The 144179-nt window shown below is 42.6% G+C and overlaps 2 protein-coding genes, 1 long non-coding RNA gene and 1 pseudogene across 3 annotated transcripts; 3 read left to right on the top strand and 1 right to left on the bottom strand.

The window, feature by feature from the left end:
* Nucleotides 1-13251: 13251 nt before the first annotated feature.
* Nucleotides 13252-29786, top strand: LOC122733336. The gene is made up of 4 exons (XR_006353817.1): nucleotides 13252-13295; nucleotides 18567-18729; nucleotides 29182-29273; nucleotides 29657-29786. It is a non-coding gene; the product is annotated as an uncharacterized LOC122733336 (long non-coding RNA).
* A 14340-nt stretch (nucleotides 29787-44126) lies between these two features.
* LOC122733976 (tigger transposable element-derived protein 1-like) lies at nucleotides 44127-67213 on the top strand. Its single transcript, XM_043974670.1, has 5 exons — nucleotides 44127-44147; nucleotides 50378-50640; nucleotides 52118-52157; nucleotides 60770-60836; nucleotides 63334-67213. Exons 1-5 carry the CDS (start codon nucleotides 44127-44129, stop codon nucleotides 65091-65093), a joined length of 2151 nt encoding a protein of 716 aa, XP_043830605.1. The 3' UTR covers nucleotides 65094-67213.
* A 17158-nt stretch (nucleotides 67214-84371) lies between these two features.
* On the bottom strand, nucleotides 84372-108771 carry LOC122733333 (annotated as a pseudogene).
* Nucleotides 108772-135855: 27084 nt separating this feature from the next.
* On the top strand, nucleotides 135856-136260 carry LOC122733755 (60S ribosomal protein L35a-like). Its single transcript, XM_043974448.1, has one exon. It carries the CDS (start codon nucleotides 135903-135905, stop codon nucleotides 136212-136214), a length of 312 nt encoding a protein of 103 aa, XP_043830383.1. The 5' UTR covers nucleotides 135856-135902; the 3' UTR covers nucleotides 136215-136260.
* The last annotated feature ends 7919 nt before the right edge of the window (nucleotides 136261-144179 follow it).

Here is a 144179-nt window from a genome sequence, read left to right as displayed (position 1 = left end):
GGCCAAATTTGAATTCAGGTCCTCCTGAATCCAGGGCAGGTGCTTTATGCACTGCGTCACCTATTTGCCCCTCACCCTCAGGCTCTGGTGATGAAGATATCCTGCTCCCTTCCCTGTCTTCCTTCCCATCTTCCCACTCCACTCTGGCCTGATCTGGGCTTGTTCCTTCCTTCAGGATAGGAACAATGGAGATATCGCCCTTTTTTCAGCTACTGTTAACTTGAATCATTTTTTTGTTTGTTTGTTTTTATTAGAAATTATTTTAGATTCACTGGGATGTGTGATCAATCTTCCTTTGCCCGTTGTGGCCAGACTCCTCATCCAGCGTTGTCATTCAGCCTGGAGTGTCCAGAGTCCTCCTCCAGCCTGGTAAGGCCAATCTCCCTAAGCCCTGAGGGGACAGACTTTTTTGTGGTAGTGGGGGGGCAATGAGGGTTAAGTGACTTCCCCGGGTCACACAGCTAGTAAGTGTCCAGTGTCTGAGGCCAAATTTGAACTCAGGTCCTCCTGAATACACTCCCTGTGCTTTATCCACTGTACCACCTAGCTGCCCCATCACCCTCAGGCTCTGGGTTTTTTGTTTGTTTGTTGTTATTTGGCAAGGCAATGAGGGTTAAGTGACTTGCCTAGGGTCACACAGCTAGTAAGTGTTGTGTCTGAGGCCGGATTTGAACTCAGGTACTCCTGACTCCAGGGCCGGTGCTCTATTTACTGTGCCACCTAGATACCCCTGTTTTGGTTTTTTTTTGGCTGGGCAATGAGGGTTAAGTGACTTGCCCAGGGTCACACAGCTAGTAAGTGTCCAGTGTCTGAGGCCAAATTTGAACTCAGGTCCTCCTGAATACACTCCCTGTGCTTTATCCACTGTACCACCTAGCTGCCCCATCACCCTCAGGCTCTGGGTTTTTTGTTTATTTGTTATTATTTGGCAAGGCAATGAGGGTTAAGTGACTTGCCTAGGGTCACACATGTAGTAAGTATCAAGTCTCTAAGACCCAATTTGAACTCAGGTCCTCCTGAATCTAGGGCTGGTGCTTTATCCACTGTGTCACCTAGCTGCCTCTCATCCTCAAGCTTTGGGTTGTTTTGGGTTTTTTTTGGCTGATTATTGAGGGTTAAGTGACTTGCCCAGGGTCACACAGCTAGTAAGTGTTGTGTCTGAGGCCAGATTTGAACTTAGGTACTCCTGACTCCAGGGCCGGTGCTCTATCCACTGTGCCACCTAGCTGCCCCTGTTTTGGTTTTCTTTTGGCTGGGCAATGAGGGTTAAGTGACTTGCCTAGGGTCACACAACTAGTCTAGTAAGTGTCAAGTGTCTGAGGCCAAATTTGAACTCAGGTCCTGAATCCAGAGCAGGTGCTTTATCCACTGTGTCACCTAGTTGCCCCTCACCCTCAGGCTCTGGTGATGAAGATATCCTGCTCCCTTCCCTGTCTTCCTTCCCATCTTCCCACTCCACTCTGGCCTGATCTGGGCTTGTTCCTTCCTTCAGGATGGGAGTAATGGAGATATTGCCCTTTTTTCAGCTACTGTTACCTTGAATCATTTTTTTGTTTGTTTGTTTTTATTACAAATTATTTTAGGGCATCTAGGTAGCACAGTGAATAGCCACCAGCCCTGGAGTCAGGAGGACCTGAGTTCATATCTGGCCTCAGACACTTGACACTTACTAGCTGTGTGACCCTAGGCAAGTCACTTAACCCCAATTGCCTGACCAAAAAAAAAAAAGCAAGAAAAATTTAAAAAAAGAAATTATTTTAGATTCACTGGGATGTGTGATCAATCTTCCTTTGGCCATTGTGGCCAGACTCCTCATCCAGCGTTGTCATTCAGCCTGGAGTGTCCAGAGTCCTCCTCCAGCCTGGTAAGGCCAATCTCCCTAAGCCCTGAGGGGACAGACTTTTTTGTGGTAGTGGGGGGGCAATGAGGGTTAAGTGACTTGCCCAGGGTCACACAGCTAGTAAGTGTCCAGTGTCTGAGGCCAAATTTGAACTTAGGTCCTCCTGAATCTAGGGCTGGTGCTTTTTCCACTGTGTCACCTCACTGCCTCTCATCCTCAAGCTTTGGGTTGTTTTGTTTTTTTTGGTTTTTGTTTTTTTTTAGTGAGGCCATTGGGGTTAAGTGACTTGCCCAGGGTCACACAGCTAGTAAGTGTTAAGTGTCTGAGGCCGAATTTGAGCTCAGGTACTCCTGACTCCAGGGCCAGTGCTCTATCCACTGTGCCACCTAGCTGCCCCTGTTTTGGGTTTTTTTTTGGCTGAGCAATGAGGGTTAAGTGACTTGCCTAGGGTCACACAACTAGTAAGTGTCCAGTGTCTGAGGCCAAATTTGAACTCAGATCCTCCTGAATCCAGGGCAGGTGCTTTATCCACTGCATCACCTATTTGCCCCTCACCCTCAGGCTCTGGTGATGAAGATATCCTGCTCCCTTCCCTGTCTTCCTTCCCATCTTCCCACTCCACTCTGGCCTGATCTGGGCTTGTTCCTTCCTTCAGGATGGGAGTAATGGAGATATTGCCCTTTTTTCAGCTACTGTTACCTTGAATCACTTTTTTGTTGTTAGTTTTTATTAGAAATTATTTTAGATTCACTGGGATGTGTGATCAATCTTCCTTTGGCCATTGTGGCCAGACTCCTCATCCAGCGTTGTCATTCAGCCTGGAGTTCCAGCCTGGTAAGGCCAATCTCCCTAAGCCCTGAGGGGACAGACTTTTTTGTGGTAGTGGGGGGGGGGGCAATGAGGGTTAAGTGACTTGCCCAGGGTCACACAGCTAGTAAGTGTCCAGTGTCTGAGGCCAAATTTGAACTCAGGTCCTCCTGAATCCAGGGCAGGTGCTTTATCCACTGTACCACCTAGCTGCCCCATCACCCTCAGGCTCTGGGTTTTTTGTTTGTTTGTTATTATTTGGCAAGGCAATGAGGGTTAAGTGACTTGCCTAGGGTCACACACGTAGTAAGTATCAAGTCTCTAAGACCCAATTTGAACTCAGGTCCTCCTGAATCTAGGTCTGGTGCTTTATCCACTGTGTCACCTAGCTACCTCTCATCCTCCAGCTTTGGGTTGTTTTGGGTTTTTTTTTTGGCTGATTATTGAGGGTTAAGTGACTTGCCCAGGTCACACAGCTAGTAAGTGTTAAGTGTCTGAGGCCGGATTTGAACTCAGGTACTCCTGACTCCAGGGCCGGTGCTCTATCCACTGTGCCACCTAGCTGCCCCTGTTTTGGTTTTTTTTTGGCTGGGCAATGAGGGTTAAGTGACTTGCCTAGGGTCACACAACTAGTCTAGTAAGTGTCAAGTGTCTGAGCCCAAATTTGAACTCAGGTCCTCCTGAATCCAGGGCAGGTGCTTTATCCACTGTGTCACCTAGTTGCCCCTCACCCTCAGGCTCTGGTGATGAAGATATCCTGCTCCCTTCCCTGTCTTCCTTCACATCTTCCCACTCCACTCTGGCCTGATCTGGGCTTGTTCCTTCCTTCAGGATGGGAATAATGGAGATATTGCCCTTTTTCAGCTATTGTTACCTTGAATCACATTTTTGTTGTTAGTTTTTATTAGAAATTATTTTAGATTCACTGGGATGTGTGATCAATCTTCCTTTGCCCGTTGTGGCCAGACTCCTCATCCAGCGTTGTCATTCAGCCTGGAGTGTCCAGAGTCCTCCTCCAGCCTGGTAAGGCCAATCTCCCTAAGCCCTGAGGGGACAGACTTTTTTGTGGTAGTGGGGGGGCAATGAGGGTTAAGTGACTTGCCCAGGGTCACACAACTAGTAAGTGTCCAGTGTCTGAGGCCAAATTTGAACTCAGGTCCTCCTGAATCCAGGGCAGGTGCTTTATCCACTGTGTCACCTAGTTGCCCCTCACCCTCAGGCTCTGGTGATGAAGATATCCTGCTCTCTTCCCCGTCTTCCTTCCCATCTTCCCACTCCACTCTGGTCTGATCTGGGCTTGTTCCTTCCTTCAGGATGGGAGTAATGGAGATATTGCCCTTTTTTCAGCTATTGTTACCTTGAATCATTTTTTTGTTTGTTTGTTTTTATTAGAAATTATTTTAGGGCAGCTAGGTGGCGCAGTGGATAGAGCACCAGCCCTAGAGTCAGGAGGACCTGAATTCAAATCCAGCCTCGGACACTTGACACTTACTAGCTGTGTGACCCTAGGCAAGTCACTTAACCCCAATTGCCTCACCAAAAAAAAAAAAAGAAATTATTTTAGATTCACTGGGATGTGTGATCAATCTTCCTTTGCCCGTTGTGGCCAGACTCCTCATCCAGCGTTGTCATTCAGCCTGGAGTGTCCAGAGTCCTCCTCCAGCCTGGTAAGGCCAATCTCCCTAAGCCCTGAGGGGACAGACTTTTTTGTGGTAGTGGGGGGGCAATGAGGGTTAAGTGACTTGCCCAGGGTCACACAGCTAGTAAGTGTCCAGTGTCTGAGGCCAAATTTGAACTCGGATTCTCGTGAATACATTGCTGGTGCTTTATTTACTGCATCACCTAGCTGCTCCTCACCCTCAGCCTCTGGGTTTTTTTTTTCTTTTTGGCTGGGCAATGAGGGCTAAGTGACCTGCCCAGGGTCACACAGCTAGTAAGTGTCAAGGCTCTGAGGCCAAATTTGAACTCAGGTCCTCCTGAATCTAGGGCTGGTGCTTTATCCATTGTGTCACCTAGCTGCCTCTCATCCTCAAGCTTTGGGTTGTTTTGGGGTTTTTTTTGCTGGGCAATGAGGGTTAAGTGACTTGCCCAGGGTCACACAGCTAGTAAGTGTCAAGTGTCTGAGGCCAAATTTGAACTCAGGTCCTCCTGAATCCAGGCAGGTGCTTTATTCACTGCGTCTCCTACCTGCCCCCCACCCTTAGGCTCTGGTGATGAAGATATCCTGCTCCCTTCCCTGTCTTTCTTCACATCTTCCCACTCCACTCTGGCCTGATCTCGGCTTGTTCCTTCCTTCAGGATGGGAGTAATGGAGATAGTGCCCTTTTTCAGCTATTGTTACCTTGAATCATTTTTTTGTTTGTTTGTTTTTATTAGAAATTATTTTAGATTCACTGCGATGTGTGATCAGACTTCCTGGGGCCACTGTGGCCAGACTCGTCATCTAGCATCCTCATTCAGCCTGGAGTGTCCAGAGTCCTCCTCCAGCCTGGTAAGGCCAATCTCCCTAGGCCCTGAGGGGACAGACTCTATAATAAGTCCCATAGGCCCAAATTCAGCATCAAGGGTCTCAGCTTGTTTGACCTGGTCTCACTTATCTTCAAGCCCTACTTGGTCAAATTTTTCCCCTCACCTACCCTCACAAAATTCATCAAAGGATCAGGCCTGGCCAGATTTCATATCCGGACAGAACTGGCTAGATTCCTCATCAGACCATGTCTGGCCTGACTTCTCCCCTGAACAGGCCTGGCATCACTCCTCTCCAGGCTCAGCCTGGCGTGACCCTTCTACAGGCCCAGGTCTCTTATATTCTTCATTAGTCCATGCCTTTCCAGTCTCCTCTCCAAGACGGGCCTGGCGTGACTCCTCTCTAGGCTCAGCCCGATGTGACTCCTCTCTGGACCTAGCCTGGCGTGACTCTTCTCCAGGCCCAGGCTTGTTAGATTCCTCTCCAGGCCATGACTGTCCAGTCTCCTCTCCAAGACGGGCCTGGTGTGACTCCTCTCTGGGCCTGGCCTGGTGTGACCCTTCTCCAGGCCCAGGTTTGTTGGATTCCTCTCCGCGCCATGGCTGTCCAGTCTCCTCTCTAAGACGGGCCTGGCGTGACTCCTCTCTGGGCTCAGCCCGAAGCGACTCCTCTCTGGACCTAACTTGGCGTGACCCTTCTCCAGGCCCAGGTTTGTTAGATTCCTCTCCAGAGCCAGCCTGGCCAGACTCCTTTCCAAGAAAGGCCTGGCGTGACTCTGCTCCAGGCCCAGCCTGTCCAGACCCCTCTCCAATACGTGCCTGGACAGACTCCAATCTAGGCCAAGACTGGAATGACTATTTTCTGTGCCCAGCCTGGTGTAATCCTTCTCCAGGCCCAGCCTGGTCAGACTCCTGTCCAAGACGTGCCTGGAAAGGCTCCAATCTAGGCCAAGCCTGGAATAACTACTTTCTTTGCCCAGCCTGGTGTGACCCTTTTCCAGGCCCAGCCTGGCCAGATTCCAATCCAGGCTCAGCCTGTTCAGACTCCAAACCAGGCCTGGCCTGGCCAGACTCCAATCCCCGCCAGGCCTGGCATGACTCTTCTCCAAGACAGGCCTGTCCAGACTCTAGTCCAGGCCCAGCCTGTCCAGACTCCAAACCAGGCCAGGCCTGGCATGATTCTTCTCCAAGCCAGGCCTGGAATGACTGTTTTCAGGACCAGACCAGGCTAGAGTCTTCTCTGGGCCAGCCTTGGTCAGATTCTTCTCCAGGTCAGCCCTGGCTGGACTCCAACAAGAGCCAGACAAGTTCAGATCCTTTTCTGGGCCAGCCCTGGCCAGATTCTTCTCCTGTCCAAATCTGGCCAGACTCCATTCAGGGCCAACCCTGGCCAGACTCCTCTGAGAGTGAAACTTGGCCAGACTCCATCCAGGGCCAGGCTTGGCCAGACTCCATCCAGGGCCAGGCGTGGCCAGACTCCATCCAGGGCCAGGCGTGGCCAGACTCCATCCAGGGCCGGGCTTGGCCAGACTCCATCCAGGGCCGGGCTTGGCCAGACTCCATCCAGGGCCGGGCTTGGCCAGACTCCATCCAGGGCCGGGCTTGGCCAGACTCCATCCAGGGCCGGGCTTGGCCAGACTCCATCCAGGGCCAGGCTTGGCCAGACTCCTTACTACATACTACATGCCCAGACAGCCCACCACATCAGGCAAGGCATAACTGTTCGCTGGATCAGGCCTGCCCAGATTGCCCACCTGGCCAAGCCGGGTCAGATTCATCACCAGACTCAGCCTTGTCAGGCTGTCCATCAACACCAGAATGGTTAGATTGCCCCCAGGGCGCAGCCTGTCCGGAATGTCCACCACAACAGTTCTGCCCAGATTCCTCAGCTAGCTCATCACCAAACCCAGCTTGGACAGAGTGCCCCAGAAATACAACCTGGCCAAATTATCCCAGGGTCCCAGCCTGGCAAGATTACTGGCCAAACTACCTGTTGGGTGTGGCATGGCCAGACCCCCCCCTGGGCCCTACTTGGATGAACTACTCTTTGGGTTCTGAGTGGACTGACCCCTCCCAGGATCCAGAGTGGACAGACCCTTCCCTGTACCAAGGATGGGTAGCCCCCTCCTTGGTCCATGGATGGGCAGCCCCTATCGTGGACTTCGGGTGGACACACCCAAACCTGGGCTCAGGATGGAGAGATCCCTCTCTGACCCTGGAGTGGTCATATTCCCTGGGCTGGGCTTGGCTAGACTCCCAGGGAGAAACTAGGACTAGCTGGGCTCATTGGTTCAGGCATGTCCTTTTGCCTTTTCCCTTTGACTCAAGGGCTGTTGTGAAGCTCACCTAGCCTACTTTGTTTCTTAAATTCTTACCAATTTAACAACTTCTGTTATTCATTTGGAGCCTAAAATAGGCTACCTTGAAATATATTGGTGTTTATCCTTTTTTGGCTTTTTTTTTGGAGGTGGAGAGACAGAATATAAAATTTCACATCAGCCAGTTCAATTCACAAAGCATGCTATTAAGTGCCTACTAATGAGGCACCAGGGACAGAAAGAAAACATTCCTCCTCCTCCAGGAACTTATATTCCATTTGCGAAGAAACCATTTATATGTAGAAAATGAAATGGCCATTGTACGCCAAATCATTTCTGTAAGTAGAGTATATTCTAATATAAGCAATAGGTGGGGGGAGAGAAGTGGTTCTGGGTGGCCGATGGGACAGGGATGCAGGCAGGATGGAGTTGGCACAGACAGGCATGATGTGTAGACAGTGGAGACCAAGGCAAAAACTTGCTCTAGGCAGCTACACCAGGGCTATAGAGCTTCTCAGGCCTTTACGGCAGTACTGGTGGTGTTGGCTTAATCTAGCAATCCCTGAGCAAGAACACTTAAGGGCAGGATTCTTTTTTCCTGTTGAGGGCCACTGACTGGAAAAGAAAAGAATAGAAGCTCTTTTGGGGCAGGAACAACTGTCGGTTTTGTTGAATGCTTGTACCCTCCTTCCCAAATTCCCCTCTGTTGAACTGGTTTGTATTTATTCCACTTATATTTGTTCTGGGTTTTATGGAGTTCTTGTTTCCCTATTAGAACACAAGCTTTTTGGTTGGTTTCATTATATCTATCTCCAGCACATAACATAGTGTCTGGCACATCGTAGGTACTTAATAAATGCTTGTTGATCGATTTAAAGACTGTTTGCCTGATTCATAGAATAGTTCGTCACACAGCCTGGCCTAGTTGCTGTTCCTCTCACCCAACACTTCATTTCCCATATCTGTCTGTGCCTTTGGCTGCCTGTCCTCCATGCTTCTGATGCTCTCCTACCTCACCATTGCCTCGTAGGATCTGGGGCTTCTGTCAAACATTCAGCTCTAATGTCACCAAGAGGCCTTTTCCAGGCCTCCCAGCTGCTACTGCCTTCCCTTCTAAAGTCACAACCGAAGAGGCAGGTAGTTCTGGCTCTTCTGTAGGCCACTGAGCCAACTGCAAAAGTTCCCTAGAATGCTGTGGGAAGTGGGATGGAGGAAGGGCATATACTACAGTTGCATCAGTTCATATACATCATCCCATTTTCTAGGAATTTTGAATATTTGTCATTTGTGTCATTTATCATATTTCTACAAATAGTATTCCATCATTAATATACCAAATTCCTTCAGCCACTCAACCAGTGATCAACCACTTTGTTTCTAGTCTTTGGGTATCATACAAAAAAATTGGTGCTATTAAAAGTTTGGTCTTTGACCTCCTTAGTCAAAAGGTAGGGATTATTGGATCAAAGAATATGAACAGTTTAGAGACATGTCTCATATCATTCCAAATCATTTTCCAGAATGTTTAGACAGACTCACAGCTCCACCAAGTGTATTAAAAAGTTTAGGGGCCACCGGCCCTGGATTCAGGAGGACCTGAGTTCAAATCTGGCCTCAGATACTGAACACTTACTAGCTGTGTGACCCTGGGCAAGTCACTTAACCCCAACTGCCTCACCAAAAAAAATAATAAATTGCTTTGGGGCAGCTAGGTGGCACAGTTGGATAAAGCACCGGCCCTGGATTCAGGGGGACCTGAGTTCAAATCCGGCCTCAGACACTTGACACTTACTAGCTGTGTGACCCTGGGCAAGTCACTTAACCCCAATTGTCCTGCCCCCCCCCAAAAAAAAGTTTAGGGGCAGCTAGGTGGCACAGTGGATAGAGCACCAGCCCTGGATTCAGGAGGACCTCAGTTCAAATCCGGCCTCAGACACTTAACACTTACTAGCTGTGTGACCCTGGGCAAGTCACTTAAGCCCAATTGCCTCACTAAAAAAACAAACAAACAAAAAAAGTTTATACGACCTCAGCAATATTGGTTGTTATCATCTCTTAGCATCTTTGCCACTTTGAGGGAAGTAAGGTAAAACCTCAGAATTGTTTTAATTTGGATTTCTCTTATTACTGGTGATTTGGAGCATTCTTTGATATGGTTGTTAATATTTTATATCTTATTAGATATTATTTGGGTATCAATTTTTATATTTTAAAACAATTTTATTCTGAACATAAACACCAAAAGGACGTTTTCATACACACAATGAAATAGAAAAAAGATTCTAGGTGAAATCTTTAATCTCTACTTCATATTGCTTGTTTTAAAAATAAAAAGTATAAAATTCTACATGTTCATTTCAAAGGTCTCCTGCTTATCTGTGCTTCCTCCAGAACTTCTTTTTCTCCTGTGCGTTTTGAGAAATACTATAAATTGCCTCTTTTGTTTTTGGTCTCTCTATTGCATTCGCTCTATCATTCCTCCACCAATTATAAACCAAGAGAAAAAAAGCCCCAAACACTTGAAATAAATAAGCATCATCAAGCAAAAGAAATATACAGTGGCCATTCTCAAAAACAACAACAACAACATGTCCCTGCATGTTGTTTCCAATTTTTTTGCCTACCACAAAAAGAGCTGCCACAAATATTTTGGTATATATGGGTCCTTTTTTTCTTCCTTCTATCTCATAGGGTTATAGGCCTACTATTGGTATAGTATAGAGTCAAAGAATATGCACAGCATGATAACTTTTTGGTCATACTTCCAAATGGATTTTCAGAATGCCTGGACCAACCAATTCAGAACTCCACAAGGAGAAATAATTTTAGAATCATTGGTAATTAAACTTGGAAAGAAAACAAGTGGAGAAAACAATCTTGGTGTCCCTTCCCCTCCCCCTTCCATACAGTCATTCTATATGACAAATAGTATTTTTTAGAGAGGAAAAAAAAGTCCCAAAACATGTGCCATGTATACTACCTGTGGACCGTTCACTCCCAAGAAGGGGTAAGTTGGGGGTGACTTCTTCTTCTTTTTTTTTTTTGGTGAGGCAATTGGGGTTACGTGACTTGCCCAGGGTCACACAGCTAGTAAGTGTCAAGTGTCCGAGGTCGGATTTGAACTCAGGTCCTTCTGAATCCAGGGCTGGTGCTTTATCCACTGCGCCACCTAGCTGCCCCTGGGGGTGACTTCTAATATGTCTTCATTGGAGTCCTATTTGCTCTTTATAGATTGGTTATATTTCATTTTGCTTTTTGGTGTGTCATTCTTTCCATTTACATTGTTGGAGTTATTGTGTATATTGTTTTTTGGCCCTTCTCACTTCACATCAATTCATACAGATCTCTCCATGCTTTTCTGTACTCATCACATTCATCACTTCTCACAGAAGAGTAATATTCTATTACATTCATGTACCACAATTTGTTTAGCCATTCCCCAGTTGATGGGCATCTACTTTGTTTCCAATTCTTAGCTCTCACAAAAAGTGCTGCTATAAGTATTTTGGAGCATATGGGGACTTTTTTCTTATTGATGACTTCCTTTGGATATAAACCCAGTAATGGAGTCTCTGGTTCAAAGGGTATGGACATTTTCTTTCTTTTCTTTCTTTCTTTCTTTCTTTCTTTCTTTCTTTCTTTCTTTCTTTCTTTCTTTCTTTCTTTCTTTCTTTCTCTTTCTTTCTTTCTTTCTTTCTTTCTTTCTTTCTTTCTTTCTTTCTTTCTTTCTTTCTTTCTTTCTTCCTTTCTTCCTTCCTTCCTTCCTTCCTTCCTTCCTTCCTTCCTTCCTTCCTTCCTTCCTTCCTTCCTTCCTTCCTTCCTTCCTTCCTTCCTTCCTTTGCAGGGCAATGTGGGTTAAGTGACTTGCCTAGGGTCACACAGCTAGTAAGTATCAAGTGTCTGAGGCTGGATTTAAACTAAAGTCCTCCTTTATCCTCTGTGCCACCTAGCTTTCCCCTGGTATGGACATTTAACCTCTTTGTTTGCCTGATTCCAAATTGTTTTCCAACATGGCTATACCATTTCATAGTTCCACCAACATTGTATTAGTGTGCTTAACTTTACACAACCCTTCTAACATAGATGTCCTTTTTTGTCATTTTGGCCAGTTTACAGGGTGTAAGGTAAAACCTCAGGGTTGTTTTGATTTGCATTTCTGTTATTATTAGTGATCTGGAGCACCTTTTTATGTGATTGTGAATACTTTGCAGTTATTCTTTTAGGACCTATTTGTTCATATTCTTTCTTTCCTTCTTTCTTTTTTTTGAGACAATAGGGATTAAGTGACTTGCCCAAGGTCACACAGCTAATAAGTGTCTGAGATCAGCCCCTTCTGACTCCAGGGCTAATGCCCCTAGCTGCCCCTGTTCATATCCTTTTCTTTCTTTCTTCTTCTTCTTCTTTTTTTTTTTTACCATTTTATATATTGCAGAATAGTTATTAATCATATATATGTATATATAGATTGTATATGCACGTAATACACATATACATTCTATACACACAACACACATGTGTATACTCACATATATGTTAAAATATATATTACATACCACACACGACACTAACATGAATTTAAGATTTCTTGTACAAGCAAAAGCCACTGTCCTCATAGAGTTAGGATGCCCGGGTTTTCAGGGAATCCCCTTTTTTTGGTCACTGTTTATTTTGCTGATCAAGTGAATAAATAGAATCCCTAAAGTTCTAGTCTAACCTCTTGTGGTCAGGTGTCATCATGTTATCCACGCTGGGCAGAATTCCAAATCTTTGGTCAGTGGTACTGACAGAGGATGATGCAAATCTGCAAGAACAGAAGAAGATGTGAGATCCAAAGGAAACTTCGAGGTCATCTAGGTCGACCCCTTCATTGTACATTGTACTGAGTCCTAGAAAAAGGAAGGGACTTGGCCAGAAGTCACACAGTTAGTGGACTGAAGAGCTTGAGTAGCCTATTTGTTCAACCATTTCAGTCATATCCAACTTTCTGTGACCCCATTTGGGGTTTTCTTGGCAGAGATACTGGAGTGGTTGGCCATTTCCTTCTCATCTTACAGATGAGGAAACTTCTGAAGCAAACAGGGTTAAGTGACTTAAGTGTCTGCAGCTAGATTTGATCTCAGGAAAATGAGTCTTCCTGACTCCAGGTGTGGCATTTTATCCACTCCACTACTTAGCCACCCCATGGTGAGCAGCAGTGTCTGACAATTCTTTTTATTTCCTCTATGCTCATTGCAAATTCACCTCATTCAATTTTTATTTTGGTAATTTGCTCTTCCTTTCTCTATTCTTGTCCAAGTTAGCTAATGATTTATCATTTTTGTTAGTCTTTCAAAAAAAAAAGCTTAGTTTTGTTGATTATTTTTAGTTTCTTTGTTTTCAATTTTATGTTTCATAGGATCATAGCTACAGAGCTAGAGGTAAACACTCTTATTTTACAGCTGGGGAAACTGAGGTCCATAGAAGTGAAGAGACAAGGTGTCAGAGACAGCAAATGACAGCCAGTCTGTCAACTTCACTCAGTCATTTAGCATTTATTAAGCACCTGCTACGTGCAAAGCACTGTGCAAGAGGTGAGGATACAATGAAAGGCTAGAAACATTCCCTGCTGCGAACAACTACTTACAGAGAAGATAAGGCCCTCTCTCTTCCTGCCCTCTTCCCTGCCTCCTTGTGGCGTCCTCCTTCCTCTGGTCCCAGACTCTTTCCCATAGGCTTTGGAGAGTGGAGCTACGGGAGGCATAGACCTCCGAGACATCCTAGAGAGGACCCGGAAGTACGTCACGCCAGGAAGTGGGTGGCTTCGCTGCTCGGCTTCCGCGTCCGGTCCGTACTGCCAGCTGTCGCCGGGATCAACTTGGTGTTGGGTGAGTTGGGTATTGGTTGAGTCGGGCTCCCGCGGGCTGGAACCGGCCTCCCTCAGCCTCCCCGACTCCCCCCTGCCTTTAGAACCTCTCTTTCTTCTGTGTTCGCTGTCTGACCAGTTTTGGGGTGACCAGTTAGGCCTCAGCGTCCCCAGTCCCCATTAAACGCCTCTGGTCACTCGGCATTTTATCCCCGCACTTGAGGCAGACACAAGCCTGGCCCCTGGATTTAGCTTCGCCTCCCCATAAATCACATCGCTCTTGAGCGATGTGCAGGACGGGGAGGGAGCAGAGGGGATCGGGAAAGGACCCAACCTTATCTGCCTCGTCCCCTTCGCTGCCAGACTTAGACTATGGGCCTTGCCTTTCTTCTCTTCTTAGCTGCTCACCCTTCCACCCATTGCGATTTTTCGTGCTTTATTTTTAGAAATAAATTTTATTTGCTATTTTTTTGTTTTTATGTGACCAACATTTTCCAATTCGCTCCTCCCCCATTCTCCCAGAGAACCATGTCTTTAAAACAATCAATAAAAAAGTGGTGAAAAAAAGCTAGCAAAACTAACCAACCTCAAAAACTTTGACATTATATACAGTGTGTTCCATATCCACAGTCTCTCCCCACCCTCGTTTCTTTTTTTTTTTTGTGGGTCAGTGGGGGTTAAATGACTTGCTCAGGGTCACCCAGTCAAGTGTCTGAGGTCAGATTTGAACTCAGATCCTCCTGAATCCAGGGCTGGTGCTTTATCCTCTGCGCCACCTAGTTGCCCCAGTCACTTTTCAATAATCGTCAGGTTCACTGACCTTTCCTCTCCTGTTTTTCTTACTTGTCTTTCTATTCCTAGTCTCTTGCTGGTTCATAGTGATGAACTGTGATTGCTAGAAAGGGTAGGAATAGGTACTGTGCCTGTGATTTCATTTTGTTGCTCTAGGGAGTTCTTGGATGAGGAAATTCCTTCTACTAGTGCCCCTGCACTGCAGCTTGAAGGCTATCTTAGGACTTACTCAGGATCAGCAAAGCCAGCAAATGACAGAAGTGGGTCTAGAAGTCAGCTCTTATTGGGTCTAAGGCAGCTCTTCAGCTAGCATGCCACACCGCCCCTCAGTTGCTGGAAAGAAAACAGCTTAAAGACCATTTAGGGCTAATCTAATCTGCTTCTTTTACAGATGAGGAGACGGAGGCTCCTAAGAGCTGAAGGGTCTTCTCTGATGTTCTACAGCTACTAGGCATTTGTGCTCACGTTCACTACACTGTGCTCACATTCTTTGAGCTGTTTTCAACATTTGAAACGTAATCATTAAATTGGGTGACATTTAGTCTCCTCAAACTCAGTATATCTAAAACATCCCTTATTTATCTTCTCCCTAAAACCTGTCCTTCATCTAGACTTAACTACTTCCTTGGAGAATACCACCATCCTTTTAGAAACCCAGGGTTCAGAGCTTCAGAGTCATCCACAACTCTTTCCTCTCCTTCATCCTCCACATTCAATGAGTTGCCAATTCAAGTCTGGCTTTGCTACCTCCCTGACTGGTGTCCTGCAGTACAGTAGCCTTCTAACCAGACTCCCTGCATTTAGCCTTTCTATTCGGGGCTTCTAAGAGCTGCCAAAATCACCTTCCTAAAGCACACTTCTGCTTATGTGACTGTATCCAAGCATTTTCAGTAGTTCCCTGTCATCTCTAGGATCATAGTTTTAAAGCTGGAAGGGATATTTGAAGCTCTCGAATTCAACTTTCTGTTTATGGATGCGAAACTGAGGTCCTGAGAGTTTAGATGACTTGCCTAAGGTATCTAGGTATTGTCAGCTCCCTAGTCCTGAGTAAATGAAGAATCTAAGTATTGGGGACAGAAATATAATAGTGGGACAATCCCTGCCCTCAAGAAGGTCACTGTGTAATAGGGGGAGACTATGTATAGGGGAGTGGAGGCCAGTGAAGGATGTTTGGGTTTGGGAATTCTCTAGGAATATGAAGTACAACAATAGGGCATGCCCTTTCCAGAGGCTATGGTAGTTTTGATTTGATTATAATTCTTACAATAAGATGGGGGGGGGGGCACGGGGTGGAAAATGGCCAGGGTGTGAAGATGAGGATGTCTGGAGTTCAAGTAGTTCAAAGAATCTATTCCAGCTCATACCTAAGTAGGAATCCCTGTAATGTCTTTTACAAGTCCAACCTCATCCTCTGCTTAAAGACCTCCACTTATGGGGACTTCACTGCCTTATTTTGTTGTCATTCAATTGTGTCTGACTCTTTATGACCTCATTTGGGGTTTTCTTGTCAAAGATACTACAGTAGTTTGCCATTTCCTTCTCTAGTTTATTTTGGAAGTTAGTATTTCTTTTCTTTCTTTTTTTTTTTTTTTTGGTGGGGCAGTGAGGGTTAAGCGACTTGCCCAGGGTCACACAGCTAGTGTGAAGTGTCTGAGGCCGGATTTGAACTCAGGTCCCCCTGAATCCAGGGCCGGTGCTTTATCTACTGCACCACCTAGCTGCCCCTCTCCAGCTTATTTTACAGATGAGGAAACTGAGACAAACAGGGTGAAGTGATTTGCCCAGGGTTACACAGTTAGTAAGTATCTGAAACCAGATTTGAACTCGGGAAGATGAGTCTTCCTGACTCCAGGCCCAGCACTGTAACCACTGCAGCGCCACTTAGCTGCCTTATAAGGGAGTTCAATCTTGAGCAGTTTTTTTCTTGAGAAGCAGTATGGTATAGTGAAAAGATCCCTTGCATTGAAATCAGGAGGGATCGGATTTGAATTTTTCCTCCAACATTGACTGGGCATGTAATGATCATGGGCAAATCACTTTCTTGAGCCTTCTTCTCCTCATCTATTTCATGAGGTCATTGCATGTAGTAGGGACAGGGTCAGGCTATGGTGAGAACATCTACAGGAGGAATTTTGTAAACCTTAGAGTTATGTAATCGTCAGCTCCTAATGGCTGTTATTCTTTCTCCAGCCTTTTTATCTGTCTCTTTGATTTCTCTAACGCATTTCACATTGTGATGCATGCTTAGTGAATGACTTTCCATCTTGATATCTCCTCTTCCCTTGACTTCCATGCTTTTGTACTCTCCTCTATCTACTGATCCTTCTGTTTTCTTTACTGGCCCTTTTTATAATCCTCGAAATGTAGACAGGCCCCTACACTTTCTCTTTTGGTGTTCTCATCCATTTCTTTGGCTTTAACTATCCTCTCACACCTAATCTCTATCCCTACCATTTCCCTGGAGCTCCAGGCTTACGTATCTAAGTGCCTCTTAGACCCTAACACATTATGTCCCACTGATAACTGAATCCAAAATGGTACTTGGCATCCTTGCCAATCAGTTTGTCCTTACTCTTGACTTTTTTCTTCCTAATAATAGCATCACCATCCTCCCTGTCACCCAGCCAGACATGACACCTTGGAGTCAGAATCCCAGAATCTCACCGTTGGAAGTTAAGATAAAGGACAATTTCTTGAGCAGGAATTCCCCCTCCTCCTCCCCCCCCCAAGCAATATCCTTGATAAGGAGGCACCCAGTCTGTGCTTGAAGACCTACCTATCTCATAAGGCTCCGATGGTTAGGCAAAAACTATCCCCCGTGAGATATCCAGACCTCCCTCTGCAATTTCTGGCCATTGTTTCTGGCCTTCAGGAGGCTCGGTGAAATGAAATCTAATGGCAGCCTTTCAAATGGAAGTCCTGCAAATAGTTAAAAGTGGATATCATGTCTTACTCCCCCCCCCCCCCCCATTAAAATCTTCTCACTAGACTGAACATGCCCAGTTCTTTGAAGTGGAGTTTCCAGTTTGCTCTTCTTTGGACAATCTCTAGCTCGTTGATGTCCTTCCTAAAATCTGATGCCCCAGGACTCAGTCCAGTACTGGAGATATGGTCTGACCAAAGTACAGAGGCTCTAATCCTGTTACTGCAGTCTCTACATTACATTGGTATTTTTGGTTGCCATGTCACACTCTTGACTAATTGAACTTTTTTGGGGGGGAGGGGCAGGGCAATGAGGGTTAAGTGACTTGCCCAGGGTCACACAGCTAGTAAGTGTCAAGTGTTTCAGGTCCTCCTGAATCCAGAGCCAGTGCTTTATCCACTGTGCCACCTAGCTGCCCCCTTGGTATATCTTCTTTATTAGTTCCTTTGGCCCCCAATGGATTGCCCTCCAGCCCAACTGATGCTAAGGCTCTTCACGCTTTGGTGGGTTGGTCCTCTCATGACAGGTCTGTCACCAGGCCTAGACGTGGTCCCTTTCCAGGTTGGTGCTACTTGCCAAAATTTGCCCTGAAATGACATACATAGCCTTAGAGAGCCTAGGCTCACTTCCAGGCAGTGACACTGGAATAGGACTTTAGTACACTGTTGGTGAGATATAAGGGCTAGCAAACTCTTTGTGAGCCTTAAAGGGCTGGGAAAGTGTTAGCTCCTGTAATTATTTTTTACTCTACCCTACCCCTTTATCTAATCAGTGGCCATCTCCTTTCCATTCCACCTCAGTTTACTTCAGGTCAACAAACATTTTATAAACACCTTCAAGCAATGAACCATAAACATTAATTAGGCACTTATAGTATGCACTGTATTCTTCTATACAGTGAGGATACTGATGTCAAGCAGTCCCTAATTTGCTGGAGTTTATATGCCACTGTGGGAGATACTGGTATGCTTTGTGCCAGGGGCCAGGCTTACTCTGGAATTCACCTTCTCATTTTCATTTCTCTACCACCACCCAATTTCAGACTCTCAGAACCTCACCTCTGGACAGAGGGGAATGGACAGTAACCAGATGCAGGTGGCAGCAGGCCAGGACTTGCAGTGCAGGTAGATCTGAAGGATTAGGTAAAATCCTGTGGTTCAGTTTCCCAAAGGTCAAATTGAGCAGTATGATAGTGTAGAAAGAAGGTACCCCTGGAAATTAGAAGACTTGAGTTTTAGTCATGACTCTGACGAGAACTATATGTATGGCATGGGATGTCGTGTCTCCATATAAAACCTTACTTTCCCCCTCTGTTTGTAAAATGGGAGAGCATAAATGATTCCTATGGTTCTTTCTAGCTCTAGACCCTATGATGTCGTTACTGCCAAAGTATTCCCACTTTACACATTGGACATAATCTTTCCCCCTTTGCAATGATACCTTAGAGTTTTGGTATATTTTTAAATCTATTTAAACTGATAGGTGTAAAAGGCAAACAACATTTAAACCCATAAATATCTGAAAATCATTCTTTTTATATTTAAAAATGGTTAGCTATTACACATGTTGATTTCTTAGTAGGTTTCCTGGAAATGGCTTCAGGAGCAGTAAAGGAGCCCACCTCCTAGCTCACCCTTTCCTTCATTGACTGACTATTCATTGTCTGGACACGTCTCTGTGAACTCAGCCCCCTGCTGTTTTTCCTTTGCCGTCTCTTCTTTCACTGCATCCTGGCCAAAAGGTAAGCAAACCCTTACACCTGTTTCTCCCATTTTCTTTTGGTGACATGGGAGCCCCACCTATGCATAGTCATTTCCTCTCACATAATGTTTAGCTGAGGGTCATGGCTGTTAGTGATATCACTGAGCACCATAGGGTGATCCGGAAGCAGCTGAAGTGAGGCAGTAGCTGTGACTGGGGCCCTCTGAGTCTCTATCAGTCTGGCATCCATGTCTCTTTATTTTCTCTTAGTTACTTATCAGCAGTTAGGGCACATTTTCACTAGGTTAGTGAGAATGTAGTGCTTGGAACTAGACTGGGCGATCTAAACATCAATAATTTGAGGCACAGATGAAAATGCTTTTGCATTTCCCTTTTCTAAAACACCAATTCTTTATTAATCACTTGAACTTGGAAGTCTTCAACAGTATTTTCTTCTTCTTCTTTTTTTTTTTTGGTGAGGCAATTGGGGTTAAGTGACTTGCCCAGGGTCACACAGCTAGTAAGTGTCAGGTGTCAGGTCCTCCTGAATCCAGGGCCAGTGCTTTATCCACTGCACCACCTAGCTACCCTTTTTCTTCTTCTTCTTCTTTTTTTAACAGTATTCTCAAACATTCTTTTGTTAAAATGATATCAACAGAGGACTAGCTCTTATTTATTTATTTATTTATTTATTTTTAATTTTTTTTAATTAATAAAGTATTTTATTTTTTTTCCGTTACATGTAAAGATAGTTCTCAACTTTTGTTTATACATGCTTTACAATTTCAGATTTTTCTCCCTCCCTCCCTTCCCTCCCCCCTCCCCTAGACAGCAGGTAATCTGATATAGGTTATATATATATATATATATATACACACACACATAACAACATGAAACATATTTCTGCATTAGTCATGTTATAAGAGAAAAAATCAGAGCAATGATGAAAAACCTCAAAATAGAAAAAAACAATAGTTTCAAAAACAAAAGAAATAGTATGGTTCATTCAGCATCTATACTCCGCAGTTCTTTTTTTTTTTTTCTTGGATTTGGAGATCCTCTTCCATCACAAGTTCCCTGGAACTCTTCTGTGCCATTGCATTGGTGAGAATATAGGAGGACTAGCTCTTAATGAAAATACAAGTAATATCCAGTTAGGGACCTTTCTCACCAATCCTCAACTGTTGTTAAGTTATTCCAATAACAAGGCATATTCATAGACCCTAAGTAGACTATTTAATACTTGCAGAGTCTAGAATGATAATAATGAGGTAACATACCCAAACCAGTAATCAGAGGAAGTTTTATATCTCTAAATGCTTACATCAATAAAATAAATGTGAGAAATAATTGTCAATAATCAATATCTTGGGGGACCTATAAATCGCCCCTTTCTAGTCCCCTCTTCCCTCCACCCAGAGATAAGGCCTCCTTGAGAGATTTCATCAAATCTCATCTAGGTCAAACCCAATCCAAACCAAAGCTAACAAAAGGAGCCTTAAGTAGAGACAGATTCTTTTGTATAGATAAGTCGTAGCACTTTACTGATAAGATTTGGCTTGCATGAATCAGTTCTAGGTGGGAACCTTTTTTGTCACCTTGGGTGGGGGTCTCTACATTTCTCCCCATGTCATCTTTACTTGAGTCATGTATCCCCTGATTTCATTTTAATATAACCCACCTCCAAATGATACTAACCAATTAGATTTGATTGCTGTGTGATGGACCTCCTACAGTTAGAAGGGTATATAAACTGAATTCCCACTGCCATTGGGGGTCTTTGGTCTGAGAGAGACATTCATAGACCTCATTTTATTAATAATCCACCAGCCATGTTAATAAAATGATTAAATTACCCAGATACCATATCTCTCATATTTTTAATTGTCACATAGAGAAAGAGCAAATCAATGAATTGGAGATACAATTTAAAAAACTAGAAAAAGGACAAATTAAAACTCTTCAACTAAACACCAAATTGGAAATTTGGAAAATTAAAGGTGAGATTAATACAATTAAATGTTAGAAAACCATTGAATTAATGAATAAAACTAGGAGTTGGTTTTAGGGGGGAAAAGCCCAATAAAATAAACCATTGGTTAATTTGATTTAAAAGAGAGAGAAGAAAACCAAATCACTAGTATCAAAAATGAAAAGGATAAATATACCACTGTTGTTCAGTTGCTCAGTTCTCTCCAGCTCTTCATGACTCTGTGGACCATAGCACTCCAGGCCCTTTTATCTCCCACTATCTCTTGAAGTCTGTCCAGCTTCATGTTCATTGTTTTCATGATACTATCTCTTCTCATCCTCTGTTGTCCCCTTTTCCCTTTGCCTTCAATCTGCCTTCAATCAGGGTCTTTTCCAGTGAGTACCATCTTTTCTTTATGTGGCCAAAGTATTTATGCTTCAGTATTTGACCTTCTAGTCAATAGCTTGAATTGATTTCTCTAAGTATTGATTGATTTGATCTCCTTGCTGTCCAAGGGAATCTGAAAAGTCTTCAAAGGCATCAATTCTGTGGCTCTCAGCTTTCCTTATAATCTAACCCTCACAGCTGTACATTGCTCCTGGAAGAACCACAGCTTTGACTACATGACCTTTGTTAGCAAGGTGATGTTTCTGCTTTTTAGTGTGCCATCCAGACATAGTTTTCCTTCCAAGGAGAAAGTGTTTTTTAATTTCATGGCCGCACTCACCCTCCTCAGTGATCTTTGAGCCCAAGAACATAAAATCTGATACTGCTTCCATTTCTTTTCCGTCTATTTGCCAAGAAATGATGGGATCAGTTGCTAAGATCTTAATTTTTCTTTTTGATGTTAAGCTTCAAGCCAGCTTTTACACTCTCTTTTTTGTTTTTTGTTTTTTCAGGGGGAAAGGAGGGTTAAGCCCAGGGTCACACAGCTACTAAATATCAAATGTCTGAGTCCAGATTTGAACTCAGGTCCTCCTGAATCCAGGGCTGGTGCTTTATCCGCTGCTCCACCTAGCTGCCCCACACTCTCCTCTTTCCTCCTCATCAAGATGCTTCTTAATTCTTCTTCCCTTTCCTCCATCAGAGTGGTATTACCTGCGTATCTGAAATTGTTGATATTTCTCTCAGTAATCTTAATTCCAGCTTCTGATTCATCCAGCCTGGCATTTCCCATGGTGTACTCTGCATATAACTTAAATTTTAAAAGGTGACAATATATGACCTCATGCTTCTTTTCCAATCATCCATCACCTCTGCTAGCTTATTGTTAGCAGTGCTTCCTAAGGCCCACATGACTTCATTCTCCAGGATGTCTGGTTCTAGATCAGTAACCACACCGTCATGGTATTGGTGATGTTAACATCTTTCTCATAGAATTCTTTTGTATATCCTTGCCACCTCTTCATCTCTTTTGCTTCTGTTAAATCCCTACCATTTTTTTTATCACGCCCATTTTTGCATGGAATATTTCCTTGATATCTCTAATTGTCTTGAAGAGAGTTCATCTTTTCATCTTTCCCATTCTATTGTTTTCTTCTATTTCTTTGAATTGCTCATTTCAGAGAACCTCTTTCCTTACTGTTCTTTGGAATTCTGCATTCAGTTTGATATACCTTTCCCCATTTCCTTTACCTTTCACTTTTCTTCTTTCCTCATCAGACAGTCATTTTTCTTTCTTATTTTTTTAATAGCATTTTAATTTTTTCCCCAATTACATGTCAAGATAATTTTTAGTATTCATTTTTATAAGATTTTGAGTTCCAAATTTTTCTTCCTTCCTTCCCCTTTTCCTAAAATGGTAGGCAATTTGATGTAGGTTATATATGTGCTATCATGTAAAACATATTTCTACATTGGTCACAGTTGTGAAAGATTTCTTTGGAATGTTTTTTGTTGCTTCATGTACAGTATTGCAAAACTCTGTCCATAGTTCTTCAGATACTCTAGCTACCAGATCTAATCCTTAAATGTATTCATCACCTCTACTTCATATTCATAAGGGATGTTATTTAGGTCATACCTATATGGTCTGATGGTTTTCCCTATTTCAATTTTTTGTTTGTTTTTTTTGGGGGGGGGGGCAATGGGGGTTAAGTGACCTACCCAGGGTCACACATTTAGTAAGTGCAAAGTGTCTGAGGCTGGATTTGAACTCAGGTACTCCTGACTCCAGGGCCGGTGCTTTATCCACTGCACCACCTAGCTGCCCCCCCCCCCCATTTCAATTTAAATAGAATTTTGCAATAAGAAGCTCATTATCTGATCCACAGTCAGCTTCAGGTCTTGTTTTAACTGACTTTATAGAAATTCTCCACCTTTGGCAGCAAAGTATACGATCACTTTGATTTGTTCATGTGTAGAGTCGCTTTTTGGTTGTTGAAAAAGAGTATTATCACCAGTGAGTTATCTTAAGAAAACTCTATTAGTCTTTGTCCTTCTTCATTTTGTCTGCCAAGGCCAAACTTGCCTATTTTTACAATTAGCTTTTGATTTTCTACTTCAGTACTCTAATCCCCATGATGAATATGCCATTTTGGGGCTGTTATTTTTAGAAAATGATGTAGGTCTTCATAGAACTGATCAGCTTTGGCCTCTTCAGCATCAGTGGTTGGAGCATGGACTTGTATTACTGTCATGTCGAATGATTTGCCTTGGATTTGAACAGATAGCATTGGGTCATTTTGGAGATCATACCCCAGTATTGCTTTTCTGCCCCTTTTATTGACTATGAGGGATTCTTGCCCACGGCAGTATATGTACTAATCATCTGAATTAAATTCACCCATTCCCGACTATTTAAGTTCACTGATACCCAAAATGTCGATGTTTAATCTTTCCATCTCCTGTTTGACCACATCCAGCTTAGCTTGGTTCATAGATTTTACATTCCAGGTTCCTATGCAGTATTGATCTTTACAGCATCAGAATTTCCTTTTGTTGCCCGAAGCATTTGCAGTTGAGTTTCCTTTCAGCTTTGACCTAGCAGCTTCATTAGTATTGGAGCTACTTGTAGTTGTTCTTGGCTTTTCCCCAGTAGCATATTGGACACCTTCCAACCTGAGGGACTCATCTTCCAATGTCATCTCTTATCATTTTAGTACTGTCCATGGGGTTTTCTTGGCAAAGATACTGGAGTGGTTTGCTATTCCCTTCTTTTTTTTTTTTTTTAGTGAGGCAATTGGGGTTAAGTGACTTGCCCAGGGTCACACAGCTAGTAAGTGTTAAGTGTCCAAGGCTGGATTTGAACTTAGGTACTCCTGACTCCAGGGTCGGTGCTCTATCCACTGTGCCACCTAGCCGCCCCTATTCCCTTCTCCAACAAGATTTTGCCCAATTCTATACCAAGATGTTTAACAATTTAAGTAAAATGGAAGAATTCTCACAAAAATATAAACTGCCCAGATTAACAGAAGAGGAAATAGAATATTTAAATGAACCTGTTTTAGAAAAAATAATTTGAATAGGTCATAAATGAGCTTCCTAAGAAAAAAGCATCTGGACAGATGGCTTTACAGGTAAATTCTACTAAACATTTAAAGATCATCTAATTCCAATATTAGATAACTTATTTGGGATAATAGACAAAGAAGGAGTCTTACCAAACTCCTTTTATGAAACAAATATGGTGCTTGTACCTAAACCAGGAAGAGCAAAGACAGAGAAAGAAAATTATAGACCAATTTCACTAATTAATATCGATGTAAAAATACTAAGCTAGGAGACCACAGCACCATATCACAAAGCTTATACATTGTGACCAAGTGGGATTTAGATCTTAAATGTAGGGCTAGTTCAATGTAAGTAAGGAAAACTATTGACATAATTGGTTATATCAATATCAATCAGAATGGACAACAAGGAAATAAAACTCTTTTTGCACATGATATGATTATATACTTGGGAAATCCTAGAGATTCAACTAAAAAATTAGTTGAAAAAATTAATAATTTTAGCAAAGTAACAATATAAAATAAACCCACATAAATTATCAGCATTTCTACATATCATCAACAAAGCCCTACAAGAAGAGATAGAGGTATTTCATTTGATACAATACAATATAAAATACCTGGGAGTATACCTCCAAGACAAACCCAGGAACTATATGAAAATAATTATAACATACTTTTTTAATTCTTTTTTTTGGGGGGGTGAGGCGATTGGGGTTAAGTGACTTGCCCAGGGTCACACAGCTAGTAAGTGTCAAGTGTCTGAGACTGGATTTGAACTCAGGTGACAGTTCTACCTAAGCTAATATACTTATTCAGTGTCATCCCAATTGAACTACTAACAGTTATTTTATTGAGCTAGAAAAAATAATAACAAGAATATCAAAGGAATTAATGAAAAAAAATGTAAAGGAAGGAGGTCTAGCAGTACCAGATCTTAAACCACATTACAAAGTGGTAATCATCAAAAGAGTCTGGTACTGCCTAAGAAATAGAGTGGTGGATCAGTGGAATAGAGTAGGTGTATAATACACAGTAGTAAATGATAAGAGTAACTTTGTGTTTGATAGACACAAAGATCTACGCTTTGGGGATAAGAATTAGTATTTGGTGGGGCAGCTAGGTATATAAATAAAATAAATCTGTCTGGGAGGAGAAGGAATCATGCTGATGTAAAACTATATTCAACAACTATTCCTTAGGGGCAGCTAGGTGGCGCAGTGGATAGAGCACCGGCCCTGGAGTCAGGAGTACCTGAATTCAAATCTGGACTCAGACACTTAACACTTACTAGCTGTGTGACCCTGGGCAAGTCACTTAACCCCAATTGTCTCACTTAAAAAAAAAAAAGAATTAGTATTTGGTAAAAATTGCTGGGGACATTGAAAGGCAATCTGGCAGAAACTAGGTATAGACCAACTGTTTACTAAGATAAGATTCAAATTGATACATGGTCTAGACACACAGGGAGACGTGATAAGTAAATTAGAAGAACATGGAACATATTGCCTGTCACACTTATGGACAGGAGAACAATTTATGAATAAACAAGCAATAGAGAGCATTGGGGGATAGAAAAGGAATAATTTTGATGACATTCAATTAAAATGGTTTTGTACAAATAAAAGCAATGTAGCCAAAATTAGAAGAAAAGCAGAAAATATTTTTTACAGTCAGTTTCTTAGATAAAGGCCTCGTATCTCAAATATATAGGGAACTGAGTCAAATTTTTTTTTCCCCAGGGCAATGAGGGTTAAGTGACTTGCCCAGGGTCACACAGCTAGTAAGTGTCACGTGTCTGAGGCTGGATTTGAACTCAGGTCCTCCTGAACCCAAGGCCAGTGCTTTATCCACTGCGACACCTAGCTGCTCCCTGAACTGAGTCAAATTTTGAAGAATAGGAGTCTTGTATGAAAAAATGCAGAGTGAAATGAGTAGAACCAAGAGAACATTATATTACAGTAACAGCAGTATTGGTTGAAGAGTAACTATGAATGACTAAGCTGTTCTGAGCAAGATGAATATTCAAATCAACTGTGAAGGAATGTGTTGTCCACTTCCAGGGAAAGAACTGATATGTGGAAGTATGGATTATTGGCCTCCTCCAGTGCAGGGTTGTCAAAGAAGGAGGGAGACAGCTTAGAACTCAAAATGTAACCAAAATAAGTAAAATAAATATGAAAAACACCCAACTTAATAGCCTTCTTTACCTTAATTTAAAATTCCTTCCATAGGGCACTAATGTGGAACTATGGCTGTGGAATTTCATGGCATATGGGCATCAAAACCCCTTACAAATAGTTTTCCTTATTCACTAGCTGGACCCATGCTCTTGTGAGAGTGTCCTTCTCTGAGTTTTTTCTTTTTCTTTTTTTTAATTATAAAATTATTTTATTATTTTCCAGTTACATGCAGAGATAGTTTTCAACATTTGTTTTTATAAGATTTCTAGTTTCGAATTTTTCTCCCTCCCCCTTCTCCAAGACAGCAAGTAATCTGATCTAGGTTGTATATGTACAATCACATTAAACAAATTTCTGCATTAGTCATGCTGTGAAAGAACAATCAGAGCAAAAAGGAAAAACCGCAAAAAAGAAAAACAGCAGCACCAAAAACAAAAGAAATAGTATGGTTCAATCTGCATCCATATTCCACAGTTCTTTTTTTCTGGATTTGGAGAGCCTTTTCCATCATAAGTCCTTTGGAACTATCTTGTACCATTGTATTGCTGAGAAGAATCAAGTTTATCACAGCTGATCAACATACATTGTTGTTGATATTGTGTACAATGTTCTGCTGGTTCTGCTCATCTCACTCATCATCAGTTCATGCAAGTCCCTCCAGGTTTCTCTGAAAATCCTCCTGCTCATCATTTCTTACAGCACAATAGTATTCTGTTACATTCATATACCACAACTTGTTCAGCCATTCTCCATTTGATGGGAAAACCCTCAATTTCCCATTCCTTGCCACCACAAAAAGAGCAGCTATAAATATTTTTGTACCTGTGGGTCCTTTTCCCTTTTTTATGATCTCTTTGGGAAAAGACCTAATAGTGAGTGGTATTGCTGGGTCAAAGGGTATGCACAGCTTTATAGCCCTTTGGGCTATAAAGAATGGTTGGATCAGTTCACAGCTCCACCAACAATGCATTAGTGTTCCAATTTTTCCACAGCTTCTCCAACATTTGTTTTCCTTTTTTGTCATATTAGCCAATCTGATAGGTATGAGGTGGTACCTCAGAGTAGTTTTAATTTGCATTTCTCTAATCATTAGTGATTTAGAGCATTTTTTCATATGACTATAGATAGCTTTGATTTCTTCATCCGAAAATTGCCTGTTCATATCCTTTGACCATTTCTCAATTGGGGAATGACTTGGATTCTTATAAATTCGATTTAGTTCCTTTTATATTTTAGAAATGAGGCCTTTATCAGAAGTACTAGCTATAAAAATTGTTTCCCAGCTTTCTGCCTCCCTTCTAATTTTAGCTGCGTTGCTTCTGTTTGTACAAAAGCTTTTTAATTTAATATAATAATCATCCATTTTGTATTTCATAATATTCTCTATCTCTTGTTTGGTCATAAACTGTTCTCCTTTCCAAAGATCTGAGAGGTAGACTATTCCTTCCTCTCCTAATTTACCCATGGTATCACATTTTATGTATAAATCATGTACCCATTTTGACCTTATTTTAGTATAAGGTGTAAGATGTTGGTCTATGCCTAGTTTCTGCCATACTATCTACCAGTTTTCCCAGCAGTTTTTGTCAAATACTGAGTTCCTATCCCAGAAGCTGGAGTCTTTGGGCTTATCAAACAGTACATTACTAAAGTCATTTACTACTGTGTCTCCTGTGCCTAACCTATTCCATTGATTCTCCACTCTGTTTCTTAACAGTAATTTCTGTCTTTCTTGTTTCCTTACTCTCATTATTTCTTTTATATATATATATATATATTTTTTTTTTCTTTTCCCCCTGTGGGACAATGAGGGTGACTTGCCCAGGGTCACACAGCTAGTAAGTGTCAAGTGTCTGAGCCAAATTTGAACTCAGGTCCTACTGAATCCAGGGCTGGTGCTTTATCCACTGCGCCACCTAGCTGCCCCACTCTCATTATTTCTAACCACACACAAACACACAGAAACAATACACAATTGAAAGTGGGAACTCCCCACTCTTAGCACTTAGCCTTCTGGGTCCACTCTAACATTTCTGAGAGTGTCCACCCTGGGGATTATATTTCTCTATTCAGCAAGGAATAGTTTTGTTTTGTTTGTTTGTTTGTTTGTTTTTTGGTGAGGCAATTGGGGTTAAGTGACTTGCCCAGGGTCACACAGCTAGTACGTGTTAAGTGTCTGAGACCGGATTTGTACTCAGGTACTCCTGACTCCAGGGCCAGTGCTCTATCCACTGTGCCACCTAGCTGTCCCTAAGGAATAGTTTTTGAATCTAGTTTTACATCAGCATGATTCCTTCTCCTCCCAGACAGATTTATTTTATTTATATTTATTTATAGACACATATGTGTATATGTACATATACATATGTGCATATGATATTTTATTTTCTCTCCAATTACATGTTCAAACAGTGTTTTATAACATTTTAAAAATAGTTTTGAGTTCCAACTGCTCTCCCTCCCTTCCCCCCTCCCCTCCTTGAGATGGTAAGCAATCCGATATAGGTTATACATGTGCAATTATGTAAAACATTTCCATAGTAGTCATTTTGTACAAGAAGATTCAAATAATCCCAGACATATTTCTAAGTGTTCTTACTAGAAATTTAAAGGCAATGAATATCTTAGCAACTTCTAAAGTTTCACACTAGTCTTAGGTGGACTGCCTTCTGAAAACAAAACAAAACAAAACACAAAACTCGTATCTTATACTAGTCCATTTTTCATTAATCAATTTTTCAAGGAAAATCCCCTACAGTGTTTTTACCAGAGTGCTTTTCTCCCAACTACTTGTGTGTGTCTGTAGTAGAAAGAGGCATTTCTAGGGGGTCATCCCAGGGAAGCCACAAGCCAGGCTGACTCGTGACTCTTTTTACCTTTTTTAGTGCACCCTATTTTCTGGGTTCCTCCCTTTCCTCCCAGGAAGAGCACAAGAGACCTGGTCATGGTGGTTGATCTTCTGACACCTTGGCCTCAGGTAAGCTGCACGTTCCTTGCCAAATTCCCTTTGCTACTCTCTAAGTGTAGCTTTGGCTCTTTTCTCAGCATTTTCTCCTAGCAATCCCCTGTTTAGGGACTTGAACCTTGTCTCCTTCTGTCAGGAGCCTGCAAGATTCCATTCTCATTTTATAGATAGGATTGAATTGAAATGGGTTTTTGGTTGTTTTTTTTTTTTGAGTAGATGAGGCAGTGGTAAAACCCAGATTTTCTGGCTCTCTTCCAGAAATAACTCTTTTTCATCCTGATTCCTATGTGCCACATAAACTTTACCCCTGCTCTTCTAGTGCTATTATATCTTCCTTTGATCCCAGACCAGATTGTTGAGATTGTACCCACTTTAACAGAATCCTCTATTTTTAGGAGTCAGTAACATTTGAAGATGCTAGCTGTGTATGTCTTAGAGGAGAAAGAAGGGCAACTGGACCTTACTCAGAGGAGGCTCTACAGGGATGCAGTGCTGGAGAATTATGGGAATATAACCTCATTGGGTAAGGCCCCCACTCCAGCTTGACTCTGGAGTCAGAATCTGTTTCTTGAGTCCTTGTTTTAGTAACTTGGATTGTAAGTAACTGAAAATTGCCACAAGTAATCGGAGCAGTAATCTACCTGTACAGTGGTATGAGACTATTTTTAGATAGATGTGCTGATTGTCTATTCGGGTGTGGGCCTCTGAAGGTTTAAGACCAATCCCCAACATCCATATCTTTCAATATCTTTCATTAAGTACAACTTTTTCTAGAAAGAAAGAAATGTTGGACCCTGGGGAAGTCACTTAGCCCTCATTGCCTGCAAAACCAAAACAAAACAGAAATATTGGATAGAAACCATGAGAGAGTACAGATACACTAGGAAGTCCAGTTTTTTTCTTTATATATTTTTGCCGTATTATATCTTTTTTCTCAATCATTGCAGGCACACGTGGGCTGCTACACATGCTTTAGAAAGGACAGAAAGGAGCTGGGGAAGGGTCAGGGAAAGGCAATTCTAATGAGCCCAGGGCTGGCGGGACTTCCATACGGGGATAGCTGAGACCTTTTTAGTCTTGAAAGGCAAAGGCCAAGAAGGGACATGATCTAAAATGACGAAATCTGGAGCTTGGACCCGGCCTTGGTCATCAGCTCTTCTCATGCTAGTAGTGTTAGGAATGAACCAGACCCTGAAGGTTAGGGGTTCTGGACAGAAAAAAGGAAATACATTTTCACACAAGAAGGTGTAAGTAATGAGAGAGTTGGATTGAAGTGGTTTCTGCCTTGCCGTGCCTAGCAGGATTTTAAAAAAAAGATTGTTCTAAAAGTTCAGCATGGTAGATTGGAAAGAACAATGGCTTGGGAGGTGGAGAATGTGGGTTCAAATCCTGGCCATAGTATTAAGTACCTTTGTGGCTGGGGAACAGTGACTTCCCCTCACTGGATCCTTGCTCCCTCATCTGTAAACGAGGTCGTTGGAGTAGGTGATCTCTAAGGCCCATTTTGCCTTAATTCCTGTGATGATTGTAGGCCTCATGCATTCTTTAAAGTTGAACCCAATTTCTCTTTCTTCTATCCCCTTCTTCTCCCTTCCTTTTTTTCCTTCTCCTTTCCCCTTCCTCTCTTTTTTCTCCTGCTCCCCATTCTTCCCCCTGTCCTTTTCTCCTTATCTATGGGCTCTTTTCTTGCTGTCTATAAACACACTCACAGGCTTCTCCAAAAAGTTACAAAAAGCATTCCCCTAACCCTGGCATCCCCTCAGGCTATCACATCTCCTTCTCATTTACTGGTGAATTCCTGGAAAAAAATGCTTATACTTAGACTTTAATTTCTCACCATTGTACAGTCACTGTAATCTGGCTCGCGACTCTACCACTCTACTAAAGCTGTTCCCTCGAAAGTTGCCAGTTTCTTCATTGTGAAGTGCAGGGCCTTTTCTCAGTTTTGTCCTGGGTTTGAGTCCTGGCCCTACTAGCTGTGTGACCTTGGAGAAATTACTTAACCTCTCTGGACCTGTTTCTTCCTCTTTATAATGAGGAGAGAATATTTAATAATACTACTCACACCACCCACCTCATAGGGTTGTTGTGAGGATCAAAGTGGATAATGGCTATAAAGTGCTTTGTAACCATCAAGCATTACATAAATGCCAGTTAAGTTGTGGTGGTGTGATGAAGATGTCACTGATGTCTTATCATTCCAGTTTCTTCTACCCTGGTTACCCTATCCTCCTATAATGGACTCTGTGTTCACCTTCCATTTCATGCCACCTTCTCTCCCTCCCATATTTTCATTCTTTTACTAATCTCTTCTTTCCTTGGCTTGGAAATCCATGTGGAGTGTTGTCAGAGCCCTGTGTTTTTCAATAGCATTAGTTAACTTGAGGGCAGCTAGGTGGTACAGTGGATAGAGCACTGGCCCTGAAGTTGGGAGGACCTGAGTTTAAATCTCACCTCAGGCACTTATTAGCTGTGTGACCCTGGGCAAGTCACTTAACCCTGATTGCCTTGAACATCTGGGGCTATCTCCAGTCATCCTGATGTAGATGTTGCCACTGGACCCAGATGGCTCTGGAAGAGAGGCAGAGATTGGTGACCTTGCACAGCCCTCCCTCACTTAAATCCAATTCACTGCAAGTCGTGACATCACCTCCTGATGTCCTGGTCCTCTTCGAGAACAAAGGACAAACAACAACAACAGTTAACTTGAAGATTCTGCCCTCAGTTTCAGGTGGGCTAGTTCCTGTTTCCTAGCAAAGGAACAGGTGACATTGGTATTGTCAGTGTGTGGTTTCAGAGGATCAGACCATGTCTGAGAATAAAGAGATGATTCCAAAGCATGCCATTTCGGAAGAAGTCAAAGCCCAGGCTAGCTTAGCAGCAGGATCACTAGTGGCTATTGTGTAGGCTCTTGCTGTTGGAGAGGACCGTGATAGCGCGGTAGCTTTCAGAGACATTTGTGCAACCTGCAGAAGAGAATTAGCTAGGGTTGTGAGACAAGCCTGGGTTACATGTGGGTTATGCAGAAGGAAGCCTATTAGAAGCCAGATCCCAGATACATGTTTCATATGATCACAGTTTTAATCAGAATTCAGTTTTCCTAAGACAGTGGAAGAAACACAAGAGAGAAAAACCCTATGGATCTAGTAAACCTGGGCAGTTCTTTAAACATCAAAGAATTTGTATAGGAGACACAGCCTCGGAATATAATAAATGTGGGAGAGCTTTGTGTGGGAGCTCAGATCTTACTCAACATTAGAGAGCTCTTTTTTTTTTTTGCGGGGCAATGGGGGTTAAGTGACTTGCCCAGGGTCACACAACTAGTAAGTGTCAAGTGCCTGAGGCCGGATTTGAACTCAGGTACTCCTGAATCCAGGGCCGGTGCTCTATCCACTGTGCCACCTAGCCGCCCTGAAAACTCTTGACAGAAAGAAATCCTTTGGATGTCAGCAAAGTGGGAAAGGATTTAGTCTTAATGTAAACCTTATTCGACATCAGAGAATTCACAATGGAGAAAAACTCAATGTATGTAACAAATGTGGAAGAGTGTTTATTCAATAGCACTTGTTGTTTACTTGGCAACATAATTCGCAGTAGAAAAAGCCCTTTAGGGGCAGCTAGGTGGAGCAGTGGATAGAGTACCAGCCTGGAGTCAGGAGGACCAGAGTTCAAATCCAGCCTCAGACACTTAACACTTACTAACTGTGTGACCTGGGCAAGTCACTTAACCCCAATTGCCTCACACACACACAAAAAAAGCCCTTTATATATGCAGTGGATGGGAGAAAGCCTTCAGACTTAAGGAACACCATCCCCCCTCCCCCATTTAATTAATTAATTAATTATTTTCCATTACACATAAAGATAGTTCTCAACTTTTGTTTATACAAACTTTACAATTTCAGATTTTTCTCCCTCCCTCCCCTCCCTCCCCCCTCCCCTAGATAGCAGGTAATCTGATATAGGTTATATATATACACAGAATAACATTTATCCTATTTCTGCATTAGTCATATCATAAGAGAAAAATCAGAGCAATGATGAAAAACCTCAAAATAGAAAAAACAACAGCACCCAAAACAAAAGAAATAGTATGGTTCATTCAGCATCTATATTCCACAGTTCTTTTTTTTTCCTTGGATTTGGAGATCCTCTTCTATCATGAGTTCCCTGGAACTCTTCTGTACCATTGCATTGGTGAGAAGAATATAGTCCATCACAGTAGATCAACACTCAATAAGGAACACCATTTTCAACCTCAAAGGAATAGGAGGGAGAAACTCCCTTTGTGCAACAAATGTGAGAAAACCTTTAGGAGGCATTCAGATCTTAGCTGACATTTGATAAACTCACATGGAATGAAATTGTATGAATGTATTGGGTGTGGGAATTCTTTCAAGAAGGAACTTGGCACTTAAAAAGCATCAGAAAACTCATATGGGAGAAAAATCCTTTGAATGTACAGAATGTGTGAAATGGCTTTGGGAGGAGCTCAGAGGTTATTAAGTAAGCATCAGAGAATTCATGGAGAGGAAAAAACCTGATGAATGTAACGAATGTGAGAAATCCTTCCATCTTAATACATATTTTATTGCACATCACTGAAAATATGTTAGAGTGAGGCCCTATGAATGTAACAAATGTGCAAAAGACTTGAAGTGTAACACACACCTTATTTAGCATCAAAGTATTCCAAGTGGACAGAAACCCTATAAAAGGAATGACTGTAAGTAAAGAAAGCCGTCAGGAGCAATACACACCATTTTTTTTTTCAACAACAAACATTTATTTTATTTTTTCCAGTTACATGTAAGGATAGTTTTCAACATTAATTTTCATAAGATTTAGAGTTCCAAATTTTTCTCCCTCCCTCCCTCCCTTTCCTGCCCCCTCCACAAGATTGCAACCAGGTTATATACGTACAATCCACAAGTGTTCTTTTTATCAGTTCTTTCTATGGGGGTGCATAGTAAGCTTCTTCATAATACACACCATTTTTAACATCAGAGAACTCACAATGATGAGAAACTTACCAAATGTCAAAAATGTGGGAAAGCTTTCAGAAAGAATTCAGAACTTATTAACCATCGGGAAATCCATGTAGAAGAGAGGCCCCATGAATGTATTTGGTGTGGAAAAGCCTGAAAGAGAAACTTAGATGTTAGCAAACGTCAGAGGATTCATACAGGAGGGAAAGCCCTTTAAATAGACCAAATATGAGACAGCCTTCAGTTAGAGCTCAGATTGAAGTAAATATGAGGGAATTCATACTGGAGAAAACTCTATAGATATACTGAGTGTTCGATATCATTTAGAAGGTGTTCAAACCTGATTGAACATTCAAGAAATCACTAGTGTGAAGGTAGTAGACAGAGAGGGCTGAATACCCTTAAAAGCGATCTAGACATCTAGAAGAGGAATGGGAACTCAGGTTGGGGAAGGGCCATTCTCTGTGCTTGGTTAATGTTAACAATTCACACGGCATGCATGGGATTAGGCAACTATGGAAAAGATTCCCTAGAATACCCATGACAGCTGGTCAAGGCAGCTGTCTCTGGATTCGCAACTTTCACGATAATTGATGAGATTAACATCTCTCCTCCCTCATGTATCATTAGGATGTAACCAAGGTAAACCATAATCAATTAGAAACTAAGGATAAATTGAGGAATTCTAAGCTGAAATGAAAGTCTCTTGAAATGAAGTTCCCTGGATTACATTTGTATAATGCTTTGAGGTTTGCAGAATGCTAATGGATATGAGACAGCAAGTTGGTATAGTGAATAGAGTCCTTGTACTTGGAATCAAGAAGGTCTGAGTTCAAATTTTGCTTCAGATGCTAGTTGTGTGGATTTAGGCAAGTCACTCAACCTCTCTGTGTCTCAGCTTTCTCATCTGTAAAGTAGGGATAATAATAGAAGCACCTACCTCATAAGGTTGTTGTGAGGGTTAAATGAGATAACAGAGCACTCTGCAAACCTTGAAGTGCTATGCAAATTATCCTAATGATCTTAGTGCAGGTTAAAGTTTAAACTATTAGCTTAAAACTGCATTAAGGGGGTAGCTAGGTGGCGCAGTGGATAAAGCACCGACCCTGAAGTCAGGAGGACCTGAGTTCAAATCCAGCCTCAGACACTTGACACTTACTAGCTGTGTGACCCTGGGCAAGTCACTTAACCCCCATTGCCCTGCAAAAAAACAACAAAAACAAAACCCAAAACTGCATTAAGACCTTCGGGACACCCAGTATAAGCAGCAGTGATGATGATGATCATGAAAGTGTGGTGGTCCATGTGGAATAGAGAAAAGGCATCATCAGAAAATAACAATGTTTTTGGTGCTGATCCTAGGGACATGATATCTTGAACAAGTGCCCTGTCTACTTTAGTTTGCCTGTGAAGAGTGGGGAAGGTTATATTACATCACCACATTTTTTTTTAAGAATTTTTTTTTTTTTAGGCAATTGGGGTTAAGTGACTTGCCCAGGGTCACACAGCCAGTAAGTGTCAAGTGTCTGAGGCTGGATTTGAACTCAGGTCCTCCTGAATTCAGAGCCAGTGCTCTATCCACTGCGCCACCTAGCTGCCCCACATCACCACATTTTGATCTTAGGACCATCCATTAATTCCCTTTGCTCTGATATTGATTTACCAGACAACCATCTGATCTAATTTTGGTGTCACGTATAGGCTTCTTTCTCTATTTGGATAAAAATGTGCTAACAGATCCTGGGCCACTTGCTGCTTATATTTCTCATTGGAAATGAATACATTGGGGAAAAAAAAAAAGAAAGAAAAAGAAAAAGGCATGGGAGCAGCTAGGTGGCGCACTGGCCCTGGATTCAGGAGGACCTGAGTTCAAATCCAGCCTCAGACACTTGACACTTACTAGCTGTGTGACCCTGGGCAAGTCACTTAACCCCAATTGCCTCACCCCCCAAAAAAAAAAGGAATATGTTGTCATTCAGTGTCTGGTAGTTTCAGTTAGAGTGAATCAATTCCTCAGGGCTCGATTTATCCTTTGGGTGAACTGCTAAAGTCTAGTCTCCAAATGTGCAGTGCTAAAGAGCAAATTGTGGTGGCATATTGATGATGATGATGCTCATAAGCTACAGCAACCCAATTGAAACCTGGTTTGAAATAGCCAGCTGACTGTATCCACTCATTTATTATACCAGCAATGCCCACTCGAAATGTCTAGGGGGTTCCCTTCTGCAGGAACATGCACCATGATGAAAACAATTATATTGTTGTTGTTATATAATATTATCATTATATGGGAAGCATAATCTGTTGCAGCAGCATGTAAGAATGAGTGAATAGGTTTTCATTGAGTACTCCTAGACATTAGTTTACAAACACATGTCTTTTTTCTACCTGTATCAGAATTGCCTGTTGTTGGGAAGTACAAAGGAGGGGCACCTTGAGATGTCAGTCCATGCTTTTTAGTCCATGGATTTTTTTTTTTTCAGGGCAATGAGGGTTAAGTGACTTGCCCAGGGTCACACAGCTAGTTAAGTGTCAAGTGTCTTAGGGCGGATTTGAACTCAGGTCCTTTTGAATCCAAGGCCAGTGCGTTATACACTGCGCCACCTAGCTGCCCTAGTGCATGGATTTTTAAGAAATGTTCTGGTGTGAGCTAGAAATTTGTACAGTAAATTTTAGTGCCCCAGGTGAGAGACACCAACAGTTTAGCTTCTTTCTTTACATTTCCGGCACTGACTCAGAAAACACTGAAAACATCAGTGATGGCAACGGCAAGAAGAATGTGTTACAAAATGAGTTACTTAATTATAATGCCACTTAAAATTAGAGGAAGGTTGCAAAGTAGCGAAGGTACTTTGGGTATAATGGAAAGAACCGTAGACTTGGAGTCAAGAGTGATGGACGTTTGAGTCCCAAGTCTGCTGTAACCTCACTAGGTCACCTTAGTTAAGTTGCGTCTCAGGGCCTTATGTTGACACTCCTTAGCCTTTAAAATTCCAACACTCCCCTTATATTACTATGGGATAGGGTAATGATAAACGTTGTCGTGAACTATACAAACGTAGGGTGGCATTATGGAGGCTGAAATGGACTAGAAAACTACTTGATATCTGTGAAGGTATCAATGTGTGGAAGCTGCTTTTGGAATATTGAGGAAATATGCAGGAGAAGATTGAGCCTGCTGCATTTGATTTGCATGGCATTTGTTGGGAGAAATGGATGGACCCCTCTTTAGGCAGATTATTTATCTTGTCTCCTTAGAATACACGTTGCATTTATGGATTCAAATTCTCCCTGAATATTGGCTCCATTTTTTTTTCCTCTTCTCTTTTGGTATTCCATAAACTATGTGTATGTCACCCTTTCCCACATACTTTGAATGTTCTCTTCCTGTGCTCAGCCCCTTTTCTTTACTCCTGGTTCCATCACCCTATCCAGGTCCTTGGACTATTGCATCAGTCACCAGACTGGACCCTGAACTTGCAGGCTCTCGCATCCTCCACACAGCTACCAGGACTTTTCCTAAAGCACTCCCTGCTCATGGACCTACAGTGATTCCTTTTCATCTCTAGGATAAAGTAAAAACTCTTTTTTTTTTTTTTTTTGGTGAGGCAATTGGAGTTAAGTGACTTGCCCAGGGTCCCACAGAGTAAAACCTCTTCTTGCCATTTGCAACCCTTCACAGTCTGGCTTCTGCTGACCTTTCCAAGCTTTTTGCATATTACTCTCCTTTACACACTCTACATTTCAACCAAACTAATGTCCTATTCCCAGAATTTGGCACTTTAGTTCCTACCTTTGCACATGCCATCCCCAATGCCTGCAGTGTCCTCCCTTGTCTCCTCTTAGAGTCAAGGATCAGCTCCTGCTACATCCAGCGGAGGGCATTTTCCAATGGCCTTCATTGTTTTTCCTCCCTGAAATGATTGCATATATATATATTTTTTTCTTTTTCTTTTTTTTTTTTCTTTTAGTGAGGCAATTGGGGTTAAGTGACTTGCCCAGGGTCACACAGCTAGTAAGTGTTAAGTGTCTGAGGCCGGATTTGAACTCGGGTACTCCTGACTCTAAGGCCAGTGCTCTATCCACTGCTCCATCTAGCTGCCCCGCATATATATATTTAATTTTTTTTAGTGGGGCAATGGGGGTTAAGTGACTTGCCCAGGGTCACACAGCTAGTAAGTGTCAACTGTCTGAGGCCGGATTTGAACCCAGGAACTCCTGAATCCAGGGCCGGTGCTTTATCCACTGCGCCACCTAGCTGCCCCTATATATTTAGATGTTTGTATGTTATGGCTTCCTCCTTCCTCCCCATCCCTATAGAATGTGAACTTTTTGAGAGATCAGGTGGTTGTCGTCCAGTCATCGTCTGACTCTTTGTGACCCTATGGATCATAGCACACCATTATTGTCCATAGAATTCTCTTGGCAAAGATACTGGAGTGGTTTGTCATTTCCTTCTCCAGTGAATTAAGGCAAATAGAGTTGAAGAGACTGGCCAAGGATCACACAGCTAGTAAGTGTCTGAGGGGAGATTTGAACTCAGGTATTCCTGACTCCAGGCCCAGTGCTTTATCCACTGAGCTGCCCCTGAGGTCAGGTACCATTGTTCATTTAGTCTTGGAGTCCCCAATGCTTAGCATCGTACCTAGCACATATCAGGCACCAAATAAGTGATTGTTGGGTTGGATTGAAGCATGGTTTCCCATGATTGCATCCCCAGTTCTAGTATTTGGGCTCTTGTCTTGTTCCTTATGATCAGGCTTCTGTACTGCATTGAAACCCAAGTAACTTGGCGCCCTCTCTTGTTCCCCTCTGCTTGATCCCTTGCCTTGCTACTATACCAGGTTCCTCTAGGGTTAGGGCTCTCCCTTGGTCTCATGAATCCTCCCAAAAGTTATCTTCTTGTGGCTAAAGTCCCTGCTATGTGGTACTAGATCTCTCAGATTTTAACTCCCTGCCCACTTATCTCTTCCTACAGAAAGAACATTACTCTGAGTCAGTTGACCTAGATTTAAATCCTAGCTTTGAAGCCAGCTATTTGAGCTTAGGCAAATAATCTCCCTTCCCTGGGTCTCAGTTTTCTAATCTGTAAAATGGGCCTGATAAAACAGTATACTACCTACCTCACAGGGTTATTGTGAGGAAAGTGCTTTGTAAACCATAAAGTATTGTAAAAGGATGTCATCTCTGCTTATTACCTGCTACTGAAATCTTTTAATGCCTGCTGGAACATGCAGCTGGATCACTGAGGATACTCACCTCCCTCCCCTGACACTCCAGTCGTCTGGATAGAATTCCTTCTATTTCCCACTGCTGGCACCTCAGATCACCTGCCCTGCTGTGGCAGGTCAGCCTAATGTCTGGGTCGCCCTTCCTTGTTCTTCCTGACCTACACTTGGACGTACCCGTTACTGACAAGTAGACCATGGATCTTTCTATTTTCTATCTGGATTCTGCCAGGAGGAAAATAATGAGCATCAACCCTTTGGAAATTCATCAACTAAATAAAGTTTATTTTTGGTATCTCCTCATTTTTCTCTTCTCTTTGCCTTCCATCCCCTCCCCTCCCCACCTCTTGATGTGACTTCCCTCCCCTTTCCTCCTGTCTCACTGATGGTAACCAGTGACTTGCCCTCCTCAAGGCGATCCTTTATATTATCATTCCTCCTCTTCACCCTCAGACCCTCACTTTCTACTTTGTCACTAATTTGAGCTAGATGCTAGGAATAAGACAAAGCAAATGGCCAATTTTTCCCAAGACCACTGGCCCCAATCCTTCTTTAATTCTCATTTGGATTTTCACATTTTGAAAGAGGGTACTTACTAATTCATGACTTTGCCTTGGGTTAGGGTGATCTTGTCGTGTATAGAGGGACTTTTCACATCCCAGTTTCTATAGCCTTTCCACACCCTTTGCAGCTTCCCTCAGTCCTTAGTTCTCCTGAGGGGGAGGGTCTGTGATTGCCACTGAGTAACACTGACCCCCAGCCTCTGGCTCCCCAGATTACCGTGTAGGTTGAGGCTTAGGCCCTCACTTGGTATGCCCTCTGGCAGATTGATTCTCTGTTTCTGGCCCCATCCTTGGTTGACCCTTTTGACCCCAGGTTTGATGCCTGAGAGCTGGAGTACGACTTAAAGGATCTTGACTGTCAGCATGCTGACCCCTAAACTAGGTGTCATCTGTTCACATCTTTTTTTTTTTTTAAAACTTCTTCCTCTTCTTTTTATTTTTATTGAATAGAATTTTATTTTCCAAAATATATGTGAAAACAAATTTTAACATCAACTTTAAAAAATTTGTGTTTCAACTTCTCTTCCTCCTCCATTCTCACCCCCCACCCACTAGAACTGAAGCATTTCAAAATAAGTTATACATGAGTAGTCATGGAAAACATTCCCATATTAGCTAGGTTGTGAGAGAAAACAGTCAAAAAAACTCTAAAACTTCAGATTGAGGAATTGTCAGAGAGGAAAAAAAAATTTTTAAATGTGTTTGCATCTATTTTCAGATACTATCACTTCTTTCTCTGTAGATGGGTTGCCATTTTCATAAGTCCTTCAGGGTTATATTGGAACATTGCCTTGCTGAAAATAACCACATGCTTCCCAGCAGATCATCTTACACTATTGCTGTTATTTTATATACAGTACATTTCACTCTGCTTCAGTTCATGTAGGTCTTTCCAGGTTTTTCTGATAGTATCCTGTTCATCATAACCTGAATAAAGTACCTTAAACTTGTCAAAGAATTTTCTTCATATTAGCCCAGAAAAGTAGGTACCATACATTTTGCCATATCTGTTCACATCTTTAAAAACTTCGAGTGAAAATCAAGAGGTAGTCACAGAGTAGTAGAGCACTGGGGTCAGGAAACCCTGGGTCTTAGCTCTGGCACCAGTGAGTTGGGTAATCTTAGCATAATCACTTCCCCTCCCTGGGCCTTGGTTATCTCTCTGAGAAACTGAGGAGCTTTGACAAGATGCCCTTGGAGACGCTTCCAGGACCGCTGCACCACGGTTTGATTGCGTCTCTCTGGTCCAGGGCAAATTTCGATTTGACCGTAGATCACCAAGCTCCAGATGCATCTGATGTGGATAGTCATATAAGCAAGGCATTAAAAACAACCAAAGTGTGTTTTCTAATATCTCCTATCAGGTAATACTTGAAGATTTGCAAAGTGCTTTGCATATATCACCAATCGATCCTCACAACAACCCTGGAAGGTAGATGCTTTTATCACCATACCCATTTTACAGATGAAGGGACTGAAGCCCAGAGAAGTTAAGAGACTTTCCCTGTCACACAACTAATAAGTATCTGAAGCAGGATTCCAACTCAGGTCTTCCTGACTCCAAGGTCACTGTTCTGTGCCATCTAGCTTGCCTAAGTTGAACTGTTTTATGGATGTTTTGTAATAGAAGTCAAGAGATGCTTGGAACTATGTCTGAGGAAAATGAAGAACTTGAAAAATGAAAGGTTTCTTGTATGGATTGGTAAAGTTACTAAATTCTTCATGGCAAGCCTCAGTAATAAATCTGAATTCCAAGAATTGGGGACAACTATAGTCCAAGATGTTTTCTAGCTATATTGTGGGTACTAGAAACTGATTTCTGTCTTCCAGGAAACAAACCTTGCCTTACTAATTCTGCCAAAAGTGGGAATCAGTGACCTTATGCTCACATCGCATTTTGAATTAAATTATCCAAAGGCCTAGTCCAGAATTGGAAATGACAGAGAGAGAGAGAGAGGGAGGGAGGAGGAGAGGGAGAGGGAAAGAGGAAGGGGGTGGAGAGGAATGGACAGAAAGAGAAACAGAAATACTGAAAATATTCAGGGGATTTAGAAGGACTTGACAGAGGTTAATTTCCTCCTTTTGGGTCCTGCTCAGCCGAATGTGTGAGTAGCATGATTCTTTCTCTTTGTTTGTTTGTTGTTGTTTTTTTTGCAGGGCAGTGGGGGTTAAGTGACTTGCCCAGGGTCACACAGCTAGTAAGTGTCAAGTGTCTGAGGCCGGATTTGAACTCAGGTACTCCTGAATCCAGGGCCAGTGCTTTAACCACTGCGCCATCTAGCTGCCCCCATAATTCTTTCTCAAAGATGGAAAGCTTGGCACTAGAAGAATCAGTTTTGTCTTTTGAATTGAGTCTTATTGAACTGGTAGAGGTTATAGGTATAGAGGTGATAGGTAACCTTCTGTGAGGAAGCTCAATTCAAATCAACAAACATTTATTAAATGCCTATTATATGCTAGGTTTGGGCATACAAAGATAAAAACAAGACAGTTCCTACCCTCAAGGAGCTTACATTCTAAGGGGCAGGGTGAGGAGAGAGAGAGAAAAAAAAACATTTACAAAAATAAGTCAATGTAAAAGATATATAAAGTACTTTGGGGGGACCTCATAAAAGAGACAGCATTTGAGGAGATCCTTGAAGGGAGATAGGAAGAGAGAGAATACTAGGTATGGGGCAGGCAGAATATTGTGTACAAGCAACAGCAATTCAGCCAGCTTGGCTGGAAGGTAGAGTGTTACGTGAACTAGGGCTGGACAGATGCGTTGGAGTCCCATTGGGAAGGTTTTAAATGCCAGACCTCTAGAGGGGTTTGTATTTTATCCTAGAGGGTAGATTAGAGTGGTGAGAGACCTGAGGCAGGGAAATACATGAGGAGGCTCTTGTAGTAGTCCAGGGGAGGAGTGATGAGGGCCTGAAATGGGAGGGGGGTGTCTGTGTGAGTATAGAGAAAGGGATAGGTGTGAGAGACATTGTAGAGATGGAAGATACAGGACATGGCAGCTGATTGGATGGGGGGGCGGTGTAAGAGGGAGGAGCTAAGGACATCTTGGAGGTTGTGTACTTGTATAACTGGAAGGATGGTGGAGCTTTCAACAGAAATTGGGGGAGACAGAGAAAGGATATAGGAAGAACTGAGAGCAGGGATCAGGACAGATCCTTAGGATGGGCAAGGCAGGATGATATAATGGAGAGAACCCTGGTTCTGGTGTGTCAGAGGACTTGGATTTTGATCCAATGTCTGATGCTTACTATCGATCTGTGTCTATCTGTGTGACCTTGGCCAAGTTAATTTACTTCCCTGGGCTTGGTTTTTCCACTGTAAAAAGGACTTGAATTTGATGGCTTTTTGAAGTTCCTTCTAGCTCCAGATATCTCATCCTTTCCCCTCGCAGTAGGGGTGGGACAAACAAGAGGAGTGATCAGACACATTGCAGGAGAGCCACTAAAGAACAGTGTCCTCTCCCAAAAGAAATCAAAGAAGAGGGGCAGCTAGGTGGCGCAGTGGCTAAAGTACTGGCCCTGGATTCAGGAGGACCTGAGTTCAAATCCAACCTCAGACACTTGATACTTACTAGCTGTGTGACCCTGGGCAAGTCACTTAATCCCCATTGCCCTGCAAAAAAAAAAAAAAAAGGAAATCAAAGAAGAGATGAGATGAAACAGTAATACACAATGTCAAAAGCTGCCAAGAGTCCATAGTATCATAGATACCATTGAGTCCAAATCCCTCTTTTTACAGATGAGGAAACTTGAGGCTAGATATGTTAAATGACTGATCCAGAGCCACGCAGGTAATGTTTGAGGAGGTATTTGAAGCCAGGCCTTCCTGATTCCAAATATAACAGTCTATCAACTGTGGTCAAGAATAATGAGCAGTTAGGAGCAGTTAGGAGGCCCTGAAGCAAAATGTCAGTTGAGTGGTGAGGTCAGAAGCCAGATTGCAAGGGAACTGAGTGGGAAATGAGGAAATGCAGCCTGTGGGTTTATGCAGCTTTTCCTAGGAGCTCAACTGAAAGCAAAGAATGATAGAGGATGATAATGTGAAGGACCAGCAGGCTTAAGTGAGGATGAGAGAGCTTTGGTCATGTCAGTAGAGAAGGAACCAGTGAGTAAAGACTGAAGATTACTAAAAGAGAGAAGCTAATGGAAGGGGATGGGATCTTGGGCAAGGGCAGAACAAAGAGTGTATGGAGTCTGAGGAGGCAATGGTTGTTCCAACTGGGCCAGGGTGGGGAAAAGCGTCAGGAAGTAGGTGGCATTTGAATTGGGCTTAACGGATGTGCAGGAACTGAACAGGCACAGAGATGGAGGCAAAGATATTCCAGTGCTAGAGAACAGAAATTTCAAAGGTACAGAATTAGAAAAGAAAAGTACAGGTCGTGTTTGGGAAGCAGCAAGTATTTCAGTGTGGAGAGATGGTGGAGGGCTCAGAGGGGAGTAGTGTAATGAGATTAGGCTGCAGAGGTAAGGTGTGCCTATTTGTGGAGGACATTGCAAGTCTGAAGGAGTTTGAACTGGCTTCAGCGAACCTAGGGAGCCATTGAGGATTTTTGAGCAGAAGAGTGACACAATTATTTGCAAGTAAGATTGTTTGAGTAGAGGTAAATAGTGAGGAAGTTCCCAGTAGTAAGAAGGGCCCTGAAAGCTGGGGGGATGAGGGCCTGTCCTAGACAGGTGGTTGTGGGTGCAGAGAGGAGATGGATGTCCAACAAAATGTAGTTGTTCAGTGTGGATATGAGGGAAGGTTTGGCAGCTGGGAGATAAGTACTATAGACAGAAGTGATGGAGTCTGAAGGAGGAACCAATTGAGCAGGGAAGATAAGGAGCTTAATTTTGTACACATGAAATTTGTAGTGCAGCTAGCACATCTGAGTTAAAAGTGTCCCATAGTCAGGGGAAGATATACCTAGTGAGTTTCCAGTCTTGTTTCTCCCTCCACAACATCTGCATCTACCCCTTCTCTTCCTCTCTTCCTGTCTCCCCAGCTGAGTATCTTCCCATCACCTGCATTGCCATTAGAAGTACACTGACTCTGGGGGCAGCTAGGTGGCACAGTGGATAGAGCACCGGCCCTGGAGTCAGGAGTTCCTGAGTTCAAATGCGGCCTCAGACACTTGACACTTACTAGCTGTGTGACCCTGGGCAAGTCACTTAACCCCCATTGCCCCGCCAAAAACAAACAAACAAACAAACAAACAAAAAAGAAGTACACTGATTCTGGAGTCTGATGCTTACTGTGTAACCTTGACTGGACTTCAGCTTCCTCACCTGAGGGCCTTTGCATCTCCAGGGATTTGGTTGAATGACTTCTCACCTGCTTGGTCTCCCCAACCCTAATCCATCCTCCACCCAGCAATGTCATTTTCCTATTCAGCAAATTCCCGTGGTTCCCTTTTACCTCTGGAAGCAAATAAAAAGTCTTGTTGGCACTTAGGGCCCTTCACAACTTTTCCTGCATCCTTTCACTTAAGTCCTTTCGCTCCCATCGAGTTGACCTTCTCCCTGTTGCTCATCTGGCTGCAGACCCCTGCCCAGAAGGCACTCTCTGCTCACCTCTGCCTCTTAACGTCCCTCCTGTCCTTCAGTCTGCACGCAGCCCAAGCACACGAGGCCCTTCCTAATCTCCACAGTGCATCTCCTTTGGATATCCCTCGGTGTGGACCTACTCTTGATGGATTTTAAGTTCCTTGAGGGCAGGATGTGTAATAACTTCTGTCTGTAAAGTCCCTCTGGCAGATCAGCACCTTCTCTGCAACTTAGAATCTTATGGAGTTGCTTCTGGCAACTGAGAAATGACATGACTTGGCCAGGGTCACACAGGCAGGATGTGGCAGAGGTAGGACTTGAACCCAGGGCTTTCAGACTGAGAATAGCTCTCTATTCATGATGTCATGCTACTGGGTCTGGAGCTCAGAAGAGACATCAGGACTGGAGATATATATTTGGGAGTGCATGGGATCGTCAAGGGAAAAAGAAGAGGGCCAAGGAGAGGCTCTTGGCGAATATTAAAGGGTCTAGAAAAAGAGAGGGAGCCAGCAAAGAGAGAGGAGTGATCAGTTAGAGAAGTGGGAGTGTATGTATCTGATGCCAAGGGAGGAAAGAGTATCCAGTAGTTGTTGCTGTTCCATCGGGGCAGCTAGGCTGTGCAATGGATAGATTACTGGCCCTGAAGTTGGGAGGACCTGAATTCAAATTTAGCCTCAGGTGCTTCTTAGCTGTGTGACCCTGGGCAAGTCACTTAACTCCAATTGCCACAACATCCAGGGCCATCTCTAGTCATCCTGATGTACATCTTGCCACTGGATCGAGGTGGCTCTGGAGGAGAGAGTGGGGCTGGTGACTTTGCACAGCCCTTCTTCACCTGAATCCAATTCGCTGCAAGTCATGGCATCACCCTGATGTCACGATCCCCTTTGAGAATGAAGGACAAAACAACAGTAGTTCAGTCCTTTCTGTTGTCTCTGACTCTTTGTGACCCCATTTGGGATTTTCTTGGCAAAGATGCTGGAGTGGTTTGCCATTTCCTGCTCCAGCTCATTTTATACATAAAGAAACTGAGGCAATCAGGGTGAAGTGGCTTGCCCAGGGTTGCACAGCTAGGAAGGGTCTGAGGCTGGATTTGAATTCAAGTCCTCCTGACTCCAGGCCTGACACTCTGTCCACTGCAATGCCACCTGGCTGCCCATCCAATATGTGAACAAAATCCAAAACTGCTCAGTGACGATGAGGTTTGTTTAAAGAGGGGGGGTGATGGTTTGGCAATTAGGAGGTCACTTGTGATTGTCAGAAGAGTAATTTCATTTTTTTGTTTTGTTTTGTTTTGTTTTTTTAGCAGGGCAATTGGGGTTAAGCCCAGGGTCACACAGCTAGTAAGTGTTAAGTGTCTGATGTCATATTTGAACTCAGGTCCTCCTGAATCCAGGGCTGGTGCTCTATCCACTGCGCCACCTAGCTGCCCCAGAAGAGTAATTTCAATAGTGTGGGAGACCAGTAGTAAGGGGATGAAGAGAGAGGAGATACTGAGGAACTTGGAGGCATTAGGAATAGACAGATTTCTCAAGTTTAGCTGTGAAGGGGATGTAATAGTAGACAGGTGGTAGCTGGATGGGGTCAAGGGTCTTGAAGGGGTCAAGAGTGGGTATTTTTAGGATGGGAGAAACTGAACGTCTTTGTAGGCAGGTGGCAAGGAGCCGGTAGTGAGAGAGTGAAGGTAAATGAGAGAAGGGGGATGAGTTGTACAGCAGGGTGCTGGGGGTATTGGGGGAATGGGATGGAGGCCACAAGTAGAGGGACACACCTAGATACACTCTCTCTTCTGTGACCAGTGTGATGATGGTGGTGAGGATGGCCTCATAGTCTGTAGCTTCCTTTGTCCTACTGAACCCCGGGAAACTACACAACACATGCAAGAGGGTTTTTTTCTCCTCTGACTTGAGTGACTAGAAAGATCTAACCAAGAAACCATTTCATTTCACATGGTAGTATGGCATAGTGGGCAGAGCTGTCCTTGGAACCCAGAAGACCTGGGTTCAAGTCTTGATTGATGTACACTGACTGTGAGACCCTGAGCAAGTCCTATAACCCACTCAGTGCTCTGCTTTCTGAGAATCAGTCAGCAAACGTGCTGACTTGTATTGGCAAAATGAGTTTCTTTCATTCTGTACACCAGTGAAATCACAGGAAGGTCTAGTCTCCATCTTTTCCCTATAATTAGAGAACTATTAGGTATTGAATTCAGTGGTACCAGCTACAGGTGTGTTAAAAGGACCTGGAAGGGAAGGGAAGGGATCAGAAATTTAGAGCAGGATGGGGCTGTAGAGGGCATTTCACTGGCTCTAGCCCCATTTAACAGATGAGGAAACTGAGGTCTGGAGAGGCTAAGGGATTTGGCCAGAGGGTGAGCCTAGGTCCTCTGACACCAACTCCAAACCCAGCCTTCTTGGCAGGGCGGTTAACAGGGGAATGACTAGGACTGGAGGGCACCATAAATCTGTCCCGGATTCCTCAGTAATTCACCGAGTTCCAAGCTGGCTTCAGTAGCAGTTTTCTTTGGTCATTCTCCTAGGAAAAGTGCCTGCCTTCTCCAGGGACCATCTGAGCCTACATTTCTCTGTATTCCTCCCACCAAGACACTGCCAGTGTCCCCTGACCATCTCCTAAGGAGGTCCCTCTGTGATGGGGATCCATCCAACCTGAGTTGGGCCATGTGACAGGTGCAATCTGAAATAACTGAGCAAAGTTTGAGCTTCTGAGCATATTGATTGCAAAGCATGCCGATTGCATAACAAATCGGGACCAGGCCTCATCAGACCAGCACTGGACCCTGAAGACAGGGGGAGACAGATTCTTATACATTAAAAGAAAACAAGAGGGTGTAAACCAGGATATAAGATTAGGTAATCTGATTTCTAATTGGAGGAAAGATTCAGGACTTTCCAAGATGGGAGGGAGAGAGTGAACAGGTATAATTCCCTGAAATCAGAAAGAGGTGTCCCATCCCCCCCAAGTGTCTGTAGACAATCAAAGGAACGTGGGAACACGCACTGATTGGCCAGTATGGGGCTGGTTTTCAGATAAGACACATGGGTTACTTAAGATGTGTAAGAATTGTAAGGCATAACATGGGTTTTTAGTAAAGGGTCTCTGGGCAGCCTCTAAGGTAGAGGTGGTCCAGCTTTCCAGCCACTTGGGACTAGGGTCAAACAATGCAATCAGGCTTTCTTTCAATTCCCACAATTGAATAAAGTTTTCTCACAAGACAGAAATTGGACTAGACCCGTAATTGAATAGGATGGGAACTGAGCTAGCTCCAAATGGCCTCCCAAGATAGAATCAGTGGGGTTTGTTCCATTCCCACAATTCTCTCTGCTTAGACAGGATGAGGATGAGGAGGTCATATGGCCAGGGTCAGAAATCAGCAGGGGTTTCACAAGGGCTCCAGGCTCTAAGTGATTTCCCAGGGACTATTTGGCCTGACCCTCTTGTGAACCCAGCTGTAAAAGGACCTTAGAAGTCATCTAGTAGAATTCCCTGGTTTGACAAATGAGAAAATGAGGCCCAGAAAGGTTATGGGCCTTATTTGAGATCACACAGTGAGTATTTCACAGAGCCTTGATTTCTCTTTTCTCTTTTCCTTCCTTCCTTCCTTCCTTTCGGGGGGGGGGGGGGTGAGGCTGTTGGGGTTAAGTGACTTGCCCAGGGTCACACAGCTAGTAAGTATTAAGTGTCTGAGGCTGGATTTGAACTCAGGTCCTCCTGACTCCAGGGCCGGTGCTCTATCCACTGAGCCACCTAGCTGTCCTGAGCCTTGATTTCAAAGAGCACATCATTCTTTTCCATTCCCTGGTTCTTTTCACTGTCTTTGCCACTCTAGGCGGCACTGGTGCCAAACTGTATTCGCTCTGCCTCTCCTTTGGATCCACCAATGTCGCGGAGAAGGGAAACCTGCTGCATGGGCAACAGCTTGTTTTCCATATTGATCTGCCCAGGCCAGCGCCCTGGACAGGACACTCCAGCTACTCCTCATGGGGTAGATACAACACGGGATGGGGCAGTTACCGGTTATAAGTCACTCAGGAGCTGCGGCTCCTGTATCGGACTGCACAGCCACACTGTGGCCTGTGGCTCTTCAAGGCACTGATCCATGGTCGTCCACAACTGGTGGAGGCCTACTACCACTCCAGGGATGTGTTGGTTGGGTTCTGGGTTATTGTGGGCTCCCTCTAGGTGCTGGGTCTGTCTTTTATGCAGAGAAGGGGAATGGAGACTGAGCTGGTGGTGGAGTCTACCCGTGCAGGCTTGGACTTGCATGCATCTCTGTGCGCACAAGGAGGCCTAGGGTAGAGGTGTGATGGTGTCAGGGCCAGTGAAGACTCAGGGGTCTTAACTATAATTAGAAGTGGCCTCATAGTTAAGTCTTCTCATGGGCTTTTCCCCCTAGTCCCCAAAGTCCAGGGTTTTGAAAAGATTGTATCTTCAAAGGATCTCTTTAGTCCCCATTTCAATAATAGCTATAATAATAATAATAATAATAGTAGCATTTATATAGTGATTTAAGAAGCACTTTACATATCATCTCCTTTGATCCCACAACAACCCTGGGAAGGTGTTATTACCCCCACTTTACAGATGAGGAAACTGAGGCAGACGGAGGTGAAGTGACTTGCATGGGGTCAGGAAGCTAGTGTCTGAGGCCGAACATGAACTCGGGTCTTCCTGACTTCAGGCCCACCGCTCTAACCACTGTGCAACAGGTCCTCAATGACTCCTTGGTAATTTTTCTTTGGCAACTTGGAGACAGGGAGGCTGTGATTAGCTTTTTCTCCCCTATTCCAGGTTTGGGCCCCCTACTCCCGGCTGCACGCTCCTCCCTCCTCCCCCCTCCCCCCTCCCCCTCCTCTCCCCTCGGCCTTTGCCGCTAGCCCGGCCCCCGGCCCCCGCCCCCCGCCCCGCCGGATACGGAGGAGGAAGCCGCCGGCCCTCCGCAGTTGCCTAGACGAGCCCCGGAAGAGTTCTTGGCGCTGCCGGCCTGGCTCGCTCTGGGCCCCGGCTGCGCGCTCCGCTCCCAGCCGTGCCGTCAGCCGCTTGCCCGGCTTCAGGTGAGTCTGGGTCCGGGCTCGGGTCCGGGCCCGGCCGGCCGTCCTCTCCTCCTCCCAGCCTGGGTCTCCCTCTTTGTTCCCTGGAGGGGCGGGCGGGCTTCCACCCCGGCTCGCGCTGCGCTGCCTGGGGGGGCGGGGGGAGGGTCCCCTCTGCTCCCCCCTCCGGAGCCGCGCGCTCCGAGGGTGCCTTCGGGGCTCTGGGGCTTCCTCTCGGAGCGCGGCCCGGGGTGCTCGGAAGGAAGCCCTTGGCTCCCGCCCCGGGGAGGTAAAGTTCTCGTGAGCGCGGGGAGGGACTTCGCCTAACGAACAGTGGCCACCGGCTCGGTTCCGTTGGCCCAGTTGGGTGGAAGGGAGAGCGGGAGGACGCCAAACACAAAAAAGGCGCGGGGGTGGGGGGTGGGGGGTGGGGGGGCGGGGAGAAGCGAGAAGCCTCGTGGGGATATTTAAAGGGCTGCAAGGACCGTGCGCGCGCGCGGAAAAGCCCCTTTTGCTGTGAGCAAGTTGTTCTGTTTGCCCTTGTGTTCTCGAGGCTGAAAGGTGGCAGGGGGGGACCGACACATCGGGCTTGGCTCTGCCAGTTCCGTGGCCCAGAGTCTACATGAAAGTCGTGTTCTGGAGTTCCTGGGCTCACACCTGAGAGCAGGGGTTCAGGATTTGTAAAAACCTGCTTGGATAGTTTAGAACTGTCCAAAGGGCTCCAAAGCTGCAAATACCCTTTGACTAGGTCACTCTCCCAAAGAGATCAAAAAGCCAAAAGGGAAAAAGACCTCCGAGGACAAAACTACTTCTAGCAGCTCTTTTTGTGGTGGCAAAGAATTGGAAATTGAGGGGATGCCCATCCATTGGGGAATGGTTGAAAAGTTGTGGTATAGGATTGTGATGGAATGCTATTGTGCTCTAAGAAATGATGAGCGGGATGCTCTTAGAAAAACCCTCCTGTGTTTTGACTAATGTGTATTAAAACTGAGAAATTTTTAATCATAAAAAAAAAAAAAGAAAGAAAGAAAAACCTGGAAAGACTTCCAGGAACTGATGCAAATCGAAGTGAGCAGAATCAGGAGAACATTGGATATAGTAACCCCGTTATTGAACAGTGATCAACTGGGAATGACTTAAGCTATTCTCAGCAATACATTGTTCCAAGACAGTGCAGAAGGACCTATGATGAAAAATGCTATTCACCTCTAAAGAGAGAACTGATTGGAATCCCAGTGCAGATCAGAACGTAGTTTTTTAAACTTTTTTCTCCCTTGGGTTTTTGTTTTGTTTTGCAAAATGGCTAATATGGAAATAAGTTTTGCAGGATTTCACATGTATAATTGATATATTTCCTAGGCAGGAAAGGGGAGGGGCAGGAGGGAAGGAGAAAACTCAAAACTGAAAAAAGAATGTTAAAACAGTCAATTTGGGGGGAAAATTTTTAATTAAAAAAAGAAAAAGATTTTTAGTAACTGGTTTCCTTTGTGATCCTGTCTAGGCTTCACCAGAGTGCCCAGCAGATCCATGACACAGAAAAGGTAAAGACCCTGCCTAAGAACCACATGCTGTCAGCTCCCTTTTCTGAGGTACTTCCTCAACCAGTCAGCAAACATTTACTGCACACCCACTTGATGGAGAGTGTATACTTTGTAATCCAGTGTATTAGCACAGTTTCCTTCTCTAAGAAATTTACAATATAGTTAGAGAGATAAACAAGTTTGAGTAGCCATATGTTAGTACAGACAAATGCTAGAGGTGTTGAGAAGGTGGGGAAATTATTTTGGAGAAGCTTTCACAGAGAAAGTGAGGTTTTTGATGATCTCAGTGAAGAAAAGGAAACATTAATTTAAGCAGAGGAGAAAGGAAGATGTAAACAAAGGCCAAAATGGGGACAGGAAGGAAACCAGCTTGACTGGTTTGTGTGGGAGATAAGATTGGAGAGCTTGCCTGAGGCCAAACTGTTAAGGGTCAGGAATGCTCACTAGAGTTTGGATACATCATAAATTGATCATTTTTATCCTGGAGTGATATGATAGGCCTCTTCCTCCTCCCTTTTTGGGATAGACTAAGAATTGTATATGGCTCAAGATCATTAAAGTCTTTCCTCTGGGAGATTTAAGAGAATTACTCTAGAGTAGAAAGAATTAGCAGAAAGTAGAGACAGAGAAAAGTTACTTGCCTCCTTAGTGTTCAGGATATTGAAAAAAGGTCATTGTTAGCGGGGACTAGAAAGAGAAATCAGACTTCTCCAAAATTGTGAGAAAATAAAAACCTGAGTTGGGAAGGGATGAGCTCTGGTTATTGGACGATGGAATTAATGATATTTCTGAATAAGACCTGCTCTAAGCTGGACTCCATTGGACTCCATAACAAACCCCATATTCATGTAATCTGTATACTGGATATAGTACCTGTTGTAGACCGAGTTTCCTCATCCTGTGGTAAAATGCAGTTCCTTATACTGTAAACAGGTGGCTGAATGTGATGTGACTCTTGACTCAAACTGAACTGCTACAATTGTGGCAGATAAGAGGTAAAGAAATACTGCAAAACAGTCCAGAAAGGAAGATTCTGGAATCTTGGTAGTGGGTGTGGGAGTGATCAGAAGTAACAGCTGGGAGACAGCCCTCAGTCCTTGGAATTTTTTCACACCAGTGAAACATAAGAGTTAGACCTATTTTGAAAATAGTTGGCCTAATTATAATTATCAAAGGGTCATCAAAATCAGAATCTTATCCCAGTAACTTGTAGGTATTTTGAACATGCTGGATCTAATAATAGTAACACCAGCTAGCAGTTACATAGTAATTTCAGGTTCGCAAAGTGCTTTACCATTATTATCTCATTTAAACCTGGGAGGTAGGTGCTAGCACCATGCCCATTTGACCGATGAGGTCAGTCAGCTTGTCCAGGGTCACACAGCTAAGTATCCTAGGCCAGATCTGAACTCAGGTCATCCTGACTCTTACGTCCAGCAAGAGTTTCTGTTCTAGTAAAACAAATCAGAAGGCATACTGCAGCTCTCCTGTCTTTTTCTTATTTTCAACATAGGTTTTAGTCATAGATTTCATTAAAACAGCTGAATAACCTTAGCAGATGTTCAGTTCAAGTGACTCCTTTACAGAGCAAGCCTAGTTAGAATGAACCTTTATCACTATTCTGTCAGGAGCCTAATGCTGTTCAGAGGCTCTAGTTTAGAAGGATTCTTTGGCATCTCCCCTCTCTTAGAGCACTTTAGAGGTGGAAAGCAGCATAGCATCTTCAGGTTGGAAGAAGGACATGTCGTTTGGTTCAGTCCTGTATATTTTACAGATGAAGAAACTGAGGCCCAGTTAAGCTAAGTGGTTCGTCCAAGGTCACATGGTTAGTATGTGGTAGGAGGAGGAGCGGGAGGATTAGAACTCAGGACTGCCACCTTCAAGGCACCCTATGCTGCCAACTTTTCCTTTGGTGTTTTATTTGGGTATATACATGGATTCCTGAATTTGGTTGACTTGCCGTATATCCTTGTAGTGAAAGGATTCTTTAATCTGGCATCTGTGTATCCCCAAGGAGTCTGGGGATAGATTTAAGAGGGTCCTTGAATTTGGATAGCAGAAAAATGACATTTTTATTTCCATATTAATTTCCTTTGTAATCATATGTATTTTATTTTTTCCTTTTAAAAAATATTTTATTTTTCAAATAAGTATTTTTAAAGTATCTCCTTCACACTAGCCTCCCTTGAGCATATTTTTTAAAGGAAAGAAAAACAAAGCTTCACAATATAATATTATGTGATCTAATATATAATGATATTGTATATTATATAATTAATAAAAGTATATTTTGTGCATTTAAAAATGTCATTAGGACAAGGGGTCCAGAGGCTTTACTAGTCTGTCAGAGGGGGCTGGGACATAAGAAAGATTAAGAATCCCTGCTGGGAACAGCCTTCTCTGACCAACCTGACCTAAGACCCTCCTTAACCCTTCTATTAATAAGTATTGGACATCCATCTGTGTAGAAATCAGTGTGCCAGAGGCTCTGGCCGAACTAGAGACGTCAGCTGACAGTAACCTCCCTTGGGATATATGCCTAGTAGTGCGGTCAGAGGCTATGTGTGATTAATTTAATAAACGGCCTTGCATAATTGCAAACTATCTTCCAGAAGAGTTGAACCAATTTTCAGCTATATGGACAGTACATTAGCTTGATGGTTTTCTCACTCCAGCCAGTTGTTTTTTTCCCCAACTTCTGCTGACCAAGTATAAATATTCAGGTAAATCAACAGGAACAAAAGGAGAGAAGTAAACAAACCAAACCAAAAACAATTATAAATGCTTTTCGGTGTCCTTAAACTATAACTATTGTTATTATTACTCTTATGAAGAGAAAAAAAACACTCAAAACGTGTTTATATTGACGGTAGTGTGGTAGTAACCAAATTCTTCTGCTTGTTTCTTTCTTTGACCCTGAAAATGGTAGTATTTCCACTAGTATTTGTTTTAGAATCTACTTTGTCTCAATATATAAGCCTGACATTATGGTTTTCTTGTATTCCAGATTTCTTTTTTCAAAATTTTTCCATTCTCAACGTCATAACCATTTAAATCATAAAAATGTATCATATATAGATAGTTATATATTGTATATAACAATATTTTATTGTAATATGTTTTTATATGGTAATATAACACATATATAATAACATTTTAATATAATATATATTTGGTTTATATAATGGTTTTATATAAAACCATTGACTCCAAATTATGATTAATTGGAAATGTTTATTTTTTCACAAAATGATCTTTTTGTAAAACTTCAAATTAGAATATTGGGAGGAAGCCGTAGGGTAGAGGGCAAGAGCTGAAGCCCGGGAGTCCTGGGTTCCTGAGGCCTGGGTTTGAGTTCTAGTTCTTTCAGTAATTGTCTGGGTGGCCCTGGCAAAGTCACGTAAAGCTGTCTGGGTTGCAGATTCCCCATCTATAACAGGAAGTGCCTTTCAACTCTATCTTGTATGGGGTGTGGCAGCTTAGTTCCATCTGTGTTCCCTTTTGCTCTTTTCTGCATATTTGTCTTTTGGAGGGGTTTTGTTGCCTTTTTTCTCTGTGGTTGTAGTTGGTGTATAATCTGAATGTTTCCATTTCGAAAATGTCCATAATCCCGAGGAGGACTCATTAGAATCTAGAGGACCAGTAAGAAAATACCTGGAGTTATTGAGGGAAGTCGATAAGTTTGTTCTTCTTGTTGTTCTTCCAGGGATCCTGTGTTAGATGATGTCAGGCAGTGTTAGTGAGGAACACATGGCCCCCGAGAGGTCTCTGGATAGTTGTATTCAAAATGATAAGAACCTGAGTCCCATTTCCATGGTTCCAGAGCACGCTCACAAACCCCTCGACTAGTGTTGTTCCTCGACCCGGCACAAGTAAAGAATGAGTCCTCTTTCCTGTGTCTGGCACGCCACCTTCTCTTGGGCTGCTGGGCTGTGTGCGTCCTTGGAATGTTTGTTTGAGAAGTGTTGGCACGAGTTTGCAGAGGCCTGGGCCAGTCGGAGGTAGAGTGTGCCCAGGTGTTCTCTAGGTTTGTAGGATGGCTTGGCTTGCCAAACAGCACCTCCCTCTCTGCCAATCCACAGGGTACCACTTTGTCGCTTCTGCATCCTCTTTAGCCCCATATGTGGGAGATGCCCTTGGTGACCCCTTCTTCCTCTCACTTGAACATATGAGAGAGCTACTAGTGGTGGCCTTTGCTCAAAAGAAGGTATTTATTTACCAGCAAAGTTGGTGTAGAAAAGAAGATTTGCTGAGGAGTTGGGAGTCAGTTCTCAGTCCTGGGTCTGCCACTAATGCTGGGTCACCTGGAACATTCACATCACCATCTAGAACATTTCTAGAGAGCTTCATATGTTCTAGATTGCTTTTCTTACCACAACATTCTGTGCTATTATTGCCATTTTAAGAAGAAGGAGACCAAGGCTGAGATTTTGTCCCTTGCCCATAGCCCAGGATTCTTTTCCACACCACACCGTGTACCACTTTAGCCCTCTTGGGCCTCAGTTTCCTCGTCTGTAAAATGGGAGGATGAGACTACATTTCTACTGTGGTTCCCTTATAGTTTGCAGCTATCATCCAAAGGCATGTGAATCTTTTCAAAGAAATTTTTTAGAATTTAAGACAAATTTAAAGTAAAGTTAGTTTTAAAGGCCGGCTTTTGTGTGGTTTTGTCATTGGGAGAAATGGGGCTCTCCAGTCTTTATCGAGTGGGCACCCAAAGCCAAGGTTGATCTCACTTATGGCTCTTTTCACCTTCCTTAGCTCCAGCTGCTCTGTGTGCTCTTGCCCTTTCCCACACGGGGCACACAGGAGACCAGGCGATGGCAGCTGCTCTCCTGACAGCCAGGCCTCAGGTGAGCTCTGGTTCCCTCTGTCCTGCCCAAGATTCTATTGTTGCTGCCTGAGCGTCGGCTTGGACCTTTCCTTCAGCATCCTCAGCACTGTGTCATCCCGGGGCTTGAGCCCCAGCTTTCTCCCCTGGGAGCCTGGGCTCTTCTTCTCCTGGGTAATGGTCATGGGCTGGTATTCTTCCCGTTTCAGAGGTGGGCAAACTGAATTGTGCAAAGGTTGAGATTTGACTGCAGTATCTTGATCAGTTAGTGGGAGGGCCAGGAATGGAACCCAGGCTCTCTTGATTGCTCTTTGGCTGCTCTTTGTCCTGTGCCATGCTCTGTGTCCTTCCTCGCCTCCACTCTAACATCTACTTCTGCACATACCCTCTCCCTTGCCTGGGCACCTCATTCTGGGGCGGCCTTCTGAGATTCTCCCTGGGGCAGCAGGAACCTGTTCTTTTAGGAGTTGGTGACATTTGAGGATGTGGCCGTGTATCTCTCAAAGGAGGAATGGGGGCTACTGGACCCTGCTCAGAGGAGGCTCTACAGGGACGTGATGCTGGAAAATTATGGGAATGTGGCCTCATTGGGTAAGAACCCCCACCCACCGACACACCCTCAACTTCCATCCCAGCCCTGCAGTTGGATGTAAAAGAATCTCTCTTGATTTCCTCATTTGTTCATTGCTGTGAACATGAGACTGTTCCTTAAAATGCTGTGTAACTGTGAGTTGTTACAATGACAGTAACACTCCTAAACTGAAGATTTTGTATCTGGATACAGACGTGATGAAACTTTCTTCTGGCCAGTGTGGTTGGGAATTGCCCTCCATGTGTGGCTCCCCCTAAATTTACATATGTTCCCTAGTATTCTCCCCCTTTTTCTTTCTTTCTTTCTTTCTTTCTTTCTTTCTTTTTTTTTTTTTTTGGTGTGAGGCAATTGGGGTTAAGTGACTTGCCCAGGGTCACACAGCCAGTAAGTGTTAAGTGTCTGAGGCCGGATTTAAACTCAGGTCCTCCTGAATCCAGGGCCGGTGCTCTATCCACTGTGTCATCTAGCTGCCCCCCTCCCCCTTCTTTTTAAAAGCTTTGGTACTGGGGCAGCTAGGTGGCACAGTGGATAGAGCACCGGCCCTGGATTCAGGAGGACCTGAGTTCAAATCCGGCCTCAGACACTTAACACTTACTGGCTGTGTGACCCTGGGCAAGTCACTTAACCCCAATTGCCTCACACCAAAAAAAAAAAAAAAAAGCTTTGGTGCCAATGAAGGAAAAAATGTACCTTAAGCAAAACTTGAATAAGCAATTGTAGGTTCCATCTCGGGCCCACCTGATTGATTTCTTTTACTGAGTTTAATAGGGTCCTGGTTTTGTGCTTTGTTGGTTGTCTTTAGAATGCTGCATGCAGGTCCAGTTATCTGCCAGAAGTCAGACATTGAAGAGGGGCAGGGGAACTTCCATCTGGAGACACCAGTGACTTATCCAATTCAGTGGCATTTTTCCATTGTCCTCCCTCTCATCATAGAGCTCTGTGTGGCATCTGGCCCAGAATTCTCCTACGTCTCTGATCATTCTTTTCCCATCCCTACTCATTCCTTTCTCCTGCCTTAAATTGAGATAGTCTTAAAGTTTCCATCCTCATCTCTCCCTCATTCTCTCTACCTTCTCTGCCTCTTGCTGCTCATGTAGATCTCAAGCATTCATTGTTATCCCATTTCCAGCAGCCATTTTCATCTGGGGATCCAGTTCATCTGATTCTACATGTTCAAAACAGCCCATCATTTCCTCCCTCAGACCATCTCTTTCTGACATCCCATTTGTGTGTCTCTTCTTTCCCGAGGTCTTCCTTCTTCCTGACCTAGTCATTCACCAAGTCACATTGATTCTTCACACACTCTTTCCCACCTGCTCCTTTCAAAGGGTTGGTTAGGTTTTCTTTCTTTCTTTCTTTCTTTTTTTTTGCGGGGCAATGGGGGTTAGGTGACTTGCCCAGGGTCACACAGCTAGTAAGTGTCAAGTGTCTGAGGCCAGATTTGAACTCAGGTCCTCCTGAATCCAGGGCTGGTGCTCTATCCACTGTGCCACCTAGCTGCCCCTGGGTTTTCTAACTGACCTCCTGCCTCTGGTTAATTTCCCTTACCAGTTTGTCCTTTCTTCATCAGATCATTCCCATGCTGTAAAACCTTTGATGGCTCCCCACTGCTTACAGGTTTTTTGTTTTGTTTTATTTCTGTGTGTGTGCACGCGCATGTCCGCACACGCATGCGCTTACAGGTTCAAGTCTCAACTCAGCATTCTGGCAGGGCAGGGGGAGGATGAGAAGATGGAAGGGCACCATCCCATTCTGACCCTCCCCAAATCCTGGGAGGGAGCCAAACAGGACTAGTTGCCCTCTGCCCAAGCAAGAGGGCATGTTGTCCTGCCTCCATTCCTTTGCTTAGGCCATTCCCACCCTCAGACCCACCTCTGCTTGTTGACATCCCATTCAGATCAAAGGCTACTTTTCCATGCAACATTCCTGATGACCCCAGCCAGAATTTACTTCTCCCCCTTTGGAATTCCTGTAGTACCTTTTGTCTCTGTCACCCCATTGCCAATGAGTGCTGCCTCGTATTGTGGTTATTTGTGCATACATTTAAACTCATATTAGGATCACAAGTAGCTAAGATGCAGGGACCATGCTGTCTAATCGAGCATGGTGCTTTGAATGTACTAGTTATTCAGATGATATTGGATAAAATTGTATCATTTAAGTTTTCAAAGCCTTGAGGACAAGAGGAGATATTTGTGAGGTTTTACAATCACAAGGAGCACAGGCTTGGGTAAGCACAGCCTCCTTTATCAGACCTTGTAAAATTCATGGTTGGCAGGTCATGTCAGGAGAAACAACAAAGTGTTTCTTGACTTGCAGGCAGGGAAATCCTGTTACAAAGTAGGATGGGGATTTTTACTTCAGTAAAGCAGTGCTTCTTGACTTGAAGGAAGCCAGATTTCAAAGGCTTTGTTCCTATCTGCTTCTCTGTGGTCTGTGAGACTGGCATGATGGCCTCTTTTTTTTGTTTGTTTTTGGTGAGGCAGTTGGGGTTAAGTGACTTGCTCAGGGTCACACAGCTAGTAAGTGTTAAGTGTCTGAGGCCACATTTGAACTCAGGTCCTCCTGAATCCAGGGCCGGTGCTCTATCCACTGCGCCACCTAGCTGCCCCATGATGGCCTCTTTTGATTGGAAAGAAGCCATTTCTTCATCTTGATGGACCCTTTTCACTGGCCTTCTCAGCACCTCTTGTGCCTTGCCTTAGAAGCCTGGGAAGCAACTCCATTGGGTTTAAGTTCAGAGAGCAGAACATTTCTGCACAGCTGGGAACTGGCAACTTCCTGAAGTTTGCCCTTCAACTGCACCTTCCCCATTTTGGGAGGCCCATGCCTCCCCAGGGTCCAGGTACAGTGATCCAGTCCTCAGGCATTTCCTATCTTCCTACCAAGGGTATTGAAGAAACTAGGCCTTCTGGTCTAGATCAGTGCCTTCTTCAAATCCTCTACCCAAGCCCACGCCCATCCTGCCTTTCTTCTCAGGATATACACATGAATGAACATGAGGTTCAAAGAGTTCGGTCACTCTCTGTCTCTGCAAATGTACCATCTATAGAATTTTCCTTTCCTTTCACCATTACCTGAACGTAGTGACTGATTTTGCAATCCTCTTTCCTAAGCCACTGTAGCTATAACCACCCTCTTTTCCCATGAGCAGGAGTTCCAATTTCCAAACCTGACTTGATCTTCCAGCTGGAACAGACAGATCTGCCATCAGTCCTGCGTCTGCCCCATACTGAGATTGAGGACTTCCTTGATGGTGAGTGAGGCAAAAGGAATCGGAAATATGGGGGTCAAGGGCAATGTCAGCTCTGCTGTTGAGCAAGACAGGGAAAGGGTTTGTTTGTTTCTGTACTAGATCGGATGAGTCCTCGGTGTCAGAAGAAAGGGTCATGGGAGCTGGCACAAGCAAGAGGTTCCCCCTTACCTTATCATTAGACTGGGCCGGTCCCTCAGTCCCACTGGCTGGTTCCCTTGCTGAGCCCTTTGTCTTTTGCCCTTTATCTGCTTTTATTCCACATTACACTAAGTTCATGACCAGAGAGGCAGCAGGGCACAGTGGACTGGGGTTATGGTAAGGATCAAATGAGATAATAATCGTAAAGCACTCAGTACAGTTCCCAGAACATAGTAGGTGCTGTATGAATGTCATCAACATCATCATTATTCTATCTTGCTGTACAATCCTAGGAAAGTCACGTACCCTCTCTGCCTCACTTTCCTCACCTAATGAATGAATGGATTGGATTTGATCCAAATCCAGAGGCCTTTTTTCAGGCCTCCCCTTCTCTTTAGCATTTGACGCTGTCCACCACCCCTTTATTCCAAACAGATATCATCCATCTGCTCCCTCGGTTTCCCAGAAAACTCGTGTTTCTCTGATCTTTTGATTGACCCACCCATCTCCTTCATTGTCTTTTTCTGCCCTCCCCAACTCTGTCACATGCGTGTTCTCTGTCTTAGGTACCTAGCCCTCTCTTTTCAACATTGTCGTCTTTGGCAGGCTCATTGGATCTATCCCTTCAGTGTTGGCTTTTTGCATTGTACCTTCAGATCTTTATCTCTAGCCCTGGGGAGAATGTCTTCTGAGTTCCAGACATTCACTGTTAATGGTCTACAAGTCATTTGATGCCCTGCCAATGCCTCAGACTTAACAGGTCCAAAACTATTATCTCTCCTCCAAAATCTGTTCCTCCTGATTCATAAAATCAGTGGCACTGTCAGTTCATCCAATCTCCTATCTCTGAAACATTATAATTATCTTTTGTTCATCTGTCTTTCACTCAAATTCAGTTACCAAGACCTTTCTGATTGCATCTCCACGACATTTCTCTGCTGCTTTCTTTCTTTCTGTTTCTATAGTCACCTCCCTATTGTAGGCCTTGATTCCCAGCCAACTGGATTTCTTGCAGTAGCCTCCTATTCCCTTCCTTCTCTAAGCCATCCTTCATACTGCTGTCAGAGTAGTTCTTCTGTATAACTCCTCTGCCTAAAGATCTTCACTGATTCTCTGTGCCTAATCTGGCACGGATTCATTCCAAGACCTTCCACAGTCTGACTCTCCCCTGCTAGGTATTCAACAGTAGCACACTCAAGCCTCCTTCCCTCTTGTCATCTCTTGATTTTCACACCCACCCTTTCAAGCCCAACTCAAATGCCACCTCCACCATTAAACCTTCTCTGATCTCCCCAATAAGGAACAACTTTATATCCCTTGAACTTCACAGAGCATTTCTCTTCATGCTTCTATAATGCACTTTGTTTTTGGTTTTTTTTAAGTGAGGCAATTGGGGTTAAGCGACTTGCCCAGGGTTACACAGCTAGTAAGTGTTAAGTGTCTGAGGCCAGATTTGAACTCGGGTACTCCTGACTCCAGGGCCGGTGCTCTATCCACTGCGCCACCTAGCTGCCCCTTATAATGCACTTTGAGTAAATATTTGTATTAGAAATATTTATGGGTCCCATTTTTTTGCTTTACTGAAGATTCCAAGAGCACAGGGGTTATGTCTTAATCAAATTTTCTGTCTTCAGAACCCTGCACGATACTGTGCATACATGTTTGTTGAATTGAATTGGTTCTCTGTTCCGTTTTTTGAGATTGTACTAGACTAGGAGATCCCCTGACTCTCATTGTGACTCTCACCAACAAACTGTATGATCCTGGGCCAGTCACTCACTGTCTCTGAGCTTCAGTTTGCTCAGAGACTATGTAATTTCTAAGGTCTAAAGTTCCATATTTCTCTGAAATACTGTAGCAGTGAGTTCCCAGCCACTGAGGAAGGAGATTCATAGGATCACAGATTTGGAGTTAGAAGGGGTGGGGCCTAACAGGTCATCTAGGTCAGCTGTCTCATTTTGCCCATGAGGAAACCGAGGTACAGAGAGATTTGATGACTTGTCCAAGGTCACACGGGTGGCAAAGTAGAATTTGAATCCAGATCCACTGAGTCCAGATCAAGTGTCCTTTCCATTGTGCCATGCTATGGCTTGGATGGGACTGGCCCAGGTATCCCTCTAGCTTACTCTTTCCTTTTTTTTTTTTTCTTTTTTTTTTGGCGGGGCAGTGGGGGTTAAGTAACTTGCCCAGGGTCACACAGCTAGTAAGTGTCAAGTGTCTGAGGCTAGATTTGAACTCAGGTCCTCCTGAATCCAGGGTCAGTGCTTTAGCCACCTAGCTGCTCCCCTCTAGTTTACTCTTAACCTTCCTTAACGTCACTCAGGCTTTAACAGAATTGAATCGATTTTTGTTTTGGCAGAGAAATTAGACATTACCTTCATCATGTCTTCCAAACGTCCATCTGATGGTAGTGGCCCTTCAGAGAAAAAAGTTCAGCGCAAATCTATCTCTTTGGAAAAGAAAATAGAGATAATCAAGCGAGTAGAAGCTGGCGAGATGAAGAGTGAGGTGGCTCGTTCATTTGGCCTGGCACAGTCAACCTTAAAATCCATTTTAAACCAAGCTGAAAGAGTGAAGGCCTCCGTGCACAACTCCAGTAACCTCACTGCTGCCAAGGTGACCCGAATCCGAAGTAGTGTCATGGAGAAAATGGAGAACATGTTAAGTATTTGGGTAGACAACATGATGCAGCATCACATGCCGCTCAGCCAGGCATTGATAATGCAAAAGGCTCTGAGTTTATTTGATCATTTGAAAGCACAGGCAGGTGAGGAATCCAGCAAAACATTTGTAGCTTCCCGTGGCTGGTTCGAGAAGTTCAAAAAGCGAAATAAAATTAATAGCATTCGCATCACAGGGGAAACTTCCAGTGCTGATATTAAAACTGCAGCAGAATTTCCTGCAGTGCTCAAGGCTGTTGTTGAGAGAGGAAACTATTCTCCAAATTTAGTTTTTAATGTGAGTGAGACAGGGCTGTTTTGGAAACGCTTGCCTTCCCGAGCTCTCCCCCGAGAAGAGAAAGATGCTGCTGACTTTAAGGCCACCAAAGACCGTTTGACCATTCTGCTAGGCAGCAATGCCTTGGGAAACATTAAGTTGAAGCCTCTCCTTGTCTATCATTCTGAGACTCCTAAACACATGAGAGGTTTTTCTAAACTTAACCTGCCTGTTATCTGGAAGTCCAACAGGAAGGCCTGGGTGACGACAGACATGTTTAATGACTGGATTGTTAATCATTTCTGTCCTGTCGTGCAGTGTTACTGTACAGAATACGGTTTGGAACCCAAAGCGTTGTTGGTCTTAGACAGTTCCATGGGCAGCCTGTCGAATTTTGACTCGCTTCAGACCTGTCTGCCCATCCAGGTCTTGTTTTTTCCCCCAAACACAGCCTCACTTCTTCAACCCATGGACCAGGGTGTCTTTGCAGTGTTTAAGGCTTACTACTTCAGGTGCACTTTTAGTCAGCTGCTTGAGGTCAACACTAGTAATAAGCAACTTACCATCAGGGAAATTTGGAAGGATTACAACATTATGAAGGCAATTGACAATATCAAAATCGCCTGGGCAGAAGTGAATAGCCATTGTCTAAGTGGTGTTTGGCGAAAGGTGTGGCCCGATTTAGCAAATGATTTCTTTGAGGTAGAGTCAGAAATTTTGGCCATTACCACAGAGGTCGCACGTATGGCAAAGCTACTAGGCTTTGAGGAGGTCACCCTTGATGATGTGCAGGAGCTCTTGGATAACTCCGGAGACACAGGGAATGAGGACTTGCAGGAGTCGGCCGACCAGCACTTCACAGAGGAAAGAGTGGACAGCAGGGACGATGACAAGGAAGCTGGCTCGGGGCGAATGTTAACGACAGAGGTCCTGTCTGATTGCTTGGCTGAGGTCTCACACGCCCTGGAGGTTTTGTCAGAGAATGATCCTGACTGTGAGCGAAGCTGCTCAGTGAAGCGGACGGTTTTACAGGCTCTAGGTTGCTACTCAGAGATGCTTCAGGACAGAAAGAAGGCACGCCCGGCTAGCTTGGAAGTGTTCCTGATGAAACCGAGTCCGCAGCAACAAGAGTCACAGCCAGGGCCGTCTGCCACCCTTTGCACCTCGTGGCCCCTCAGCTAGGGTGCCCGCCAATGCAGGGAAACAAGGCCAGAGGAAAAGCTGCTCTGGGGAATTGTTTTGTTTGTTTCTTTAGTGAGCTGTACATTTGGAAGTCTGTGTTAAATTTAACGTGTTTCTGTACAGCACATATTGTTTTGGAATTAAATGATGGCATATCATAATTCCCCCTTGTAACAACCTGAAACACAAGTCTAAACCTCTGGGATGGGATACTCTGTACAGAGCTGGACAAAGTGACATTTCCCCTGGCTTTCTGTGCTACAGTTTTTGCTCTTAGCTGGTGCTGGTTGGTTGCAAAGCCTTGCGATTCTGGTTTTTCCCAAAATGGATAATGATGTTAGAGGCTGAGATTAGCCCACTTAGGAAAATTGAATTACTACTTCTTTTTCTAGCTATACATAAAGACTATGAGAAAAGATATCATTTTAAGGGGGTGGAGTGGGCGGGGAATGGGGACTGGGCTTGTGAACATATTGCTATAGGGAACTCCCTCATACCAATATCAAGTGACTTGCCCAAGGTGCCAAAGGTAAGATTTGAACCCAGGGCTTCTAGGCTTTAAGGCCAATTCCCTATCCACTGGCACCATTTGAAGCAAGATATCCATGTGCATTTTTTTTTTTAAATGAGACAATTGGGGTTAAGTGACTTGCCCAGGGTCACACAGCTAGTGTCTGAGGCCGGATTTGAACTCAGGCCCTCCTGAATCCAGGGCCGGTGCTCTATCCACTGTGCCACCTAGCTGCCCCTATCCATGTGCATTTTGATGTAACAGGTGCTTGAATAAGCTTCCACTAGATTTCTCTTACTTTTAGTCACTTTAACAAAAATCTTTAATATCCCTATCCTCTGGATGACCTCTTTAGGGCTCTGAGCCAAGCATTTAATCATTGAATTAATTTACATTGATTGAATGCTTCTGCATCTTCTGCAGTTCTTTTGAGCTTCCAGAGTAGTCTATGGAAAGTGTGGGAGTAAAATTGATCTCTGTCCTTTTCCTGGATCATATGCACCAAAGACTGAAATGGTGACTGTGCCACCCTAATTCACGTGAATTGTATATTCCCTGAGTTGGGTTCCTGCTATGTCTTCCTGCTCTTCAAGCCCCCTCTATTCTGTGGGAGCTTAGGGCTGCCTTAAGGATTCTTTGTATAGAAATAACAATTTATCAAGTCCCTTTGTTGGGAAAAACATTTGTCAATCACCTCACTGTCCCTGATAGCAGCTCTTGAAATAATCATCTTCTGTGAAGTATGAGACACTGCTTAGTAGCAGCATTCTCCATGGCCTCTAATGTTCATCTCTAGCAATGGCATTTCAGGCTTTGTAACAAAATGTATTAAAAGTCTGTTAGTAAGCATTATGTGGTGTCAGCAGATCTGGACCTGAGGCCAAGCTCTACCACTAGTTATGGGTGGCCATCAATGTTATCTATAAGTCCGTTCAGTCCTCAGTGTCTTGGACTGTTAAAATGGGAGTATTGCTTGTCCAACCTACCTCACATTTTGAAAATGAAAATGTAGAAACGTGAGCTGCTATTATTACTGTACCTTAAACGTTTAAAGCCAAGATATCAATAAACATGCATTTTTTTAAGCACCTACTGTGTGCCAAGCACTGCTTGATGCCATTGTCTTACCTCTTTCTCTCCTGCTCCTGAATATTCTGGCTTCCTCCAGCCCGGTTCTGCTTTTCATCATTCTCCATGGTGTAGGCAATGGTGTGAATGAATTCGGAATCTAAGGCCTAGATTGCGGGTCTTACTAGCTATTTGACCACTCAACTTATCTGAGCCTTGATTTCCCCATTTGTAAAATGAGGATGACACCTGCAAAACTTATCTCATAATATTCTTATTTTTGTTTTAATTGTTTTTCCAGGGCAATGAGAGTTAAGTTGACTTGCCCAGGGTCACACAGCTAGCAAGTGTCTAAGGCTGAATTTGAACTCGGGTCCTCCTGAATCTAGGGCTGGTGCTTTATCCACTACGCCACCTAACTGCCCCCTAGACTACTTTTTCCAGAAAGTCAAAAGTCTAGTCTCTCTCTCTTTTTTTTTTTTTTGGTTTTGTTTTTTTGCAGGGCAATTGGGGTTAAGTGACTTGCCCAGGGTCACACAGCTAGTTAAGTGTCAAGTGTCTGAGGCTGGATTTGAACTCAGGTCTTCCTGAATCCAAGGCCAGTGCTTTATCCACTGCACCACCTAGCTGCCCGTAAAAGTCCAGTCTCTTGAGGTTAGTTGTTTTTTTGGTTTTTAGTGAGGTAATTGGGGTTAAGTGACTTGCCCAGGGTCACACAGCTGGTAAGTGTTAAGTGTCTGAGGGCAGATTTGAACTCAGGTACTCCTGACTCCAGGGCCAGTCCTCTGTCCACTGTGCCACCTAGCTGCCCCAAGGTTAGTTCTAATTCACTCCGAGTTTTCATTTATGGTGGTGTGTTTTTTTTTTAAAGGGGGCAAAATAATCTATAGAACTGAGTAGTACAGGTTCTATATCATGCTTTGAAAAATAGATGTGATAGAGGGGAATATGGCTACACCTAATTTTTTAAAACCTTAGAAAACAAGATTTAGGACAATATGAGTCAATTCCTGGTGGGCTGATATTGGCTCCATTAACAAATTCTTTTCCCCCAAGTTAAGCAAATATGAGGGATTTGAGAACACAATAAGAGAGCCTCTGTCCTCGGTGCACTGTTGCAGAGAACATTTCAAGCACTAAAACTTGCTAAGAGAAAGGCCAGAGTTTTTAAATGTAACACGGACCTTAAGAATAAAAGATGAAAATGCACTGATACCTTCAGTTTGTCATTAGTCTCGTCAAACCTTTTTTCTTTTCTTTTTTCTTTCTTTTTTTTTTTTTTTTTGGACAAGGCAAGGAGGGTTAAGTGACTTGCCCAGGGTCACACAGCTAGTATCAAGTGCCTGAGGCTGAATTTGAACTCAGGTCCTCCTGAATCCAGGGCCATTGCTTTATCCACTGTGCTACCTGGCTGCCCCAAACCTATTTTCTATTATGGTGACATATAGGGGATGGGGTTGGATTATGCTTGGGAACACCACTAGAAGCAAGGTTGTCACAGAAGTCTGTAAGTCTGTCTCTGTTGTCATGGACCCCATAATGTGATGGCATTCTACCCAGTTGATGCTGAATGCCTGATTTCTGAATAAATGGGGTGTTAGAGATCACGTTTGGTATGTGGCCTTCCCTGCTTCCTTCTGCTACCTGAAATTCTAGGTGGTTTGGGGGGGGGGCAGTGAGGGTTAAGTGACTTGCCCAAGGTCACATAGCTAGTATCAAGTATCTAAGGTCACATTCGAACTCGTGTCCTCCTGAATCCAGGGCTGGTGCTTTGCGCCACCTGGCTGCCCTCGAGATCCTAGGTTTTGCAGTACTAGGGACATTAACTGTCACTAGTGATTTCTTCTGCTTCATTTGACAATCTCTCTGGCCAACTTTGAGCTGTGGTTTCCTCCTCTGTGGTGGTTTTTGGGGTTTTTTGTTTGTTTTTTTTTCAGAGTGGAGTTCAGATTGTCTACCCTGTCCTGATTGGTGGTAGGCAGTTTCCCTGTTCTACTCTACTTATGACAAACCCTTTTATAAATTGCTTTTAATAAAAGCTCCCGTAGAATGATCACAGCAATAGTTGCTATGAATCTATAGGTATTTCATTGCAAATCAAATTTAATGGTTGATAAGAGCACAGGGACTCTAGTCATTTGCAGAGCATAGATTCCATAAGTCTGAAAATAAGGGACTCTTCAAGTCCCTACAATAAAGGAGGGGAAAGAATTTGGAGGAAGCCAACCCAAGGAGTGACACAAGAGTAGAAATTTGGCTGATCTTGAAGTTGGGTGGCACAGTGGTTAGTGCCCCAGGCCTGGAGTCAGGAAAACCTGAGTTCAAATCTGGCCTCAGATTTGAACACAGCTGTGTGACCCTGGGCAAGTCACTTCACCCAGTTTGCCTCAGTTTTCTCATCTGTAAAATGAGCTGGAAAAGGAAATGGCAAATCACTCCAGTATCTTTGGCAAGAAAACTGCAAATGGAGTCATGAAGAATTGGACGTGATTGAATAACGACAAAAGATATCTTAGAGTATATGTTCTTTCCCATCTCCCTAGTTCCTGTTCACTTCATAGCAAACCTGACAAAGTTCCTGATGCTATGGTATAAATAGGCTTACTTGAGCCAGGGGATATTTGTCTCCCTGATCTCAAAGAATAAGTTGGAAGAGATCCATTTGGGAGCACAAGTTGGTTTGTTGCTCCTAGTGCTTTCAGTTTGGGAATAAAATCACAATTCTAGGAAATTCCTGAAGCCACAAGTCATTCTGATTTTTCATTTTATTTACAATGTCTTTAAATAATAATGAGTGACCATGATAATAAACAGCAAATGAGTCTTCTGTAATAGTTTTCATTTTTTTTAGTCAGGCAGTTAGGTGGCACAGTAGATATAGCACTGGCCCTGAAGTTGGGAGGAACTGAGTTCAAATGTCACCTCAGATGTGTACTAGCTGCGTGACCTTGGGCAAGTCACTTAACCCAGATTGCCTCAAACATCCGGGGCCATCTCCATTTGTCCTGATGTATATCTTGCTGCTGAACCCAGGTGTGGCTCTGGAGGAGAGAGTGAGGTTGGTGATCTTGCACAGCCCTCCCTCACTTAAATCCAATTCAGTTCAAGTCATAACATCACCCTGATGTCATGGTCCTCTTCCAGAACGAAGGACAAACAACAACAGTTTTAATAAAAGTTTCATTTAATAAATGCATGATTTATTATTATTAAGAATCAATATATTATAGCAGTGGTTTAAAACATCTGGCAATGAACCAGCTGATTTTTTAAATCTTTCTTTAAAATACTTCCAAGATTTTTCATATTCTTTACTCATCATAATGGATATACATAGCAAGTGTCATGGTATTTACAAAGAACTGTAGCCTATAGGGAATTTTCTAACATTAGAAAAGAGCAGAAAACAGTATGGGGTACAGTATTTGATTAATGTAACACTCAGATCCAGCAAGGTTAACAGCACTACAAAGAATCACTGCCAACTAGAGGCCTTATTTTGCTTCCAAAACTTCTTTCTTTTAATACCACCCAGCAGATCTGTATACAGTAAGCATATTAGGTGTGTAAAATGATTACCATGTATTTTATTGGAAAGAATGGCTCACTGAATACAGCAAACCATGAACACACACCCCTATAACACGACAACAGTTCTGAGCAAGCCTGAGTAGGCCATGACTGCTTCTCTCCTAGTTGCTCCTGCCCTGGTTCCTGGAAATGTTGGTCATAACCTCTGACTCTGCATGTCAGCATTTCCTGCTAGTGCTTTTGACCTGCATCCCCTTGAACCAGTAATGTCTCCAAGTTGTTGATCCTTTAATTCTTGCAGGAGAATCACAATCCTTTTCCCTAATTTCTTAACTGATTTTTCTCAAGAATTGAGATTAAAAAAAAAAAACAAATTTCTCAAGAAATTCTGGGAAGGAACTCCCACATGAGTTGCTCCTTGATGAATTCAGCAAACCTTGGCATCCATCTGTTTCATGCCAAATCCAACCCAAACCAGGCCACTAGGAAGTATCATGTGTGGAATCATTATGGTTCAGTAGTACAACAGAGTAGTTACCACATCTCCCCTTCCTCATCTTTTAAAATTATATTTCAAGGGGCAGCTAGGTGGCGCAGTAGATAGAGCACCGGCCCTGGATTCAGGAGAACCTGAGTTCAAATCTGGCCTCAGACACTTGACACTTACTAGCTGTATGACCCTGGGCAAGTCACTTAACCCCAATTGCCTCACACAAAAAAATTATATTTCAAACTGGAGATTAACACAAATCCTCTTTCTGCTAAGTTCTGTCTACTTTGCTCTTTACTGCCTCCCTGATTTTGGTTATCTGGTATCATGACCTTAGGTGAGTAGTATCTATCATACCACTTCCTCCTGAACCCTCAAAATGAGTCCCACAATAATTTAGTTCCCCTACACATTGTTTGCACCCTTGCTCTGTTGTTAACACCTTCCACCCCAACCATATCCTTGAATTTTTCAACATCCTTTACACCTCCTCTTTTTTGGGGGGTGGGGTGGGGTGGGGCAATGAGGGTTAAGTGACTTGCCCAGAGTCACACAGCTAGCAAGTGTCAAGTGTCTGAGGCTGGATTTGAACTCAGGTTCTCCAGAATCCAGGGCCAGTGCTCTATCCACTGCGCCACCTAGCTGCCCCACCAAATGAGCACTTTTAAGAGCTATGCAATTTGTATCTCAGTTCATGGTGTTATTCTCTAACCCATGCCCTACTATTATTCTTTGGGGCTTCAATATTCATGTTTCTAACCTGATCACATAAGTCCCCAAATTCATCTTCAATAACCCCCCCCCCCCAGTATAATCAGACTTTAGATCTCGTGTCTTGGAACTGTAGCACTTCCAAGATCCAAACCTTTCAAATTCCACTTGGCACCTACAACCTCTCCCATCCAATCTGTGCTTCACTCTTATTGGCCCTTTTGGTCCCCTGATCCATCTTTCTTGGACCAGGCCATCTTCCCAACTCTGGACTCACTTGCTCATAAGCTCAGCCCTGAGCCTCAGGATCCACTACTTGAATGTTTCACTAGATATCAGTTTAACCTTCCTTCCATCTACACCACATCCCACTCCCCCTCAGCCTCCCAGCCTGCTTAAGTTGAAAAATCCTTTTGCTATGTTCCTCTAAGTTATGGGAAACTGACAGAATGGAGCTTTTCATCCATTACAGATACATGGTATGTAACTCTTCAGGCCCTCAATGTGGCTCAATACATCCTACTTCATCCTTATGTACTTCTTTTCTCATTTCTCCCAGTGACTGTTTCAAATGTTTTCCTCCCTCCCCCACTTCCATACACTTACTTCATCCTACTTTAATGTGTCTAAATTTACCTCTTTCCACTTCTCTCTTCCATTCTCCATAACATCCCAGGGGTGTTGCCTTCCTTCTCCTTGTATCCCATTCCCTCTCTCCCAGGCATCTCTCTCACATCTTCAGTCTCACTGCTCTTTCACACTTGCCTACAAACAAGACTAAGTCTCCATCTTAAAGAAGCCTTTCCCTGGCCTACTTGATTTAACTAGCATCTTGTCTCTCCTCCACCCCACTGCTAAACTTCTTGAAAAAGTAGTTGCCTTTCTGGAGACTTAATTATCTGCTCTATTCTCAACCCCTGGCACTTAGGCTTCAGCCTCCAACATTCTACTGAAACTGATCTTTCATTCTCTAAAGTCACCAGTGACCTCCTAATCAACAAAACCAATGGCCCTTTTCCAGTTGTCCTCCTCCTTGACCTCTCTGTAGCATTTGGCATGGTTTGCTTCCTCCTTCTTTTAGCTCCAGAGGAACCACACTCCTCAAGTTTCCTTCCTATTTCTCTAGTCTTTCCTTCAACAACTGCTTGTTTCTCCCCATCTTCTCTGTCCCATTAAAGTGGATGTTCTTCCAAGGGTCTGTCCTTGTCCCATTTTACTTGTTCCATTTTACTTCTCTTTCCTTTGACAAATCGATTCCCTTGTATGCTTTCAACATTTACTCGGTCTTTCACGTTCTGAATCTTGTGCTTATCTTGAAACTCCGCTTCCAACTAAATGTAACCAGATTTAACTATGTGCAGCCCACTTCAGTGCCACAGCTGGGCTCATCTTTTTACACAGGACATTCAGTGTTCAAAAAAAGTTTTCTTGGGCTGAACCAGGGACACGAGGTGGAAATTGCCAACAGGCAAATTTAAGTTTCATGTCAGGAAAAACTTTCTAACAATATGAGAAATGGGCTTGGGAGGAGGTGGGTTTCTTCCCATTGGATGTCCTCAACAAGAGGCTGGGTATATTGAGGTGGGGTGGGGGTTCATAGGGTTGGACTACATTGTCCACTGAGGTCCCTTAAAAATCTAAAATTCTATGATTCCTCTGTGTGTGTGTGTGTGTGTGGCAATGGGGGTTAAGTGACTTCCCCAAGGTCACACAGCTAGTAAATGGTAAGTGTCTGAGGCTGGATTTGAACTCAGGTCCTCCTGACTCCAGGGCCGGTGCTCTATCCACTGCACCACCTAGCTGCCCCTGTGATTCCCTTTTTATTTGGTGAACTGCAATTATACTGTGACTAGTATAAGTTCCCTTATATAAGGTTCTAGCCCTTTAACAGTGCGCTTGTGAGAAGGAATGACTAGATCCAATGTAGTTTTTACCACAAGCATCACTTAAGATGGATAAAAACTTTAACAGTGCCTTATAGCCAGCAGCATCTCTCTCATTCCTCTAGCAGACCTCTCTGAAAGGTACAGGAGCTGAAGAAGTTTGAAGCTCTGAGAGCTTTTGGGGAAGGTTTGCTACTATATGTGACATACTGCTGTGGAGATGCCAAGGACTGAGCTAGACATCACCACATCGTCACATTGCCTCACTGGGAACATGACAGGCAAAGGCCTCTGAAATGTAAGGGCCATGATTGACTGGGAGGCCTTTAGCCATTCTCTGCCCTTCTCTGGACCTTAGTTCCTCCCTCTGTAATATGAGGGGGTTGGGTGGGATCACCTCTAGAGCCCTGGATGCCAACTCTGTCTTCCTTAAGGCTAATTACTTGTAGAAATCACCCTCTATCCCACATTCAGGAAAAGCTGAACAATTCCCAGAAATCTCAGTGACGCTCCCAGGTCTGGTTATGCAGACAATATGGAAAGGATGAGTGGAGGATCAGCAGTGGCTATAAACAGCTCCTGTTTCTATTGCCCTTTAGATTTTAGAAATCATTTTCTTCACAATTTTGTAAAGTTAGGTGGCACAATTTTATCTTTCCTTTAGTGATGAAACTGAGACAGAGAACGCTTAAATAACTGGCCCAGGGTCACATGCTAATAAATGTCAGAGGGGAGATTTCCGCCAAGGTCTCCAGACTCCAAGTCAACATTGTGCTCTCTCTTATTACTGAAACACTCTTCTACAAGACTATTCGTAGGAAAACTATCAAAGTGATCTGAATATAGGCCACCACCACCACCCCCCAACCTCCAGGAGAAAAAAAAACCCTTTACTGGTTGGAATTGTCATGGTCACATGTCTTCTTATATTCAGGAAAGCTACAATTCCCAGAAGCCAAGAGCTTGGTGGTTCCTATAGTTGTGCCTAACCAGAGATGGAGCACTAGGGAGTAGAGAGGGCTCCCAATATTGCCCCCCAAATGTCCTCAGGCAGAAGTCAGTTCAAAAAGGAGGGCAACTGCAGGGTAATGGCTAGTGTGGGGACTAGAGCCCTGGATGTGGGATTTCAAGGACTTAGGTTCAAATCCTGAGGTCAAAGCCTATGAGCCAGGAGGTCAGTTCTTTCTTCCTCCTTGGGCCTACTTTCTTCAAAAGGATATGCACCAGGGGCAGCTATGTGGTGCAGTGGATAAAGCACTGGCCCTGGAGTCAGGAAGATACGAATTCAAATCTGACACCAGACACTTGACACTAGCTGTGTGACCCTGGGCAAGTCACTTAACCCCAATTGCCTCAAACATCCAGGGCCATCTCCAGTCATCCTAATGTATATTTTGCCATTGGACCCAGATGGTCCTGGAGGAGAGAGTGAGGTTGATGACCTCGTACAGCCCTCCCTCACTTAAATCCAATTCACTGCAAGTCATGACATCACTCTAAGGTCATGGTCCTCTTTGAGAATGAAGGACAAACAATTCGTCTGTAAAAGAATGATGATAATGCTCTACAGTCTATTCTTCTCTCCTGACACTGCCCTCATCACCTTGTGCCTCAATTATTGCAATAGCTGCTGGTGGATCTGCCTGCCTCGATTCTCTCATTCTCCACTCAGTTGGCAAGGGATCTCACTAAGGGAGAGGGCCGACAATTTCACCTCTACCGTCCCTTCCCTCTCCAAAAACAAACTCCAGTGGCTCTTTATTACCATCTGGCCCCCAACAACTTTTCCAGCTTTATTAAACATGTTATTCCCCTTTGCATATTGTCCTTCATGCTGTTCTTGACACAAGACACCTCATCTCCTTTTCCATGCCTTTGCATAGGCTATGCTCTATGCCTATAAAGCCTTCCCTCCTCACCTCGAAGAATCCCAAGTTTCCTTCAAAACTTAGCTCAAGCCTCACCTTCTCCATGAGGCCTTTCCAAGTGCCCCTTCCTAGCTGCTAGGGCCCTTATGGCATCCCCCAAATTATCTGGCATTTATTTTGAATTTCCTTCTCTGTGTACATGTTTCTATCAATAGAATTTGTCTGTCTTCCCCAGGCTTGGGAGGAGAGGCCCCTTATGGGGAAAGCCAAAGCCCTGCCATGAGCCCTTTGACCTATTTGAACAAATCAGCCAGTCTTGACTCGGCCTTTTCTCCTCCTTAAGATGAAGGGGAGGTCTTTAGACGACTTCAGTAGATGGGCTCTCCCTTTCAGGAACAGGCTAGCCTCATCTCCTGCCAGAGCTCAGCAGAGACCAGGAAAAGGCCAGGGGAGGGGCTGAGTTTTTCTCCCCTTGTGCAAGCCATATTGTAACAGGGCAATGTGGGGAGAGGCACCTTTCCCCCATTTCTCAGACTGGAACACCTCCCATGGAACTGACTTAGCACTGAAGGACTTGAGTTTGGGGGTGACGGAGAAATTCCCTTACTGGTCCCCATGACTGGGGGAGGCATAAATAAGCCTCTGCTTTTCGAGCATGTCACTCAAGATTCCCATCATAGGAGGCAATGGCAACCAAGCAAATGTGGCAGCAATCGTGAGCTGGCACCTTAAGTTCAGCTGCCTCTTTGGTTTTGTTACTTGTCCTGAGCACAGGAACAGGAACCCTGAAGATGGACATTTCCAGCCCTGTTGGTAACCTGTGAGTTCAAGGGGTTGGAAGTCTGAGCCGGGTGCTAGTTGCCCCACAATCAACCTCTTTGAGATGACTGCCACCAGAAGGATGCTGCAGTCAAGGGGCCCTTGCTGGCCAAAAGGTCTGGATTTGTGTATAGACTCAAGATGAATGTACAACATTTGTTTAGCAGTCCTACCAAGTTGCCTTTACCTGTCAGGAGAGTATAATAGGTGAGGCATTAATGTTTTTAATGTTGTAAATCTATGTTAATGTGAACTTACGCTTTTATGTTTCTGGTGGAGGAAATAAATAGCTTTCCTATACTAGAGATCTACTTTGTACAATGAGTACCTTTTCTAGAAGAGAAGCTGTTCATTCCTTTTTGGGGAGGCCCTAGACACAAACCATACGGAAGCTTAAAGATTTTCCCCAGTGGGGGACGATGAACCACAATGTAAGGGGAGGGGAAAGCTAACTCTCCTCTTCTAAGGTTCAGGGTCTCCCCATGATTGGACTCAGTCTTTCTGAGTCTCTTTTCTGGGAAAGGGTCAAGTGGGCTTCAGGATAGTTCTCTCCTTTTATAGTCTGCTGAGTGGGGTGGCTCTTCTGACATGGTCACCACATACCTTTGGCACAGTTTCCCAGTCCTAAGGACCAATGACGAACTGCTGCATCACCCCAAAATGCAAAGGCCTTCAGGGAAGAAGCAGAGCATGTATCCATCCCCCAGAACCAGAGAACATGCCTATGCCTATGGGAGGTCCTCCCAACTACCTGTTAAATGTTTTAAAATTTACATTGCTATCTTTTCTTAAATCGCCTTCCTTTTTTATTTTAAAATTAATTTTAAACAGATAAAAATCTGCCTTCTCTCCCTCCCACCAAGGTTCTTCCCCTGCCTTCCTTCCCCACCTGCTCCTACCAAGTGAGAAAGAAAAACAAAACCCATTACAAACACGCATAGTCAAGTAAAACAAATTCCAACATTAACCATGACTAAAAAGACTGTATTAATCTACACTCTGAGTCCATCACCTCTCAGGAGGTATCACCTGTAGCTATGAATATATTCCTTCCCCCACCTTTACCCACCAAGTCATCCCTTGTAGTATTTTTTTTAAAGAGGAGGGGAAAAAATAATAGTGTAACAAAAGTAATCAACACACCAACATACCTATCATCTTCTACCTCTGCAAAGAAAGTAAGGAAATTCATTCTCTCCATACTTCCAGGGCCACACTTCTTGGTCAGTTTGTTTTTTGTTCTTTCATTTACATTGTTGTAAGTTTTCCTGCTTCTGCTTACTTTGCTCTAGACCAGTTCATAGTCTTCCAATGCATCTCGAAATTTTTCATATTTGTTTTTTTTATGGCTCAGCAATGTTTGACAATTTAGTCATTTCCCAATTGATGGGCATCTGCTTGGTTTCTAGTTCTGTTCTTCCAGAAAAAATACTGCTATGAATATTTCCATGCATGTGGATCTCTCTGTTTCTCTTTGATGTCCTTGGATCTTGGATCTTGTCTATTAATGTGACTGCTGGGTCAAAGGGTATGAATATTTTTATTACTTTTTTTAGCATATTTACAAATTGATTTCTGGAATAATTGGGCTAAGTCAGAGTTCTTCCTATGCATGCTGTATTAGTGTAGCACACTGTTGGCAGAGCTAAAAACTGGTCAAGCAATGGCTGAAAAGCAATTTGGAATTATGCCCCCCAAAGTTACCACATGGTTGACCCAGCTATATCATTATTAGCTCTATACCCCAAAGAGACCAAAGAAAAAGAACATTTATAGCAGCTTCTTCCTGTGGTAGCCCCAGAAATGGAAAATAAGGGAATGTCCTCCTATTGGGAAATGGCTAAACAAATTGTAGTATGTAAATGTAATGAAATATTACTGTGCCACGAGAAATGACGAAATGGACATATTCAGAGGAAACTCTGAAGACCCCTATGAACTGATGCAGATCAAAGTCTTCAGAGCTAGGAGAATATTTCAGACAATGATGATAGAGAAAAACTGAAAGCCTTCAGAACTCTGATGAACACAATGCTAAAGCATTAGTCCAAGAGAACAAAATATGGTGGATCTAACCTCCTGGAAGAGAGGTGATGAACTTTAGATGCAGAGAGAGAGACATAGATTTTTTGGATATGGTTAATATGGGGACTGGCTTTGCCTGACTATGGCCAATGTACTGAGGGCTATTAGTTTTTTTATTTGCTCATTATGTGTGTATGTTGGGGGGGAGGGGGAGGAGGACGGTGTAGGTAGTGGGAGGGGCACATGAATAAAATATGCTTCTTAATTGAAAAAAATAAAAATAATAAACTATTTTAAAAACAGTATGTTAGTGTACCTGTCCTGCTTCCAGCCGAGCCCCAGCTCAGGACCAATGGCTTCGGGGGCAACCCTTGTGGAAAAGAAATCTGGTACCACATCTATTCAGGACCCAGAAAAGAAAGTTCTCACCACCAAATTCCTTGGCACCATGAAACAGTTCAACAGGCATAGTTTCATCAATGGAATCGACACTCAAGGTTTGTTACCATTTGCTTTGTCATCATGCCCCTGTGCCATCCAACTTGCAGCTAAAACTTCCCATGTGTGCTGTCTCCTATCACGAGTTCTTAACCTGAGGCCTGTCAACTTTAAAATATATATATATTATAGCTACATCTCAATATAGTTGATTCTCTTTATAATCCTATGTGGGTTTTTATGCATTTAAAAACATCATAATCACACTTGAATTACTGTAGTAACCTGTTGGTGGGTGTGCCTGCCTCAAGTCTCTCCCCACAAGTCTAATCATGTCACCACCCTACTCACTCCAGAGGCTCCCTAGTGCCTCCAGGACCAAAAACAAAGCACTCTGTTTGGCATTCAAAGCCCTCCTACCCCTCCAGTCTTCTTATGCCTTACTCCCTGACAAGTACTCTTTAATGCGTACTCTTAGATTCACTGGCACTGGTCTCTTGACTGTTCCAACAAGACACTCCATCTCTCAGCTCTGGGCATTCTCCATGCCTAGAATAGTCTACCTCCTCCACTCCACCTGCTGACCTCTCTGGCTTCTTTTAAATCCCAACTAAAATTCCATCTTCTCTAGGAAGCCTTCCCCAGCCCCTCTTAATTAGAGTGCCTTCTCTCTGTTAATTACTTCCTATTTATCTTGTTTATAGTTTGTTTGTACATTTTTGTTTGCATGTTGTTTCCCCTATCAGACTGTAAGCTCCTCGAGGGCAGGGACAGTCTTTTGTCTCTTTTTGTATCCCCAGGACTTAGCACAGTGCATGGTAGGCACTTAATGCATATTGACTAATTGATTAAAAAAGGTGTCCAAATGTTTCATCAGACTGCTAAAGAAAGTCATTACACACAAAAATAAAGAACTCCTGTGCTATATGAGCTCTTTGAGAGCCTGGACTCTTCTTTTTCTATTTTTCTCCCCAGAACTTAACAATGGACTTGGCACTTGGTATGCCCTCTCTGCCTGCTGTAAGGGATAAGCTGTACCAGGGCTACCCATCCATTGTCCCTGCCTCTCTAGAGGAGAAACAGAAGCAGCGAAAAGACCAGTATGCCCCAGATCCAGTGCCATCTCAGCTGCAGTACCATCCAATACCCACTCCCCATTACAAGCAGAGCAGGAAGAGTGACTAAGGCCCTACACCTCTGATCCTTGATTGTCAACACCTCTTTGGAGATTTTGACCTTTAGTTTGTATCTGTCACCTATTACTACCCACCCCATTTCTTTCCCTGGCTCTGTATTAATCAGTCACCAGCCACACAGGAACCAACTACCTCCAACCTGTCATCTCCATCTTCCCCAGCCCTACCCCACCCATATCCTACTCCAATCCTGCCTAGCCCTTCCATTGTGCCCTCTGGAATTCGTGTTCCATAATACATTTTCCTTGTTCCTGGACCTTTCTTTCATACTCTTTTCACCTATCCACCCTCACTGAAAGCTGGCTCCTCCCTCCCCCCCAACCCTACATCCTTGGACTTCCTTTCCACCACTAGCTGGACCTTTACTCTTCCTAACTCCCCTCCTACCTTTCCCAATGTGCGCATGCACGTGTGTGTGTGTGTGTGTGTGTGTGTGTGTGTGTGTGTGTATACATACACACACACACACCCCTGGATGAGTTGTAATGCTGCTTGCTCCCATACTGTGTTGTATTTGTTCTTTTAACAGAGGCAGCATGGTATAAAGGATAGAAAGCTGGCCTTGAAGCCAGAAAGCCCTGAGATCAAATCCTGCCTCTGACAAATACTGACTGTGTATTTCAGTGCTTGGACAACTCTCATAAATTGTAAATTGCATCGAAGGGTGGCAACCTGCAAAGGTGGAGAGTTTCCTTAGCTGAGAATGCTCTAAATCAGTGAAATTATAAGCCAGTTCCTAACTCTCTTTTGATATTTATTTCATAAATATACTTTATGTCTACCAGTGAGAATGTAATCTCCTTGGGAGTAAGGATTGTTTCATTCATTGTATTTGTATCTCAAGCTGTGATTGCAGTACCTGACACAAGAGACACTTAATACTGGATTAATAAATATTAATTCACTGATTGTTGCCCATTTGCTGGTTTTAATGTGCATTTCTCCAATTACGAGTGTTTTGGAGCCACATTTCAATGAGAGTTTGAGATTCTTCTTTTGGGAACTAGTGGCGATGGGTAGATATAGCAAAGAGGTGGAGTTATGCTTGATAAAACAAAACTTTCTAACCAACCATTAGCACTGCCCCCAAATAAAATTGGCTAACTCTGAGATCCTTTCTAACTCTGGGGTTGGGATGCCTAGGAGAAGAAAGGAGGCAGTGAGTTGACAATTTCTACTCTACCAGGTTTTCTTCTATTGATTAATTTTGACCGGGTAGAGGAAGCCATTCTTTGCCTCACTTCTTACCTAGCCTTAATCACTGAATGGGTGTTGCCTCAGGCAAACAGACCCAGGAAAGAGCTTAAAAAGGCCAAGGTCTCCCACTGCAAGGGGCCATCTCCAGTCATCCTAATGTCTATCTTAGACCCAGATGGCTCTGGTGGAGAGTGAGGCTGGTGCCTTTGCACAGCCCTCCCTCATTTAAATCAAATTCATTGCCAGTGATATCATGGTCCTCTTTGAGAACCAAGGACAAACAACAATGGTATACATAAAAACTATTTTCATCCCCTTTCCTTCTCTTAATTAATTAATTATTATTATTTTTTTTTGGTGGGGCAATGAGGGTTAAGTAACTTGCCCAGGGTCACACAGCTAGTGTCAAGTGAGGCCAGATTTGAACTCAGGTCCTCCTGAGTCTAGGGCCAATGCTTTATCCACTACGCCACCTAGTTGCCCTTCTTAATTTTTTTTTTTATCTCTTCATGTTACTGAGGTGGGAATAGCTTTTCTTTTCTTTTCTTTTTTCTTTTTTTAAATGTAATTAGGGTCAAGGAAGCCATGGGGTAAAATGAAAGGCCAGGGTGGTGTGAACCCAGAGAAATGGTGTGAGTGGAGAAGATAAAGAGATTCGCTCAATACTTTTTCTCTTTTCTCCTTCAATGCCATTAAAGCTCCCCCTCCCTCAGTAAGGCTCGGTGTCTGAATAAAACTGATTGAATGCAGTTACTGGGTCACAAAGGAAGAGCATGACTGTACATAAGAAAATACCAGGAAACATATATAGAAACAATATCTAAGATCCCATCTCTCTGATATTTCTGTTGGTCATATTTCATAGGTAAAAATAATATTAGTATTAGAGAGAGGAGGGGGTGATACAGTTTGAGGTACAGTTTTTAATTATGCTTATCTTAACTGGCGAGAGCCCAGAAGCTGTTGAATCTGAATGGTCCCAGGACACCCTGTGAAAGTCAAGGACAATTTTGCACCAAACAGCATTCAGTGGAATTCTACTAAAGCAAAACAGTCACTGTCAGGTGTTATTTACACAGAGTAGACCAAGACAGGTGAGAATAAGAGGTACACAGACATGGTATGTAAAAAAAAAGGGAAGCTGGGAAGACAAAAGGAGACAAAAGTCCCCTATAATCATGTCACTAGAGATATCAGTGCCTTTGAGAAGTTGCAGCCAGAAGGACCTGGAGAAAAAAGATAAGCTTATGGAAGCTCAGTAGGAGAGGCTCAGGCCGTCATCATCTAATTTGGCTTGCAACTGTCATGCAATGCATCCTAGTGAGGCCTTCTGAGGCAGAATTCCAGCCCCATGTTCCCACCAATTCCCTTCACTCACCTGCTGAAAGGCCTGCTGGAAACACCTCCATTAATGCTGAAGGAGAATGGGATGTACAGTTCCTACATTTTCTTGTTCTCAAGATGTTCTTTCCTGAAACTCGATTCCAAGTTTGAGTTCTGCTTTGGTCTGAGACAAATTATAATCCCATAAATCCTGTTACAGACACAATAGTAGCTCCAAGTAAGAGAAATCTACTGAGTAGGTGTTATGAAGTGTTTTCTGGTGTGTAGATCTCTGACCCAAACACACAGGGAAGATCTGGAGCCTATCCATAGATACCTTCAACTAACTTATCTAAGAGCTCAAAACAGCTAAGCAAAGACTGGGTCAACCCAATTGCCACCATTTTCTGCATGATCCAAAGTCCCTTGAGCACCACCAGAATATGCAGTTCTCAGGAAGTTTCCAACTTCAGTACCACTGACAGTTCATTATATGGAATAGATTTCTCCCAATGAATTCAAGCTTACCTTCTTGGATTCCCTTCAAAACCAACCAAGTCTTCCACATTCCTCTCCTCAAAGCTTAACAAGGCAACCCATTCCCTGGTCAACTGCTCCCTTCTTCATGCTCAATTATATAATTCAGGGCAAGAAGAACTCTAGTTTGGTGGATTCTCAACACTAAAAGAGTTTGGGGATGACACCACCCACTGGCTAACTAGGAGAGCCAAGGAAACAAAGGCTGGTTATGGGAGTTTAGGCATTGGGGTCATGCCCTCTACAAAAATCTGAGCCTTTCACTAGGTACACTCAAACCGCAAAAGGGTGTGAAGAACAGACCCTGTTAGAAATATTCATTAACGATTCTCGGGAAGCCCCCTGTTCTTTCTTTATGCTACAAGCAAGAGCAGGTTAATAGGCAACACACACCTGACAACCCTTGCTTCCTAGCACTGAGACAAGGACATAAGACCAGGGCAGGGGAGAAAATGACCTCTGTTCTAGGATCAACGATCACCATCCTGTCACTAACATGCTTATCCTGTGTATGCTGATCTCCAGCTCCAACTATCCAGTCCCATTATACCTGGGCTTCTGGGTCCTGCTGACTAACCTCTATGAGCCTGGGTTCTGACCTCCCGCTAAGCAGTCTTTTTGTGTTCGGGTCCCTTCCATACATATTCTCAGTCTGACCTCCTTATCCCTCCAGACTATAAGCCAGCCTTTTGGGGCACACACTATCTGCCCACTCCTAGCCTGGGCTAGTTCTAGTTCTAGATTACTGGACCAAACCTTTCTGTTCCTCTTCCACCCCACCCACAGTGATACAACAGAATTCTGTTGCTCCACTTGGACTCAGAGTACACATGTGGCCAGCTGCTCTATCCTGATAGCTTGCCTATAGATCTTTGAGACCATCAGACCCCTCTAATCTAACTGGCTACCTGGTCCCAATCACCCCTTACCCTGCTTCATCCTGTTGCCACCCAAAATCCAGCTCCACAGTCCACTGAGCCGATACTGGGATGCAATGGAAAGATAATGAAATCAAGTGCTCTGGACACCAAGTGAAAGAGACAATGTTTATGTGAGTGAATCTCAACAAAGTTTACTTCAAAAGGTGAGTTTCAAAAATACACATGTAGCAGATTTTCCACTAGTTAGTATTAAACTTAAAATACAAGGGAAACTGTTATATCTGTTTGAGCCTGATCCAAGTTAAAGAGCATAAAGATAATCAATTACAAATCCTATAATTTCCATCCTCAATGTTACTAATATTTACATATTTTCAATTTTACCATTTGAATCAAGGTTCTATGATTTTTTTTTAATATAAAGTTTCTGTAAGTTCAAAAAGTGTGAAAATCCCTGAACTTAATGACCTGTAAGTTCCCTACTTACCAATGCTTAGAATTCTCTGATTTTCTCCATGCTCACACGAGTCACAAAAGTGCCCTTAGAGTTTCACAACTCCACCCCATGAGCATTAGCCCACTTGGCAGAACCTCTTGGCAGCTCCCTCTCCTTTGCAGGGGAGTCCCAGGGATGCAGAAGCTCAAATACACACTAGCATGTAAAGGATACACTGCTTTTAGAAATTCCCATTATCTTCCATTACAATATTCAGAAACAGACTTAAGACTCCACATTTACAACACTTAATTTTTTAACGACCTAACTCCAGCCCCCCCCCCTCCCCACTCCCCTCCCCCCATCTAGGGTCATCCCTCAATCCACAAGAACTTTTGGAGGAGGGAAATAGTTTTCAAGAGTGCCTCACATTTCTTTCTGGACATAGTAGGTGCTCAATACACATTTGTATTCACTGAACTCATAAAGCAAGATTTCTGATGCTGCATAAAGACTGAAGGGCCATCCAGTCATGAGACTGAAGGCTTTTTCACATTCTTTACATACAGTATTCCTCTCCAGCATGAATCTTCTGATGCTGAATAAGAGATGAACTCTGGCTGAAGGCTCTCTCACAAGAACAACATTTATAGGGTTTCTCTCCAGTATGAGTTCTCTGATGTTTTGTAAGGTGTGAGCTCTGACTGAAAGCTTTCCCACATTCTTTACATTTGTATGGTTTCTCTCCAGTATGAGTTCCCCTATGTTCAATAAGGTGAGCACTCCGGCTAAAAGCTTTGCCACATTCATTACATTCATAGGGCTTCTCCCCTGTATGAGTTCGTTGGTGCTGAATAAGGCCCGAGAGGCCACTAAAAGCTTTTCCACATTCATCACATTTAAAGGGTTTCTCCCCAGTATGAATGAACTTATGTCTAGTAAGGGATGAAGTGTCACTGAAAGCTTTTCCACATTCATCACATTTATAGGGCTTCTCCCCAGTATGAACTCGAAGATGTTGGGTAAGGTGTGTGCTCCTAGTGAATGCTTTCCCACATTCATTGCATTCATAAGGTTTCTCTCCAGTGTGAATTCTCTGGTGCTGAGTGAGGTGTGTACTCTTGTTGAAAGCCTTCCCACATTCCCCACATTCATAGGGCTTCTCTCCAGTGTGAATTCTTTGATGTTGAGTGAGGGACGAGCTCTTGCTAAATGCTTTACCACATTCATTACATTCATAGGGTTTTTCTCCAGTATGAGTTCTTTGATGTTTAGTAAGGGATGAGCTCTGGCTGAAGGCTTTCCCACATACGTTACATTCATAGGGTCTCTCTCCAGTGTGAATTCTTTGATGGTCGATAAGGGATGAAGTTCGACTAAATGCTTTCCCGCATTCTTTACACTTGTAGAGTTTTTCTCCAGTATGAATTCTCTGATGTTCAGTAAGGTGGATGCTCTGGCTGAAAGCTTTTCCACATTCATTACATTTGAAGGGTTTCTCACCAGTATGAGTTTTTTGGTGATGAATCAGGGATGAGCTCTGGCTAAAAGCTCTATCACATGCATTACATTTAAATGGTCTCTCTCCAGTATGGAATCTCTGATGTTTTGTAAGGGATGAGCTTTGGCTAAAGGCTTTCCCACATTCCTTACATCCATAAGGTTTCTCCCCAGTATGGATTCTCTTATGCTGGATAAGGCTTGAGAGGCCACTGAAGGCTTTGTCACAATCCCCACATTTATATGGTCTCTCTCCAGTATGAATGAACTGATGTCGATTAAGAGATGAGGCATCCTTGAAGGCTTTCCCACATTCAATGCATTTATAGGGTTTTTCTCCAGTATGGATCCTTTGATGCTGAGTGAGGTGTGTGCTCCGGGTAAAGGCTTTCCCACATTCAATGCATTCATATGGTTTTTCTCCAGTGTGAGTTCTCTGATGTTGAGTAAGATGTGTACTTTTGTTGAAGGCTTTCCCACATTCAGTGCATTCATAAGGTTTCTCTCCAGTGTGAATCCTCAGATGGTCAATGAGGGATGAGCTCTGACTAAAGGCTCGATCACATTCATTACATTTAAAGGGTTTCTCTCCAGTGTGTGACCTCTGATGTTTCAAAAGGGATGAGTTCTGCCTAAAGGCGCTCCCACATTCTGTACACTTAAAGGGTCTATCTGAACTGTGAATACCCACGTGTACAATAAGAGCTGAGCGGTTTCTAAAGCCTTTCCCACATTCACCACATTTCCAAGCTTTCTTCACTCCATATAGTTTCTGAAGTTTAGCTAGGTCTGAATTCTTTTGGAGATTTTTTCCATGTGCATCACAATTAAGAAGGTTTTCTTCTGGAGGAGTTTTCTGTTGTGTAACAAGGATGGACTTCAGACTGAAGGTTCCCTCAAATTCATTACATTCGTGGTCTTTGTCTCCAGTGGAGGTCTTCATGTGTGTGATTGTCATTTGTCTCATGTGGGTCTCCTGATGGCCCTGCTCTCTCTCTAGCTGGTCCTTACAGTCCCAGCTTTCTAGAAACATAGAATCCCAGGGAGCATCCCTTGTGAATCTTTCTATTATCTCCCCATGGGATGATCCTTCTTCAGAAAAGTCGTGCTTTGGAGAAGACTGCTTGATCTCAGGCTTAGTCTCCCAGTCTGAAAAAAAGACAGAATAAAAAGGTCTCCTATTTCCTGTGTTAGAAGACAGGAAACTGCTGGGGTGAAAATGAGATAATGAATTTGAAAAAAACACCTTCACAATGTAGATGACATCTCTAAGTATAGCACTGAAATTAGAAGGAAGGACAAGTGGGCAGGAAAACAGCAGCTGTAGGAGGCAGAATGGCCCAATATACACAGCCAACAAAGAGAATGAAAATAGCTTATCCAGAATTATGGGGAATTGGGAATACTAACTTGGTGAAAAGGCGAGGCTCCAGTTCTGCCTCTGCCACTCACTAGCTGTGTGACTTTGGAGAAGTTGTTTAACCTCTTGGTCTCAGTTTTCTAATCTGCAAAATGGGGATAATATTTCTAGCACACAAAGGCTTTCTGTGAGGCTTAAATGAGAATCCATTTAAAACACTTTGCTAGGTGGAGCAGTGGATAAAACACTGGCCCTGGATTCAGGAGTACCTGGGTTCAAATCTGGCCTCAGACACTTGACACTTACTAGCTGTGTGACCCTGGGCAAATCATTTAACCCTCATTGCTCCACCAAAAACAAACAAACAAACAAAAAAACACTTTGCAAACTTTAAAGCAGAAAGTCAGAATGGGAAGTATGACATAGAGAAATAGGTCAATCAGTGGAACAGATTAGGTCCCCAACCTACAGAAATAAACAAACACAATAGCCTGGTGTTTGATAAACCCAAAGATACTAGCTACTGTGGTAAGAACACTTTTGGACCATGGAAAGCAGTGTAATAGAAACTAGGCAGGTATAGAACAACATCTCAGCTGAGCTATACCAAGATAAGCTCCAAATGGATATGTGACTTAAGACATAAAGAATGCTAGCGTAAATAAATTAGAAGATCCAGGAAGAAATTACCTATCAGATCTATGGACAAGGAAGAGTTCATGTCCACACAAAGGATAGAAAGGATCGCAGAAGGTAAAATGGACAATTTAAATTATAGAACATTAAAAAGTTTTTACACAAACAAAATCAGTACAGCTAAAATCAGAAGAGAAGCGGGAAACTGGGGGAAAGAAATCTTTGCAAGAAGTTTCTCTGACAAAGATCTCATTTCTAAGATATACCGGGAACAGATTCAAATTTGTAAGAACAGCCATTCCCTAATTGGTAAGGGGTCAAAGGATTCAAACAGGAAGTTTTCAGAGGAAGGAATCCAGGTTCTCACTCAGGGGTGTCAAACTCAAATAGAAACAGAGACCTTTGAGCTGCATGTTGACTTAGAAAAATCATACCATAACATTATCTCTGTTGTAATGTATTTGTATTTAAAAAGAAATTCCCAATTACATTTATATCTGGTTTATGGTGCACTGTACCTTTGTTCCTAATCACTAATAATGAAGAGAAATGAAAATCAAAACAACTCTGGGGTACCACCTCACATCCATCAGATGGGCAAAGTTGACAAAAAAGAACAATGACCTACTAGAGGGATTGTGGGCAAACACGAGAATTACATTACTATTGGTGGTGCCATGAATTGGTCTAGTCATTCTGAAAAGCAATTTGGAACTATGCCCCAAACGTTATTAGAACTGTTCATACCCTTTTACCTAGGAATACCATTACTAAGTCTATATCCAAAAGAAAAAGGAAAAGTACCCATTTGTCAAACAATGTTTACAGTAGCTCTTTTTGTGGGGACAAAGAATTATAAACTAAGAGATGCCCATCAATTGGGGAATGGCTGAGCAAGTTATGATATATGAATGTCATAGAATACTATCATACTAAGAAATTAAGGAAACCAAAAACAGACAAACAAAAAAGGGGGTGGCCAGGTAGTTCAGTGGATAGAGCACCAGCACTAGTCAGGAGGACCTGAGTTCAAATCTGATCTCAGATACTTACTAGCTGTTTGACTCTGGGCAAGTCACTTAACCCTGGTTGCCTCAAAAACCAAACCAAACCAAAAATATTTGCAGAGAAACAGACTTCATATTATTATTTATGTTCAGAGGAAGGATACAGATGAGATTTTCCTTATGTAGATTATAAAACTGGCTTCCAAAGACAAAATGACAATGGATAGTGGCCCAACCTTGGTACCTGAAAGACCAAGATTTGAGTTCTGTTTCTGAAACAATGCCAGCTATGTGACCGTATGCAAGACACTTAACTTCTTGAGACCCCAGGCAACTCTCTAAGACTGTAAATTAAAAGGAGCTGATGATCTATATTAGAGGAGGGAATTTCTACACTGGGAAGTTCCTAGATGGATGAAATCAAGAGATCAGCACCTCTTCCCTCAAAATAACAACAGAACAAACAACACCCTAACCACCACTGCAACTAAAATAACCTGGCACAGAGGCAAGTAACAGGCATGGAGAATTTCATTTCTGCTGGGAGTCTCATTTTGCAAAAAATAGTCATCTCAAAGTCTCACCTTGCTGACAACTTTAGCCCTTAAAGGCGGAAGAATCAAGGAGGCAGTCCTTGTTAATGACATGAAATTGACTGAAAGCCGATGAATGGGGTGGGGGGGTGGGAAATGCAGCTAAAGGGACTACTGAGCTCCCAAGGACGTGAGCTCTTCGCTCACACTCCTTTCATCTAGCCCGTTCCCCCCCCCCCCCATGACATGGCATCCTACACTCTCATCCTATACTCGCTGTACCTGCTCTTGTTCCCTATCCCCCCACCTCAACGATACAAGAGGGGGAGGTCACTCTATCAAATCCATCCAACAGGACAGATCCCTGAGGGGGCAGTTGTCTTGGAGCCGCTTACATCATTCTCCCGTCCCTAAATGTGAGTGTATCCTAAAGCTCTGTCCTGGGTTCTCTTCTTTCTACATTCTCTCCTTTGACAGGGGACGGGTGAAGGAACAAGTACATGCTAAATGCTCCTCACTCATCCTCATTTTCTTGTTGAGTAAAGTGAGGCAGACCTTGCCCAGGATCATAGAACTAGTAAGTGTGGGAATTTGAACTCAGGTGTTCCTGATTCCAGGCCCCATGCTCTATCCATTGCAGTATCACTTAGCTGCCACCTAGGTGACCTCATCGACTCCCAAGTTTAATGACCATCTCTACACAGATGATCCCTTAACCTCCCATACAGCCACTCATTGCCACATCTTGTCCCTTCCATCTCCCCAGTGTCTTCATCTCCTGCTCACCATGCACACCATTAGCACCTTAGTTCAGAACTTTTTTTTTTTTTTTTTTGCAGGGCAATGGGGGTTGAGTGACTTGCCCAGGGTCACATAACTAGTAAGTGTCAAGTGTCTGAGGCCGGATTTGAACTCAGGTACTCCTGAATCCAGGGCCGGTGCTTTATCCACTGTGCCACCAGCTGCCCCAGTTCAGAACTTCTTAAGACTAAATTCCTGATCCCCCAACTGCTATTACAGTTGTTTACTGAGGCACTGAACATGAGCTTGAGATAAGAGAGCAGGTCAGAGGATTTGGGTCCCTGTATCCTTGGCACCCAACACAGAGCCTGGCACATATAGCAGGAGCTTGAGAAACGCTTGTTGACTGACTGAAAGAGAACATGCACCTGTGAGAATAGTATCAGGAATAACAATAATTATAACAACTAACATTTCTGTAGCACCTACTATGTGTCAGGCATTGTGTGCCAAACGCTTCACAAATATCTCATTTTTTGTTTTGTTTTGTTTTTTTGTGGGGCAATGAAGGTTCAGTGACTTGCCCAGGGCCACACAGCTAGTAAGTGTCAAGTGTCTGAGGCCAGATTTGAATTCAGGTCCTCCTGAATTCAGGTCCAGTGCTTTATCTACTGCACCACCTAGCTGCCCCACAAATATCATCTTATTTGATCCTCACAACAACCTTGGGAGTTAGACCCTATTACGATCCCTATTTTACAGAGGAGGAAACTGAAGCAAACAGAGGTTTAAGTGACTTGCCCAAGATCACACAGCTAATAAGTGTCCAAAGCAGGAACTCAGGTCTTCCCAACTCCTGGCCTGGCACTCTATCCGCTGTGATACCTAGGAAGGCTGAAGAGCAGAATAAGCCAAGACTTGCTAACAAAGATGGGCATTATAATTAATAATAAGGATGATAGAGACAGCAATGAATCCCATGGCTGCGCCAGGAAAGAAAATGGTCTCCAGGTTAGAAAAGATCTAACAGAATAAATAAGAAATTGTAGCACAAAATATAGAGATTAAGGCAGGCAGAGTTGTAGTTGCTTTAAAAGAACTCATAGGGGCAGTTAGGTGGTACAGTGGATAGAGCACCAGCCCTGGATTCAGGAGGACCTGAGTTCAAATCTGACCTCAGACACTTAACAATTACTTGTTGTGTGACCTTGGGCAAGTCACTTAACCCCAACTGCCTCACCAAAAAAAGAAAAAGAAAAAGAACTCATCTCCAGGCCTGGATGAGTTGTATTCTAGGGTGCTCATGATACCTACAGATATGATCCAAGAGGCTTGGCAAAAGCATGGATAATGGGGGTGGGGGGGGGGGATAGACCAGAAACCTGGACTTAGGGAAATAGCCTGGTTTTCAAAAAAGAAGAAAAGGGTGATAAACTGATAAATTTAAGTCCCCAACAAACTGATCTCACACCTTTCTCTCTTTCCTTTCTTTGTTTCTTTTTTTTGAAAGTGTTGTTAGATTGGGAGAATACTGTAAACATTCAACAAATACTTGAGAGTAAGACAGATACAAGTGTCAGGTACTACAGAAGATATTTTAGGTATGTCCCAAACCTATTGTGGTTACACTCAAGGTCTCGGATGATACTGTTCTGGACTGCTAAAGGATCTCTAATCATAGTCTTTGAGGGTTTTGCTATTGCTGAAAAGTCATCGTTGTGTCTACAGCCTGCTGGGGAGCCTCCCTCCATCTAGCTAGGCTGGACCTCTGACCCCCCAGGGCCCTGCCTCTGGTCTACTGGCCTTGCCTTTTTACAACACAAGGTCACTCCCAAAGCTACACTGAGGTACTGGTAGGCCTTTATTCATACGGATAAGCTGGTAGAATATGGGCTGAATAATGGCAGTGTGCTAGACTCTCAAATGGTAGAAGAGAATACCATACCACAGCACTGTCATCATCTAATGCTAATACTTCCACATATATTACTTCATTTGATCCTCACAGAAATGCCGTGGGAGAGGACAGGTAGACCTTATTATCTTTGAGAGGACAGACAGACCTTATTATCTTTCTTTTCCAGATGAAGAACTTCTGCTTCAGAGATGTTATGACTAGTACCAATTATTTTAAGAATGATTAATCTTGGGGCAGCTAGGTGGCACAGGGGCAGCTAGGTGGCACAGTGGATAGAGCACTGGCCCTGGATTCAGGAGTACCTGAGTTCAAATCCAGCCTCAGACACTTAACACTTACTAGCTGTGTGACCCTGGGCAAGTCACTTAACCCCAATTGCCTCACTAAAAAAAAAAAAAAAAAAAAAAAAAGAATGATTAATCTCTTAAAAGACTAATGGATCACTATCAAGTTAGAAGGCTCTGTCCTTAGTCCCATACTGTTCAAGATGTTTTTCTATAAACTTGGAAAAAATAGAGAAAGTATGCTTATTAAATCTTTGACCACAAAAATCTGAGAATAGCTGATACATTTTTTGGGGGTAATTTCATCCATATGGGTAAGTTCCATCATTGGGCATAGAGAACTGGCCAGGGCAGTGAGAGTTTAAGGCAGCACTTGAACCTGGGTCTTCCCAGGCCAGCCTTCTCTCCAGCCACTTTGTCATACTGCCTCTCTAGCTAATAAAATATCAGAAACAAAATCCAGAGTAATCTTGATGGGCTGGCATGCTAAGCGAAACCCAACAAAATGAAATTTAACAGACAAATGTAAAGCCACGGAGTAGCATGGGATGGTAGAAAGAAGACTGGGTTTGAGTCTCAGCTCCACCACTTATGAGCTGACAAGTGCCTTAAACTAAGTGTTGGTTTCTTCATATGCAAAATGGGTGGAAAATAATATTTTCACTACCTAATGCATAGGGTTGTTATGAAGTTTAAATGGGAATATATATGAAAACACTAAATGATAAAGCACTGTAAACGATTATCATCATTATCATTAACAAACACCTATATTTAGGTTGAAAAAAATCAGTTTCTCATACTTAATTTTTTCTTTTGAAATTCCCTACTCCCTCTCTACAAGAACCTTTGCTGAAACGCTTTCCACAAAGGCAGCAGTGAATTTTCAGAACATTTTACATTTTTCCCCCTCAGCAAAAAGATAAATCACAGTGTAAATTATATTGTTCTGTTGTCATCTTTGGCTAGGGTTAGGCCAAGAAGTTATTAACTAGCAAACAGTTACAGTCAAATGCTGCTAGTGCTCCTTAGACCTATAGGTTACAAACTTGGTATAGGAATGTTTGCATTTAATCATTAAAGTACCACTAGGGGTATGACAGCATTAACTTTCATAAACTTTTTTTTTGGGGGGGGCGGGGCAATGGGGGTTAAGTGACTTGCCCAGGGTCACACAGCTAGTAAGTATCAAGTGTCTGAGGCCGGATTTGAACTCAGGTACTCCTGAATCCAGGGCCAGTGCTCTATCCACTGCGCCACCTAGCCGCCCCTTTCATAAACTTTTATAGACAAATGGAAAAATCTATAAAACTTAGCTAGTAATATTACACAGCAATACACAGTTTTTATATTCTACACAAAACCAAAATTCTTGGTCTTAATGGCGAGTAACAATTTTTGTTTGAGAATCTGTTTAGAAAAAATATCAGTTTCTCAATGATGAGGGAGGCCTGGCTTGTGTTAGTTAATTGAGTCCAACAGGCATCAACCATGTCATGTGGCTAAAAAAGCTAACTCTTTCAATACTTCCAGGCTCTGTGGTTTCACTAGCATGATCCCTTTACCAATGTAGCTCCCAACTCCCTTCCTTCAAGAAGACAAACTATCTTTGGGAGTAACTGTGGCCTAAAAATTCAACCCCCTGCAGTCAACCTGGTGACTGGCCTCTCTAAATTTCGCTTGACTGGTCCTCAAGATAAGAGACAGTCTGCTGCTGAGCCGGGAGACCTGCTGCTGAAACTCTTCTGCTTGGCAGGAACCGCTAGACTTTATGCTCTATTAGACTCAATTGTCACCTGCTTGGAACAGAGGCACCCTAAAATGATCTGGGTAGGAGGATGAAATCTCAGGGTACCTTAACACATATTAACATGCTGTCCAGATCAAGATCATGGGAATAAACTCTTCTGTTTCATCATGTGCTTTTCACATCAAACCTAAAGTACTGCATAAAATTTGGGAGGCCAGTATTTAATGTTTTAAATTTTTTTTTTTGGTGAGGCACTTGGGATTAAGTGACTTGCCCAGGGTCACACAGCTTAGTAAGTGTTAAGTGTCTGAGGTCGGATTTGAACTCAGGTCCTCCTGAATCCAGGGCCGGTGCTCTATCCACTGCGCCACCTAGCTGCCCCGTATTTAACGTTTTAACAATATTTTTCAAAGTTTTATTGGTGTCTTTTGTTTTTCTATCAGTCATTTTCTGATGTTACTGCTCCTCGCTTATAGAACCCTTCTTTGTAATAAGGAAAACCATGTGAGCAAAACCAACGGTCAAGGCAATTGTACATTTCATCATACGCAGCATTCTTCATAGCATTAGTTCCCAACTTCTCTACAAAGAGGAGGGAAGAAGTATGTTCTGTCATCTGTTCCCTGGACCACTGATCATGATTTGCCTGTGTTTGGTATATTCAGTGATGAGAAAGTCACTCACTGAAAAAACAGCTCAGGGGCAGCTAGGTGGTGCAGTGGATAAAACAACGGCCCTGAATTCAGGAAGACCTGAGTTCAAATCCGGCCTCAGACACTTGACACTTACTAGCTGTGTCACCCTGGGCAAGTCACTTAACCCTCACTGCCCTGCTAAATAAATAAATAAACAAACAAATAAATAAATAAAATGAAAAGGCAACTCACTTTGCTGTTGTCTACCTCTATTAGAAAGTTCTTCCTTAGGATCTCCAAATCCAGGGGAAAAAAAAAAGAACCGTATAGATGCTGAATGAACCATACTATTTCTTTTGTTTTTGGTGCTGTTGTTGTTGTTTTTCTGTTTTGAGGTTTTTCCTCATTGCTCTGATTTTTCTCTTATAACATGACTAATGCAGAAATATGTTTAATGTTATTATATATATATATACACATACATACATACATATACAATATACATATATAGATAGATAGATAGATAGATGTATCTATGTATGTATATATGTATAAAACCTATATCAGATTACCTGTTGTCTAGGGGAGGGGGGAGGGAGAAAAATCTGAAATTGGAAAGCTTGTATGAACAAAAGTTGAGAACTATCTTTACATGTAATGGGAAAAAAAATTTAAAAAAAAAAAAGAAAGTTCTTCTTTTACCCAGGGTGCAGAATGACACTTACATTTTTGGGTTTTTTGCAGGGCAATGAGGGTTAAGTGACTTGCCCAGGGTCACACAGCTAATTAAGTGTCAAGTGTCTTGAGGCTGGATTTGAATTCAGGTCCTCATGAATCCAGTGCCGGTGCTTTATCCACTGTGCCACCTAGCTGCCCTTGAGACTTACCTTTCTGGACACAGATGCTGGGGGAACGGGCTTTGCTGGACAATGTGTATCTGTTATAAGAGCTTTTTTTTTTTAATGGGTGTCCAGGGAGGTGGGAGGAAGAAAAAAAATTTATTTTCATTAATCGAAAAAACTAAATTTAAAAGAAATTTAAAAAAAGAAAAAGTCTTCTTTATGTGTACTGGAAATCTGTGAAGCCCCAATTTAATAGGGGAAGTGATGAGAATGTTTCTGGAGGAGACAACCAGGATTGGGGGGGCGGGGTTAAAGATTATATTATATTCAGAAACAGTTAAAGGAACCGAGAATGTTAAGCCTTGAAAAAAGCCCCCTAAAGTCATAGGTGAGAGTATTAATTATCTTAAAGGCTTTTATGTAGAAGAGGGAGTAGACTTGTTCTAGAATGCTCCAGATGGTGGAAGCAGGTCAATGAATGGAAGTTACTAGGAAGCACATCTTGACTCAATCTAGGTAAGAATTCCCTAACAAGCGAGCCAACAATAAAAGTAGGGACTTCACCCGTAACCAGAAACGTTTACACAAAAGCTGGATGACCAAGGATGATCAAGGCTCCCTATTACCAAAAGGATGACGTTCCAGTTGCTTCATGTGAGATGTCAAATCCTCTCCATTATTCCTCACTCTCTGTTGAGATGAGGAAAGTGCCAACGTAAGGAAGGTGGGGACTGCAGGTGAAGTGGGAGAAGTGGGGTTAGGATGGGTTAAGTGAAAAGCCATGTGACTTGGATGGGACAGATTGTGTCTATCTCACATTCTTAAGTCTGCACAGATCCTGAAGGAATGAAGTGAAGAGGAGTCATGCTTTGGCAAGACAAGTACATAGGTAGATTAAGTACATACTACCTAATCAGTAGCTCATTTTGTAAACACAAAAGAATTGAAAGCACACAAAACTGAGAGCTGGAATGTAACTGTTCATATTGGTATTTAGGACTCATGGAACAGATAAGAATAGTGTGTTCATTCTATGATCCAAGAGTATAGTGGGTTTTTTTGTTTTGTTTTGGTGAGGCAATTGGGATTAAGTGACTCGCCCAGGGTCACACAGCTAGTAAGTGTTAAGTGTCTGAGGCCGGATTTGAACTCAGGTACTCCTGACTCCAGGGCCGGTGCTCTATCCACTGCGCCACCTAGCTGCCCCCTGAAGAGTACAGTGTTAAAAGTGAACCTTGAACAGTATGGACTTCCTTCTGAATGGGACTGAGTTCATTCCCTAAAAGCAGCAAGGATTTGCTTCCATTCCACTGGAAAAACTTGGGCCTTGATGGCATTCCTTGACATGATAGCAAAGAGCAGAGGCCAACTGGGAAAGGATCTTGAACAGGCCAGCTTGATGATTACCAGTGACTTGATGGCATCAGTGCTCCTGCTGAGCAGAAGCTGGGTGGTTTAGGATCTTCCTAGCCGTGGTACCAAGGAGGTCTAGACTGAGCATACAATACTCGCAGCCTCTGGTCATTCTATCCTCCACACCCAGAATGCCCTTTTGCCTCTTCTCCATCTAACCAAATCCTTCATGGCCAAGGTCAAATCCCATCACTTCCCAAAGCCAACTACTCCAGCCAATACTGCTCTTCTTTCAAATTGCATCCTACTAGCTTTATTTTTCACTTCAGCACTTACATAGATCACTTTGTACCATTATGGATTTCTTTCATCTGTGTATCTCCCCAAAATGTATCTGTGTCATCTACCCAAAATGACCATAAACTTCTGGAAGACAGAGACCACGTCTTAAGATTAATATTGTGTCTCTCTTGTAACTGTTGGTTAGGGAGGGTGAGACAGAATAAGTGGTGGGCAAAATATGATCACAGAACAAATGGGAAAGAGCAAAGTTCTCTCACCTGCCTGGCACCTTAGAAACCAAACACTGGGCCTCGGTTTCCTCTTTTGTAAAATGAGGTTGTAGTAGATGATCACTAAGATACTTTCCAGCTTGAAATCAATGATCTGATATGAATAACTTGCTTGGAGAAGCTTCTAATGTAGACTGGGATATAAATCTTACACACTAAACCAATTATGGAGCACCCCAATGCAACGGGTAATTGCAACACTGCATATGATACACAAGTACAAAAAGAGTATGGAGAAAGGTATGCTCAATATGTTTGGGGAGGCAAGTTCAAGGTGGAGGAAGAGGAAGAGATGAAATGAAGTTGATGTAAAGACAAAAGGCACTAACTACTAAGACGTATTTTTAAAAACCTGATAGGGGCAGCTAGATGGCGCAGTGGATAGAGCACCGGCCCTGGAGTCAGGAGCACCTGAGTTCAAATCCGGCCTCAGACACTTAACACTTACTAGCTGTGTGACCCTTGGCAAGTCACTTAACCCCTATTTCCTCACTAAAAACAAAACAAAAAAAACCTGGCAAGGTGAAGTGCCCATTGTCATGTCAGGAACCAATAATGATGTCTAGATTGAGAGGAGATGGGAGAGAGTCACTGCAGGCAAATGACACGATGAAATCAATGGGTTTTGGGGGCAGAAGAACATTACAGCAGCAATCAGTAAAGAAGAGAAGCTCGGAGGCTTCTACAGCAATCTAAGCCTGTAGTATCAGTAGTCTCCAGAGTGTTGCCAGTGAAAGTGAAGAAATGCCAAATCAGACATTTCAAAGAAGAATCAATAGGACTCAGTGAATGATTATATAGGATGAGAAGGAGAGGACGGGGCCAAAGGTGACCTGACAGTTTCCTTGTCTAGGAAATGGGAAGAAGACCAACAAATGCAAGGGGGACTAATTTGGATGCAAAGATGAGCATAGTTTTGAATGAGAAGAACATAAGGTAAGTGTGAATTATCCAAGGGTCTCTAAAAAGATGGAAATATGGGAATGGAATGAGAAGTCAGGGCTGGAGCTCTAGCTTTGGGAGCATGAAAAAAAATCTGTTTAACTTATCTTGGACTTATAACATGATGACTTCCTGAGAAAAGTCTGATAAACATATCTCACCCCTCTTTGTTGCGGGGGGGGGGGAGAGGCATATGTGTAGAGGGGGACGGACAATAGATTATAAAAAATATACTTGATAGATATGGTCACCGTGCCAGTCAGTTTCACTAAACTGTTTTTCTTTGTTACAGGGGAGGATCCTATTGACTGAAAAACTGTATAGTATAAAAAACAAAAAAGCATAAATAATATTTTAAAAAGAAATCTGATTCTTTTGAGAAGTCAGGATACTAAGTTAGTTAACTAGAAAGTAGGTTCAGTCACACATGCCTTAAGTACATGAGGAAAAGGAGAACCAGATTAATAAGGAAGGTCGCTGAACAAGAGAGATAGAAAACGAGAAGGGGGGATTGTTCCAAAGTGGCGAAGTCAGAGGCTAGCTACTGTGATAAAGAAGTAAAGATACCAAACAAGTTCAGAGAGCCAGAAGAAAAAAGGCTTTTACTGAGTTGCAAAATGTTACTTTGCTTATCAACCGAGGATAAGCTGACCAAGAGGATCAAAGGGCATGATGATACCAGAAGCAAGCATGAAGAAATGAGAAGAGCCACCTTTTCAACCAGAAATTTTTCTAGGTTCTATTTGGCACTGTACAATTTCTCCTTTGTTTCAAAGTGAATTTTTTTCTTTTGCTACTGCAAATCCTGATTTTTACAAGAGCACTGGTGAGTGTGGAGTTGTATACTCTTGGCACTTAATTTTCCATGTCCATTTCTAACATTCTGTGCCTGCTACACTCGAAAAGGGTTAACTATTTGGTGTGAGGGAGTCATTAGCATCCAGCAGAAGGGAGTGAAGAAAGAGGCAAGGATGCCCTTGAGGGAGAGAAAGTGATGAAATGAGTAAAAACACTATTGAACTTGTGCTCTGTTATAAAGACTTCTATAGCTTAAAGAGTAAGCCCAGTAGGATTCAGGCCAGAGGAGCCAGCATCTGGTCTGCTGTGCTTTCCTTGGGCAGCTTGGCATGGGGCCAGTGGGTAGCTGTAGTCACTGCCTTCACCTGAGCAAAAATGAATGTTGGAGTTTCCCACGATAAGGGAAAACCAAATACCAGAGCAATGAGTAGCAATGGTATGTGGCTAACATTTACATCAGGAGTTGGCTTGCTTTCTCTTGTCTTGCTCATTGTTCCCTTCTTTAGTGTTCCTGTTGCTTGGAGCTTACCCAACCTCCATCAGCTGGGGAGGCATGTACAATTGCTTGCAGTAAAAAGAATGCCTTTTGGAAAGAGTGAAACCAGGCTGTTAACACCCTGGGAATAAAGACTCTACTCTGGGGCAAATTTCCAGAACAAGCATGGTCCTACCCACTAACTCTGAAACACAGCTTCTCTCCCCACGGCACTGATGGCCCCAAGTGCCACAACTGCATGGTATGAGTAAGTGCTAAGCTGAAAACAGATCCATCCTGACCACAACTTTACATGGTCGCTGCTTATTCTCTGACAAAGGTATAGGCAGTACACACTATGCCATTTCTACTGTAAAGTACAATGGGAAGCTTTGATATTCAAGGTTTAATGACTGACTCTTTGTATGCTACCTGGAAAAGCAGGTAGCTTTTTAATTTTTTTTTTTTAAACAAGAAAACGGCCCTAAGTATTTGGCATGTCCAGAAAACGTTTTTTCTTTTAAAAATTCATGTATCAGTATCAACAACATTGTGTGCTGATCAACTGTGATAGACGTAACTCTTCTCAGCAATACAATGATCCAAGAAGATGCCAAAAGACTCATGATGGAAAATGCTCTCTGCATTCAGAAAAAGAACTATGGAGTCTAAATGCAGATTGAAGCAAACTATTTTCAGTTTTGTTGTTGCTTGTTTGTTCTTGTTTATTCTTTCTTGAGTTTTTGTTTTCCTTTTGTTCTGATTCTTCTCTTACAAAATGACTAATGTGGAAATATGCTTAACATGACAGTAATGTATAATCTATATTAAATTGCTCTCTGGCCTCGGGAGGCGGAAGGGAAGGGGGGGAAGAGAAAAATTTGGAACTCAAAAAATATTTTTACATGTAATTGGGAAAAAAAATTTAAATTAAATTTAATCTAATTTTGAAAAAAAGAAAAAACATTCGTGTATACCTCATTTTTTGATATAACAATAATGTCTACATCTATATCTCTCTCGAAAAAATGTGTCCCCACCCCCCACCCCGTAAGCCTTCTCTTGTGACAACTGATAGTGACCAATAACACAGGAGTCTTAAGAAGAGAAGTAGCTTACTTTATTTTTTTTTTTTTTTCGGCAGGGCAATGAGGGTTAAGTGACCTGCCCAGGGTCACACAGCTAGTAAGTGTCAAGTGTCTGAGGCCGGATTTGAACTCAGGTCCTCCCGAATCCAGGGCTGGTACTTTATCCACTGTGCTACCTAGCTGCCCCAAAGTAGCTTACTTTATAATGAATGTGTGCTGCCTCAAAAGAATTACCTAACCAGTCACAGTAAAACTGAAATCTATTTTTATATGGATCAGAATGATTATGCTTTTGAAAAGAGGTCTGATGTGGGAGTCTGAAGGCCTCCTGTAGGCTTGATAAGTATATCTTGTATTTGTTTTCTTGGCTCAATGTTTTTTATCCGGATGTGATCAATTTCAGATATATCAGGGTAAAGATGTGCCCAGGTGATGGTACTTTCAGGCCTCATTAGGCACAAGTGTCTTCCTACAGTTTCCCGTTCAATGTTCTCAAGTTTCCAACATTCATGTAGGGTCAAGAAGAGTTCTGTTTTTCTGGATAAAAGGCGGTTAGCTATTTTTTTAAAAATGACATTCCAAGAAGTCAGAAGTATGTTGCAATGTGCAGTTCTAGTATGTGACTTTAATTATTTGGGGTTCTGTAGATGTAAAAAAAGCACATAAATTTAGATATGGGTCTGGAAGAACAGAGTTCTGTTTTGCTAGGAATGTTACCTTTATTAATTATTCAATATTTTATTAATTTAAAATTTTAATTTTATTAATTTCCTGCCTTGTGTTGTTTAACATACATAGTTGTTTTAGCAAATTAAAAAAAAAATAAGTTTGTGATAAATGAATAGCTCTAAACTTGCAGGGAAGCTAAAGCTGCTATTTATAACAGGAACTGAATGTTGGGAGCACTTCTGGGGCTGGAGACAGGAAGACTCGAGTTCAAATCCTGCCTCAGACACTTACTAGCTGTGTGACCCTAAGCAAGTTCCATAATCTCTCTGGGCCTCAGCTGTATATAAAATGAAGTAGGTAGACTACCTGATCTTTAAGGCCCCTTTCAACCCTAGTCTATGATCCTTTGAACGACTATGGTAATCTATGGTCATCTGTTGACAGTATTTAAAAACTTTAGGGGTAGTCATTAAAAAAATCAAACAAAATAAACTCTGCAAATAAAATAAACTCTGCAATAAAAGCTGCAAAATAATGAATTAATAGAAGTGTCAAGTGTTGTGAAACAACTTCCACTTGAGGGAAGAAGAGGAGTCACCGAAGGAGACAGAGAAGTGGCTGGAAAAGGAAGCAATCAACAAGCATCAGGAAAAGCTAAAGAGTTATCATGAGGAGGAGTGATCTGGGCGTGGTGGCTCACGCCTATAATCCCAGCTCCGAGCCTGGCAATTGAGCTGCAGTGGGTTATGCCAATCAGATAGACGTCCGCCCTGAGTTAGGCCTCAATATGGGGAGCTTCTGGCAGCAGGAGTCACCAGATTGCCTAAAGAGGGGGGGCCAGCATAGAAATGGAGCGGGTCAAAAATCCCCTGCCAATAAGTAGTGGAGCCAGGCCCGTGAGTAGCTTCTGTACATTCAGCCTGGATGAGATGGGGAGACCCAGTCTTTAAAAAAATAAAAGAAGGGCTGGTTCATAATATCAAATAAGGCAGATAAAAGGCACTAGAGTGGCTATCAGGAAGTCAACTGTGACCTTCACAAGAGTAGTGAGAAGCGAGGCTGATAGATTTTAGGAGTTTTTTAGGGTGAAGTGTATGCAGCAGGTATAAAGCACATGTTCAAGGAGCTCCTTGATGAAAAGGGACATGTCTGACAAAAGCCAGAAGGGGGAGCAGGGTTAAAAAAAAAAGAGTTTGTTTGAATTGGTTCAAATAGAAGAAATCTATGCAAGTTTGAAGGGAAAAAGAGACAAAGTCTGTAATGAAAGAGTAGAGTGAGCAAAGTGCTGGAGAAGGGTTGGGATCCAGAATACAAGTACAAGAATTAGCTTCAGGGAGAAAGCACTACACTTCCTTTGAAACTGGAGGACAGATGCCAAAAAATGTCGAAGTAGCTGGAATTCTATACAGAAGCTCGTACCAGAAGACCTCCAGCTCCTCTGAAGGCCCGTGGGGCTTTGAGGTGAGGCCCATGCCACCTCTCAATGACCAACAGACCTAGTGCTTCCAGTCATCACCATTTCTTTGTCACTCACCTGAATAGGGGTCTCTTGAGACTTCCCTTTCCAGCATCCAGGGATCATCTTTTCTCTCCAACTGTGAGACTACATCAGGTTTGGAAATTGGAAGGCCTGCTCATGGAGAAATAAATAGGACTTCACTATTTGTGCATCCTGCACATCAGACTCCAAGAATTACTTATTCAGTACAATCAATCATAAATAAGAATGATTTTCCAGGTAAGGACCCAAAGCCCAGAGCTGGTAACCTGAGGCCACTTGGCTGCTGGGTGACAGAACAAGTGCTGGAACCCCAACTTCTTACGTCACGCTCCATGGTTCTTTACTCTACAACATGCTATCCCAAACTCTTTGTCTTCAGGGAAAGGCAGACCCAGAAGGAGGTAAAATGGCCCCAAAATAATGCTTAGTAGTAAATTCCCATAAAAAGTGGGTGGGACATCCAGAAAAAAGAATTGTGGGATCTGAATGCAGATTGAACCATACTGTCTCTACTCTTTTTGTTTTTTGAGGTTTTTCCCTCGTGTTCTGATTCTTCTTTCACAGCATGACTAACGCAGAAATATGTTTAATGTAATTGTACATCTATAACCTATATCAGATGGCTTTCTGTCTTGGGGAGGGGGGAAGGAAGGGAGGGTGGGAGAAAAATTTGGAACTAGAAATCTTATAAACTATCTTTACATGTAATTGGAAAATAACAAAATACTTTTAAGATTAAAAAAAATTACCAACTTAAAAAAAAAAGAGTGGGTGGGAGATGGGTAAAGGAGACAATGTGAGTTTAGAAAAATAATAGTCTTGAGGCTGGAAGAACAGGAATTTCCTACGATGTAGCTATATGCACTGGGACCTTGTAGGAGAAAGCCCTGGCTTGGGGAAAAAGAGGATGTGGAAGAAGCTATAGCCACTAAAGCTATCTACTTTCAATTCAACCAAGTGTTGGACTTTCCATTAGCAACAATGAATGAGAATGTCTCTAGACTCCAGAACCCCAAGCCAAAGGCCTTGAACATATTACCAAACGAGGAGATCAAAAGATCCAATGGGAAGATTGAGTTCTCAAGGCAAGTCATCCTTACCCATTGAGACCAAGTGCCTATACTTTTCCATGATCACATCTCTGTACACGTCCTTTTGAGTTGGGTCCAGCTGACCCCACTCCTCTTGGCCAAAGGCCACAGCCACATTCTTGAATGGCACCGATTCCTGAAAGAAACAGCAGGAGAGGCTCTGTCAAGTGCTTGAATGAAACCAAGAATTCAGGAATTAATAAGCTCTTATATCTCGGCACTCTTTGATACTTGGAAAAAATAAATCTAGGGAATGAAGTAAGCGGAAGTATTACTATTTGCCCAAGTATATTAACTGATGCTATGTTTTATCTTTTTGGCTTCAAGCTATTTCTTAGTTAGAGAAGCAATGTGCTACAAGGGTAAGCCCACTAAGCTTGAAGTCTTGAGTCTACAACCTGCTTGCTGTGCAATTATAGGAAAATCACTTCACTTTTGTGTCTCAATCTCCTCATCTGTAAAATGGACATAATACTTGTACTACATGCTTCAAAGGTTGGCTGTGAGGATAAAGTGAGATCAAATGTGTATCTTACTTTGAAAATGTCTAAAGTGTCACCAAAATATCACTCAGTCAAAAAGTACTTATGCAACACGATGTGCTAGTAAGCATTGTGCCATGAGCAAAAATGAAAGGGACTGTCTTTGAATTTTATTGAGGTATCCCTCAACAAAGAGAGATAGAGATTATACACACACACACACACACACACACACACACCTATATACAAGCATATACAACATGTATACAAGGTAATTTGGGGAGGGAAGGCACTAGCAGATGGGGAGGTCAGGAACAAAATGGCGGTTGAGTTGAACTTTGGCAAAAGCACACCAAGGCTCAGAGGTGAGTAGGGATGGAGGACAGAGTATGCAAAAGCAAAGAGATGGCAGCTGGAGTGTTGTGTTCAAGAAACACCCTGGGCAGTTTGGCTGGACAGTAGAGTACATGAATATATAATGAGGTTGGAAAGTAGGTTGGCATCAGATTATAAAGGGCTTTAACTGCCAAACAAAGGACTTGGCATAAATGTGCATTATTTGAAGGCATAAGCTCAGGTATCCTGAAAATGTCTGGAGGGAGCCTTTTGATTTTTCTAACAGATCTGAAACATAAGCCAAGAATTCTCATGTAACCGGGAGGCAGTGTGGCATAGGGGATGGGAGAGAACTTTGGAGTCTGGGATATGTGGGCTCAAGGCTTGCCTCTGACACACGCTGGTGTTTAACTCTCTCTAGTCCTGTTTCTAAGGTGCACAGCAGAAGCTGAGGCAGAAGGGGTCCTCGAGGAGAACACTCTGCACACCATTTGAAACCACAGGCTCAGACACACAAAATGATATACGCATGTATATTACCTACACAGCTACCTGGACATGTAAGCCCATCCCTGATAATGAATGCCTTTCCTCTCAAAGTATCTTGTGTTGAACTACTGTGCATTTCTTTTCTTCATATTGTGTCTGTTTAGACTTCAGTAGATACTTGTCCCCTCCATTAGAACATAATGCAATGCTCCTTGTAGCTGCAGAATTTTCATTCATTGTACTTGTATCCCCAGTGGCTACCATAGTGTCTGGCACATAGCAGGCACTTCATAAATACCTGATGATTGATTAATACAATTGAACTAAGTTCTGCAAACGAATGCAAACTCACTAACATTTCTGATTTGCTCCTAGGGAACCAATAGAATGAGTAGACTTGAGAGACGCAAAACCAGTCAATTGCTATGTGAAGTCTGAAGCTGGGAATGAACATTGTCAACTAGTCAGGGTGGGAATTGGGGAAGGCTTTGTGGAGGAAGTGGTATCTGAGCTGGACTTTAAAGGCTAGCAGAGCAGGATAGTGCCAGCCCATGGAGGGCTATTGAAGGCCAGGCAGAGGAGTGTGAAGTCTGCTGGGCAGACACTGGGAGCCACTGAACCTTTCTGATGTGACTAGAATAATACATAACAGACTTATTCTGGCATTGGTGTGAAGGATGGATGGGAGGAAGAGAACAGAGATGGGCAAACCCTTAAAATGGATATTATGATAGTTCATGAGTGGTCATGAGGGCTGAGACTTGGGTAGCAGCAGTAGAAATAGACGAGGGGATAGGTGTGAGTGGGACTACGGAAATGGAAATGGCAGGGAATGGCGATTACAGATGAGAAGGGAGAGAGACAAAACTAGGAGTCTAAGAATTCTAAGGTCATAAAATGGGAGAGTAGGTGAATGTTGGCACCACTGAAGTCAGAAGACAGAGCAACTTTAGGAGGGGAATAACGAGCTCAGCTGAGGCCATGTTGAGTTTATGGTGCTGGTGGAACATCCTGAGAGATCTTGTGGCCTAGAGGTGTCAAGCATGCCCACAACACTCCAGGGAGCTGCTGACCCAGATTAAAATGTAACTGGGGGGGGGGGGGGGCGGGGCGCGGCCTAGGTGGCACAGTGGATAGAGCACCGGCCCTGGATTCAGGAGGACCTGAGTTCAAACCTGACCTCAGACACTTAACACTTACTAGCTGTGTGACCCTGGGCAAGTCACTTAACCTTCACTGCCCCCCCCCCAAAGTAACTGGGAAATATTTAGTAAAACAAATAAAAATACAATAGAACCCACCATTAATATGAGGTTTTCTAAGTCAATCGGGGACCCCCAGGGATCATTATGTACAGGTCAGTGGCTCCTGTGTTTGAGTGTGACACCACTATGGTAGGACTCTACATGTAGACCTACAGATTTAGGGAGTTGGCAGATGAAAGCTGTGTAGGGAGGGAGGGCAGAGAAATGTCAAGAAGGCCCAGGCAAGACACTCGAGGCTCACCCTGAAGATAACAAGGAGACAGAGGAAATTGTCTGAAAGGTAGGAGGAGACTCTCAAGAGTGGCCTCTCTTAGGCTGACATAGTGAGGAGCATCAAGCGAAAAGAAGCTGTTGCTCCCTGTATCAAATGATGCACAGAAGACAAGGGAGAAAAGAAGTGGAAAAAAGATGGCTGGACTTAGCAACCCAGAGCCCAATCTTCAAGGAGAGAACACAGAGGGTTGGGTCACAAAGCTCCAGGATGAAAGGACTAGGATCTGCTGAGAATGAAAAAGGTGTTTAAGGAAGGCAAACTGAGTCTGACTCACCTGGGGCCCAGCTGGCAAGATCATAGCAGCCATGTCTTCCTCTGGGTGATTTTCATCCTGAGAAGGCAGAACTGGGGAATAAAAGAAGGCACAAGAGGAATCAGATTGTCTTGAAGCTCCCAGATCCACCCATAGGCTAGAAATCCCCACACCCCAGCTGGGTGTGCTCCTCCAATGAACAATGACTACCTTGAGAGGTAGTGTGGTGGACCTGGGTTCGAATCCTACTTCTGACACATAGAGTGACACTGGATGAGTCACTTAACTTCTCAATTCCCCAGGTAACTCTCTGAGTCACAAATGTGTTACTTATCTACATCTGTGGAGGAATTCCACACCAGAAATTCCTATACTAATGAACTCACAGGCCCAGACTCACACACCTTACTGCCCCCAAAACCCAACCTGCCTTATTGGTTCTCTTAAGGCCAAAATAAGATCACAAACTTGAAAAGGCTTTGAGAAATAAAGAATCTAAACCTATTGATTTAAGAACCTTCTGAAGGAAAGGGAAAAAAAAAAGGTTTACAAGGAAATAATTGGCAGTTCTTACCACAGGTACAATTGCAGAATGCATTTTTCTGAATAGTTTCACTGCCTTGAACCTAGTAATAATTGTTTATGGAACTAAATTCGGGAGTCCCTTGTTGGGTACAGCAGGACTGGAGGAGAGAATTCATCTGGATGATGGAAAGGGGTTCATGGTGAGCTCCCAAACAAATTCAATGAGCTCACCATGGAGCCCTAATCCATAAGTTTCAACCTCCCAGCAGCCCTTGCAGATATCTTTTTCTTCTTTCCTGCCTTGGGAAAAATGATACCTCTACTCTCACATCCTTCTGCAATTCTCACCTCTCTCTTCAATCATTTGGGTCAAATCCTCCATGGTTAGCCCTTCCTCACTGTCTTAGAGATGGTCAGGAATTGCAAAGGCGGCAGCGGTCCCAGGATCTGTTCCTCTGTGTATCAATCTCCAGCCTCAGCCCTGAAGCTCTGGTTGAGAGATCTCTGGTCAGGTTTGTCTCCTGCTAGGCTGGATTCCTACTCCCTGGGGGTGGTGGGGGGGGTTGTTGGGGGGAATTCTCCTCCACTTTCACTCCCAGGAACCTGAGTGGGCTGGGATCTGGGGCTCAGGAGCAGCGTCCCTTAAGCAGGGATGGTGGCCTTGGGGCTCCAATTTCTGTCTCCCTCGTGGGAAGCCCACCCTCTCGAGTCCCAGGGTAGGTTCCTGGAGACTCTGTGGGCAGAGACAGGCTGAAGTCAGCACGAAGACCCCAGAAGCCTTAGTCCGACCGAGGGCCCTGTAAGAATGCCCAGCGATCCTGGAACACAGGAATGGTGATAGGGTGAGGACCAGCCGGCAGCCAGACAAGCAGAAACAGAACTGGTGGAGCTGGCTTCCACAAACAGAGACAGAGCTCTTCTCTGACGCAAAGAGATCTGCAGGGACTTGGCCCCTGTCCCACTAACGTCAGCCAAACCCAAAGATCCACAGCCTGGCCCTAGCTTCTTATGGCTCAACAGGAGGAGGAGAGGCTCAGTCACACAAGGGAACACTCGGACACCCACCCACATACACACCCACACACATACAGATGCAAGGATCAGAAAAAGGGTGGTCTCCGAAGGGGAAGGGGAGCCCAGCTGCGCCTCTGGCCTCCCTTGGGAGAGGGTGGTACCGAGGGTGCGGTCGCAGGCATTCAAGTGAGAGCCGCCCCCTTCTCGATCCCTTATGCCCCCATCCTCGACCCTACCCCGCACACTCCCAACATCCCGGGGTCGTCCGCCTCCCCGCAAAAGGCAAGGACATTAGCACGCGACAGGCGAGTGGTTACCATGGTGACCTCGAGCTTCAGTCTGAAACACCCATGGGCGCCGTGAACCCTTAGGCACCGACGTACCTTCCCCGAAGTCTGCAATCGGACCAACGTTGCCAGCGAAGAGGACGCACCCGCCAGGCCAGACAGCTTAGTGCGCCTGCGCACACTGGGCTTCCGGACTGCCCATCCGAGACGTCCGCGAGCCGAAGACATTCCTGCTCCTAGACTCCATTTCCCAGAATGCCGTCTCACCCGAGGTTCTTACCTCGTTTACCGCTACCTTCCCAGTTTCATAACCCCTCACAGTGTGGCCCGGCAAGTCAATGAAAAGAAGCGCCTCTGCTAGTCCACAGAATTCTGGGAATTGTAGTTCTAAGGAACGGCTAACGACCACCAAAGGGGAAAAACGCGGGCCAGAGCCCACTTCCGGAAGTGTTCCCTAGCTCGCAAGCCCCACGCCCAATTTCCCTCCGAAGGATTTAGGTGTGCCTGTTTGAGTTGGGCTGCGCAGGCGCATTGGCCTAAGCCTGCCCTCGCACAGCCTGGCGCGAGGTGTGAGGTGCTTGAGGGCAGAGGGTAGAGTCCAGGTCGGGACGGTGAAGAGGTAAATGGGGTCCGTGGGAAAGGTGTCGAGGCACCCAGGAGGCTACTCTCCTTCCATCCTGACCTCCCAGCTCAGGAATGTCACTGCTCAGTGGAACTGTCACCACCTCTGTGGAAAATTGGTACCATTGTGAGAGAGTGCCAGCAGGGTCTTTTAATACTCAGTCGGGCATCGGTGAGCATCTTATACATGAAAATATCCTTGCTTCCCACCTTCCTAACCGATTTTTGCTTGATATTAATAATAGCTGGCATGTATAAAGCACCTACTATGTGTCAGGTACTCTACTAAGCACTTTACAATTATTATCTCATTTGATTCTCCCAACAACCGCGGGACGTAGGTGCTATTATTTCCCCCATTTTACGATGAAGAAACTGAGGCAGACAGAGGTTAAGCGACTTGCCCAGACTCAATAGAGCTTCTAATTGTCTGAGGTGGAATTTGAATTCGAGTTTTCCTGACTCCAGGCCTAATACCTCCATGGAGCTTCTCTATTTTCTACATTCATAACTACTATAGGATCACTGAAATCCCTTAGTTCACAGGCTCAAAAATGTTGAGTTAGAAGGTCAGTCAATCAGTCAATTAAATTTATAAAGTACCTTCTATGTGCCAGGCATTATGCTAAAGCACTGGGGATACAAAAAGTGACAAAAGGAGCCCGCAATCTAATTGGGAAGATGACATGCACATAAATATGTACAAACAAGCTATATGTAGGATAAATAGGAAGCAATTAACATCGGAATGCACTAGAGAGGTTGGAGATGGCTTCCTGTAGAAGATGAGATTTTGATTGGGATTTAAAGGAAGCCAGAGAGGCCAGTAGGCAGAACAGTGGAGGGAGAGTGTTCCAGGCACAGAGGACAGCCAGAGAAAATGTATGAGGCAAGATGTGGAGGGTCTTGTTCTTAGAACAGTCAGGAGACCAGTGTTATTAGACCAAAGAATAAGTGTTGAGGAATAACGTGTAAGAAGGTTGGAAAGGTAGGAGGGGATCAGATTATGAAGGGCATTGAATGCCAGAGTGCTTTGTATTTGATCATGGAAGCAATAGGGAGCCATTGCTATTTATTGAGATGGGTGTGTGTGTGTGTGTGTGAACTTTAGGAAAATCACTTTGGTGGCAGAATGGAGGATGAATTGGAGTGGGGAGAGACTTGAGGCAGGCAGGCCTACCAGCAGCTATTGCAATAATCAAGGCACGAGATGAGGAGGGCTTGCACCAGAGTGGGGGCAGTGTCAGAGGAGGAGGGGGGCACACACATTTGAGAGATGTTGCAAAGGTGAAATTGACAGGCCTGGGCAACAGCTTGGTTATAGGGGAAGGGGGTAAGAGACAGTGAAGAATCCAAGATGACTCCTAGATTGTGAGCCTGAGGGACCAGGAGGATGGTGTTACCCCATACAGTAATAGGGAAGGTAGGAGGTAGGAAGTGCTTGGGGGGTTTTAGACACGTTGAGTTTAAGATGTCTCCTGGGGGGCAGCTAGATGGCGCAGTGGATAGAGCACTGGCCCTGGAGTCAGGAGTACCTGAGTTCAAATCCGGCCTCAGACACTTAACACTTACTAGCTGTGTGACCCTGGGCAAGTCACTTAACCCCAATTGCCTCACTAAAAAAACAAAAACAAAAACAAAAGATGTCTCCTGGACATCAAATCTGAGGTGTCTGAAAGGCAGTTAGAGATGTGGATTTGGAGGTCACTAGAGAGGCTGAGAAATGTCAGCACAGAGATAGTAATTAAATCCATGGGAGCTGAAGGAGGATAGAGGGAGAAAAGAGTCCAGGACAGAAACTTGAAGAACACTTACAGTTAGGGAGCATGATCTGGATCAGGTTCTGGTAAAGGAGATGGAGGAACTCTCAGATAGGTAGGAGGAGAACCAGGAGAGGGATGTCCAGGAAACCTAGAGAGAAGAGAGGATCAAGGAGAAGAGCAAAACCAACAGTGTCAGACTGCAGAGAGGTCAAGGAAAATGAAGATCGTGAAAAGGCCATTGGATTTGGCAATTAAGAAAACATTGGCAATTTTGGAGAGAACAGTTTCACTAACTCCATAAAGTGAGAAGTCAGATTGTAAAGGGTTAAGAACAAAGAGAGAGGAGAGAAAGTGGAGGCACCTATTGTAGAAGGCCTTTTCAAGGAGTTTAGCCTCAAAGGACAGAAGAGATTCTGATTAAAAGGAGATGAGGGGGACAGCTAGGTGGTACAGTGGATAGAGCACCAGCCCTGGATTCAGGAAGACATGAGTTCAAATCTGGCCTCAGATACTTTACACACTTACTAGCTGTGTGACCCTGGGCAAGTCACTTAACCCCAATTGCCTCACCAAAAAAACCCAAAAAAACAAACAAACAAAAAAAGGAGATGAGGAAGAGTAGAGAAGAAGCAGCTCATGCAAATGGCCTTAGAGGCCAATCCCTCCTCCCACCCCTCAATTTTATAGAGAAGGAACCTGAGGCCCAGAGAGCTGAAGTGATTTACCCTGAGCCTCACAGGTAGGAAGGAGTAGAGGTAGCATTTGAACCCAAGTCCCCTTCCTCAATGTTCCCAGTTTCCACATGAATGGTTAGAAAAGGGCAGTTTCCTTGTGCTTTTGTTCAATTTGCATCTTCTGAATGGTCCTCTAGTATCCTGGGAAAAGAGGACCCTTTCCTGCAAGTGTTCTTGTGTAGAGTACTTGTCTCTCAAATGAAGCTGAGGGAGAGGGCTTTCTGACCTGCTTTCAGGTCTGTCGTCCTCTATCTTTGGAGTATAGTCCTGAATCTCTTTTAATAGTCCCTCCTAGCTCCACTTGGGATTTTCTGTCAAGTCCTCTGGATGTTTTCTTCCTCCTTGCACACTGTAAAAGCCCAGAACTTAGCCCTTAGGAGTGGCACAGATAACCAGATCTTTTCTCCTTTACACAAATGGGATACTTAGTTTTTATACCTGAAATGAGCTCCCACATGGAGTAAGGGGAAGAGTTTTAGATGGTGGATTTAAACAGAATGGAAGAAAGAGAAGAAAACTCCAAGAGACTTGTCCACTTGAGTAAGTGATCTACAGAGATGGGGGTCACTGGAAGCAAAAACCTAACTGGTGGGGGCAGCTAGGTGGCGCAGTAGATAAAGCACCAGCCCTGGATTCAGGAGGACCTGAGTTCAAATCCAGCATCAGACACTTGACACTAGCTGTGTGACCCTGGGCAAGTCACTTAACCCTCATTGCCCCGCAAAAAAACCCCAAAAAACAAACAAAAAAACCCAACCAAACAAACAAAAAAACCCCAAAACTTAACTGGTCAGTTTGGTGAAGGCATCTTTGAAATCTTCCTAGGGATCGATTCAAAGCCTCCTACATCGCCTGAGATGATGGTTGCCATAGAAACAGACCCGAGACTAATTCGTTTCTTAGATAAGTGTTTCCTATGCATTGTAGAGCCCTTCCCAGTTTCCTTTCGGTATCCCCAACTACCCATCCTCCTAAAAGGTTCTGTTCCCATGATTCCATCTTCTTGACTCCCCATCTTCTGTTATCTTAACTTTTCCCCATCACTTTTTCTCATTTCAATTTTTTTACAGTTGTTGCAATAACAACAGTTATATTCCACTTAACAGATACAAAGAATTTTGCATAATCTCATTTGATCTCCACATCTATACATGGTAGTTAGGGTAAGTTGGTTTTTGTTTGTTTGTTTTGTTTTGTTTTTGTTTTTTGCCCAGGGTCACACAGCTAGTGTCAAGTGTCTGAGGTCAAATTTGAACTCCTGAATCCAAGGTCAGGGCTTTATCCACTGCACCACCTAGCTGCCCCCAGGGTAAGTTGTTTTTCAAAAATTTGTATCTCATTTTTGTTTTTAAGGTGTTATTAATAGAACATCCATTTCTGATACATTCTTTCTCCCTTCCCTACCTAGAGTCCATTGTCACAAAGATTAAAAAAGAAAAAGAAAAAACCCTTAGTTCAGCAGAAGTAACCGTCACATTGACCATATCTGACAGTATATGGGATGTTTCACATCCATAATTCCCCACCTCTGCAATGAGGGGACGGAGGTACATTTGCTCAACTCTTTTCTGGGGCCAACCTCATAAATTCTACTTAACCTATCCCCTCGGTCACCTTTCTCTACCTTCCTGGATAGGTTTTAGAGGTGCTTTATAGATATTATCTCATTTGGTCATCACAGCAAAAACCCTGTGAGGTAAATTCTGCTATTGTCACCCCTTCTACAGATGAGGAAACTGAGTGAAGCTCACAGAGGTTCAGTGACTTGCCCCAGATCAGACAGCCGGTCAGTGTCTGAGGTAGGATTAGAACTTAGGTCACCATGACTCTATCAAGCACCATCTTGCTTGCCTGTACAGATGTGTTTATTATACTGTACTGATATAGTCATTAAAAGTGGGGCCCAAGACTATGGGAGGGACACAGGACAGTGAAATCACACATAAGCAATCTGCTCTTCCCCTCCCCACCCACCTCCATACCTCATTGTTCTAGATAAATCACACTGGCTCCCTTGACCCTCCTCTCTCATTAAAAGTAACTCAGTAACTGTTTACGTGTTCATGGCTATGTGGGGCAGCTAGGTGGTGCAGTGGATGGAGCACTGGCCCCGGAGTCAGGAGGAACTGAATTTAAATATGGCCTCAACACTTGACACTTACTAGCTGTGTGACCCCGGGCAAGTCACTTAACCCTAATTGCCTCAAAAGTCTGGGGCCATCTCCAGTCATCCTGATGCATATCTTGCTACTGGAGCCATCTGGCTCCGAAGGAGGGAGTGAGGCGGGTGAATTTGCACACTCACTTAAATCCAATTCAACAACAACAATGGGAGTGTATAAAGCATTCCCAACACTTTCAGTATTTCCTAAAAGCCCTGCTAGAATTCTTTTTTTATTCGTCTGTTCACTTTTCCATACATGATTGGCATTTTTCATGCCTCATTCACTTTGCGTCATTTCATATTCCCCCCTCCCATTTCTTTGCTTTCCTCATGCTTGTTGGTCTTGAATGCATTATAGTATTCCTTTCCATGAACATACCACAATGTATCCAACCATTCCCCTATCATTGGGTGTTTAAGCGGTTTCAATAGAATGCTTCTATAGCAAGCTTTGACCTTTTCTTTCTTCCTTTCTCCTTCTCTTTTCCCTGTACCCCATCCTCTCTCCATCTTCTATTGTTCTCCCTCCCTGCTTTGCTCTGAGGAATGGGATTGGAAAACAAAAGGGAAGAAAAGGAAAGCACTGGCTCACTTTCGCCAACAGGTGTCAGAGAGATATAGGCTATTTCGTTCAAACCAGAGAATTCTGGGAAAGTGGAGCACAGCAAGAAACCCCTAGCTTATGGTTTTATTTGAGCGGCCCAGACTTGTTGCCACTCCTGAAACCCTTAGCTTTTGCACTGAGAGACTCTGAATACACAAACAGGTAGAAATCCTTCCAAAAATGAAGAGGTGAGATCAAGAAAATAACCATCAGGAGATAAAAATCTGAAACTGAGATGGAGGTGGGGGGAGAGGAAAGATCGTCCATCTGACAAGCTAATCTGTAGATTGAAGAACAAAAGCAGTTATTCAGAACAAGGGGTTGAAGTGGGCTGAGAAAATCTTGTACCTTTTGCTGCTGAAGTTTGAATGCCTCCACCTCCCTTCCTCCCTGGCCCTACTTCCCTCCTCTTCTTCCACCTCTTAGAATTCTTCCCTGCCAACATTCAAAGTAGCACAGATACAAGAGGAGAGGGTCGGTTTGGACCTGAATCAGAATTATCCCAAAGAGAATTCGAATCAAATCTACTTCAAATTCAAATCAAAGGGGGCCATCTAGGTGGTGCAGTAGATAGAGCACTGGCCCTGGAGTCAGGAGGACCTGAGTTCAAATCCGGCCCCAGACACTTGACACTTACTAGCTGTGTGACCCTGGGCAAGTCACTTAACCCTCATTGCCTCACTACCACCCCCCCCCCAAAAAAAGAAAAAAGGTATCAAATTCAAATCAAAGAGGCTGTCAAGTGGAGGAGAGATTAGACATTTTCTCTTTGGACCCAGATGGCAGAGTCCATTGGTGGAAGTTTCAAAGAGGTCATTTTAGACTCAATGGCAGGAAAAATGTCCTAACAGAGCTGTCCAAAAAAGGAAAGGTAGGAGGGGGTCCCCTTCAGGTGGAGACTAGACGGTATGTTTTAGCGGGACTTCTTGTGTGGATTGGACTAGACTGCTTCCAGCTCTGAGTTTCTGTGAAATCAGATTTCCCTGGAAGAGTTGGGTAAAGAGTACAGTGTTAAGGGGCAGCTAGATGGCGCAGTGGTTAAAGCACCGGCCCTGAATTCAGGAGTACCTGAGTTCAAATCCGGCCTCAGACACTTGACACTTACTAGCTGTGTGACCCTGGGCAAGTCACTTAACCCCCGTTGCCTGCAAAAAAGAAAAAAAAAGAAAAGAAAAGAGTACAGGGAAGATAATAAATGTTGGAGAAGCTGTGGGAAAATTGGAACACTAATTCATTGTTGGTGGAGCTGCGAGCTGATCCAACCATTCTGGAGAGCAATTTGGAATTATGCCCAAAGGGCAATAAAGCTGTGCATACCCTTTGATCCAGCAATACCACTTTCCCAAAGAAATCATGGAAAGGGGAAAGGGACCCACATGTACAAAAATATTTATAGCTGCTCTTTACGTGGTAGCAAGGAATTGGAAGTTGAGGGGGTGCCCATCAATTGGGGAATGGCTGGACAAGTTGTGGTATATGAATACAATGGAATACTATTGTGCTGTAAGAAATGATGAGCAGGAGGAGTTCAGAGAAACCTGGAGGGTCTTGTGTGAGCTGATGATGAGTGAGATGAGCAGAACTAGAAGAACATTGTACACAGTATCATCAACATTGAGTGTTGATCTACTGTGATGGACTATATTCTTCTCACCAATGCAATGGCACAGAAGAGTTCCAGGGAACTCGTGATAGAAGAGGATCTCCAAATCCAAGAAAAAAAAAAAGAACTGTGGAGTATAGATGCTGATTGAATCATACTATTTCTTTTGTTTTGGGTGCTGTTGTTTGTTTTTTTTCTATTTTGAGGTTTTGCATTACTGCTCTGATTTTTCCTCTTGTAACAAGATTAATGCAGAAATAGGATTAATGTTATTATGTGTATATATATGTGTGTATAGATATATATATCTATATGTATATGTATATAGATATATAGATATAATCTGTATCAGATTACCTGCTGTCTAGGGGAGGGGGGGAGGGAGGGGAGGGAGGGAGAAAAATCTGAAATTGTAAAGCTTGTATAAACAAAAGTTGAGAACTATCTTTACATGTAACAGAAAAAATAAAATACCTTATATGTAAAAAAAAAAAAGAGTACAGTGTTAACCCAAAGGAGAAGGGAATAGAAAAAGTAGCTGCAACTATGTTCTATAAAGAATACCTCAGGGGCAGCTGGGTGGCACAGTGGATAAAGCACTGGCCCTGCATTCAGGAGGACCTGAGTTCAAATCCAGCCTCAGACACTTGACACTTACTAGCTGTGTGACCCTGGGCAAGTCACTTAACCCTCATTGCCCTGCAAAAAAACCCAAAAAACCAAAAAACCCCTCTAGTTTCAACTCCATCCATGTTCTGGGTGGCTGAGGACTGATCCTAATACCCATGTCATTTCCCAGGATAGCTTCCTTCTTTGATATTGAGTGTGAAGAAGCACTGCCGGCAGGCTGAAATTAGGTGAGAGTGTCCTTATCTCTCCACAGATATCAAGTATCCTCCTATTGGCCTGTTAACTAGATTTGAAATTCTTACCTGATTAGGCCTGCTAGGTTAGGCCTTTCTGGCATGTCAAGGGGGAAATTGGTGGTGTGGGGGTCCTTTCCTTAGGTATTCCTCTTTAAAGAATTATACCCTCTCACACATAAATCCAATTAGAATAAAATAATCTTCTCTCAAGGGAAGATGGTTCAGAGACATTCTCTGAGATACCTATCTCCTCAAACAGGAGAAAAGCAAAAACTTTTATAGATGGCAGATGGGATGATCACCACTTGACAATGGAAAGTTCCCTTTGGTGGTGGGGGAAGGTTTGAATGAAGTGGTCTCCTAGACTTCCAAAGTTATCTCTGTCCCCTGGCTCCCATCAGGCAGCAGCCACGCCTAATGGGCTCATCTCTCTTGCTTCTCAAGGTGTGTCTGTCCTTTAGTTTCACAGGCCAGTTTAAACTTTAATAGTCCCAAATTCCTTGATATATCCCAAGCCCATAACATGACATAACCTTTTAAAGTACACATTTGTTACCTAGGAATAATGAATAACCCATTCTCCTCCCAGTTATACTCTAGTCCTACTTAGGCTCATGGGATTTTAGAATTGTAAGGGACTTAAGAGGTCATCAAGCCCGACCATGTTTGAAGACTGTCAGTGAAGAGGAAACCCACTAATTCCTGAGGTAGCCTATTCCATTTCTGTATAGCTCAATTTCTTTGGAAAATTGTCCTTATATTGATCTGTCTCCCTGCGTCTTTCATCCATTGCCCCCAGTTCAGTCCTCAGGAGCCAAACAATGTCTAATTCCTCTTCTACACTTAAGTACTTAAAGACAGCGCTCTTTATCGCCACCATCACCCCCCCCCATCTCTCTAATCTAGGTTAAACATTGCAATTTCTTTCAACCAGTCCTGGTATGGTTTGGGTTTGAGTTCTCTCATTGTGCTGCTTGTCCTCTTCTTGGAGGCACTCCAGCTTGTCAGGGTTTTGATCTATTTGTGATCTCTTCCAACAATGCAGATTGTAGCCAACTCATAGATTTGAATCTAGAGCTTTTTTCAATGTCTTTCCTAAAATATGGCACCCAGAACTGAATGAGACGTTCCAGATATGATCTGGCCAACTGCACGATGGGCCCACTACCTCCCCTCTTCAGGACACTGTGTTTTCATTGCTACAGGCTAAGATCACATTCCTGTCTAGTAGAAGGTCTAAGTCTTTTTTCACATGAACTGCTTTCTAGTCTTGTATAATTTCAGACTAGTCATTGAACAGAGAGAATGGCCACAGAGGAGGGGAGGGAAAGGCATAAGACCAGGACATAGGGAGAGCATCTTATGGGTGGGGGGCGGGCAAGGAGGTTCCCTGCAACAAGGCGTAGAAGGGAAATAATATGGGAGTAACTAGCTATGACCTTCAGCCTCCCTTTATTTCAGTCTCTAAGGAGATTCCTCAGAATAGTCATGTGGGCACATTTTTCCAATCCCAACAGGCTACATAGAATTGCTTCCCCCTTTTGTGCAAGAAGAACATTAGATAATATCTATTCTTTCTTCAACCTAGTCTTTCTCTGCTGTCTGTACCCTATTCCTTTCTCCTATGGGCAAGTGTATGCTGGTAAATGTTTAACAATTGGCTGCATGACATACTTAAAAAAAATTAAATTTAAAAAATTTTTATTTTTTTGGGTGGGGCAATGAGGTTGAAGTGACTTGCCCAGGGTCACACAGCTAGTAAGTGCCAAGTGTCTGAGGTCAAATTTGAACTCAGGTCCTCCTGAATCCAGAGCAATTGCTTTATCCACTGTGCCACCTAGCTGCCCCCCACGACATACTTTTTAAATTTGATCTGCACTACTAACATTTTCTCCATATTGCTTATGGGGCATGAAAAAGATGCTTCATGTCTCCCAATTCCAGAAACAAACCTAGGCTTTACTCTATCTATCCCAATCCTCTGCCCTCTCCTCTTTGCTTTTGTTTATGCTTTTGAATTATTTTGTGTTTATTGCTGTCACTAACATTTCTACAACGGGTAAATACTAGTAGGGAAAGGGATCATAAAGCATCTAATATTCTCTCATTGCATATGACACTAGCTCTTGGTTTTAGATATATGCTTTTTATCATATTAAAAATAGTCCTTTTTAATGTTATTATGTGTATATATATATATATATAAAACCTATATCAGATTACCTGCTGTCTAGGGGAGGGGGGGAGGGAGAATAATCTAAAATTGTAAAGCTTGTATAAACAAAAGTTGAGAACTATCTTTACATGTAACGGAAAAAAATGAAATACTTGATTAATTAAAAAAAATAGTCCTTTCACCCCCCAAAAGAGAAAAAGACCTATTTGTACAAAAATATTCATAGCAGCTTTCTTTGTGGTGGCTAAGAATTGGAAATCAAAGGAATGCCCATCAATTGGGGAATAGCCAAACTATGGTATATGATGGTGATGGAATATTATTGTGCTATAAGAAATGACAAGCAGGATGATTTCAGAAAGGCCTGGAAAGACTTGTATGAACTGATGTGTAGTTAAATGAACAGAACTAAGAGAACATTGTGCATAGTGACAGCAATATTGTTTGATGAAGAACTATGAATGACTAGACTATTCTCAACAATACAATGATCCAAGACAATGCCAAAGGACTATTGCTGAAACATGCTGTCCACCTCCAAAGAAAGAACAGATATTGATGGAACACAGACTGAAGCAGGCTATTTTCCACTTTCTTTAATTTTTGTCTTTTAATCAAGTTTTCTTGTACAAAATGACAAATATGGTAATGTTTTACATAATCATACATGTATAACCCATATCTGATTGCTTGCTGTCTCAGGGAGGGGAGAAGAGGGAAGGAAAGAGGGATAAAAACTGGAACCCAAAACTATAAATAAAAATGTTATTACTTTAAAAATAGTCTTTTGCTGTATAGGTCTTTTTTTAAGCATAAATGAATGTCATAATTTGTCAAAGACTTTTGTATCTTGATATTGATTTTGGATGTTTGTGGTTTTAATATGACAAATTATTTTGGTTATTTTCCTAAAGTTAGACTATTCCTGATAGAAATCTGAATAATTTTGATATATTATTATAGTGTTTTGTTAGGATTTTATTCAAAATTTTGAGTAAATATTTTTAGTGATCTTGTATGTCTTGATGGGTTCCCAAATATTTGATCTATTTTGTTATTACAAATAGTTTTTCAGTCAGTTTCTCTAGATCCCTTTTGTTGGTTGTATATAGAAATGCCAATGATTTTTGTGGGTTTTAATTGTATTCTACTACTTTATGATTTTTAGCTCATTTAATTTTTTGTTCTGAATGGCTTGAGTTTTCTAGAGATACAGAGGTATTTTTATATCTTCATTGCCAGTGCTTATTCCTTAACTTCTTTTCCATGGCTTATTGATATTGCTAATAGTGTTAGATGGGAGTAATGAGACTGGACAATCTTACTTTTTTCAGACTACCTTATACATGATATTGGCTCATGGTTGAGACCATATAATTTTTTATCTTATAGAGGGATGCTTTTAATCTTTTTTTTTTTTACATATAAGGTATTTTATTTTTTCCGTTACATGTAAAGATAGTTCTCAACTTTTGTTTATACAAGCTTTACAATTTCAGATTTTTCTCCCTCCCCCCTCCCCTAGACAGCAGGTAATCTGATATAGGTTATATCTATATATCTATATACATATACATATATTAATCTTTTTTTTAATCCTAAAAGTATTTCATTATTTTCTAGTTACATGTAAAGATACCTTTCTTTTTTTTTCTCTTTTGAACAAACGATTTTTCAACATTGGTTTTCATAAGATTTCTAGTTTCAAATTTTTCTCCCTCCTTCCCTTCCCTCCCTCCTACCCCTCCCCAGGAAGCAAGTAATCTGATATAGGTTATATATGTACAATCACATTAAACATATTTCTGCATTAGTCATGCTGTGAAAGAAGAATCAGAACAAAAGGGGAAAACCTCAAAAAAGAAAAACAAAAAAAGTAGAAACAGTATGGTTCAATCTGTATCTATATTCCAGTTTTTTTTTCTGGATTTGGAGAGCATTTTCTTTATTTTGTTTTTATTTTTTTTTTTTTTTTGCAGGGCATTGGGGGTTAAGTGACTTGCCCAGGGTCACACAGCTAGTAAGTGTCAAGTGTCTGAGGCCGGATTTGAACTCAGGTACTCCTGAATCCAGGGCCAGTGCTTTATCTACTGCGCCACCTAGCTGCCCCCGGAGAGCATTTTCCATCATGAGTCCTTTGGAACCATTGTATTGCTGAGAAGAGTCAAGTCTATCACAATTTATCATCACACGATGTTGTTGATCCTGTGTACAATATGCTCCTGGTTCTGCTCATCTCGCTCAGCATCAGTTCATGTAAATCCTTCCAGGTTTCTCCGAAATCCTCCTGGGGATGCTTTTAATTTTATATTTTAAAACAAATGAATGCTGTATTTTAACTTCACATCTACTGTCAACCTTGGCTGATGTGTTGGTTTGTTTGGCTGAGTTGCTTTTTTCTCTTATTTGGAAATGAAGGTGATGCAAGAACAAAAGATAGCAATGCAATTTTTTTCTTTGCTGCTCCAGAAAATGCTGCTATAAATAGTTGGATGTAGATAAGACCTTTCTCTTTATCATAAACCTCACTGGGATATATGCATAACGGTGGGATCTCTGGGTCAAAGGGTATGGACATTTTAATCACTTGCTCAGCATATTTTCAAAATGCTTTCCAGAATGATTGGATCAATGTATAGCTCCATCAGTGGTGCATTAGTGTCCCCGTCTTTCCATAACCACTCCACCATTGGCTACTCTTATCTTTTGTTATTGTTGCCAGTTTGTTGAGGTGAAGTGTTAGAAATTTTTAGATGTAGATTTATCTTATGTGTAATTTGGAGCATTCTTTCATATGGTTAATAATTTACCATTCTTCTAACATTGTACACAGTATCATCAACATTGAGTGTTGACCTACTGTGATGGACTATATTCTTCTCACCAATGCAATGGTACAGAAGAGTTCCAGGGAACTCATGATAGAAGAGGATCTCCAAATCCAAGAAAAAAAAAGAAAGAAAGAACTGTGGAGTATAGATGCTGATTGAACCATATTATTTCTTTTGTTTTGGGTGCTGTTGTTTTTTTTTTCTATTTTGAGGTTTTGCATCACTGCTCTGATTCTTTCTCTTGTAACAGGATTAATGCAGAAATAGGATTAATGTTATTATGTGTATATATATGTGTGTGTATATATATATCTATATGTATATGTATAGATATATATAGATATAACCTATATCAGATTACCTGCTGTCTAGGGGAGGGGGGGAGGGAGGGGAGGGAGGGAGGGAGAAAAATCTGAAATTGTAAAGCATGTATAAACAAAAGTTGAGAACTATCTTTACATGTAACGAAAAAAATAAAATATCTCAAAAATAAAAATAAAAAAAAAATAATAATTTACCATTCTTCTTTTGAGAACTGTTTATTGGAGAATAGCTTTTGGTATAACATATTTGTGTTAGTTCCTTATTAGTTTTGGATATTAGACCTTTATCAGAGATATATGATGCAAAATTTTGTTTTGTTTTTGTTATCGACAGCTTTCCTTATAGTAGTTTTAGTCATTTGATTTATGCAAAACCCTACCAATTTCTTGTTATTCTATTCACATTTTTCCATTCCAGTCAGTTGCAACATAATTTTTTTTCATTCCCTCAGGCTAGAAACCTGTGGCTTTCCCCCCAGTTTCATCCTCAGTGCAATAGTGTCAGCGCCAGCTGGCCAGTGGTTGGTTTTGGCTGAGTAACACAGGCTTAAGGTCATGAAAATTTAAGCAGTAAGAGCATGCTCCAGCAGACTAGGTTGATTACTACACATTCCATGTACATTGAACATAAAGACATATTGCTATATCATTTATGAAACTTAATTTGGTGAGGATTGTCACTTTTACTGTTTCATACCACCTATCCACAAATATTGAAACCCTTTCCATTTATTTAGCTTTCCTTTAGTCCTGGTGGTACAGATTTATGATTGTCTTTATAAAGGTGATGGATGTGTCTGGCTAAGCTAATTCTGAACTATATGATGTTTCTTCTTGTGTATTAAGTTGTTTTCTTAATGATGTTTTTATCATCTTTTTGTAAGCATATAAGAATTTGAATGCGTTTTATGGATTTACTTTGCATTTTGCAACCTTGCTGAGTTCTTTTATTGTCTCAAATATTTTGTTGACACATTTAGATTTTCTAGGTGTACTGTGGTGTTAACTGCCAATAATGATATTTTGAACTTTTCATTTTTAGTGTTAATCTCTCATTTTTTCCTCTTTTATTATAATTGCAAGCATTTCTAATATTATGTCAAAACAAAAGCGATGAAAATGGCACCCTTGGTTTTTACCTGTTTCTGTTTGGAATGCTTCAGCTACTACATTTAATGGAGGATTCGGTTTTGAGCAGAAACTTTTTATTGTATTGAGTACAAATCTTTCTACTCCTATTTTTAGTGGTTTTATTGTGAATTAGCATGAATTTTATCAAAGTCTTTTTTCTATATCTATGGATACATCAGCTCTAGATTTTTAAAATATGTGTATATGTATGCATGTGTAAAATCTTTAATCATTTCTCTTATATTGAATCAACTTTGTCAACTTTGTATGACTGATTTAAATCTCGTTTGGCCAAGATGAATAATTTAAAAAAACTATATTGTTTTATTAGCTACAATTTTATTTAGTATTTTTGCATGTGTATTCACTAAAGATTTTTTTCTATAATTTTCTTTTGTAGTGTTACCTTTTCCAAATAACATTAAAGGTATTGGATAGCTTTCAATCTGTGTATCGTATAAATAATCTATATTAAAGAGATTATTTTCCCCTTGAAAGTATGAAAACATTTACTTGTGAACCCATATGGTGCAGGTATTTATTTTTTGTGGGTTAAATCATAGGAGATTAAAAAATAATAATAATAATAATAATTTTTAAGAAAGGGGGCAGCTAGGTGGCGCAGTGGATAGCGCACCGGCCCTGGAGTCAGGAGTACCTGAGTTCAAATCCGGGCTCAGACACTTAACACTTACTAGCTGTGTGACCCTGGGCAAGTCACTTAACCCCAATTGCCTCACTAAAAATTTTTAAAAAATAATAATAATCATAATCATAGGAGATTTGAATTAGATCTGGAAGGGACCTTGGAGATTTGGTTAATTCAACAAACATTTCAACTCTCTCATTTAAAGAACCTGAGAGCCAGAGAGATGAAGTAACATATATGAATGATTTGTCTAATTTTTTATCTCTGAGATTTGTCCCTTTCAGTTTTCAATTTCTTGCTGTAACAATTTTGGTAATTCATGGGTTTGCAAATGATCCTCAATTTCAGTAAAGTTTTTAAATTTGTTACCATTTCACTGTGTATAAGCTGATCATGATCTTGATTTCTTTTTGTTTTTGTTGTGATCTTTCCTAATTGACTTCAAATTTTGGTGATTTGTCTTTTCTCCTTCCTTTTTTTATTGTTCCCTAATAGTTTGTGCATTTTATTGGCCTTAAAATCAAAAACATTAAAAAAAACCCTTAATTCTGAAGCTTCTTCATTTTTTAATCAATTTGTGCTCTTTCTTTTGTGATGGTAGAAACAAATTAAACCTACTCCTTCTTGACTACAAATTTGGCACTCTTTCTACTACATCACTCACTTTTCTGATGTCTCCCTTAACCCAATTATTGCTTGCTAGGTTGTTTTTTATATTTCCATGCAATCTTGTATTTTTTACCCAGGTTATTGTTTATCTCTAGTTGTATCACATTATGGTTTAGAAATTCACTATGTGTCATTTCTGCCTTTTAAAATTTACCATAGGTTTCTTTGTGCCCAAGTATGCCACCAATTTGTGTGGGAATTCTCTAAAATCATGTCTTTTTCTTGCTTCATTCAGTTGGTTCTCTCTCCCTATTTGTTATTTTTATCACTTTTTTTTTTTTTTGTGAGGCAGTTGGGGTTAAGTGACTTGCCCAGGGTCACACAGCTAGTAAGTGTCAAGTGTCTGAGTCCAGATTTTAATTCACCTCCTCCTGAATTCAGGGCCAGTGCTCTATCTACTGTGCTACCTAGCTGCCCCTATTTGTTATTTTTAGCTTTTAAAATGTGTAGCAGTCCAGGCCAGTGACTTCTTTATTGTTAGTCTCTTTATTTGATTGGCCAAATCCTGTTGATTCTACAATACTCACATCTGTCCCCTTCTCTTCACTCACAAAAATTCCATCCTAATTCAAGCCTTCATTACCTCTTGTCTAAACTATTGCTATATAGCCTCCTAATTAGACTCCTCTCCTCTAGTCTTTTCCTTTTATAATTCATTCTCCACATAGCTATGATAGTAATAAGCCTAAAAACACAGATCTCACCATGTCACTTCCCTGCCCAGAATGCTCCAGTGGCTCCCTTTTACCTCTAGGGTAAAATAGAAATTCTTCAGCTTGGCATTTAAAGCCCTTCACAATCTGGATCCAGCCTACCTTTCTTTCTTTATTACACATTCTCTTTCAGGAACTCTGCATTCTGGCCAAATGGACTTACTTGCTATTCCTCGTACATGCCATTCCACTTTCTGTCATCTGTAGCTTTGCACAGACTGTCCCCAAGGGCCTAGAACATATTCTCTCTTCAACTTTGCCTCCTGAAATTCCTTCCTTCAAAGCTTAGCTCAGCTCGGCTTCTACATGAGACCTCCCCAAATTTCTGCCCCTTCTACTGCCCCCAACCCTAGCTGCTAGTCCCTCTCCTCCTCACCTGAAATCACCATGTATTTACACTGTACGTGCTTGTGTGTACATGCTGTCTCCCCCAATAGAACATAAGCTTTTTGAGGGCAAGGAGCATGTCATTTTTGTCTTTGTATCTCCAGTACCTACCATAATGCCTGACTGATTCTGGTTCTTTTCTTGAAGGAAGCATACGTGAAGGGCATCCTTGATGAGGTTTCTGTGTAGTCTGCAAGTCTTTGGTATCTCTCATTCCTTATTCCTAATTCATATTTTCCAATATATCTCTACCCTTCCTCACTTATTCTCACCTTTGTAATGAAATCACTGAGTAAAAAAGAATATGTTGATTTCACTTTGAGAGACTTAATGGGCACTTCATAGAATTTCTCTGCCTCTTAATCTTTTTTATTTTATTTTATTTTAATTTTATTTTTTATTTTATTATTTTTTTTTTTTGCGGGGCAATGGGGGTTAAGTGACTTGCCCAGGGTCACACAGCTAGTAAGTGTCAAGTGTCTGAGGCCGGATTTGAACTCAGGTCCTCCCAACTCCAGGGCCGGTGCTTTATCCACTGCATCACCTAGCCGCCCCCTTTATTTATTTATTTATTTATTTATTTATTTATTTATTTATTTATTTATTTATCTATTTATTTATTTATTTATTTATTTATTTATTTATTTATTTATTTATCTATTTATCTATTTATTTATTTATCTATTTATCTATTTATCTATTTATTTATTTATTTATTTATTTATTTATTTATTCATTTATTTATTCATTTATTCATTCATTCATTCATTCATTCATTCATTCATTCATTTATTTATTTATTTATTGCCTCTTAATCTTCTGCAACTGATGTTAGTGTATAACCTGCAGTTAGTTTCATGGCAACCTTTTTGCAGATACTTTTCATGAGTACCACAATAGGAGATATCCAAATGTTCCATGAAATATTTCTTATTCCTTTTGAGTAAGAAATAAACCTAACTCCACCATCTCTTTCATTTGCCTGTGATGACCTGTGATTTCTCTTTCTACTTAACCACAACTTCCTTCTTTCTTCTGGTTTTATTTATAGTGAGAATGTCAATTTTTGAATCTGTTCATCTTTTTAGTTGAAAGCAAATCCTTCACTTCCTTTAGGAGTATGTCCACTGGTTGCTCACTGGACAAGGATTTTGTCTTTAGAGTGCTACCAGCTACGCTGAAGTTTATAAAAAATCGAAAAACTTTGTCATTCTTAGTGCCCTCTGTCTTTTTCTTCTACTTTGCCAATGTCACTATTTTTTTAACCTTTTTGGCATCCCCTGTGCCTGGCACATAGTAGGAGCTTAATAAATGCTATTTGACCAACTAACTGACTGTCACTGCAGAAGTCAATGGGATCTGGAGGCCTGAGAACAAATTTTTAAATTTGTCTTAATTTCATGGGTTTCCATTACCAAAGAATTCATTACATTGTGGCCATCCTACTGTTGATGACCTAGGCTGGTCCTCAGGAAGTAGTTTTAGTCTGTTGCCAAGATAATGCTCAAAGTTTTTCCAGTGTAATAGATCATGGCAGAGAATATATTCTACTGACATAAACTTCAAAAACCCAGGGCCACTTCCAACACGTTGTAACCCATTTGTATTTCATAAATATTTACGATTCTTTGAAAAATATATCAATGGAGAACCATGTTCAATGATCCTTCATTTATAAAACACATAAAACACAAAAGGTGTTTGTCACTGTCATGAAGGAGAAGCACATTGAAGGAGTATTCTCTATGAAGAGTGAGGTCTTCCAGATTCCCCCCTTTGAAAATGACATCTTGTTGGTTGGCTCAGGTTTAAGAACATTACAGAGCCTCCTGAAAGATGTCGATAACCATTCACCCGCTTTTCTGTATGGCCATCCCTAGAAGAAAAACTAAGCAAATGAAGAATATCTATGGTCCTGATTATGACATACAGTTATATGGACAATTCATCATTTGTCCATATATACAAATATGCATATATAGACAAATGTATATTCACACATGCACACACCTTAGAATATACAACAGATGCATAAGCTGGTTCCAGAATTAAACAGGAAGAGGAAGAGAATGAGATGCATTGCCTTTAGAAGATTGCGAAGCTCATTTAATAACCCCCAACTTTTCCTCAGAAGCAATGGCCCATCCTTTTAACAGGTGGAGAGCATAATTTCTATAGTAAGTGAAAGGGCAGAACAGAGATGGTTTCTTAATCTAAATTTACTATTGCCCACAATGGGCACTTATAACTGGACATGATAGCTGTCTCTAAATATCTGAAAAGATGTCATATGGAAGAGGGAGTAAATACTTGTTTTGTGTATTTCCTGACAGAAGAACCAGGACTGATGGATGGAAGACCAATAGGAGGATGATTCTGGCCCAACATAAGGAAGGCATTTTATGACAGAGCTATCCAAAGGTAAAACGAGTTCTTTGGAAGTTAATAAATATGCATTGTAGTTCAAGTAGTGATTCGATGACCATCTGTCAGGGATAATGTGGAGGAAATTCTTCTCTCAGGTTAGACTTTTTGTTTTTAGTAAAGTGTTAGAGATTCATTAACCATAGAAAAAGCAGCAAATATATCAGAAATATTAAACATTTACACCAAAATTAATTCTGGTGTTACATAGAATTTGTAAATAGAAAAGAGATTCAATTTTGTTTTTCTAATTTCTTAAGTTCCATCATCAGATTAGGTTATGCAGTAAAAAAATGAAAAAAAATAAGCTGAGAATTAGTAGAAGTGGTATAGGTATAGATTGTTTACCAAAAAAGCAGATTTTATTTACTGGTTTAAAACAAAAATATAGAGAGACACATGTTCTTTATATAAGTATGTCTGTGATACATACACACACAACAGTATGTGTTGGTTGCTTGGTTGTTGTCCTTCATTGTCCAGGAGGACCAAAATGGCATCACTGTGTTAGTCAATTTACAGTGTGTCCAACTGTGGCTGATCAGACCAATATGAGCTCAGAATGTTCTACCACAGATTGGGCACAAATAGTTCATGTGGACATTTGGGTTTTTTTTTGGGGGGGGGTTCTTGGCAGGGCAATGGGGGTTAAGTGACTTGCCCAGGGTCACACAGCTAATACGTGTCAAGTGTCTGAGGCTGGCTTTGAACTCAGGTCCTCCTGAATCCAGGGCCAGTGCTTTATCCACTGCGCCACCTAGCTGCCCCTCATGTGGACATTTGGAATGGATTTTCTAAATTTGTGCATCTCATGTTTCCTTTGAGCTACTTCAATTCTGCTTTGTTCATAGAGCACAGCACCTTCTCTGATGAGGGCACACGGTACTGGGTGGTCCTGGGCCAGTGTTTCCCATGTCATGTAATCGATTCCAAAGTTCTTCAGAGTAGTACATGTGTTGGATAGAGAGCTGGCCTTGGGGTCAGGAAGACTTGGGTTCAAGTTTTGCCTCTGAAACATACTGGCTATGTGACTTTAAGCAAGTTACTTTTAGACTCTCAGTGTTCTGGTTAACTCTCTATGGCTTATATAAAGTTGCAAAGCAGACAGCAATCTACATTCATAGATGATAGTTTCTTCTCAGGTAATTCACCATACCAGTGAAATCATGTATCGCAGCAGCACCAACAATAAAAATACATGTGCTCTCCAAAGGAATGATGGGTTTTAGAGCAGCTGGGCTGAATAACGGAAGGAATGCTTAATCAAGAGTCAGGAACACTAGGGCTGAAAGACCTCTTCCCAAACCTACTAGCAGTGTAACACTGGGTAAACTAGTCAATGCCCCTGTAACGATTGGAATAACGCCACCTGCTGGATACTTACTGTAGAGGAGTTCTGCCCATGAAGGGAAGGTCTTTGAGGGCAAGACCAGGAGTCAGGAAGTGACGCGGGCTAGTGGGAGGAGGAAGGAAGAGACTGGCGCTCAGTCTCGTTTTCTTTTTCCTCTGGACTCTGGTGGAGAAGGGAGCTAGAAATGTGCTCTCCCTTTAATAGATAGAAATCTAGGCCTTTTTCTCTCTCTTTACCAAATTCTTATTCTCCTTAATAAATGCTTAAAAGTCTAACTCTTGCTAAAGCTTATAATTTATTGGCGACCACTCATTAGATATTTTAGACAGACTAGCTGGAATTTTAGCCCTTAACACCCCTAAGCCCCAGCCTTCTAGGCTGCAAAATGATAGTAACACCACCCATAGTACTCATCTCACAGAGTTTAAGGAAGCTCCAATGAGATACCTACAAAGTTCTTCCTCCACAGAGGCCAAAGCACTACACAAATGTCAGCTATTATGACTTTACCCAGCTATTTTAATTTATTTATTATTTATTTACCCAGCTATTGCTGGGTAAAGTCCACTTAAGGTCTTTTCCAACACTTAAGTATGTGATTCTTGGAAATCTAAGTTATGTCAGCAGAATTTGTAGCCTGTCTGCTGGTTCCCCATTAGCCTGAAGCAGACTATAGACTTGTATTAACTTGTTCTGAGGTTAGCCCTACTGACTTTGGCTGTTGAAGCCTCCAGATATATAAAAGGCCTAAGCATTTGGCTTTACCTAGAGGTTTCAAATCAGCTGAGGCTGAAGGGTATTTATCAAATGGTTTTGGCCCAAGTCTTTAAATTCAGGTGGGGGATACTTCAAAATATGGATGGGAGAATATGGTCCCCATTCAGTGCCATTTCCTCTTGTTGGAGTCCTCTAGGTGATATAGCAGACATATAACACTCGGGGGAAGAGTTAGGAAGTAAAAGATTTGCTTTTAACTGAAAAGATGAACAGATTCAAGTGAAGATGCTTGGTAAGAGGTGTGACCTATCTTCAGTATTTAATAGGTGTCTGGTCCTGTTTCGGTTCTTTTTTTTTTTTTTTTTTTTTTTTTTTTTGCGGGGCAATGGGGGTTAAGTGACTTGCCCAGGGTCACACAGCTAGTAAGTGTCAAGTGTCTGAGGCCAAATTTGAACTCAGGTCCTTCTGAATCCAGGGCTGGTGCTTTATCTACTGCGCCACCTAACTGCCCCCTCATCAATAGTGTTTTGGGATTGTCTTGGATCATTGTATTGTTCAAAATAGTTAAGGCATTCACAATTCTTCATCAAACAATATTGCTGTCTCTGTGCACAATGTTCTTGGGTTCTGCTCACTTCACTATACATCATTTCATACATATCTTCCCAGGCTTTTCTGAAGTCATCCTGCTTGTCATTTCTTATAGCACAATAATATTCCATTACCATCATATACCACAGTTTGTTTAGCCATTCCCCAATTGACGGGCATTCCTTTGATTTCCAGTTCTTAGCCACCTTTGTGGTGCTATAAAAATGTCTTTTTCTTTTTTGGGGGGATGTATTTGGGATATAAACCTAGCAGTGGTATTACTGGATCAAAAGGTATTCATAAGGGGGCAGCTAGGTGGCACAGTGGGTAAAGCACTGGCCCCGGATTCAGGAGTACCTGAGTTCAAATCCGGCCTCAGACACTTGATACTTACTAGCTGTGTGACCCTGGGCAAGTCACTTAACCCCCATTGCCCCGCAAAAAAAAAAAAAGATATTCATAGTTCTACTGCCCTTTGGGCATAGTTCCAAATTGCTCTCCAGAATGATAGGATCTTTTCACAACTCCACCAACAGTGGATTAGGGTCCCAGCTTTCCCACATCCCCTTAAACATCCAATATTTTCTGGTTTTGTTATATTTGCCACTCTGATAGGTGTGAGGTGATACCTCAAGAGTTGTTTCAATTTGCATTTCTTTGATCAGTAGTTATTTAGAGCATTTTTTCATGTGATTATAGATAGCTTTGATTTCTTTGAGAACTACCTGTTCATATCCTTTGACCATTTTTCAATTGGGGAATGACTTGTATTTTTATAAATTTGATTCAGTTCTCTATATATTTGGGAAATAAGACCTTTATCAGAGATATTTGTTTCAAAAATTCTTTCCCAGTTTTCTGCTATAGCGATCACTATAGTGATCTATTCTGAAGGGACTGGGCTGAACTCATGGGAACTGGGAACCAACCTTTTCACCTCCTTCCAAGTTAGCAAAGCACAAGCCATAGGGGATGCAAGATGGAAAATGTCCCATTGCTGAATAATAACCTAATTGCTTTAATCTTCAGCAAACTGATGTGGATCACTTAATGACTTTAATTGTTCCTGATGTTGGTGCATCCTCCCTTTTCACAATAAATGTATGTCCTTCAAAAGATATCTCCCCCACATACAGGAACTCACTGTGATCTCCTCCCTGTCCATTTTCACCTTATAAAATTCTTTCATTTTCTTTTTTTAAAAATTTTACATATAAGGTATTTTATTTTTTCCATTACATGTAAAGATAGTTCTCAACTTTTGTTTATACAAGCTTTACAACCCCAGATTTTTCTCCCTTCCTCCCCTCCCTCCCCCCCTCCCCTAGACAGCAGGTTATCTGATATAGGTTATATCTATATATCTCTATACATATAGATATAGATATCTATACACACACACATATATATACACATAATAACATTAATCCTATTTCTGTATTAGTCCTGTTACAAGAGAAAAAATCAGAGCAATGATGCAAAATCTCAAAATAGAAAAAAAAAACCAGCACCAAAAACGAAAGAAATAGTATGGTTCAATCAGCATCTATACTCCACAGTCTTTCTTTTTTTTCTTGGATTTGGAGATCCTCTTCTATCATGAGTTCCCTGGAACTCTTCTGTACCATTGCATTGGTGAGAAGAATATAGTCCATCACAGTAGGTCAACACTCAATGTTGATGATACTGTGTACAGTGTTCTTCTGGTTCTGCTCATCTCACTCATCATCAGGTCACATAAGACCCTCCAGGTTTCTCTGAACTCTTCCTGCTCATCATTTCTTACAGCACAATAGTATTCCATTGTATTCGTATACCACAACTTGTCCAGCCATTCCCCAATTGATGGGCACCCCCTCAACTTCCAATTCCTTGCTACCACGTAAAGAGCAGCTATAAATATTTTTGTACATGTGGGTCCCTTTCCCCTTTCCATGATTTCTTTGGGAAAGTGGTATTGCTGGATCAAAGGGTATGCACAGCTTTATTGCCCTTTGGGCATAATTCCAAATTGCTCTCCAGAATGGTTGGATCAGCTCGCAGCTCCACCAACAATGAATTAGTGTTCCAATTTTCCCACAGCTTCTCCAACATTTATTATTTTCCTTTTTTGTCATATTAGCCAATCTGATAGGTATGAGGTGGTACCTCAGAGTAGTTTTAATTTGCATTTCTCTAATCATTAGAGATTTAGAGCATTTTTTCATATGGGAATAGATAGCTTTGGTTTCTTCATCAGAAAACTGCCTGTTCATATCCTTTGACCATTTCTCAATTGGGGAATGACTTGGATTCTTATAAATTTGATTTAGTTCCCTATATGTTTTAGAGATGAGGCCTTTATCAGAAGTACTGGCCTCAAAAATTGTTTCCCAGCTTTCTGCCTCCCTTCTAATTTTGGATGCATTGCTTCTGTTTGTACAAAAAAATTTTAATTTAATATAATCAAAATCATCCATTTTGCATTTTATAATATACTCTATCTCTTGTTTGGTCATAAACTGTTTTCCCTTCCAAAGATCTGATAGGTAGACTATTCCTTTCTCTCCTAATTTACCTATGGTATCACCTCTTATGTCTAAATCGTGTATCCATTTTGACCTTATTTTAGTATAAGGTGTCAGATGTTGGTCTATGCCTAATTTCTGCCATACTATCTTCCAGTTTTCCCATTCTTTCATTTTCACAAGAACTTTAAAGATATACGTGCTTTTCAGTTCTGCAGCTACTGCTTCTAGACCCTCACTCACCTAAGGCTATCACAAGCCCCCAACTTCCCATCCTGTAAATGTATTCTTACCTGAGCCCTTTTAACAAGGAGGCACTATTTTGGTACAGCTAAAACTCAGGAACAAACAGATGGGTATATAAACATTTATATTCACTTATCTGTTCTTGTTCATGTATCCAAATACTCATACATGTTAATGTAAGGCAAAATTTATCAAGAAAAATAAGGAAAGAGAAAATCATGACTAAATTGAATGCATACCATGACTTTACATCTTTAAACCTTTTTAAAAACAACCCTGAAAAATGGAGAGAAGGACAAAAAGTCAAACAGGACAAAAGGAATGGAAGAGAATGCTCTCTCAGTGGGTCCATTCAGCATGGTAGGAAGGGTGATCATGGAAATAGGTGAAATAGAGATGGGGGAGGGACTGAAAATGGTCAGAAGAGAGAAGCTCTTAGGAAGTGTATGGCTGAATGAAGAGGGAAAGAAAAAAATGGCTGGTAAGGGCCGGATATGAGTAGGGTGACAATTCATTGGATCATTATTAGGAAAAAGGTGGCCCCAAACTAGAGGGGCAGGAATAATATTTATGACTTGAGATTTCTATACAAAAACACATAAAATGAACTAGTGTAGAGGGAACTTGGGTGGGCTCCTGTTGCTATTGCAGCTGTCCTGTCCACAGCTGGTCCAGCCCCTTGGCTGAACTTTGGCTGGTTCTTTGTACACTTGGTGGTTTGAATTAGAAAAAGATTACCCTGAGGGTGGAGAAAGTGGTCAGAAATCTTTTTCTGAGCTTGAACTGTCAGCAGTTTCCTTCCTTCAGTTCCAGACTCAGTAACTGTGGAAGAGGAGTTGTATTTTAGATCCTTTTTATTTCTTTTTATTATGTGCTTTTGTTGTTTGGGTTTGGTTTTTTTTTTTTTGTTGTTGTTGTTTTTTTTGCGGGGCTATGGGGGTTAAGTGACTTGCCCAGGGTCACACAGCTAGGAAGTGTCAAGTGTCTGAGGCTGGATTTGAACTCAGGTACCCCTGACTCCAGGGCTGGTGCTTTATCCACTGCGCCACCTAGCCGCCCCTGTATTATGTGCTTTTAAGCTTCATTTATCAAAGTAGTTTTAGCCTCGAACCTGCTGGACTAATCCAAGTTTAGGTGTAGCCCACAGTAATTAAAGTTCCTGAACTTAGAAGGTAATATTTATGTCACAGATATCACTTAGACATGGGATGTGGCTCATGACTGGAGAATGTTAAATAGAAGGGTATACTTTGTTCAGATAAAAGAGGTGATAAATAATATTACATACTAGGATAAGGACCGGACTTGTGATTTCATCAACACAGGGAATTCCCAAGTGAGAACATGACCGATGCAGGTTAGCACCTTCTCTGAAATTTCATCTCAGAAGACGTCTCTAAGAGCCCTGAAGTAGTTTATGACTTGCCCACAGTCACACAGGTAATACATGTCGAGGCAGGGCTTCCAAGCTTCGAAGCCAGCTCTCTATCCATTCTACAACACTGGCTCTCTAGACCACATTTGAACTCAGGTCATTACCTAAAAATGTTACCCTGCCACCTTGGTTCCTCTTCTGAGCTTATGTTCTAATGGGGGAGAAAAGTTCATATAAAAGAATAAATAATAGAGAATGAACCTCGTGGCCCACAGAAGTCCATCCTTCTCACTCCAGTGCATCCAGAGAGGAAAGAGAGGGACCAAATCATCTGGTTAAAGCATCTTGTATGCATACTCAATTCATGGTCAGTAGCCAGTTAAAATGCTCTTCTTTGCCACTCAATAAGCAGACAGGAAACAATCACAGAATACCTACACATGCTCAGAAGTCCACAGGAAAGATTCATTGGGCAGAGCATGCTGTACTGGCTTCTAAGGATTGGACCCTAATTGAACAGTCCCCTGTTTCAAATAAATTACATATAAAATAAGAAGTAATTTTTTTTAACAGAGCAGTAATGACTTTCTTCTTTTTTTTTTTTGGAAGGGCAATGAGGGTTAAGTGACTTGCCCAAGGTCACACAGCTAGTTAAGTGTCAAGTTTCTGAGGCTGGATTTGAACTCAGGGCCTCCTGAATCCAAGGCCAGTGCTTTATCCCCTGCACCACCTAGCTGCCCCAGAAGTAATTTTTAAAACACAGTGAGAGCTTTTTCCTCCATCTTGGAGCGTCGGAGGCCTCCTGGAAACAGGACTTCTAGAACAGCAAAATGTCTGGAAGACTGTGGTCCAAGGCCATTTTTGCTGGCTACAAGCGAGGCCTGCGCAATTTGAAAATTGAAGGAGTCTATGCTCGGGATGAAACTGAATTCTATTTGGGCAAGAGATGCGCTTATGTATACAAGGCAAAAAATAACACAGTGACTCCTGGTGGGAAACCCAACAGAACAAGAGTGATCTGGGGGAAAGTTACTCGGGCTCATGGTAATAGGGGAATGGTTCGGGCCAAGTTCAGAAGCAATCTTCCTGCCAAGGCCATTGGACACAGGATCCGAGTGATGCTGTATCCCTCAAGGATCTAGAATATGAAAACTGATTGAATAAAATTACACATTTTTTGCAAATGTATATGTTTTGAATGCCTTTTCCCTATTCAAGATCTATTTGTTGGTGGTTTTTAAAAATAAATTTTACTTCTCTCTTGCTTTTTTTCCCCATATAAATATTTTTATTATTTTCCAGTTGCATTTAGGGATGGTTTTCAACATTTGTTTTATAAGATTTCTATTTTCAGATTTTTCTTCCTCCCTCCCCCCTCCCCAAGACAGCGGGTGGTCTGATACAGGTTATGTATGTATAATCACATTAAACATTTCTGCATTAGTCATAAAAAAAAAACAAAAAAAAAAACAACAGTGAGAGTAGCATCTAGAAGGAGGGGTGGTTATAGTCTAGAGCATGGGGTTCAGTGCTGTGTACCACATTTCAGTAAGGACATTGCCAGGCCGTAGCACATCCAGAAGAGGGCACTGAGGACGGTGCCTGTGTTGGTCGTGGATCAGTGGAAGGAACTGTGGATATTTACCGTGGAGAAGAAAAGACTTAGGAGACACATGATAGCTGAGAAGTTAAGCACATTTTATTTGGCCTCAGAGGACCAAACTCATATTAGTGAGTGAGGCTCCTTTCTCTTCAGATCCTTTGTATTCCAAGGAGCCAAAACTCTTTGAAATACTCTTCCCATCAACATGTGCTTTTGACACATGTTCTAAGAGCATGATTCTGAGAAGAGATCCACAGGCTTCATCAACCTGCCCAAAGGGTCCAGGACACCCAGAAAGGCTAAGAACCCGGGAAACAGGAGAATTCAAGCTCTTTTGTGGGGCGTGGGGCGTGGGGCGTGGGGGATGGGGGTAGGGTGTAACTGCATCGACCAAGAGGCCTCCCAAGGAGGAGACTCCCTCTAGCAATGAGGATTAGCAACTCACCAGTAATTTATAGTTTTAAAGCTCCAGGCATCTCTTTAAAAGCAAGACCAAAATAAAAGAAGAAAAATAATCCAGTAAATAGAACCCAGCTAAAAAGGTAGCAGGTGATTAGATGGGTCTACTGTATCTTCTCCTTCATTCTTTCCAGAAGAGGCTTCTACTGACTCTTTAATAACTCAGACACAGTCGTGATCACCTCCTTGTCTTTGTTTTCCTGATCCTCTTATTTTAAGAAAATTGTTATTGGGGGCAGCTAGGTGGCACAGTGGATAGAGCACCAGCCCTGGAGTCAGGAGGACCTGAATTCAAATCCAGCCTCAGACACTTAACACTTACTAGCTGTGTGACCCTGGGCAAGTCACTTAACCCCAATTGCCTCACTTAAAAAAAAATTGTTATTGATCTTTTTAAACCATTGATTTCACTTCCCAATCATACCTTCCATCCCCCAACAGAATCCTCCCTTATAGCAAAAAAAAAAAAAAGTCCAGCTAAGCAAAAGGAAACAAAGAAGTTTGATAACCATACCCCCTACCACAGTCTACCATCTTCCTTGGGAAGAAAACAGGCTTTCCTGACAGTCTGAGAGCTGGCAAATATCTTAGAGGTTATTTGGTTCCATGCCATGTCTTACAGCTAAGAGTAGTGAAGTGACTTACCCAAGGCTACACAGCTAAAAGACACAGAATTTGAACCCAGCTCCTCTGACTCTAAAGCTGGCATTCTCTCTAGGGTACAAGATCTGTGCTGCATTGATCAGAGTCCTGATGTCTTTGAGTGGCCTTTTCCTTTATGATATTGTGGTTATTGTGTTTCCTGATCCTTTAAAACTAGAAAGTCTATTAGAAGATTCTTTAAAAAAGTCTATTAGATCTTTTAAGAAAGTCTATTAGAAGATCCTTTAAAACTCGAAAGTCTATTAGAAGAGCTGGGAATGGTCTAGAGATACATGCCATTCTGTCTGTCCTATTTTGTTCTTCAGGAATAATAATTTCCTGGCTGTCACTTCTTCAGGGTATATGTGACTTTATTTCTAATTGACCTGAATTAAATCCTTGAAAATCACATTCGTAAAAAAAAGAAAGAAAGAAAGAAAGAAAATCACATTAGCAATTAGTAATTACTGTATTAGGCAATTATTTGTGGATTATTTTGTGGCTGTGGATGCGGAGCTGATCTGAGGAATCTCAAGTCTCCATTAATGGGTTGGGAATGATCCCCTTCCCCCAACCCCCCCCCCCCCAGATGATCCTGGCCTCAAACTTAATCTTGAAAGGGTTCTATGTGTGGCTGATGTGGTTGACTTTGCAACTCCTTCATTCCACTTAAGAGTATTTTAACATCCAACATGATTCTGTCATTTCTATTTTGTTCTCCACTTGCAAAGTAGCTATGTCACCAACATTAACTAGGTTTCCCCCCTAATTTGCACATATCTAGACATTTGTAAATCTCTGACAGTTTTCTTGAAACTCTGCACACACACACAGACTCTTCCCTGGGGTGGGGAGAGGGAGAGAGCCAAATCAACTAAGCAATGTGCTTGGATTTGGTAACAGGGCCGAGGTTTGAATTCTGGCTCTGGTGCTATGTGATCTTGAGCAAGTATAAGCCAGCGCTTACATATGACACTTAATAAATGCTACATATGACTGACTTAACATCTGGGCCTCTATAAAGTAAGGTTCCTTCCAGTTCGAAATCCTGATACTGTCTAAAGGGCTCTCAGAACTCACTAAACGGGGTTCACAGTCAAGCAGGAAGCCCACCAACCCAGAAGCCATCTGGGCCAGGAGGAGATAGGATGGTCCGGGCCCCGCCCCCCCCCCCCCGGGGGCAGCAAGAGGGATCAAGGATAGACTTGCCCTTGGGGGAAGGAGGGAGAGGAGGAGAGGAGTCATCAAGTCAGCTAGCATTTATTCAGCATTATTTACGTGTTGAAATCTGGGAAAAATCTCAGTCTTCTCCGCCGCCCCTCCCCCCCATCCTGCGTTGGAGATTGGGGAGGGGGAGGAAGAAATTCCCACTTAACAACCTCGGAGAGAACAAAAGACCACATTAAATATTCACGCAGCACGTCTACAATTCTACAAGGCGCTTTTCACATATCTCTCGTGAGGCTTAAAACTACCCTGTGTGGTAGGTATCCCCATTTTATAAATGGGGAAACTGAGGCACAGAGGAGGGAAAAGACTTAGGAAAGTACCTGACGTAGGATGGAAACCTCTCACCTTCGGCCTTCCCGCCCCTCCACCCCCTGGTGGCCATGCCCTCCTCAATTTCCGCTCAATGCCCCCCCCCCCCCCCTTCTCCCACTAAAGGACGTGGCCTCGGGCTTCCTCTAGAGGTCCGCCCAGGCTAAAGTGAGAGGATGGTTAGGGCTCCTGCGGCATTACAGGGCCCCGGGAGTAGTGGTGGTGGTGATGGAATAGGACTACGATTCCCAGAACCCTCACTTAGCACCATTTCCGGCCTCCGGCCGGAACTAAATCAAAACTTTGGGGATTCTGGGAAATGTAGTCCTATTGACCGGCGCCGAGGCTAAGGCTCCGGTTCGGGGAAACACATCCCCACGGCGGGTTCTGGAAAACAGAATTTGGGAGGGCCTGAAAGGGCCTGAGGAGCCAGAGCTATGAAGTTCTTTGGTCTGCAGGGGGGAAGGCAGAATCATTGATTTTTCCCTTGAGATTCTTTCCGGAGCCGGGGAAAGCGATGATGCAATGTCGCATGGGATGCGTGCGTAGCCTCTGACCTGCGTCCGCCCTGGGGGCATGGGGTTTGTGCGCATGTGCACGGCGGAACTAGACGGAATGTGATGAAAAGGGGCAACGGAAGAGACTCGGATGTTGGGCGGTGTCTCTGAGGGAAGATGGGTAGGGCTCAGTATAGAGATCCTAGGAGTCTTGAGATATCCGGGTTTAATTCCCGCCCCTGACACATCCTTCCTGTGTGTGATAAGTAACAAGTCATTTAGCCTCAGTTCTCAATCTGTAGAAAGTGGTATTGGGGGGAGGAGCTACTGAGATGATAATTCCCATAAAGTGCTGTGGCGATAACGGGCCTTGCGCATCTGAACCATCCATTCCCTCTGAGAAGACGAAGAAGAATGGGGGCCCAGCACATGATGAGCCTCTTGGTGGCCTTGTCTCTCGCCGCCCCCGCCCTGAGGGGCAGTTAGCAAACATTTAGGGATCAGAAAAGGGGTAAAATAGGTGTCCTAAGAGGTGAGGAAGCATGGGGGACAGCCTGGTACAAAGGCTTGTTGTCAGTGAACCATAAACCCAACATGAGCTGTCAGTGTGATGTGGCTACCTCAAACTGGTAATCCCACCATACAAAATGAAGCTGGAGTTTTCTGCTCAATTCTGATCTTCACATTTTAAGAGAGAGGAGGGCAACTGGGTTGGATCACGTAGAATCATAGCCCAACTCTCTAATTTTACAAAAAGGGAACCTGCAGTACCAGTAAAGGGTAGTAGTTTGCCCAGGGCAAGCCAGGTAAGAAAGTATTCCAATTCAGGACTCCAAATTCAGCACTGTAGGAAGGGCATCTAACCAGCCATGACGTAGTTGCTGAATGAACTGCAGTTATTTATCCTGGACTAGAAAGCTGGAGGGCAAACAGGACTGCAGGACTTAAATAAAGTATTGTCAATAGAGGAAAGTTTACACTTGTGTTTTTTTAGGAGGCTAATTTTGCCTCAGCATATGTAAGAACTTTGTAAAAATTCAAGTTGGGATGGGCAGCCTTGTAGTAGTGAGCTTGCTGCAACCAGTTACTCAAGAAGAGAACCTTTCTCTAGAAGGAATCCTTGTAGCACTGGTTATGAATTTATACTAGCTGATTTCTAAGGTCTCTTCTAATTCAGACATTCTAGGATTCTCTAGAACAAGTAGCTCTTTCCATTTGTTCAGGCTGACCTTGGCTGCTTGGGTGAACTCAGGCAGGCCTTTTTACTTTTTCTGAGACTATTTTCTCTTCTGTAAAATGTCGTATTTGGGGGCAGCTAGATGGCTCAGTGGATAGAGCACCGGCCCTGGAGTCAGGAGTACCTGAGTTCAAATCCGGCCTCAGACACTTAATACTTAACTAGCTGTGTGACCCTGGGCAAGTCACTTAACCCCAATTGCCTCACTAAAAAAAAAAAAAAAGAAAAAAAGTTGCATTTGGATTAGATTGGGCCACCCCTTTGGCAGTTTGGTGAAGCCTATGGACCCGTCTCAAAATAATGCTTTAAATGTATACAATAAAATACAAAGGACAGAAATTATGTGAAAATATAATCCAAAATATTTTTTGTAACCAAGATTATAGGCCCCAGGTTAACAACCCCTGTGTTAGAAGATGTCTAACGTTCCTTCCAGGTCCATATCACTTGTGTTTTTACCCTTTAGGAAGCACCTGCCCCAATGTCTCTTTCCACTGTCCCCCACACTCCCTGAAGTACTAGGCGAGTCTTTGCTTTTGCATGGGAAATTCCTTCAGGTCACTGTTATTCCATCATTTCAGTTCTGTTCAACTCTTTGTGACCCCATTTGGAGTTTCCTTGGCAAAAATACTGTAGTGGTTTGCCATTTCCTTCTCCAGCTCATTTGACTGATGAGAAACTGAGGCAAACAGGGTGAAGTGACTTGCCAAGCATCACACAACTAGTATCTGAGACCAAATTTGATTTTTTTTTTTTTTAGGGCAATGAGGGTCAAGTGACTTGCCCAGGGTCACACAGCTAGCAAGTGTCAAGTGCCCGAGGCTGGATTTGAACTCAGGTCCTCCTGAATCTAAGGCCAGTGCTTTATCCACTGCGCCACCTAGCTGCCCCCTAGATTTGATTTTTTTTTGAGGGGCAATGAGGCAGATTTAAATTTAGGAAAATCAGTCTTCCTTACTCCAGGCCTGGCACTTTATCCACTGTACTACCTAACTGTTTTCCTTCAGGTCATAGAGGATATCAGACCACAAAAGTCCATCATATCCAATTAGCCCTTTTGTCAAAAGTAACGACAATTAGAGACATAGGCCAGCAAGAAATCTGAAACCTGAATATTTATTTAAATTGTGATGAGATAAAGGAAACAATAAATCAGCAAGCATAATAAATAAGGGTCCCCAGGTGACAATGAAACAGGTATAGCCAGCCCCCCAAACTGATAATAGCAATGAAAAAGCCAAACTGTGGTGCCAAGGCTTGCCCACTTGTTCTGAGCCTGTTTGAAGAGAACAGAAACTGTCAGGGCCCAGACACTAACGCTCCTCACTCCTTGGTCTAGTTGGACAGACTGCTGCTTCTGACACTTCCCTCCAGGGTAACTGCAAACTTCTTGATGACAACAGACCTGCACCTCCAGCAATAGCCCCTCTTCCCCAGCCACCTCATCCTTTGGCAGGTTAAAAAAATCTTCTAAATGGATCTTCTGCTCATTTCTTCACCAAGGGGGAAGGGTGGGGAGAGGAGAAAGTGGGCTGCATTTGGGACCCTCTCCTGAACTACCTTGCACATCTGTCCTTTCATCAGTCCCCACTTCCACCCTCTCCCTTGATGGGTCCCCACTCTCAGAAGGGGATTACAGTGAAATACAATATGCTGAGCTCAGGGGATGTCTGTCGTGAAGGGGGATGGTCATCCTGTGGTGTGGGATGACCAGCCAAAATGTGAGGAACTCTCCCCAGGCATGTCTTTTTTTTTTTTTTTTTTTTTTTTAGTGAGGCAATTGGGGTTAAGTGACTTGCCCAGGGTCACACAGCTAGTAAGTGTTAAGTGTCTGAGGCCGGATTTGAACTCAGGTCCTCCTGATTCCAGGGCCGGTGCTCTATCCACTGTGCCATCTAGCTGCCCCCAGGCATGTCTTTTAATATATGTTGCTCAGAAGTTGTGCTTGCTCCAGTGTGATATAGTAGGGGAAGGCTGTCTTTCTGTCATGGAGGCATAGGAAACACAAGACTATGGGGGCTCTTTGGCTTCAGGGGGCCCTTTCTCTAGCACGCTGGACAAGATGTCTCCAGCACACAGCCCAGGTGGTAGTAATGAGCACTCATGAGCTCTGGGCCATAGCCCCATACCTCTCTACCTCCTCGGGGCTTCAACTTACTAGAATCCTTCAGGTTTGTGTACCTACAAACTTATCTACTCTTTAACATTTTTTTTTTTGGTGGGGCAATGAGGGTTAAGTGACTTGCCCAGGGTCACATAGCTAGTAAGGGTCAAGTGTCTGAGACTGGATTTGAACTCAGGTCCTCCTGAATCCAGGGCCGGTGCTTTATCCACTGCGCCACCTAGCTGCCCCCCCAACTTGTCTACTCTTGATAAAGTGAAAAAATCAAAACTAATAAAAAAACTGGATAAAGGTAAAACCCAACGCTAATCAAAAGCTGGATAATGCAATAAATCAAGGCTAATAAAATATTAGATAAAGGAAAAACCCAAAGCTAATAAAAATCCGGATAATACAAAAAAATCAAAGCTAATAAAATGCTGGATAATGCAAAAAACCCAAACTAATGAAAAATTGGATAAAGGAAAATCATTAAATCTAATAAAAAGCTGGTTAATACAAAAACCCAAAGCTAATTGAAAAAGCTGGATAATATAAAAACCCAAAGCTAATTGAAAAAAAACTGGATAATTCAAAACACCTAAGCTAATAAAAAGCTGGATAATACAAAAAAATCAAAACTAAGAAAAGCTGGATAATTCAAAAACCCAAAACTAATGAAACATTGGATAAAGGAAAATCACTAAACCTAATAAAAAGCTGGTTAATACAAAAACCCAAAGCTAATTGAAAAAACTGGATAATATAAAAAAACCAAAGCTAATGGAAAAAACTGGATAATTCAAAACACCTAAGCTAATAAAAAGCTGGATAATATAAAAACCCAAAGCTAATTTAAAAAGCTGGATAATTCAGAACCCCCAAACCAATAAAAAGCTGGATAATACAAAAAAATTAAAACTAAGAAAAGCTGGATAATTAAAAAACTCAAAACCAATGAAACATTGGATAAAGGAAAAATACTAAAGCTAATAAAAAGCTGGATAATTAAAAAACCCAAAGCTAATA

The sequence above is a fragment of the Dromiciops gliroides genome, chromosome X, assembly GCF_019393635.1.
Source record: "Dromiciops gliroides isolate mDroGli1 chromosome X, mDroGli1.pri, whole genome shotgun sequence".
Classification (NCBI taxonomy): Eukaryota; Metazoa; Chordata; class Mammalia; order Microbiotheria; family Microbiotheriidae; genus Dromiciops; species Dromiciops gliroides.
This window is presented reverse-complemented; position numbering and strand designations above follow the sequence as displayed.

Bases quoted from the DNA above. Each gene is read 5' to 3' on its own strand.
- LOC122733976 (XM_043974670.1), top strand. From the start codon at position 44,127: ATGTCAGTAGAGAAGGAACCA. The intron at 50,641-52,117 runs GTGAGTCTGGGT...GATCCTGTCTAG, and splicing joins AGCCGCTTGCCCGGCTTCAG to GCTTCACCAGAGTGCCCAGC. The intron at 52,158-60,769 runs GTAAAGACCCTG...TTGATCTTCCAG, and splicing joins AGATCCATGACACAGAAAAG to CTGGAACAGACAGATCTGCC.
- LOC122733755 (XM_043974448.1), top strand. From the start codon at position 135,903: ATGTCTGGAAGACTGTGGTCCAAGGCCATTTTTGCTGGCTACAAGCGA.